Genomic DNA, 124,065 nt, shown 5'->3' with positions numbered 1-124,065 from the left:
GGAGGGGGTAGGGAGGGGGGGTGTTGGTCTCTTCTCCCATTTAGTTAGTGATAGGACGAGAGGAAATGGGCTCAAGCTGTGTCAGGGGAGGTTTAGATTGGATATTAGGAGAAATTTCTTCACGGAAAGAGTGGTCAAGCATTGGAACAGGCTGCCCAGAGAGGTGAGGGAGTCCCCATCCCTGGAGGTGTTCAAAAAACGGGCAGAGGTGGCACTTTGGGCCATGGTTTAGTGGGCATGGGGGTGTTGGGTTGATGGTTGGGCTGATGATCTTAGAGGTCCTTTCCAACCTTAATGATTCCTAGTTTTACTTTCATTAAAAATAATCCAGTCACCAAGGCAGGAAATAATGAAATTGCTGCTCTGCCCTGAATTGGTTTAGTGGTGGGCTTGGCAGTGTGAGGTTAATGGTTGGACTGGATGATCTTAAAGGTCTTTTCCAACCTAAACGATTCTATGATTCTATGATCATCACGACAAGCAGTGGGGAGCACTGGCACCCATTTTTGGAAGCCCCGCTGGGCACCGTGACGGGCCCAGCAGAGAGCACACTGGTGCTGGGACTGGCACTGGACTCTCTGATCGCCTTCGCCCTCTAACGTACATATCTGTGGATAGAGCAGCAGCAGCATGTAGGATGTGCCAAGGCATTTACAGAGACGTTCAGCATCCGCCTATTCCTGAGTAGGCGAATGTGATTATCTGTGCTTTACAGAGTGGGAAAATGAGGTGCAGGAGGAGGAGGAGGAGGGCCGGCTGGGGTTCAGTCACTGGTAACCCGGGGATCTCAGTCACCCTTGCTGTCTGCTCTGATCATGGAAAAGATCCTTCAGATTGCTTTGCTGGAGGCAAGCCCAGCCGTATTGCCAAGAGTAGGCACCAGCTCTGGGTTTTTTCTGCGCTGGTTTGTTGTGTTCCCGCCAGAAGTCAGCCTGTCGGGGCGAGGGGATGCAACTGCAGCTCTCCCAAACCCATGGCTGTGAAAATAAACCCAAGAGACATTCATGATTTTATGTTTGTCCTCCTGTCCCGGCCCCTGGGGTCTGCACGTTCATGCTTTCGGTGCACGATCACCTGTGCTGGGCTCCGACATGCTCGTGGCACCGACACGCTCGTAGCCCCTGGGAAGCCGCAAATACCAGAATGGAGAGAAAATGGTAAAAGGTCACAAAGGAACTGGGTAACTCATCCCACTGGAAGGGCCAAAAACCAGGGCGAGTCCTCTGGCTCCCCGGCTCCTGGCAGGCTCCCCATGGGCGGGCGGCGGGGCTGCGCTGGGTCTTGCTTTGACTGGCAAGTCTCCTTGTCTGTCACGCCAAGAGCCCTCCTCTTTAGGAGGGATTTAAGGGGCTTTCTATGGCTAGAGACTACAAGGACAAATAGCACCCCCAAACCCCAGAGCTCAGTTATGAAGCTGCTCATGGGGAGAAGATGGAAGGAGAGATTTGGGTCTAAAGCAGATGAGCTGAGCTGAAGGCATTGCTCCATCCTGCCCACCAAAAGAGGCAAAAAAATGTAATCGGAGGAGCTGAGAAGCTGAGCAGCCTGCCAGCGCTGGCACCCTGCACAGGATCCCGCCGCCTCAGGCATCTCTTCCTCTCCCCCTTTGCCTCCTGCAAGCTTTAAGCCCTCTCGCTTGCAATCTCGACTCCTGACAACCCTCGTCAATAAATGAGGTGAGCATCCTCTTCTGTCTCTCTGTCTTTGTGCGGAGGGCTCGGAGCACAAGCTGTGATGTAGGGCATGCGCTGAGGCAGAGGGGAGGACGGTGCTCTGCATGGGGAGCAAAATGGCCAAAAGATGGGCTTTTTTTTTTGACGCTGGCGATGGGAAGGGATTTGAGAGGTGTTAAATGGGATTGCAGGGAGAGAAGGGGAGACGGTAGCCTCGCAGTGACACGGCGTTGCTTACGCTTAAATAGCCCTGTTCTATTGAGCGTGCTTGGAGCGCGGGGTTAGAAACAGCTGCCCAGCGATAAAACTTAAGGGACGGCTTCTGTTGTGATGCAATTGCAGTAAATGATTGCTGGCTCCGACCGAAGACCTGCTGTTGCTATGTGCGTGTCAAATCTGCTCGGATTTTCGGTTGGAGACCGAGGGGGCACCTGCACGCATCGCTGCCCGGCGGAGGGGGCAGGGTTTTCTTCTTCTCCTGCCTCCTCGCAATGGTTTCTTCCAGCCTGCTGCTGGAGGACGCTTGCTGCCGGAGGAATCCAACCGGCTTGTCTGCGGCTATGCCGGTGGGACCGGGGGCGATCCCCCTGGAAATCCAGGAGGTTTGGGAAACGGAGGGGCTTAAGCGGGATTTCGGTCGCGGAGGTCAGGCACAGGTTACTCTGCTGTGCATTGCATAATCTTTTGTTTCTCAAGGTCTTCTTCCTTCCTAAAGAGAGACGTGTGGCAGGCAGCCAGCCGCGGCTCCAGGCTGCCGTATGCCTTACAGACGCTCTGCTTTCCCTGCCGTGCCATTTCTTGACTGAACGCGATTTGTCCACGTCCTGCGGGGCCCTCGGTGAAGTCCTGCTGCCCGCAGATGGGGACCCGTCCTCCCCCTCCTGGGAGGCTGCATCCCTGCCTGTGCTGAGGATTTCAGGGCTGCCTCCTTGGTTTTCCCTTTGCACGACTGATAAAGCCTTCCTGACTACTTACTCCTGACTGTCCTGATAAAGCTGCCGTAATTGCATCAGGACGGGGAAGCCAGGCATAACAATAAATCCAGGTGCTTGCCACCAGCTGAAGTGGCTTTTTCACATTCCCCCAGAGGGAAGTTTACTTTGCAGGACTGAGGCTAAGCAGCATAAACATCTTCTTGCGCGGATCTGAGATCGGTGCTTAAACAGTCGTTCTCTTTTTGTGTTTCTCAATGCTGCAGTTTCTCCACTTTGCAGAGACTGAATGACTGGGGGAGGCTGGGAAGAGCATAATAATATTTGCCTATTCCTCAGGAGCATCGTGTGTCATCATTAATACTTGTGAACCCCGGAGGGAAGGGATTAGAGCTGAACAAATTATTATGGCAGGTCAGATTCTGGCTGCAGCACATCTCATGCTCCTCTCTGGCACCTTTCCTCCGAGGATTTGCAAGGAATTAGCAGATATCCAGTCCCTGCTACTCCCTGCGAGGCTCCAGGGCTCTGCACGGGGAGGGGGGACGGAGGTGCCGGCAGTGATGGGACTCACTGGGTTATGGGGAGGTTTGTGGCCGTCAGCTCCGGCACTGACCCCTGCTCGCGTTGCCCCTGTGGTAAACGATGCTCTCGGCTCGCTCCTTGGGAGCAAATGTTTACCAGGACTTCTCTCGGCAAGGGCAGGCTCACGGCTGCCCCAGGGGCTGTCATGGAGAAACGCACCGTCCTTCCTCCTGCCCATAACTCAAGGTCTCCCCAGAGGGGATGGGACAGGAGGAGGATATTTTGGTCATTCCCAGCACCTTGGACGTTTGGGATGTCGGCTATCCCCAGCAACCCAGCGGGGACGGGACCACTGCGGGAGGCAGGACCAGGAGGCTCTTTGGGGCAGGGGAGACCCTTCTTCTCTGCAGGGATGGCACGGGAAGAGCCAGCTTGGCCAGAAGCGTGCCGTAAGCGTGCCCGCGCCGTGCTGCTGCATCCCTGGGGCAGACGTGGTGGCGTGGTGTGAGCACTGCCCTGAAACACCACCCCATGGGCCCCGTGTCAGCCCCATGGGCTCTATGTCAGCCCCACGGGCCCCGTGTCAGCCCCACGGGCTCTATGTCAGCCCCACAGGCTGCATGTCAGCCCCACGGGCCCCATGTCAGCCCCACGAGTTCTGTGTCAGCCCCACGGGCTCTGTGTTAGCCCCACGGGCTGCATGTCAGCCCCACGGGCTCTGTGTCAGCCCCACAGACCCTCTGTCAGTCCCATGGGCCCTGTGTCCGCCCCACTGGCCGCATGTCAGCCCCATGGGCTCTGTGTCAGCCCCACGGGCTCTGTGTTAGCCCCACGGACCCTCTGTCAGCCCCATGGGCCCTGTGTCAGCCCCATGGGCTGCATGTCAGCCCCACGGGCTCTGTGTCAGCCCCACGGGCTCTATGTCAGCCCCATGGGCTCTGTGTCAGCCCCACGGGCTCTGTGTTAGCCCCACGGACCCTCTGTCAGCCCCATGGGCCCTGTGTCAGCCCCACAGGCTGCATGTCAGCCCCATGGACCCCGTGTCAGCCCCACGGGCTCTATGTCAGCCCCACAGGCTGCATGTCAGCCCCATGGGCCCCGTGTCAGCCCTACATGGCTGCATGTCAGCCCCACGGGCCCTGTGTCAGCCCTACATGGCTGCCTGTCATGTTACCCCGTCGGGCTTTCCGCCTTCCACCCTGCCATGTCACATCTCGTCCCATTTTTTCTCCAGCTGTGACATGGTGCCATCAAGTTGTATAAAATCTGAGCTCGAAGTAGGTCAGTAAGTTGTTTTTTTCCCCCGCCGGGTTATTCATCGCAGCGGCAGGGAGGGTGAAGCTGGAGAACTCCGCATGGGTGCTCCGGGACTAGGTCTGGACCTGAGCAATAAATCATCCTCCTGGGATTAATCCCCAGCATCCCTCCAGCATCCTCTCTCTGCTGGGAGCGGTTTCCTTTCTCTGCTGGGATCGGTTTCCTGGGGGCAGCTGTGATTTTGGGGGGGACTAGGACGTAGGAATCAGCTTGGGGCGATGTCATCCGCCTTCCCAAGCCCACGCCGCGTCCTCGGCCTCGCGGGACACGGGGGCCGACGGCAGGTTCACGCCGCGCCTGACTCATTGTTGTGCCTGGCCTTATGTAACCGGTGCCGAAATCTCGCTCTCTGCCGGGGGCGGCGATGGAAGGTAGCCGGGATGGAGGGACGGGGGGGGTGGGAAAGAAAAAGCAGCTCGTCGCCATGGTTACCAGCATCTTTGCAAAGTTCTTTGCATCCATCTGGTTTCATTTTCAGCCTTTTCATCTCGCGGAGGGAACATCCCTTGATGTTTCTGGCTGCATCAGCCGCGGCAGACGGCGTGGTGGGTTAGAGGAGGCGCGTGGGAGGTGGGAGACGGGCGTGCTTTGCTTCCCAGCCCCTGAGATGACGCCTGACATCGAGTCAAGTCGCTTAACCTCCTGTCCCTCCATTTCCTAGCACGGCACGGCTCGACCAGGATGTGCTCTCTGATGGGGTTCGGGTGGTGTTTTCTCAGTCTGATACCCAGCAGGGACTGCCACGTCCTGGACCACGAGCTCCAGCCTGGGTGTATCTGCGTGGAGGCATCTCAGTGCGGGGAGCCGGGCTCTGCCCTGCCGAAAAGCCCCTCTCTCGCAGCGGGATCCGGGCTCGCACCCAGAGCCTATGAGGCTGGAGGGCGGCCCCGTGGCCCAAGCCTGGGCTCCGGGATCTGCCTGCAGAACTCCTGACTGCCAGAGCCTTCCAGCAACTCAATTCTGGAAATGAACAGGATGGACTGACTGATTGCGTTAATCCTGAGAAGTTAATCAATGTCGAGGCGGCTTGGCCAGAAGTCCTGTTTATAATCCATACCAGAGATCATTAGTGCCTTGTGAAATGGAGGCGCAGCGCAAAGCCAGGCTTTATGGAAACCAGAGGCAGAATCACGTCCAGGTCGCACAAGCAGAGCCTGGGGGAACCGTACCCGGTGCAGGTGCAGGATGCGGCCTGCCAGCCGTGGGCAGAGCTTGCGGTCGTGCTTGTGGGGACTGCGAGACTCAGGATCTGCCTGGTTTCCCCTCTCCCCTCGGGTTTTCTGCCTGCCCCAGCTGCTCAGCATTACCAGCTCAGGGCTGCTCGAGGATCGAGAGCAGCCCAAGCCTGGCACCGAGCTGGTGCTCGAAAGCACGGCAAGAGCAGCGGCGTGGGTGTCCCAGCGCAGACGCAGCCCGGCACCTTCCAGCCAGGGCTGCAGCCAGTCTGGTACCCAGCTCCTCGGGCTCATCACCCCGCTGGAAGTGTGGCTCAGCAGAGCAGACTGGCCCCTTGCCAGCAAGGTCTGGTCCTTCCCAGGGCTCTGAGACCTCCTGCTCTTGCTCATCAGCTTGGATGGGGCCATCCCTGGAGCAGCGAAGGGAGCCCGGTGGGTGACACAGCTGTTTGGCACGGCCCTCGGCCAGCCCGTGGGGAGCAGGGGGCTGCAGGAAAGCTCTCAGCGTTGTAGGACTTGAGCCGCATCCTGCACAGACGTGCTCGTGTCCAGAAGAGAGATCACCAACATGAGCCCTGAGCCGCATCCCGCACGGATGTGCTCGTGTCCAGAAGAGAGATTGCCGGTGCGAGCCCAGCTACCAAACTACGAAGAGCTGGGACTGCCATGCCCTGCACTGCGGGGAGCCCCCGGGAGCTCCCCGGCCAGCGGCAAGGCGAAGGAGCACCCAGGACCGGCTTTGCTGCATCTCCAGTCCCTGCAGTTCAGCACCCAGAGCCTTGCACAGCGTTTGCGTGGGAGTTGGACCGCTGTCCCCAGCAGAGCCAGGCGAGAATCAAACGCTGGCTGCTGTCCCGAGAGCTGGCAGCGCTCCCCGGATAAGCCGCTCCGGCTTTGCCAAAGGAACTGTTACCCGGATCGCTTGCCTGGAGCAAACAGGCTGGTTTTTCCCAGGGAAACCCACAAACCGTGTGTTGGGCTGGGGCCGGAGCGCGTGGGCATCCCGCCGGCCGGCGGCTCTTGGCAGAGCCTGTCCGCTCCCCAGGAGCATGCAGGGGCCAGGCTGGGCATGTTGGGGTCTGTAGGGGTCTCTGAAGGAGGGCGCAGCATTGGCTTCCCCAAATGCAGGGAACAATAAAAGCTGCAGAGAGGGAGGCCTGCGCACCCAGCCTGCCTCCATCCCTTGGGTTTTTTTGCACTGTCTGCCAGCAAAGCGCTCGTAATCCTGCCCGGTGCGCTTGAAGGAGTTGTTCAGGGAGTTAAGGGGGCCGCTCCTGACAGCATCACTGGGATTTAGACGTTAAATTCCCCCCCCCGGGAATATCCATCTCCTCCCTTCCGCAGGGGTCATGGTCGGTACCCGCAGCCACTGCTCGAGGGGCAGCCGGTGCCCCCTCCTGCAGGGACAGCTGCTCTGCGCAGTGCCCGCTCTGGCTCTCTTTGCCCATCGGCATCAATAATTCACCGTGTTTAGCTTCATCAATAATAAACGCGCATCAGGCTGCCAGCCAGGGGAGGCAGGGACCTCCCCAGCCCCCTCCGCACCGCCGGAACGGCGTCAGGCTCTGGTCCTGGCCCCGGTGCCCCCGGTGCCACCACCTTTCCTACCTTGCCAACTCCTTTGCTCCGGTCTGGCTTCGCTTTCAGCCGGGCTTGGTGGTCCTGGCATCCGCAGCCCTCTCCCAAAGCCACCCAAGTGCATCTGGAAGAGCAAATGTCAAGAAATGAGCCTTGGGGACAGCAAGGGCAGTGCCGTGTCCCCCCAGCCTGTGTGGTGCCGGGTGGGGATGTGGGGAGGGGGTTTCCCACCCCCCAAATGGGTGCCAGGTCACTGTCATGTCCCTCCCCCCTCCTCTTGCCATATTATTTTCAGCCTTGGTTTGCGGAGTGACTTTAATTAAAACCTTCATCTCCAGTGCCTCTAATTTCCATCTATTGCTATTTGTATTGGTGGTTTAGACTAGAGATACATATATATATTTAATTGGTATAAATAATGCATTTTCACAGCGGAATCTTTCCTTAGCTCCATATTTGGTGCCAGAAATAGCATTTTCATTTCAAACAGGCTTTTCGTTGCGTTTCCCTTCCCTCGGCCAGGGCAGATCCCTTCTTGGAGGCACGCAGCTGCGTGCCAGGGACTGCATGTGTTTGCAGCCGCTTGAGCGCATATCTGCTGGGCCTGTGTATGTCGGACAGGCTCGGTGACAGGGACGTGGCCCAGACAAAGCTGGACGGGGAGCGCTGGGTCCATCTTTGATCCGAAACAGAAGCCTGTTGGCAGGTGGCTGAGGAGGGCTGTGCATTTGGGGAGCACCACGTTCACCCCCGATGCATCCCTGGAGGCACGTTCTGCCCTCGCTCATGCCGCCGCAGCTTTCCCCAGGGGCTGGCAGCAAAACAGGGCATGGTGGAGGGGACGGGGCTGTCCCTGGTCCCCTGTGCCACAGCCAGGACCCCCGGCAGGTCCCCACGGTGCTGGAGCTGGTGACTAACCCCCCTTCTCCTGCCCCCCATCTTGCCTCCATTGCAGGGAGCATAATGCTGAACAGCATCACCGATGGGCTCCTGTGCTGCCTGATGGGCAAGACGACGAACGCCGTGGGCCCGCTGGACAGCGTTGAGTCCAGCAACGGCTACAGCTTCATGGAGGTGAAGCCGGGAAGGATTCTGCGGGTCAGGCACAGCACGCCCAGCCGCCTGGCGCCAGAAGCACCCGAGGAGACCCAGCCCGGGGGGCCGGAGCGTGGCACGGTGCACTGCAAGCGCAAGATCACCGTCTACCGCAACGGGCAGCTGGTGATCGAGAACCTGGGGGATGCCGTCCGCTCTGAGATCCTGCACTGCCAGAACAGCTCAGGGGAACCCAACAGCACCGTGGAGCTGGAGCTCTCCGACCTGGCCAGCCAAACTCCCGCCCAGGGTCCCGCCGGCACGCCGGGGTGCGGCACGCGGGAAGCAGCCGCTGCCCCCGGCAAGCGTCGGAAGCGTAAACCCAAGAAAGTCATCAACATCGACTGCAAGAAGCAGATCACGAGCTGCAAAGGGACGCACAGCGACGTGGTCCTCTTCTTCATCCACGGCGTGGGCGGCTCGCTGGACATCTGGAAGGAGCAGCTGGACTTCTTTACCAAGCTGGGCTACGAAGTGGTGGCTCCCGACCTGGCCGGCCACGGCTGCAGCTCGGCTCCCCAAATTGCCGCTGCGTACACCTTCTACGCGCTGGCAGAGGACATGAGGGCTGTCTTCAAGCGCTACGCGAAGAAGAGGAATATCTTGATAGGTCACTCGTACGGGTAAGGGACCGGGGGGGTCCCAGGAGGGAAGGGATGGATTCATCCCTGCCCCATCCTCTCCTTGGCAGCAAATGCCCAACAAATCCTGCACTTCACGGGCTGAGAAGCAGAGGAGGGGTGTGGGGTTTCCCGTTCTGGGTTTATCCCTCAGTTCTGATCTCCTACATCCTCTTGGTGTGTGTCCCTGGGTCCGGCTAATCCCAGAGCCTGTCCTCCAGCAGGGAAGTTGGCAGAGCACAGCCTATAAATAGAGTAAACCCAAGAAAGTCAATTAGATGGAGACTAAGCAGTGCAGAGAGCAGGGCTGGGAGGAGAGGGAGCTGGAGACGGGCTCCGAGCTGGGCAGGATTACATCAGGACAAGGCTGGTGGGCACCCAAGCGGGTCCCAGCACCCTGCTTTGGTCTGCGCAGGAATGAAACCCTGAGCTCAGCCCCTCTGCCCAGGCTCTGCAGGGCACCAGCTGTGGGGTTTGACTGGGGTTACCCTGCCCCAAGAAAGGGGGGGGCAAGGGTCAAATGAAAGGGTATAGCCTGGGCTCCGGCCATGGATCCTTGGGATCTGCCTTGGGATGTAGCATCCTCTGGTTCCACGGGGTTGGAGCACGGCCCCCACGTCTGTGTCTCCCCACAGGGTGTCCTTCTGCACCTTCCTCGCCCACGAGTACCCAGACCTGGTCCATAAGGTGATCATGATCAATGGAGGGGGCCCGACGGCGCTGGAGCCCAGCCTCTGCTCCATCTTCAACATGCCCACCTGCGTGCTGCACTGCCTGTCCCCGTGCCTGGCCTGGAGCTTCCTCAAGTGAGTAGCCGTCCCGGCACCGCGGCGCTGGGGAGGGCTGTCCCCAGCCAAGCTGGCTTCCAGCCACCACGAGCAGGGACACCGCGTCCTGCCGGCAGCATCCCCCACGCTCCCGTCCCGCCGCTGCCGAAGCACCGCGCTGGGCTAACCCTCTGCCCGTGCCGGCTCCGTCCCGCAGGGCTGGCTTCGCTCGCCAGGGTGCCAAAGAGAAGCAGCTGCTGAAGGAAGGCAACGCCTTCAACGTCTCCTCCTTCGTGCTGCGCGCCATGATGAGCGGGCAGTACTGGCCGGAGGGTGACGAGGTTTACCACGCGGAGCTGGCCGTGCCTGTGCTTCTGGTCCATGGCATGCATGACAAATTTGTCCCGGTGGAGGAGGACCAGCGAATGGCCGAGGTAAGGGACCGAGAGGGGCTGGGGGCGGTGGACGAGGGCTGGGGTCTGCCTGCCAGCACGCAGCGATGCGGGCGGGGGGCTTGTCCCGGTGCTGACGCCTGCCGCTGCCACCGTTTCCCTCCAGATCCTGCTGATCGCCTTCCTGAAGGTGATCGACGAGGGCAGCCACATGGTGATGATGGAGTGTCCCGAGACGGTGAACACGCTGCTCCACGAGTTCGTCCTGTGGGAGCCCGAGACGCCAGCTGGGGACGGGCAAGGGGAGAAGAAATAAGGCGGCAGGACGCGGTGACCGGGCTGCTCCGATGGGAGAGATATTTTCGGAGTGGAGAAGGGTTTGCGAGAGCGGAGGGGTGCGGCGGAGGCTGCCCTCACCGGGAGCTCAGCCGATTTTCTTTTCCGGCCGCGTCGGAGGCTGGTGGTGGAGCACGGAGGCTCCCCTGGGCAGGGGTGCGTGGGGCCGGCGGCAGGAGCACGGCAGACCTGGTCCCCGTCCCCTCAGGGATGGCATGGCAGCCGCTGGAGCGTCTTCATCCTGTTTCTTTGTAGTATTATTTTCCTCAAGCAGCAACCCGCCGGGGACAGAGAGGAGGCGGCTGCGGGGAGACGGGTCCCACCTGCAGCCAAAAGGGAAGAACTCGGAGGGGTTCCTCCAGGGAGAGCACGTCAGCTCCGGCACCTTCCCGGCCAGGGCCGGAGGAGCTGAGCTGGGATTGCTTTAAGTGGAAGCCAAAGGCTCTTCGGGCTCAGCAGCGGGATTTGCCTCCCTGAGCCCCGCAGCGCCTTGCTCGAGCCGTCTGTGGGGCCGGGAGGACGGGACCACCGTTATTGCCAGCAGCCGCGCACGTGGCATCTAGCGACTCCTGCCTGGCGCTGGCGAGGGTCTGCCTGCACGGCTCGTCTCTGCCTGCACGGCTCGTCTCTGCCTGGCCAGGAGATGAGGACGAGGTGACCTGCTCCCGTGGGCACGGTCAGGACTGTCAGCTCTGCCACCGTGGTGGGACTGGCATGGCTGTGGTGGAGAGGACAACACCAAACCCGAGCTCTCCTGCAGTCCCCGGTGCCACCGTCTGTGCGGTCACGTCCCCGACCACCATCGCTTTAGGTACTGCAGCGCTGGCTTCTGCAGAGCCCTCTGCTTCCCTCCCGCTGCCGTATCCTCGAGATGCTTGGAGCCATCGCCACCACACAGCGACTCCCGTGGCATCCGATCCGCTCGCCCTTCCCGGCTTCCGGCTCCTCCAAGACTCTGGGACCCACCACCCATTCCCGAACCACATCCCTGCCGGGATCACACCCGTCCCTCGTGCACCGGGGGACCAGCAATACACCATCGCATTGCCACCGTGTCCGTCCTTGCCAGCGGCTCCTGTACAGATCCACAGGGTCTCGGTGCAACACGGGAGCAATGAAGCAAACCGCGACCGTCTGATGCCGACGCCATTCTGTACATAACCCACAGGTCCTATCATCTCCTTCCCTCTGCGCTTTGCATCCCGCTGCCAGGAGCTGGGCAGGACCGAGAAGGTACATGAGAAATGTCAAGCAGGGATCCGGACGCCATCACAGGGTCCGGGGGCTCCCGGCCACGCCGGGATGGGTGGGAATCCGAGTGAGCCGGGAGGATGCTGTGCTCAGGGGATGGCCCCAGCCTCCCTACTACCCCAAAGAGTGGAGCCGCTCCCTGCTTTGTTTCCCTCTTATTTCTCCCCATCTAAACCAAAGAAACCACCAGTCCTTCAGAAACCTCACCCCTAGCCCATGTCCCACCCTGCCCCGCCTTGCCCCGAACGGGGCTGGCACCCCACCGAGGCACCCCGGGTTGGCTCAAAGGGCTCCGGGCTGGGCAGGGCTGACTGGAGCTGGCACCCACCCGCAACGCTCCTTCCCCGAGGCTGAGCCCACCTTCCTCCCCAAATGATGTAGAAGAGGAAGAGTCCTTCGGAGCTGGCCCCAGTGTGCCGGGGACCCCGTGTGATGAGCATCCCCAGGCAGCCCCGCTCTGTCCCCGCACCGGGGCAGAGCTGCCCCTCTGCCTGCCCCTGCCCACTGCTGCCGCAACCTGTCTCATAATGAGAATTTTAATGACCCTGGGTTCAGATCGTTTCCACGAGCCTTCCCCTGCAACACCCCTCCCACCCCATCCCGGCCAGGGGAGACCCCGCAGCACGGCTGGGGTCTACACCGAGGGCACCCAGAAATACAACCGTACCCCAAAACGTGGCTCTGTCGCCTGTCACCGACTCCAGGCGACCGCCAGTGCCCAGCTGCGGGCCACGGCTCTTCAACCTCTGTTTGCTACGGAGTCTGCGTCGCTTGTACCCACATCGCTTGTGCTAAGGCCAAGGCAAACCGCACACCGCAACCCCGCTGTCGCTGAGCCGCGTGCCGTGTTAGTGCCATTTCATACAGTAAAGCCGTGTTATGTTCTCAGTCGCGTCCGACTCGACGATGGGGGAAGATGCGCTGGGCACGGGGGGCTGTCCTAGAAGCAAGGCAGAGCGGGGAAGCGAAGCCAGAAATCACCCGCAGCTTGGATTTCTTAGCCAAAAAGAAAAAAAAAAAAAAATCAACCAACCAAAACAAAAAAGACCTGCAGCGATTTATTTATCACCCTTTAGGGAAATAGAAAAATAGAAAAATAGAAAAATTCTCGCCAGTGTTCATGACATAAAACCCGCGCCCAGAGCACAGCCACCTCCTCGGACAGGGCAGAGGGGAGGTGCAGATGGGGGGGCCCCCCAGCACCCCAGGGTGTTCAGCACCCACCGTGGATGTCCGCCGGCCGGAGCTGCCGCTCGCCCTCGGCCAGGAAGATGCGCATGGCCCTGTGCAGCATGTGAACGCCCAGGCGCCGGTGCCGCTCCGCCGGCCAGCTGGCCACCACGCCGTAGCAGTTCCCCTTCCTCTGGTTGGTGATGGTCTGCAGGCCTGCGGGGACGGGGTCAGCACCCACAGCCCTGGTCCTGTGCTCCCCATCAGCACCCACAGCCCCGCGGGGATGGGGTCAGCACCCACAGCCCTGGTCCTGTGCTCCCCATCAGCACCCACAGCCCCGCGGGGATGGGGTCAGCACCCACAGCCCTGGTCCTGTGCTCCCCATCAGCACCCACAGCCCCGCGGGGATGGGGTCAGCACCCACAGCCCTGGTCCTGTGCTCCCCATCAGCACCCACAGCCCTGCGGGGATGGGGTCAGCACCCACAGCCCCAGCCCCCTGCTCCCCATCAGCACCCACAGCCCTGCGGGGATGGGGTCAGCACCCACAGCCCCAGCCCCCTGCTCCCCATCAGCACCCACAGCCCCGCAGAGATGCAGGCAGCCCTGCGTCCCCCACCAGCACCCACTCCCAGGCAGCTTTTCCCGCAGGAGATGGAGGTTTGGGGGAGTGTGCCCAGACCCTGCGCTGGCAACCAGGGACCCCAAAGTCCCCGTGTGCCCCAGGGTGGGCTGGATCCCCCCCGTGTCCCCCTGCCTCCTGCACGGGATGGGAGAGAGGGCTGCAGGGGGTCAGAGTGGCGGCAGAACCGATGCCGGGAGCCGCAGCAGGGGCAGGGGCAGGGGCAGGGGCAGCGCCATCTCCCCCCGCCCTCCCCGCTCACCCAGAGCCTCCACGAGGCAGCCCTCCCGCGTGTAGGCCTCCGCTGGCACGGTGCTCTGGAAGCAGTGCACGGAGATGACGCCCTGCCCGCTCGCCCAGATCTCCAGGATGCGCTGCACCTTGGGGCAGCCCTGCAAGGACAATGGGCACCGTCACCACGGCCTTGAGCCCCCCGGTGCAGCCCCCCGTGCCCATCACCATGGCCTTGAGCCCCTGGTACAGCCCCCCATGCCCATCACCATGGCCTTGAGCCCCCGGTACAGCCGCCCATGCCCATCACCATGGCCTTGAGCCCCCCCGTGCAGCTCCCCATGCCCATCACCATGGCCTCAAGCACCCCAGTGCAGCCCCTGGTGCCCATCACCACAGCCTCGAGCCCCCCGGTGCAGCCCCCCGTGCCCATCACCATGGCCTCGAGCCCCCCGGTGCAGCCCCCCGTGCCCATCACCACAGCCCCCAGCCCTCCGGTGCAGCCCCCTGTGCCCATCACCACAGCCTCGAGCCCCCTGATGCAGCCCCCTGTGCCCATCACCACATCCTCGAGCCCCCCGAGCCCATCACCAGAGCCTCGAGCCCCCCGATGCAGCCCCCCAAGCCCATCACCACAGCCTCAAGCCCCCCGATGCAGCCCCCCGTGCCCATCACCACAGCCTCAAGCCCCCCGATGCAGCCCCCCGTGCCCATCACCACAGCCTCAAGCCCCCCGGTGCAGCCCCCCGTGCCCATCACCACAGCCTCAAGCCCCCCGGTGCAGCCCCCCATGCCCATCACCACAGCCCCCAGCCCCCCATTGCAGCCCCCTGTGCCCATGACTGTGGCCTTGAGCCTCCAGTACAGCCCCCCATGCCCATCACCATGGCCTCGAGCCCCTGGTGCAGCCCCCTGTGCCCATGACTGTGGCCTCAACCCCCCCAGCCCATCCCACCTTCCGCGTCCCGGCGCGGTGCTGGCTCAGCGCCTCGGTGAGGTGCTGATACGGCCGGGCGCGCGTCCCCTTGCCCACGTAGAAGATGGCTTTGACGAAGGTCCTGAAGCACTCGGCCGAGCTCAGGCAGTGGTAGCGGAGCGGCAGGTTCTGGGTGGTCCTGGGGGTGCAAACCACCAGCTTTGGGGTTTGATGCCTCCCAGGGGTCCCCGCTCGGAACCCCCTGGCATGGGGGACGCGCGGGGCAATGGCATGGCCCTACCTGGGGTCGAGGAGGAGGTAGTTGAAGCTGGACTTGACCAGCCCTTCCCGCCAGCGCCGGCTCCGGTCGGGGCGGTCAAACTGCCGGGCCAGCGCCAGCTCGTCCTGGGTGCAGTCAGGGACGCAGCCAGTCCGCAGCGCGGCCGCCAGCTCAGGGCTGTGCCCTGGGACGGCCATGCCGGCATCGGGGAGCACCGTCAGCCCCATGCCAGCACCGCGGGGACCAACCGACTGGGTAGGGTGGGCTCCCCGGCACTCACCCGCCGTTCTCCCCCGGGGTCCCCTTGCCAGCTCCTCCAGCCGCCGCAGGTACAGCCGCCTGGTGAGCTCCGTGACGGGCCCCGGGTCATCCCCCAGCGCCCGCAGCCGCCGGCGCAGAGCTTCGTCCGAGAGGGGCTGCGGCAGCACCACGCACGTTTGCCCATCCCGGACCACGGCATCCTCTGTACCGGGAATGCGCTGCTTGGTGGGTGCTTGTCCCTGCTCCTCATCCTCAAGGTGCTCCTGGGAGCAGTGGGTGCTGCAGCCGGTGGACGAGAGCGGCACAACCGGGCTCCCCGGCTCCACCGCGGCGCTGCCTGGCAGCTGTGGGGCCAGGAGGTGGCTGAAGCTCCCGTGGGGCTGTGGGGGCTGGTGTGGCCCCAAGGGCAAGGGGTGCTGCCACCCAGAGCCACCCTCCAGCACCCTGGGCTTGGCACTGCTGGCGGCATGGGGGGAGCCCCGAGCATCCCACGGGGAGTCCTGGGGGTGCCCGTGGTCCCCGGGGAGCAGCAGGACTGTGAGGCTGGAGCCGGGGGAGCTGCTGGTCCCCAGGGAGGAGCTGGGCTGGCTGGGGGCTCCCGGGAGGATCGCGGTGTCGTCCAAAGAGCCTGTCGCCTCTCCGTCCCCACTGGACACCTCCTCGCCCCCCGGGGTGACGCAGGGCCCCAAGGTGGCAGCAGGGTCCCTGGGGACACCCCGGGGTGCTCTGAGCCTGGGGGGCCTCCGGGGCATCTCCAGCGTCTCATCGAAGAGGGAGGAGGAAGAGGAGGTGCTGAGCCGCGCCATGAAGGCCTGGAGGCGGCTTTTGGTCCTGGGGGTGACGTGGCGGTGCCTGGGGGGCTCCGGCCCCCCGGGGGTGGCATCCCCAGCGGCGAGGCTGGCCGGGCTGCGGGGAGGGGAGCCCCGGAGGCTGCACCCCTGGAGCCGTGCAAGCAGCTCCCCTACACCGCCCACCTCCGAGCCGTCTTTGCAGTGAGGGGCTGCCCTTGAGCCCCCCCAAAAATCCTCACCCTGCACCTGTTCTGCATTTGCGGGGCTGGTGGGGGGCAGCTCCCGGGTGGCAGCTCCAGTTGGGGAGGGGGCTTCACCCAGCTCCAGCGCCCCGGCTGCCCCAGCCTTGCTGGGCTCCAGGGTCTCCACGGCACTGAAGAAGCACTCGCTGGCACCGCTGCTGTCCCCAAGGCTGCTGGGGTCGCAGCCCGGGGCCCTCGCCTCGAGCACCACCGTCCCCAATTCGGGGGCAGCCGGGGCAGCGATGCCCAGCCCTGCCCAGCCCACCGCTGGTCCCCGGGGGACACCGTCATGGTGCTGAGCCACGGCACCCAGGATGTCACCGTCCCTGGGGTTCTGGCACGCCACGGGGCAGCTGCTCAGGGGAGCTCTGGGGGACACCCCACGTCCCCCTGGGACCCTGCTGCAACAGTGGGGCTGGGGGGAGCCCAGGGACCCACCGGGACCAAACTCCCACTGGGGAGAGGGGCCAGGGCTGTCCCCAGCGCTGGGCTCGGGGAGACCCCAGGGGGGACCCCCCATCCTTCCTGCCATGGTCTGGCTCCGGGGTCCCTCCCCGAGCTCATCCCCGGCTGAGAGCAGCGTGCTGGAGGCGAGGGGCTGCGGGGGGAGAGCTGGGCCCCCAGGGTCCAGGTGGGGCCATGGAGCGAGGGAGGGGATGGCGAGGGACAGGGGCTCGGGGGGACAGCCCAGCCAAAATGGGGGCTCCCCTGAACTGCAGCCACCCCCCAGCTCCGGCTCCTCCAGCAAGGACCTGCGGGTGCTGCTGAGGGGCCCGGCCGCAGAGCCATTCTCAGGGAGCCCGGGGGAGCCGCTGCCATGGGTGCCGTCCTCGGTCAGGAAGGAGAGGGAACGCCTGCATCCCGCTGGCTCTGCGGGCAGAGACGGGAATCGGCATCCAGCCCAAACTGGGGGGGCCGGATCAGCCCCCCCCCCCAACACCCACCCTGGCCGAGGGGGCACCCTGGGGACCTCACCCTCTGCAGGCTGCCAGCCCCGGGCGCTCTGCGAGTCCCGCAGGATCTGCACGCATGCACGGTTGCCCAGCGCCAGGTCAATGGCTCGTTTCCCATCCTGTGGGGAGGGGACACTGCTGTCACCGCTGCCGGGGCCACCATGGGGTGACACAACCCTGCCAGGGCCAGGTGGGCACCCGCTGCTCACCCGCCCCACCGGTGAGGAGAGTGCCAGCACTGGCAGCACCTCCAAGGTGCTGTCCCCATCCCCAAAGCTGTCCCCAAAGCTGTCCCCGCTAACCTGGTCTTGGAGCTCCGCGTCCCCCGCTTTCTTCAGCAGGAGCTCGAGGCACCTGCAGCACCCCCGGGACGCGGCGACGTGCAGCGGCATCAGCTCCCCGGCAGACCTGGAGCAGGAGCAGGGCTTCACCCCGAGCCCGCTGCACACCCCCAGCTTGGCCAGCAGGTCAGGGTCACGGTCAGCAGGTCAGGATCACGGTCAGGGTCATGGTCAGCAGGTCAGGGTCACAGCAGCCCCCTCGGGGTCACGCAAGTGCCACCAACCCTGCAGCCAGGTGCTCCGGCATCGCAGCGGGGTCACTGCGTGGCCCCGGCCGTTACCGGGCGTTGGGGTCCCCGCTGCGGCGCAGCAGCAGCCCCAGGCAGCACCCACTGCCCACCCGCTCTCTGCCGGCGGCCCGATGGGTGGGGGTGACCCCTCCGGGAGGAGCAGGTCGGGGTCCGCACGCTGCGGCACAGCTGGGCCCGGTCAGCGTGGGGGGCCCACCCACAGCCCCCCAGGGCACTGCAGGGCTGCGCCCCAGCCCCCCCCAGGCATTGCCCCCCCCTCCCCGAGTCGGAGCCACACATTGGGGCACCCAAAGCGGGACCCCACCAGCGTGAGGACACCCCCGCGGCACTGACCCCCGAACAGCGCATCCATGGGCCCCCCCCCCGCGCAATGCACCCGACACCCCCCTGCCCAAAGCACCCAACACGCCCCCGCGGTCCGTGCAGGGACCCCCCAGCGCCTGCACCGGCCCTCCCCCTCCCCAGTGCAACCCCCCCGGGGGGCGGTGCATACAGGGGGGCCCCTAAGCAACCCCAAACACCCCCCGAGCTGCAGCACGGGCCACGCGCCCCCCCGCCCGGTGCAACGCCGCTATTGCAGAGCCCCCGCCCCCGCCAAGCCGGGGCCGGGCCGTGCCCAGCGCCCCCCTCCCCCCGCTGCAATGTCGTGCCCGTGTCGCCCCGGTGCAATGGCGTGTATGTCGTGTGTCGTGCCATGTCCTGCGCCCCCCCCCGCCGGTGCAATGTCCCCTTACGGCTCGCGCCGCTCCGCGCACGCGCTCCCGGGCCCCGCCGGTTCGAACCCCCCGCGGGCAGCCGGGCCCGCTGCTCATTGGCTGGCGAGACGGCCAATAGGAGGCGGCCGACGGCAGCCCCGCCCCGCCCCTCCCAGCGCCCCGCCCCTCCCAGTAACCTGCACCAGTGCTCCCAGTGTTCCCAGCACTTCCCAGTAACCCGCACCAGTGCTCCCAGTGTTCCCAGCACCTCCCAGTAACCTGCACCAGTGCTCCCAGTACCTCCCAGTAACCTGCACCAGTGCTCCCAGTGTTCCCAGCACTTCCCAGTAACCCGCACCAGTGCTCCCAGTACCTCCCAGTAACCTGCACCAGTGCTCCCAGTGTTCCCAGCACTTCCCAGTAACCCGCACCAGTGCTCCCAGTGTTCCCAGCACCTCCCAGTAACCTGCACCAGTGCTCCCAGTGTTCCCAGCACTTCCCAGTAACCCGCACCAGTGCTCCCAGTACCTCCCAGTAACCTGCACCAGTGTTCCCAGCACTTCCCAGTAACCCGCACCAGTGCTCCCAGTACCTCCCAGTAACCTGCACCAGCTCCCAGTGTTCCCAGCACCTCCCAGTAACCTGCACCAGCTCCACCCAGCACCTCCCAGTAACCTGCACCAGCTCCCAGTGTTCCCAGCACCTCCCAGTAACCTGCACCAGCTCCACCCAGCACCTCCCAGTAACCTGCACCAGCTCCCAGTGTTCCCAGCACCTCCCAGTAACCCGCACCAGCTCCACCCAGCACCTTCCAGTAACCTGCCCCAGTGCTCCCAGTGCCCTGCACTGGCATTACCTAATGGTGCCCAGCTCCCTGCACCAGCACTCCCAGCACCTCCCAGTGCCCTGCATCAGCTCCCAGTGGTCCCAGCACCTCCCAGTGCCCTGCACCAGCACTCCCAGCACCTCCCAGTGCCCTGCACCAGCTCCCAGTAGTCCCAGCACCTCCCAGTGCCCTGCACCAGCACTCCCAGCACCTCCCAGCGCCCTGCACTGGCATTGCCCAGTGCCGCCCAGCTCCCTGCCCCAGTGCTCCCAGTACCCCGCACCAGTGCCTCCCATCACTCTGCCCCGCTGTTAGCGGCAAGAGCCCCAGGGCTGCCCCGGGCACCCAGCCGCCCCTCGGGGTCCAGCACCGCTGGGCACAGGACCCCCCGTCCCGTCCCCATGGCTGGGGGGCAACGCCACCCCCAAACCCCCCCCGGGTTTGCGACCCCGGCGCAGGAGCCGCAGCACCAGCACGACGCCCGCTCGGGAAAACGCCTCTCTCTTTCCCCCCGCCGCAGGCAACACCGCCCGGCCGCCCGCCGCAGCCCTTCGCCGGCCGCGTCCCCGCCGCCATCGGCGCCTCTCCGCCCGCCGTCCCCCGCCGCCGCGGCTCAGACGGTGGCTTCGATCTCGGGGGGCTCGTCCTCCTCCAGCAGACTGTACGCCGCGTGGGTCTGGAAGGGCCGCTGCAGCGGGTGCGCCAGCAGCTTGGCCATGCAGTTGTGCAGCTCCACGGCCGGCCCCGTCAGCGACACCTCGTACTTGTAGTTGGTGCCTTTGGTGTCCAGGCTGCTGAAGAAGGCGTACATCTCCTGCGGGGACACGCGCGGGGACGGGCAGCGCGGGAGGGGTGGGGGGCACACACAGCCCCCCCCCGCAAGCCGTGGCGGGGGGGACGCCCCGTCCCGCGTTTACCTTCCAGCTCGTCTCGTCGTCCTTCTCCTCCACCCCGTTGTGGATGTAAACCACATCAAAGAAGAAGTAGGGGCACTGCAGCATCTTCTGCAAGGTTTAGTGGGCATGGTTTAGTGGGCATGGGGGTGGTGGGGTGATGGTTGGGCTGATGATCTTAGAGATCCTTTCCAACCTTAATGACTCCTAGTTTTTACTTTCGTTAAAAAATAATCCAGCCACCAAGCCAGGAAACGTGAAATTATGACTCTGCCCTTAATTGGTTTAGTGGTGGGCTTGGCAGTGTTGGGTTAATGGTTGGACTGGATGCTCTTAAAGGTCTTTTCCAACCTAAACGATTCAATGATTCTGAGAAGCTGGGAACGGCACCGGGAAGCTCTTCCACATGCCAGGATGGACCCGGAGCCACCGAGCTCACCCAGGGTGGGGGACAGGGAGGGGACCTACCTTCATGTGCTCCGACATGGAGAACTGGGGCTGGCAGCCTGGGCGGCCGAACACCAGGATGGTCCGGACCACGTATGGCGGCGGGATGGTCTGCACGTTCTCCGTCACCGGCAGCTCGATCTTCTGCTGGCTGCGCCAGGACAGAGGCGGCTCAGGGACCGTCCCCACCTCGTTAAAACTTAATGACCGTCTGCTGACAGCTCTGGGCTGGCACTGGGAAAGCAGCACCCACCCCAGGAGCCGTCGGGGTCAACAGCTCGCGGCGGTTTTATAGCAAAGCAGAAAATTCGTAGCCAGGGTGGGCGCCCCGACCCCCCGCAGAGCCCCCGCCGCCCCCCCGGCCGTACTCACATCAGGTTGAAGAGCCCTTCCAGATCTGCAGCCCCAGGTAAGGACTGATCCTGGCACACGGACCCCTGCCCGCCCCGGGGACCTCCCGCACCCCGGCCCGGCGGCCACGCTGGCACCGGGGCACCCGGGAAGCTCCCGCAGAGGGAAGCGATCGCACCGGGCACGGGGGATGGACCAGGGTGGGGAGAAAACACCGATAAAAACGGGTGTTTGGTGGGTCTGGAGGGTCCGGCGTTAAAACCTGCCTTGGGGGATTCAGGGGCTCGGTTCGACCCTCCGGCCTCAAACGCCAACACCGATCTGTGCCGCAGCCGGCTCGGCTGTGCCGGGGATGCCAGCGAGGCCGCGGATCTGCTGCCATCTGCAGGCAACGGGCTTGGAGGGTCCCCACTTATGCCAGAGGGACCTTGTTTGCACCCAAGGGACCCCATTTGCACCCAAGGGACCCCGTGGGGTCCTGGCCCCCTGTCCCAGCCCCGCAGGCGGTGGGATACTGAATGATTTGCAGACGACGGTCTCCAGGTCGTAGAGGCAGCTGCAGACCTCGCGGGGGTCCGAGGTGAACCCTGAGAGCTGAGAGGAGCCGGGGTGAGGGGGGCGCGGAGCCGAACCCGTCGCCAGCCCCATCCCCGTCCCCGCGGCCCCGCTCACCCACGTGGCGTCGTTGTTCACCACCACCAGCGCGAACTCGTGGCACTTGTCGATCTTGTGCTTCGTCCTCACGAACATCTCGATCATCTTCTGCGAGATGTTCAGCGCGTTGGTCTTGGACCTGCCGCGGGGGCCGGAGCTCAGCGGGGACCAGCATCACCCCGGGCCCCAACTGCGCCTGTCCCCTGGGAAAGCTGGGGTCCCCGGGGGTCCTGGGAGCAGCCCCCAACACTCACCCATTGAAGGACTCCAGTTTGGGCAGAGCCATCTCCTCTGCCAGGTCCAGGCAGATGATCTGCAGGGAAGAGAGCCACGGCTGAGCCCCCCGCAGCCCCTCACCCCGGCATCGGGGCCGCGCCACGCTCCCCGCAGACACTCACCACCTTCTCGGGGCAGTTCACCCGCGGCGTCTTCACCTGGACCTCGGTGGGGGGCGCGGGGCCGGGCCAGGCGGTGCCGTCGGGCGCAGCCGTGCCCTGCGGGCTGTCGTCGGCGCTGGCCGCCTCGCCCTCCCCCTCGCTGCGGTTGCCCACACTGGCCTGGGCGCTCAGGGCCCGATCCTCGGCCCCCTCGGGGTTGGAGCGGGTCCTGGGCCGCGGCTCCGTCACCTTCTCCTCCTCCTCCTCGGCGGCGCTGCCCGGTTCCGACGTGTCCATCACGCAGCCACGCTCCATGGCGGCTCCGGCGGTGCTGGGGACCGATGCCGGGTGGCTGCGGGGCGTCAGCGCTGCTGCAGCCCTGTGCCCCCGGGGCCCCCCTGCTCCGTGCACCCCCTGCTCACGTACCCCTGCCTCACGCACCCCCTGGAACCCCCCATTCTGTGCACCCCCTGCTCATGCACCCCCCACCCTATAAACCCCCTGCTCTGTGCACCCCTCTGCTCCATGCACCCCCATGCTCATGTACCCCAGCTGCGGGCACCCTCCTGCTGCATGCACCCCCTGGACCCCCCTGTTCTGTGCACTCCCTGCTCATGCACCCCCTGGACCCCCCTGTTCTGTGCACCCCCTGCTCATGCACCCCCTGGACCCCCCCCGTTCTGTGCACCCCATGCTCATGCACCCCCTGGACCCCCCCGTTCTGTGCACCCCCTGTTCTGTGCACTCCCTGCTCATGCACCCCCTGGACCCCCCCATTCTGTGCACCCCATGCTCATGCACCCCCTGGACCCCCCCGTTCTGTGCACCCCCCGCCCTGTGCACCCCCCTGCTCCACGCACCCCCCTGCTCCATGCACCCCCAGCTCACACACCCCCCCTGCCCCATGCACCCCTCGGGCCCCCCCGTTCTGTGCACTCCCTGCTCACGCAGCCCCCACCCCATGAACCCCCTGCTCCGTGCACCCCCTGCTCACGCAGCCCCCCCTGCCCCATGCACCCCCTGGACCCTCCCGTTCTGTGCACCCCCTGCTCACGCACCCCCTGCCCCACGCACCCCCCTGCTGATGCACCCCCTGGACCCCCCCCACGCTGTGCCCCCCTTGCTCGTGTCCCCCCCCTGCTCCGTGCACCCCCTGCCCACGCACCCCCCACCCCATGCACCCCCTGCTCACGCACCCCCTGCTCCGTGCACCCCCCGGGCCCCCCCCGCTCTGTGCACCCCCCGCCCATGCACCCCCCTGCCCCACGCCCCCCCCCGACCCTCGCACCCTCCCGAACCCCCTGGCCCCGCGCACCCGCTCTTCACGCACCCCCCGACCCACGCACCCCCCCCCCGCACCCCCCGGCGCGCGCACACCCGCTGCCGGCCGCACGAGCCCCGCCCGGAACCGGCCGGAAGCGGCGTCGCGCGGGGGCTGCTGGGAGTTGTAGTTCTTGGGGCCCAGCCGGGCACGCGGGGCAGGGGAGCACCCTGGCACCCTGAATGCAGACACCCATGCACCCCCCCGCACCCCAAATACCCATGCACAACCCCTGCACCCATGCACCACCCCCTGCACCCTAAGCACCACCCCCTGCACCCTGAGCACCCATCTACACCCCCCTGCACCCATGCACCACCCCCTGCACCCTGAGCACCCATCTACACCCCCCTGCACCCATGCACCACCCCCTGCACCCTAAGCACCACCCCCTGCACCCTGAGCACCCATCTACACCCCCCTGCACCCATGCACCACCCCCTGCACCCTGAGCACCCATCTACACCCCCCTGCACCCATGCACCACCCCCTGCACCCTAAGCACCCACATACACCTTCCTGCACCCACGCACCGTCCCCTGCACCCCAAATACCCATGCACATCCCCCTGCACCCATGCACCGTCCCCTGCACCCCAAATACCCATGCACACCCCCCTGCACCCACGCACCATCCCCTGCACCCCAAATACCCATGCACATCCCCCTGCACCCATGTGCTGTCCCCTGCACCCCAAATACCCATGCACATTCCCCTGCGCCCATGCACCATCCGCTGCACCCCAAATACGCATGCACACCCCCCTGCACCCATGCACACTCCCCTGCACCCTAAGCACCCATGCTCACCTCTTGCACCCATGCACCACCCCCTGCACCCCAAATACCCATATACACCTTTCTGCACCCATGCACCATCCCCTGCACCCCAAATACGCATGCACACCCCCCTGCACCCATACACACTCCCCTGCACCCTAAGCACCCATGCTCACCTCTTGCACCCATGCACCACCCCCTGCACCCCAAATACCCATGCACTCCCCCTTGCATCACCCCCTCTGCACCCCAAATACCCTGCTCTGTCCCAGCACTCCAAACACCCACGCAGCACCCTCCAGCACCCACGCACTGACCCCCCTGCACCCTAAATACCCTTGCAGCACCCCTTTGCACCCCAGACACCACCCTCCAGCACCTAAAAACCCACGCACTGCCCACAGCACCCCCGGGCTGGCTCCCTCCCAGCCCTGCGCACCCCAGCACCCCAAGCAATGCCTCCGAGCACCCCAAATGCTCATGCACACCCCTGCACCCCACTGTGTTCTGGGGGATGCTCAAGGCTGCAAAGTTGGGTGCGTCCTCCCAGCTGGGCACGAGGGAGCCCGGGCACACGGGGAGGGTCCAGCGTGGGGCCCAGGTGCCGTGGGGCAGAGCAGGGAGGGTCAGTGTTGGGGGGCAGAGCCCCCCGAAATGGCTGCGCTGCCGGCCGGGGCACGGGGCAGCGTAACGGTTAAGCGCAGGAGCCTGCGCTGGGGCCGCTGAGGAAGAGGAAATCTCGGCAGGAACAAGGACAGGGAAAGGCCCAGGGCAGGGGCCGGCGGCACAGCCCGCAGCCAGCCGGGACGCACCGGGACGCGCCGGGACGCACCGGGACGCACCGGGAGCGCCGGCCGTGGAAGCGGGGCGAGCCCTGGGGACAGGCGCTGGCCGGTGCGGGGCAGCGCAGGCAGGAGGCGGCCGGGATGGAGAAGGCAAGTGGGGTGTCCGGCGGGATGGGCGCTGCCAGGGGCTGGTCCCACGCGGCCGAGGGCCTCCTCGTGCCCCCCACGGGCATCCCTCAGCCACGGGCACCCCTGGTCCCGGTGCCAGGCTCTGGTACGCGGTAGTGTGGTAGCACCAGGTCCTGCTCAGCCCTGGCTCTGGAGAGTGGGGCGAGGCTCTGTGGCCAGTCGGCTGGTGGCCAAAACTCATCCGTCCCTATCCCCATCCTGGCAAATCCCAGCGGATATCAGCCCCTCCGTCCCCTGGTGCTGGCCGGGGCCGGGATGGGCAGACACCCCTGGTCCCCGCAGCCCCCACAGCCCACACCGGGCGAGGAGGAGGATGAGGACGAGGAGAAGGTTGAGGACGAGGATGAGGATGACAATGAGGACATGGCGGGGGACGCCGAGGGCATCCTGCGCTATGAGGAGCACATCGCCGGGCTGCTGGCGACGGTGGCCCGGCTGCACTGCAGAGCCGAGCAGCTGCAGCACCACGCGGGCAGGTACCGGCGCACAGCAGCCGTGGGGCACCGGGGGCTGCCGCCGCCCGGCCCCCTCCATCTCCAGCCTTCGCCACCCCACAGGGAGGATGAGGAGGGCTGGGAGGGCACCGCCAACCTCCCCACTGCCAGCCCGCAGCCCCGGCGCCTCGACGGCATGCTCGACTCCGCCGCTGGTCTGGAAGGTGGGTGCGCCGTGCCGTGCCGTGCCATGCCGTGCCGTGCCATGCCGTGCCAGCAGCTCGCTGCAGGGACCTGACCCTGGCCGCGCTGCCTCTCCCCAGCCCACGGCCCTGACCTCTTCGCGGACCTGCAGCACGCCGTGAGCTCGCTGGAGCGCGCCGTCTTCTCCCGGCACCGGTGGGCACCGGTGCAGCCTGTGCCAGGAGAGGAGTGGGCGCGGGTGGCCAAGGTGAGCCACGCCGGCGTGGTCAGCCCAGATGCCAAGGGGATGGGCACCGGCTGACGGGCCCCGTATCCCCAGAGCCTGGAGGCGCTGGACCGGACACTGGGCTGGGCTGGGAGGGCGACGCACCGGGGCCCGGAGGAGGGAGCAGGCGAGGGGCTGCCGGTGGAGGAGGCGGCAGTGGCAGCGGCGGCGGCGAGGAACGCGGCGCTGCGGGTGGCCCTGGGGCACCGGGACGAGGAGCTGAGCCGGGCCACCGCCTCGCTGCGGGCGCTGCGGGGGGAGCGTGACCGGCTGCAGCAGAAGGTGGGTGCCGGGGACACGGCAAGGCAGGGGCACTGCCCTGGTTCAGCCCTCGGGGTGCCACCGGAGAGGCCCCGGGGGCTCAGCCCAGTGCTCGGCGCAGGTCCAGGACCTGCGGGATGCTCTGTCCAGGCTGGAGGAGCCGGGCGGCTCCAGCAGTGGCACCCCCGGGCTCGGCAGCCCCCCGGGGCAAGGGGACCCCCAGCTGCCCCAGGTGAGCGTGGGGCTGGGGTGGGCTGCAGCTGCGGCACGGCGGGGGGCTCGGCGGGTGGGATCCTGCCCCGGTGCCCCCGGGCTCTGCCTGTCCCCTCTGCAGGACCCGCCCCAGTGTTGTGACGGCGCTCAGCCCCACAGCGCTCAGCCCCACGGCACGCAGCCCCATAGCCCCCTCTCCCCCCAGCCCTCGGAGGGCGCCGGCCGGGAGCAGGAGCAGCGGGTGCATCAGCTGCAGGGGTAAGTCCCCAGCCCCAGGGGCTGCCGAGCCTTTCGCCGGCGGGGAAACTGAGGCACGGCGCCAGGCCCTGGCCGTGGGGTTAACCGCGGGTGCCGGCGGTGCCCAGGTGCCTGGGGAGGCTGCAGGAGGTGAACCGGCAGCTGGCGGCCGCGCTGCAGGAGTGCAAGAGCGATGCGGAGCGGCTCAGCATGGTGCTGGGCCAGCACGAGTCCCGCAGCACCGCCCTGCGCCTGGCCCTGCGCTGCAGGTGGGGACGGGGACGGGGATGGGGGACAGGGACAGGGAACGGGGACAGGGAACGGGGGACAGGGATGGGGACGGGGACAGGGATGGGGACAGGGATGGGGAATGGGGGGCAGGGATGGGGGATGGGGAACGTGGTCAGGGATGGGGATGGGGACAGGGATGGGGAAGGGGAATGGGGGACAGGGATGGGGACGGGGACGGGGATGGGGAATGGGGGACGGGGATGGGGAATGGGGGACAGGGATGGGGGATGGGGAACGTGGTCAGGGATGGGGAAGGGGAATGGGGGACAGGGATGGGGACAGGGACAGGGATGGGGAATGGGGGACAGGGATGGGGGACGGGGATGGGGAAGGGGAACGGGGGTCAGGGATGGGGACAGGGACAGGGATGGGGAATGGGGGACAGGGATGGGGGACGGGGATGGGGAAGGGGAACGGGGGTCAGGGATGGGGATGGGGAACAGGGGACAGGGATGGGGATGGGGAACGGGGGACAGGGATGGGGATGGGGATGGGGAACGGGGGACAGGGATGGAGAATGGGGGACAGGGATGGGGGATGGGGAATGGGGGTCAGGGATGGGGAACAGGGGACAGGGATGGGGATGGGGAATGGGGGACAGGGATGGGGACAGGGACAGGGATGGGAAACGGGGATGGGAGACAGGGAATGGGGGACAGGGATGGGGATGGGGACGGGGATGGGGGACGGGGGACAGGGATGGGAATGGGGATGGGGACGGGGAACAGGGGACAGGGATGGGGACGGGGATGGGGATGGGGACGGGGACTGGGATGGGGAATGGGGGACAGGGATGGGGATGGTGATGGGGCTGGGGGACGGGGACGGGGGCAGCCTGCGGTGCCACGCTGAGCCCCTCTCCCTGCAGCGAGCGCTGCGGGGGGGCCTACGCCGCCCTCCTCGACCTGATGCGGGCGAAGCTGGGCAGGGAGGAGGAGGACGGTGCCCGTGGCGGTGAGTGCCAGCCGGGGGGGCTGCAGGGTGGAGGGGGGAGCTGGGGGGATGCTGGGGAGTTTGTGGGGAGGATGCCAGGGGGGTGCAGGAGGGATGCTGGGGGATATTGGGGGGATGCAGGGAGGGAGCAGAGGGGATGTGGGGGATATTGGGGGATGCAGGGAGGGAGCAGAGGGGATGTACGAGGGGATGCAGCGGGATGCTCGAGGGATACTGGAGGGGTATCAGGAGGATGCCAGCGGGATGCAGGGAGGATGCGGGCAGATATCAAGGGGATGCAGGGAAGGTGCTGGGAGGATGCTGGGCAGATCCTTATGGATATCAGGGGGATGCAGGAAGGACGCTGGGGAGCCCCAGACCCCACAGAGCCCCTGAGGGCACGGACGGGACAACCCGCCCGAACGCTGCCTGCCCCGTGCCTAGGAGCCACGCGGGAGCAGAGCCCAGGGCACGGATGGGGGTCCAGCCCCACGCCGACGGAGGGGCCGCAGCTCCCGGGCCGAGCGGAGCCGGATGGCCAGGAGGAGAGCAGAGACGGCGGCTGCCCCAGGCTGCAGAGGTACCGGGGGAGGAGAGGTGGGGGGCACGATGCTGGGCCAGGGCTGAGCTGTCCCTGGGTGCCCCCGTGCCCACCCCAGCCGCGTCCCCGTCCCTGCAGCATCCCGGCACCCCGCGGGATGGAGGAGGGGGCCCTGCGCGAGCACATTCGCCGGCTGCGTGCGGAGCAGGCGGCCGTGGAGGCGTCCCTGCACGACGCCCCGGCGCCCGCTCGCGCCAGCACCCGCTGCAGCGAGGACGCCCGAGCCCGGGCCGAGCAGGTGCTGCGGGATGCCAGGGCTCTCCTGCCCGGCTGGAGGCGGCCGGAGAAAGCGGAGCTGCTGCAGGATTTGGCGATGCTCAAGGTGAGATGTGGGGGTTTGGGGGGGGCTGGATGCCTGGGTCCCTCCCCGGCTCTCGGTGGGGTCCAGGCTTTGAGCAGAGCAGCTGGGAGAAGGGCAGGGGGTGATGCACAGTGGGAGGGAGCGGAGCCAGGGCGGTCGGGGCCATGCCTCATTTTCCCTCGCCCGGCGGTGATGCCGCTGCCCTGCCAGGAGGCCATGGCCGACCTGAAGATGCGGCTGCAGCTGGCGGAGAGGGAGAAGCGGGGCCTGGAGGTGCTGGTGGCCGGGCAGGGGCCGCGGGAGGCTGCGCTGCGCCTGGTGCTCCAGCATCTGGAGTGGGAATGGGATGGGGGGCCCCGCCGCCCCCCCAGCCCCCCCAGCAGCTCCAGCAGCAGCGAGGAGGTAAGGATCACTCCGACCTCCCCCTGGGGACCCTCCCCATAGCCGGGGGTCTCCCCAGGGCTGGGACCCACACCCAGCCTCTGCAGGATGCCCAAACTGGCCGGGTGGGAGCAGCGGCTCCCCGACACCTTCCAGACCCGGAGAGGATGGGGGAAGAGCTGCTCCATGCCCTGGCCCGGTAAGAAACCTCCCCAGCATGCCACGGCCTTGCCACGGGGAGCCATGCCGACACCGGGCAGCGTGGTGGGCTGGCTGCCATGCGGGTGTCCCCAGGGTGGAGGAGCTGCATGCCCGGGCGCAGGCTCTGGCACTGGCCCTGGAGCAGAGCAGTGCCGCCAGCCGCGCGCAGCAGGCGCAGTGCGTCGCCATCACCGCAGACTTCTTCCACGCTCACAGGTGGGCAGGAGGCACCCGCTTCCCCGCTGGGCCCTGAAAACACGGTGCCTTCCTGCATGTCCTGCATGCGCATCTCCCCCTGCCTGCCCCAGATGCACGGTCCCCTCCTGCACATCCCAAAGCCACGGTCCCCTCCTGCACATCCCAAAGCCACGGTCCCTTCTTGCACACCCCAAAAACGCTGTCCCATATTGCACATCCCCAGTATGTGGTCCCTCCCTGCACACCCCAAAACCACAGTCCCTCCCTGCATATCCCCGATGTGTGGTCCCTACCTGCACACCCCAAAATTGCGGTCCCTACCTGCACACCCCAAAAGTGCGGTCCCTTCTTGCTCACCCTAAAAACGCTGTCCCATATTGCACACCCCAAAAGCGTGGTCCCATATTGCACACCCCAAAAGCGCGGTCCCTTCCTGCACACCCCAAAAGCGCGGTCCCTTCCTGCACACCCCAAAAGCGCGGTCCCTTCCTGCTCAGCCCAAAACCACTGTGCCATATTGCACACCCCAAAACCATAGTCCCTTCTTGCACACCCCAAAAGCGCAGTCCCATCCTGCACACCCCAAAAATGCGGTCCCATCCTGCACACCCCTGATGCGCAGTCCCCTCCCGCACACCCCAAGAGCATGGTCCCTTCCTGCAACCCCCAAACCCGTGCTCCCTCCTGCCCGTGCGATCCCCTCGCGCCCCGGGCCGGGACGCTGAGCGCGGTGCCCGCAGCGCACTGGCCCTGGCGTACCGCGGCGCCCGGCGGAAGCAGGCAGCCCAGCTGCGGCGGCTGGAGGTGCAGGCAGGTGCCCTGCGCAGGCAGCATGCCCGGCGGGCGCAGGCGCTGACCCGCAGGCTGCAGACCCTGGAGCAGGGGACAGCCGGCAGCGAGACCTGCATCTAGGGACCCCCGCATCGTCCCCAAGACCCCCCGTGCCGGGAGGCACCGGCTCTATCCCCGGGGAGAATAAACCACTGATGCTCGCGGCTTGGCCAGCCCCACCGTGGTTGGGGTTTGGGGGGCTTTGGGCTCGGGTGGGGGCTCAGGCAGCCGGACCCCCCCCCAGCACGGCTGGTCCCAGCGGGGCCGGGAACAAAGGCCGTCCCCTCCCCGCCGCCCCTGCTATCTCCCGGCGCAGATGAAGCCATTTCGTTATCCCTGACGTGGGATCAAAGGTGACGGCGGTGGCCGTGGCGGCCGGGGCCCCATGCATATTCAGGAGGGAAGAGGAGCAGTGACCCCGCGCCGGGGGCATCCTCGCTGCATGGAGCGGGGGGGGCCCGCAGTGGGGCTGCGCCGGGGGGCTGCCGTGGGGAGCGGGGGGCTAAATCCGGCAGCCCGAAACCTGGCACGATGGGGCGCTTGGGTAGTGGGAGCCGGGCTGAGCGTGGGTCTCGGGTTGGAGGATGCGCAGGGCTGCGCGGCAGCCCAAGGCTCAGACGTGCTGTGGGGTGGAAGGGAAACTGAGGCACGGAGCTAAAAGGCTGAAATGAGGCCTGCGTCTCCCGGGAGAGATCCTGCAGCAGAGTTCAAGGCTCAGTGGATCGATATCCAGAGCCGCGGTGACGGAGAGGGCAGAGAGAGGGCTGTGGGGCAGGGCTGCAGGGCTGCAGGGCTGCAAGGATGCAGGGCTGCAAGGATGCGGGGCTGCAGGGCTGCAGGGCTGCGAGGATGCAGGGCTGCATGGATGCAGGGCTGCGAGTTTGCAGGGCTGCAAGGATGCGGGGCTGCAAGGATGCAGGGCTGCAGGGCTGCGAGGATGCAGGGCTGCAAGGATGCGGGGCTGCAGGGCTGCGAGGATGCAGGGCTGCATGGATGCGGGGCTGCGAGTTTGCAGGGCTGCAAGGATGCAGGGTTGCAAGGATGCGGGGCTGCAAGGATGCGGGGCTGCAAGGATGCGGGGCTGCAGGGCTGCGAGGATGCGGGGCTGCAAGGATGCGGGGCTGCAAGGATGCGGGGCTGCAGGGCTGCAGGGCTGCGAGGATGCAGGGCTGCATGGATGCAGGGCTGCGAGTTTGCAGGGCTGCAGGGCTGCGAGGATGCAGGGCTGCATGGATGTAGGGCTGCAAGGATGTGGGGATGCATGGTTGTGGGGATGCAAGGATGCAGGGCTGCAGGGCTGCGAGGATGCAAGGATGTGGGGATGCATGGATGCAGGGCTGCGAGGATGCAGGGCTGCAAGGATGCAGGGTTGCAGAGCTGCGAGGATGCAGGGCCGCAAGGTTGCACAGCTGCAGGGCTGCGAGGATGCAGGGCTGCAGCTCACTCCCCGGAGCTGCCCGTGCCCTCCGCCCCCGCCACCTCTCCTTTCAGAGCCCTCCGAAACGGGGCAGCCCTGTGTCCCCGGAGGTGGCAGGGCCGGATCAAAGCAGAATTTCCCCGGGCCCCACGGAGCAGCCCCGGCACGAAACGGGAGCAGCGGTGCCATGAGCCCATGCAGCCGCCCGCGGATCGGTGCAGCAGGCGATGGAGGGGGCAAATGCCCGCGCCGGGGGCACCGGTAGCTGACGCAGATAGCGGAGCGGGGGGGCTGCCTGTGCTGCCTGCTCCCAGCCCCTGCCTGCATCCCCGTGCCTGGGAGCATGGCTCGGCTGGGTCCGTCCCGGCTTGTGGGGGGGGTCCTGGGGGCTGGCAGGGGCCGGTGGCGGTGGCGTGGAGGGGCTGACCCACAGGTTGAAGGTCAGGGCTCTGCGCTCAGACCCCTTTTCAGATTCAAATGGGTTCCTGGGGGCTTTGTGCGGGGTCAGGCTCCACCGAGAGCAGCATGAAAGGGCCGGGGGAACCGGGGCGGCTTCGACCCTGGGTGCCGGGAGGAGGGGGAGGGCAGGGGGGACCCACCACCGCCCCAGCCCCGGCTGGAGGGGTCCCCCCGCCAGGTCCTGCTGACCCTGGGGCCAGACCGGGACCCCCAGGGGCACCAGCGGGGATGGGGGGGCCTCAGGCTGCGGTGTCCCCACCGTGCCCAGGGGCTGCCAGGGGCTCAGGGTGGGCTGAGGTGGCCTCAGCTCCCCATTGCCACCGCCGCGCCGGGCCCAGCCGCGCTGCCCGCCTTGGCACGCCCCGAGACTCTGCCAAGGGCGCAGTGTGCTGTGAGCTCGGGGAGTGGAGCCGGGGGGTCCCCAGTACCGTGCTGCCCATCAGGCTGCCGGCACGGCACGGCACGGCACGGTGCAGCTCAGCACCGCATGGCACAGCGTGGCACAGCATGGCGTGGTGTGGCACAGCACAGCGTGGCACAGTGCAGCTCAGCACGGCATGGCACAGCGTGGCATGGTGCGGCACGGCACAGCGTGGCATCGTGCGGCACAGCACAGTGCGGCACGGCACGGCACGGTGCAGCTCAGCACAGCATGGCACAGCATGGCATGGTGCAGCACGGCACAGCGTGGCATCGTGCGGCACAGCACAGCGTGGCACGGCACAGCATGGCACAGTGCAGCTCAGCACAGCATGGCACAGCACAGCACAGCATGGCACTGTGCGGCACGGCACAGCATGGCATCATGCAGCACGGCACAGCGCAGCACGGTGCAGCGCAGCTGCTGAGGGTGGCAGGACCCCCCTGCTTTGCCCACTGCTCACCCCCACGGGCACCCCGAAACCTGCCGCTCCCCAGGGAGGGCTCCACGTGCCAGTTGCCGATTTGCAAGATGCCGCCATTCTGGCCCGCTCTCTGCCTCAGTTTCCCCTCTGTGGAGCGGCGTGGGCTGCTGAGAAACCGAGGGGGGCCGCAGCAAAACCCCCTGGCACTCTTGGGTAGCAGGGCCCAGGGTGGGGCTGCACCCCGTTCCTGCGAGAGTGGGTCCCGGGGGGCTGCGAAACACCGTCCCGGTGGGGGCCAGGCTGTGCCGGGGCGGCATGGGGGCAAAGGCAGCGGGGAGAAGCCGGCAGCGAGGGGAGCAGGGAGGGCTGCGGCGTGGGATCCGATATCCCGGGAATGCAGGGCAGGGAGCTGCCCGCTCTGGCGGGGGGCGAACGGGGGGAATATGGGGAACAGGGGGCTCAGGGCTACCCCGGCCTCTCTGCAGGGCTGGGGGCAAAACCGCGGCATCGGGGGGCAAAACGTCGCCCCATGGGATGGCTGCGGGGGGCACGCGGGGGAGTGCGAGCCCATGTGCACGTGCATGGTGACCTCTGCCGCCGTTTGCGCGCACGTGTGCACCCCCGTGCATGTCCCATGCACATGCGTGTGCACTCCATGGAGGCGTGTTTGCTGCGTGGGCATGCGGCGGGTGGTCCCTGCGCCATGCCGGCGGGTGCACCGTGGGGCACAGGGCCGCGCCGTGGGGCAGCCGTGGGGCACAGGGGCACAGGGCAGCGCTGCCCGGGGAGCCGAGCAGCCGCGGCGCAGCCGGCCCCGGCCTCCCTTTGTCCTTCGCTTGCCGCGGCGCGGCCGTGGTTCGGCCCTGCAAGGTCACGCGCTCCCGCGGCTGCTGCGGGAGGGTCGGGACCCCCGCGGCCATGAGGGCCCCTTCGCCTCCCCAGCCGGCTCCAGAGCAGCTCACGCTTGCCCTCGGCACGCCGGCACATGCCCGCACGCCCGCCGGCAGGATCCGGCCCCAGGAATGCAGCACCCTCGGCCCCACGGCAAACAGGGGCTGGGGGCTCTGCAAGCTGCTCCAGGGCAGAGAGGGGCCAGATCCTGCCCAACAACTGCAAATCAGGGGATCGGCCTAAACCATGGGGGGCTGCACCCACCCCCTGCACAGCCCCGCATCGGGGTGCAGGTGCCCATGGGGGTATGCTGGGGCCTGGCGGGGATGGACAGAAAGATGGACGCGTGGTATCTACCTAAAGCCCTGGGAAGCCCCACTGCTGGCAGCTCCCACACGGATTTGGGAATGAGCATGGCTGCCCCACAGCCCAGAGTGCTGCTGACCGGGATGCCAGTAACCGGCTCGGGGCTGGTGCTGCTGGCACCCAGCTCCCCGGTGCTGCTGGCACCCAGATCTCCAGTGGCACTGGCACCCAGCTCTCTGGTAGCGCTGGCACCCAGCTCTCCAGTGCTGCTGGCACCCAGTTCTGCTTCAGTGCTGGCACCCAGGTCTCCGGTGGCACTGGCACCCAGCTCTCTGGTAGTGCTGGCACCCAGTTCTGCATCGGTGCCAGCACCCAGGTCTCTGGTGGCACTGGCACCCAGCTCTCTGGTAGTGCTGGCACCCAGTTCTGCTTCGGTGCTGGCACCCAGGTCTCCGGTGGCACTGGCACCCAGCTCTCTGGTAGTGCTGGCACCCAGTTCTGCATCGGTGCCGGCACCCAGGTCTCTGGTGGCACTGGCACCCAGCTCTCCAGTGCTGCTGGCACCCAGTTCTGCTTCGGTGCTGGCACCCAGGTCTCTGGTGGCACTGGCACCCAGCTCTCCAGTGCTGCTGGCACCCAGTTCTGCATCGGTGCTGGCACCCAGGTCTCTGGTGGCACTGGCAACCAGCTCTCCGGTGCTGCTGGCACCCAGCTCTCCATCAGTGCTGGCACCCAGCTCTCTGGTGGCACCGCCATGAACCTGCACATTTTGGCAAGGGTTGCTCAATCGTGTTCCAGCCCAAAGGCTGTGGGGGAGCAGGGGGACGCCGCTGCCACCCGTCCCCACGCTGGAGCCGGGTCCGGCACGGAGCCTGGAAACCTCCCTGAGCCCCGTGGGCGCCTCTGCCGTGCCGGACCCTTCCCGGGGGCGTCGGGGCGGCACGAAAAGCGCCGGCAGCTCCCGGCTCCCGGGGGCCCTTTTGTGCAGCAGAGTCAGCGGAGCAGCGCGAGGAAGGAGGAATTCCTCCGGAGATCAAACGCCTTCGCCAACTGGACACCGACGTCAAAACAAACCCGGCTCCCACCGCGGGGCCGGGAGCCGCGCGGGGGAGAAGATCCAATTTCCTCCTTTGTTCCTGGATTATTATTTTTTGCAGGGGGCGAGGAGGCGGGGGAGCGGCAGGGAAAGGGCCATAAATCACGGCCTGACAGAAGAGAAAGGAGAAACGGGGCCAGCTGCAGGTGGGGGTGACGCCCCCCGCCCGGATTGGGACCCCCCCAAGCCCGGCTCCTTCCCAGCTGGCTCTGCCGGGCGCTGCTCCCCGGCCGCGGCAGCCCTGCGGCATCGGCCCCATGCAGAGCTCTTGCCGGGCACCTCGGCGTGGCCGTGTTAGCCGGTACCTGGTGAGCAGAGATCCCTCCAGACAGGAGGAAATGGAGGTTTTATTTATGGCCAGAGCTGTAATTCATCCACCTCTGCTGCACCCCGGCTCCAGGCTCGGCGCTTTCCTGGGTTTTTTTTTTTTATATCCAGCCCCCTTTGCTTTGCTTTTCCCTTAACCCCGAGGGAGACGCCGGCCCCGGCGTGTGGGCTGGGAATGCCAAGGACGGTGGCACGAGGCACCGCGAAGGTCCTGGCAGCGCTCGGTCCAAGCCCGTTCCTGCAGCATGGGCATCGCCAGCCACTCCGCTCGGCATCGGCATCCTTACCCGGCCCAAGCTGGGACCGCAGCATGGGGTCCCGCGTGGGGACAGGCCTGCCCCGAGGGCACACTGTGGGGGGACAGGGCTGCGTGGGGGGCACCCAGCCCACCTGCACCCCGGTTCCACACCCTGCCCGCCGGACTTCGCCCCTGAAGTCAAGGTGAAAGGCACGCTGCCAGGAGACACCGGGCCACCGCAGCATGGCCGGGAGAGTTTGGCCCCCGGGTGAAAGGCGAAGGCAGGGGCGTATCGTGGGGCTGCTCCCGGGTCAAGCACCTTTCCGCACAGTTTATTTCTTCGTCAATGATTAACAGGGCGGCAGCAGGCGGGTGCTGCGGCACCCACAGCCGGCACCCCAGCCCTTCTCACAGGGCCGGCCGACGAGCTCTTACGGGTCCGACTTGATTAACCACATTACAAACGGATTTTTACGGGGCTGCAGGCAGCCAGTCCCCGGCCGCATCCAGCCCTTCGCCTCGTCCCAGGGGCTGCGCAGGGTGGCGGTACCCGAGGGACCCCAGGTGCCACAGGAGCACCCCGCGGCACGGCCCCGGCCCTCGTGCCCCGCACGAGACGGGGAGCCGCGGCCTCGTGCTGTTTGCCGTAATTAAAGATCCCGCTGGGGTTGTCGGCAAGAGGAGGGGATTGCCTATGCCGGCAGCTTGGCCACGGGCCAGGCGTGGGGAATCGCTTCCCATCCTCCCACCGTGGCCCCCGCGGCCCCGAACGCCGTCACGCCGCACCGTGACGCGGCGGCCGAGCTCTCCCCGGCGCGTGGCGGGGCTGCAAGCGGGGCTCGGCTCCCCGTCCCCTCGGGGACCCCGGTGCTTTGGTGGCGAAGCTGCCCAGTTGCCGCACCCTGCGGCTCAGAGGTCATTTGCTGGAAGGGGCGACAAGGACCGCAGCCGTGACCGCAGCGGTAACCGCAGCCACGGCGTGGCACGGCGCCGGGCTCCCGGTGCGAGGTGCCGAGCGCTCCCGGGGCCAGCGAAGGGCTCTGGTCCCCAAAAGGCATGGGGAGAGCGCGGGGGGGGGGGGGGGGCCACCTCCAGCCACCTCCGCTGGCCAAACCGCGGCGACCAGGCCACGGCATCGCCTTGCCCGTGCCCGGCATCGCACCGGGGCCGTGCCCGCCTCCGCTACAACCGGTACCACCGACCCACGGAGCCGCCCGGGCCCTGCCGTGCCCAACCCCGCCCTGCCCGGTGCAGCGGGGCCGCCCCCCCGGCTCCCCCCTCCCCTCCCCGGCTCGGCGGGGGCGGCGGGGCCGGGGCCGGGGCCGGGGCAGGACCCGGCGGGCGGCGAGCGGAAGGGGAGGAGGACGGGGAGGAGCATCCAGGGCGGCCACCGCGGCAGCGGCTGAACTTTGCTCTTTCGCGGGAGGCGGGGGAGAGCCCCGGGGCTCGGCGGCAGCGGGTCCCGCCGGACCCGGACCGGGCTGCATGCAGCGGCGGCGGCGGCGGGGCCCGTAGGGGCGAGGGCGGGCCGGGGCAGCGCCGCCTCCTCCTCCTCCTTCTCCTCCTCCTCCTCCTCCTCCTCCTTCCCTGCCGGTGCCGCGGAGCGGAGCAGCCACCGGGGGCGGGCAGCGGCGGCCCCCGCATGCGGCCGAGCCCCGGGGCCGCCGCCGCGCCGGGAGCCGCCGCGCCCCGGGGGGGGATGCGCCGGGCTGCGCCCCGCTCCCGCCGCCGCAAAGTTTCCGCGGGGCCCCCCCGTTAACGGGGGGGGGGGGGGGAGGGAGGGGGGGAGGAGGGAGGAGAGAGCGAGCCCTGGGATAGAGAGGGGAAGCAACAACAGGAAAAAAAAAAAAAAAAAAAAAAACCCTTAAAAATCCCAAACCGGCCGCCACCCCCCAAAAACTTGCTCAACTCGTTCCGGGAGGCGCCGGGCGCCGCGTACCGGGCGCCGCTCCATGCGGCGGCGGGGCCGGCGCTGAGCCCCCGGGGCCGCGGAGCCATGGCCATGGTGGCCGGCGGCTGGGGCGAGCCCAACGGCGGCGGCGGCGGCGGCGGCGGGGAGGAGGCGGCGTCCCCGGCGGGCGGCGGCAGCGACGCGGAGCACGGCGAGGAGGAACGGGCCGGGGCGCCGGTGGACTGCGTGGTGTGCGGGGACAAGTCCAGCGGGAAACACTACGGGGTCTTCACCTGCGAGGGCTGCAAAAGCTTCTTCAAGCGCAGCATCCGCAGGAACCTCAGCTACACCTGCAGGTAGGGGCCGGGGGACCGGTGAGGGCGGGGGGGGGGGGCTCGGTGGGGCCCCCCGGGGTGGCAGAGCCCTGGCACGAATGCACCTCGAAGGGTGGCCACCCCCTGGTGCGGCTCGCCAGCTTGGCTCCGCAGTGGCCCCCGTGCAGCTCGGCGCCGGCCCTGCCGTGGCTGCGCGCTGGCCCCGCCGCAGCGCTAACGGGGGCCCCCCGATGCGGCCGCGACGTGGCCCTCGGCGCGGGGGTCCCTGCGTGCTCCGCACCCCACGTCAGCAGCCCCTCTGCCCGGCGCGTCGCCGGCTGCCGGAGGGACGGATGCCCTGGCCGCCCCGTCCCCTGGGCCGTGGGGCACAGCCGGTGTCCGGGTCCTCGTCATCACCCGGCTCTGCTCCGGCATTATTTGCCGTTCCAGGCTAATGCCTGAAAATGCGCCGTGGCTCTGAGTCGTTTCGGTCACGGCCGCCGTACCCGGAGAAATCACCAGTGCGGCAGCGAGTATAATTTTAACCGGAGGTGTCAACAGCCCGGCGTGCTGCGGGCGCTGCTCCGGTGAGATGCCGGGGAGAGCGGCTGCAGCCCCCGTGCTCGGGCCAGCGCTGCAGTGGATCCGGGCCCACCAGCCGGACCAGGACGCGACCCCGGCGAAGTTTGGAGCTGCAAATAACTCCGGAGTTTCTGTTGGGCTCGAAACGAGCGTCGGGCTGGCTGGCACGCGTGGGGGACCCCGAGCTCGGGGCTGTTCCCGGGGAGGTAAATGTGGATATAGGGGCTCACTCGCAGGTCTGGATCCACGTGCAAGCGCTTCCAGCGGCGTTTGCTAAACCGGTGAGGGTGCTGCGAGGGTGGCACCCACATCCCGGCCGTGGGCTCCTGCAGGCAGGCTGGGAGAGGGGCACCCCACCTCCTCACCCCGCTTTCTCCCCACACAAGGGGGGCCGGCTGCTTCGAGCTTCGTCTCGTGGTGCTGAGACGCTGTGGGAAGGGAAGGGGCAGCGCTGCTCCCGCGGCGGGAGCCGTCTCCGAGCCGCCTTGCTCTCGTTTGGGCGGCCTAGATTCGTCCTCCCCCGTGCGCAGCATCTCCTCTCCCGGCAGCTCCCGGCACCGGCGCTGCCGGGTCCCGGCTGACGTCAGCCGAGCCGCTCGTGGCCGTGGAGCTGCCGGCGTGGGGCAGGGTTCGGTTCCCGTTACCCCTGGTCCTGCAGCGTCCTCCCCGTCGCCTGCCGTGGATGCGGCGCGTGCGGATGCAGCGCGTGCGTCGTCCCGGGCCCTGCCTCAGTTTCCCCGTCTGATCAGCAGGATCTGATCAGTGAACTCAGCCGAGCGGCTGCTCGGGATTAGTGATTTGAAGATGGGGAATACATATGGCTTTTGAGAAATTCCAGTTTCCTGGAACAAAGGGAAGGCCAAATCAGGGCTCCCTGGGAGAGGGACGGACTCTGCGTCCCAGATGCCGCTTAGGTGCAGGGGTGATGGAGGGGCTGTGAGCATCCGAGATTTTATCCTGTGCTTGTCACTGGTATCTGGGCACCTCCTTCAGGTGTTTTGGGGTTTTTTCCCCTGTTGTGCCGGGAAGTGATTCTCGGTGCAATAGAAAAACGTTGGTTTTCCAAGTAGGGAGCAAGTGTTGGAGGGGCCGGGAACAATGCTCCCCCGGCAGCCCTGGCATCTGCTTTGTTCAAGGAGTCAAAAGCAGCATCAAGCCAAGATTGCTCTAATTTGAATATTAAAAGTGAGTTGGATTCAGTTTAGTTCTTGCACTAAATAATTACATGTTCTAATTACATAATTAGCACAGTATACGCCTTTTGTATTCTCACAGTTTCCCAGGTCGCTGCAGCCTATCAGTTGGGAAACTTGCTACGAGATGCTGGTGGGAGCTGAGATGATTTTGGGGGTTTTTCCTGGTGCCGTGGACGCTGCCCTGAGGCCACGGTGAGGGTCAGCCAGGGCCCTGCCCGGCGGTTCGGCCGCGGTGCCGGGGAGCTTTGCCCCCACCGCGGCGCAGGCGGCTGATGAAGATGTAATCTGACGTTTTGATTAGCTATCACTTCTCCGCTGGAATAACTTTCTATCAGCAACACGTTTTAAAATGTGCTAAGCGCAGTGGTGATGTTCGGGGTGAATTAATTCCGGTTTGAGCGCGGCGGGAATCCCTGCCTGTCTCGCCTCTAGAGTCGTGTAGGGATGAGGAGATTCATGTCAGGATTCCCAGGCAGAGCCGAGCTGCTGCCGGACCCCGGCGGGACCCGGCCCTGCCTGTGCTTTCCTGGCTGCTGCTTTATATGCCTTAATTTATCGCTGTTTTGCCGATAACCCCCTTTCCTCCCCGTTTGCTGCGACCGCCTTCGGGTGGGATGCGAGCGCCCGGTGTCACCGGCGCCCTGCCGCATTGCTCGGCCGTGGCGGGACCGTGAGCGCGAGTGTCCCCTGCAGATCGGGGCTGGGGGGTTCGGACGCTAACGATGCCGTTTGGGAAGGTCTCTCGCAGCCTGTCCCAGCGTGTCGCTTCCCGCCGTGCCGCAGGAGCAGAGGCAGGCGGCTGGCTGCGGCGGTGGCCGGTACCTCGCTGCACGGTGCAGGGGCTGCCCAGTGCCCGCGGCTCCTTGCCCACAGCGGGAGCCACGTGCGTGGGTTGGGCATGGCCCCCTTGCAGGCTCCGAGGATGCTCGGGGGGAAAGCATCCCTCCGGCCGGCACAGACCCTGCGCTGGGGGCATGTGCACCGCCGCTCCGGAGCCGCCGGGTTTTGCTTTGCCGCGCTCGCAGGGTCCAGTCGAGGCCATGCCACCGCCATGGGGGACGCCTGCAAGCGCTCGGTGCCCAAGGGGTCGTGGGCTCAGCACCTCAGGGGCAGCCCCGGCCCCGTAGGAAATAGTTGAAATTCCTCGCACGTCTGGCAGTGAGCCGGGGGCTGCTCCGCCGCTTCCCCCCCGCCGCGTGCTGAGACACGGGGCATCGCTCCCTGGCACCCGTCCCTACGCGTCCCCGAGGGCGGGAGCCCCGCATCCCAGGGGTCTCTCCGGCTTTCCTACGGTCCTGGGCATCGCTGGCAAGACGAACTGGCAGCCCCTGCTGTAGGAAATCGCTGTTTCCATAGCATCTGAGTGCCGCCTGGGAGTGCCTGTGCCTGCACGCCGGGGGCCAGCGTGGCACAGCCGCGGCCGGCGCGGAGGTGGCCACGCTTGGAGGCGAAGGGCTTTGCTGGAGGGCGGCGGGGAGGTGGGTGGTGGAGCAGCTTGGCGGGGTGCAGGGACCCCTGACGGCATCGCATCGCTCCTCCCCAGCACCTCATCTGCCCGGTCCTGCCCACAGGTCCAACCGTGACTGCCAGATTGACCAGCACCACCGCAACCAATGCCAGTACTGCCGCCTGAAGAAGTGTTTCCGCGTGGGGATGAGGAAGGAAGGTAACGCCAACGCTGTGGGGACGGGGGATGGTTCATGAGGGGTCCTGGTGACCCCCACTGCTGCAGCGTGGGGCTGCTGCGGCACTGGCCGAGGGCTCCCGGTGCTGCCGGTGCCCGCTCTGCTCCCAGGCTCCCAGTGCCGCCAGTATCCGCTCGGCTCCCACTGCAGCCAGGCGCTCTCCCACCTCTCTGGGAGCCCCCCTTTGCCCCCCCCTTTTTTTTTTTTTTTTTTTCTCCTTGAATCGCCCTCGGTGCCAGCAGCGCAGGTGGTGTTTGTTTGGAAAAGCCGGAGCCTTGAGCTGATAAGGTGACACACCTGGAGCCAGGACAGCCCCGGCGCCCCAGGCGCGGTGGAGGTGGGCTGGGGCAGGCTCCCGGCATGGCTGGAGCCGTGCAAATCCCCAGGCAGCTTTCTGCTTGCTCCCCATCGCCCAGGGGTACAAACCCCAAATGTTTCCCAGGCTACGGAACAAAGGGTTTAGCCCGAAGCAGAGCCGGGATCTCAAATCGCCGCGGCAGGATGGGGCTCTGCCAAGGCACACGCGGGGATGGAGATGCCGGGGCTCGGCGCAGGCTCTGCCGCGGTGCCGGGGCTGCTCAGCGGCAGATGGCATTAATGCGAGGAGCAAGGGGGGAAGGATACTGGAAGCAGGACAGTAATTCCCTCCTTTCCAGAGGAGTCGAGATGGCATTATTGCCACTTAGCATGATTTAGAGCTCTCATTTAAGTGGCTCATGAACAGCCCATAAATTAATTACTAGGGACTGAGCAAATAGTGGGCGCTAATGGGAGAGGGGGGGGGGGCTGAAAAATGGCTCTCCCTGAATGCAATTAGGAGGGGGAGTGCCCCAGGGTTAACGACGCTTCCAAGATGGACGTTTTATTTGCAAATAAATGATTGCCGCCATGTGATGACCTTGGGTAGCAATCGCCTTGCTCCGCTGCAGCCAGCGTGGGGGGGCCGCGGTGCTTGGCGGGGCACCCGGTCTTGGCACGGCACGGCCGGAGCCGCGGCCGCTCCTGCGCTGGGTCCTTGCAGAGGAGGAGGGTGGCATGGACGCTGTCCCTGCCCGGCTGCTGGTCGGAGGCCGTGGCCAAGCCACGGTGCCGGCAGCCTGGAAGCTGCTGGTGAATCACTGGGATGCTAAATAGATTACCGTAGCTCTCGCAGGCAGCTCGCCGGCGGGCGCAGCGGGTGGCACGCACCACCTCCCTCTCCTCGAGCGCCTGAAAGCCGTGCATTGTTCCCGTGGGGTGGCTGGAGACGCCGGGATGCTGGGTGGGTGGGGGGAGCATCCCCGTCCTTCCTCGCCCTGCGTGGGGCAGAGGGAACCCCGCGTGCCGCCCTCGGGAGCGGGATGGGGGATGCAGCAGGATGCAGAAGCAGGCAGACACTTCCTCTCCTCTCCCCGCCAGCCGTGCAGCGGGGCCGGATCCCCCCCACCCACTCCAGCACCAGCCCCAACACCATGCCCAGCGGAGAATACTTCAACGGGCAGCCGGTGTCGGAGCTCATCTCGCAGCTGCTGCGGGCTGAGCCCTACCCCGCCGCCCGCTACGGCTCGCAGTACGCGCAGCAGGGCAGCGTCATGGGCATCGACAACATCTGCGAGCTGGCCGCTCGCCTCCTCTTCAGCACGGTGGAATGGGCCCGGAATATCCCCTTCTTCCCCGAGCTGCCCGTCTCTGACCAAGTGGCCCTGCTACGGCTCAGCTGGAGCGAGCTCTTCGTCCTCAACGCGGCGCAGTCGGCGTTGCCGCTGCACATGGCCCCGCTGCTGGCCGCCGCCGGCTTCCACGCCTCCCCCATGTCGGCCGACCGCGTCGTCTCCTTCATGGACCAGATCCGCATCTTTCAGGATCAGGTGGAGAAGCTCAACCGGCTCCAGGTGGACTCGGCCGAGTACAGCTGCCTCAAAGCCATTGCGCTCTTCACGCCGGGTAGGTTGGTGCCGCAACCGGGCTCTGTCCCCATCACCGCCCCACGGAGCCGTGAGCCCCCAGGGAGCATCTGCTCCCCCTTTCCCTGGGAGTTTGGGGTCCAGAGAGCGTCGTGTAGCTCTCAGGGGGGTGGCAGAGGTTCCTTGCGTCCCGGCACTTCTCCGCCATGGTGTGCAGCATCCCAGCTCGTCCGTCTGGGCATGGGGCTGAGCTTCCCCAGGGCAATGGAAGACCTGCAGTAACACAGACACCCCCCGTGCACCGCGGGGTCTCGGGGAGCCCTGTCCTTTGGTCCGTCCGTGCTCATCTCCTGCCACAGACGTGCCTGGTCCTTCCTGGCAGGGACAAGCCTGCAGCAGCCCGTTGCAGCTGCAGCGGTCCAAGCCACGGTCTTGCACCGTGCTGCGGCGCTGCAGCCAGCTGCATCCCTAATTCGGCAAGGAGAGCAGCCAGGCAGGAGCGTGGCCGGTCAGGGAGGGAGGGGGGGCTCGCTGGGCATGTCGGGGGGCTCCGACCACTGACCCCTCTCCATCCCATCCCTCTGGCAGATGCCTCCGGCCTCTCGGACCCGGCGCACGTGGAGAGCTTGCAGGAGAAGGCGCAGGTGGCACTCACCGAGTACGTGCGCTCGCAGTACCCCTCGCAGCCCCAGCGCTTCGGCCGGCTCCTGCTGCGGCTGCCGGCTCTCCGCGCCGTGCCGGCCGCCCTCATCTCCCAGCTCTTTTTCATGAGGCTGGTGGGGAAGACGCCCATCGAAACACTAATCAGGGACATGCTGCTGTCTGGGAGCACCTTCAACTGGCCCTACGGGACGGGGCAGTAGGGGACAGAGCCTCTCCCCTGGGGAACATCCCGGGGATGCCCAGCAGCTGGACCTGGATTCCCTCTGGTGCCCCGAAACGGTGCCGTCCCTGGGGAGCCCTGAACTGCGCCGGCCCCCAGCCCCGCAGCTGTCTTGTAGCTCGTCCATCCGCCGCAGCTCCCCCCGAAAGCAGCGGGGTCGCAGCGTTGTCCTCCTAAGCCTGAAGGTACTGGCCACGCCGCCGCTGTCGGACACCGAACTTTTCCGTACCCCCGTGAAGTGGAGCTCCCTGCCCACCCCGGTCTCCCCTGGGGACCTTGGAGCATCCCTGGGGCTGGTCCCTTGCTCTGCCCCTGTGTCTGAGCCGGGCTGAAGCCTGGGGAGGGGGACGCCGTCCTCTGGCTGCCCCTCCAAATCTGAATTTCAGATGGCAGAAGGCTCGGACGGGAGGCGATGGGAGGTGGGAGTGGGGTGCAGGGGTGCGCAGAGCCATCCTCTGCGGGATCCTGCTGCGGGACCCCCTCCCTCTGCCCCCCCCAGTCCTGGCAATCATGAAAAAGGGTCATTTTAAAGCCCCTTTGTGCCCTGCCCAGGGGCTGCCCCGGCCGGGCCGGATCCAGCCTTGAGGACTGAAGCGCCAAGCTTGAAGCAGCCCCTTTTTGGGGACCCGGCTTATCCGTGCCTGGGCCCCAGCTCCCTCCCGGCACTTTCCACTGAAGCATCTCCACTGTCGGGGCATGGGGGTGCAGGGGCTGGGGGTATGTGGGCAGCTGACCAGGGCCGTGCACCATGCAGGGTGCAAACCAAACGGTCCTTTTTGGGTGCTGCGCAGCACCCAGCATCCAGCTCAGCCCTTCCCCGCCACCTCGCTTGGTGCTTGGACCCCCCACCCCCCCCCCCGGGCTGGATCCAGCACCCACCGCTGTCCCCACGCCGGGGACGATGGGTGCCAGCATCCCCCTGTCCATGCTCGCTATGTTCCTGTGCCTCACTATTTTTTTTTTTTTTTTTAAGCCAGGTTTAGGGGAGAGGAAGACTTTGGGGGTGGGGGGGGACCAAAATCTGGCTGGAAAGGGGTGATGCTGCTGGGAGGGGGGCTTGTTCTTGTCCCCAGGGCTGAGCTGTGCCCGGGGAAGGGACACGTGGCGGGGCAGAGCCACCTCGGAGGGACGGGGAATGCCCCGGGGCAGCCCCCCCCAGGCTCTGCTTCTCAGGGGTAGCCACTGTGCAAACAGACGGAGGCAGGATTAAGCCGGGGGATTTGTCATTTAGATTGATTCACTGAAAATATAATCCTTGTTCAATGATACTAAACAAATTAACTGAAGTCAATAAAAGATGTTTCTTACAACGCTGGGGATCTGCTGTGAGTGGGGAAAGGGGCTTAGCAATGCTGAAGGTGATGGGGAGATGAAGCAGAGTGGGAGATACAGTCCCACAAAAAAAAAAAAAAAATTAAGCCTCTACAAAGCATCTAAAATTGGATGGGTTGGTTTTTTGTTTGTTTGTTTGTTTTTTTTTTTGTTGGAAATCCTGGGGGGGGGGGGGGGGGGGGGGGGGGTAGACACAACGGATGCCTAGGTGATGGTCTTCAACATAGGGGTCCCTCGGGATTAAATCCTGTTGCCCATGGTCTGCTGAGGATGAGCTGCATGAAGGGGAGCAGAAGCCAGAGCACAGGTTTGTACCTGGTCTTTAGGGAGCAAGATGGGGCATTTGGGGAACCCCAAGGTGGGATTTTTGGGGTTCCTCCCCTCTTGAAGGGGCTGGGAGTGAGGTGCTGGCTTTGCCCTGCGCGGGGGGATGCTGATGGGGCTGGGCAGCATCGCTCCCCAGCCCGTGGCTGGACCAGCCTCGGGGGGCTGCAGGGGGTCCCAGTGGGGGGGGGGGGGGGGGGGGCCGAACCAGGGGGTGCCCTGGAGCCGCTTCCCACAGCACACGCAGGGGTGCGGATGCAGGAGCCATGCAGCACCCATCACACTCAGGGCTCAGGGCAGGATCCATGCGGCACCACAGGGATTCGGCTCCACGGGGACCAGGAAGTGCCATGGCCGCGCCGGGGTGGCTGTGCAAGAGCACAGCCCTGCATCCGCCCGCCGGAGGTACCGCTCCCATGCACAGCCACGGCCCCTTTCACTCGGATTTAAAATCAATAGATACAGTTTATTTATTTAAAAAAAAAAAAAATACACAGTTTCAGCCAGTTCCTTATAAAATATCACCCCAAAAAGCAGCCCCAGGGGCGCGGGGCTCTGCCCCGCTGGGTGCCCGGCCGAGGGCTGCTCTGCCCCAGCCAGCCCGGGCGGCACAGCCCCGCCAGGACCCGGGGGGCAGCTGGGGGCTGCGGACCCTCCCCAAACATATTTACAGCAGCGGGAGAACGGGAAGGTACGGGGGGGGGGGGGGGGAACACGTACGGGGAGGGGAGGGGAGGGGAGGGAGGGGGGGGCTCGCTCCGGCAGCCATCTCTAGCCCCGCGCCCTTGGCACTGACATCGTGGGGTGGCTTTGACTCTTGGGTTTGGACTTTTTTTTTTTTTTTATACAAACAAAGGTACAAAATGCACCAAAGTCTTTGGAGGGGGTGGGTGGGGAGCCCCTCGCGCCCGCCCTGCCGCAGCGGGGAGGGGGGCACAGGCTACCCCCGCACCTTGTCGTAGTTGCTCACCATCCGCTTGATGTGGAAGAGCTTGTTGCGCAGGGTTTTGGTCTCCAGCTTCTTCGTCTGGTAGTCGGGGCTCTGAAAGGCAGCACAGGACCGGCCTCAGCCCCGTGGGACCCAGGGAGGGGGCTGCAGGCAGGGCGGGGGGCACGGCTTCCACCCCTCGCCGGCTGCGTCCCACCACCCCAGCCCCACTTTAGCTGGACAGAGACCGGCCGCGCTCCGCACACTCACCCGCTTCAGGTCCTTGAGCCTGTTGTACTCCTCTGCGACATCCTGCGAAGGGAACGGGTGGGGGGGGTCACAACCCACAAAGGTAGGTGACCCCTGGGGATGAGCAGTGACCTGCACCCCACAGCATCCCTGACACCCCACGGCATCCCTGACGCCCTACAGCAGCCAACCCCAATACCCTGCAGTGTCCCCGATACCCCACAGCATCCCCAATGCCCTACAGCACCCAGCCCCAATGCCCCGATGCCCCGCAGCACCCCAGATGCTCCACAGCACACATCCCCGATGCCCCACAGCATCCCGAGGCCCTGCAGCACCCCAGATGCTCCACAGCACCCCAGATGCTCCATAGCACCCATCCCCGATGCCCCAAGGCCCCACAGCACCCCAGACGCTCCACAGCGCCCATCCCCGATGCCCTGAGGCCCCGCAGCACCCCAGATGCTCCACAGCACCCATCCCCAATGCCCCGCAGCATCCTGAGGCCCTGCAGCACCCCAGATACTCCATGGCACCCATCCCCGACGCCCTGCAGCATCCCGAGGCCCCACAGCACCCCAGACGCTCCACGGCACCCATCCCCAATGCCCCGCAGCACCCCAGATACTCCATGGCATCCATCCCCAATGCCCTGCAGTGTCCTGAGGCCCCGCAGCACCCCAGATGCTCCACAGCACCCATCCCTGATGCCCCAAGGCCCCACAGCACCCCAGATGCTCCACAGCACCCCAGACGCTCCACAGCACCCATCCCCAATGCCCCGCAGCACCCCAGATACTCCATGGCATCCATCCCCAATGCCATGCAGTGTCCTGAGGCCCCACAGCACCCCAGATGCTCCACAGCACCCATCCCTGATGCCCCAAGGCCCCGCAGCACCCCAGACGCTCCACAGCACCCATCCCCGATGCCCTGCAGCACCCCAGATGCTCCACAGCACCCATCCCTGATGCCCTGCAGCATCCTGAGGCCCCGCAGCACCCCAGATGCTCCACAGCACCCATCCCCGATGCCCTGCAGCATCCTGAGGCCCCACAGCACCCCAGATGCTCCACAGCACCCATCCCCGATGCCCTGCAGCATCCTGAGGCCCCACAGCACCCCAGACGCTCCACAGCACCCATCCCCGATGCCCTGCAGCATCCTGAGGCCCCACAGCACCCCAGACGCTCCATAGCACCCATCCCCGATGCCCTGCAGCATCCTGAGGCCCCGCAGCACCCCAGATGCTCCACAGCACCCATCCCCGATGCCCCGCAGCGTCCCAGTGTCCCCCAAGAGCCCTGACCTGGTACTGGGGACTATCCTCGGAGATGCTGTCGAGCTGTTTGCTGAGCTGGTTGAGGTGGTCGTTGACGCTGTCCATCTCGGCGCAGAGCTGCTTGTAGCGCTTCAGGTCCGTGTCAAACTCCTGCTTGTACTTCTGGCGGGTGCTGTCCGAGGCGATGGGGGGGTAGAGGCTGCAGGAGAGGGGCAGGGTCAGGCCCCGGAGGGGCTGCTTTGGGCGGGGGGGAGCTCCCGGGGGTCCCCCCCTCACCTGGCCCACTGGTCCTGGTCCCGCTCATCACCGGACTCCACGGCCGTGGTGTAGTCGGTCTCGTACTGCGACTCGTCCAGCTCAGGGTTGCGCCGGCGCCGGCGGCCGCGGCGAGCGGGAGGCTTGGTGGGCTGCTCCCGCGTCTTCTCCTCCACCGGGTTGGGGCTGACCGCCCGGTCCGGCTGGTCGCTGCGAGGGACACGGGGACATCAGCCAGCTCAGCGCGGGGCGGGACGAGCGCCCAGGGTCCCCCCCCCGCGCCCTCCCACCCCTGCCCGGCCACTCACCCCCGGCTGCTGTAGGTCCCGGAGGGGTATGTACCCGTTTTGGGGCGGGTAGCTGTAGGAGGGTGGGCTGTAGGGCGGCGCGGCGATGGGGCTCGTCGGCTTCTCCGAGTAGGCGAGCGTGGCCGTCTCGTCCTGCCACGCTGGCCCCGTCCGCCACGTTCTTCACCTGGAGCAGGGAGGCACTCAGCCGCGTGCCGGGACGCTGGGGACGCTCGCCCGCCCTCGAGCGGGGCACGGCCCGCGGCCCCAGGCACACAGGGACACCGGTCTCCATCCCACGTGGCCAGAAAAAGCCCAGAGTGGCCACGGCAATCCTGCCTGCGGTCCTGGCAGGGGACGAGCCCTGGCAGAGCTGCAGCGGGGCATCCCGCATGGCGGGGGGGTGGCGGAGGGGGGGGAGCCCCCACGGGTGGGCTTTGGGGAGGGGGGAGCCCACAAGACGTGCCCCGGAGAAGGGCCCACGGATCCCAAGCGCTGCAGCGGGTGATGCCACCCTGCATGGTGACTGGGCGGGGGGGGACATTAGGAGACCAGCACAGACAGACGGACAGCCCCGAGGGCTCCTGCTCTGCACCCCGGCTGACACCCCCCAAGGCTTTGCCGGCGGCTGCACGCTCGCCCCATCCATCATCGCCCCTCCCCAGACCCTCGCCGCTACCCCGGCACGGCCAGGGCTCCTCAAGGAGTACGTGGGGGCTGGAGGGACAGACGTCCGTCCGTCCCTCCCTCCCCTTTCCTTCCTGGCCTTTGTGGGTTGTTTGTGCCGGAAGCCGGTCCCTGCCCGGGATGGCGGCCCTGGGGACGTCAGCCGCGAGCTCTGGCTGGCGAAGCCGCTTCCTCCAGCACTTTCCCCCTGACTAACGAAGACACCGGTTAATTGGGGGCCGCCAGGTGAGACGGCCACCGGTGGCCACCAGCGTGGGGACAGCCACGTCCCCGTGCCGCGCCAGGACGGAGGCAGCGGCAGCTCACGCCCGTTCGAAGGTCACCCGTTTATCTTGCTCCCGACCATAAACAAGGAACGAGACGTTCCAGGAGGGTTTCACACCCCGGTACCTCCCCACCGCTGCATCCCAGCAGCGGGGACGGTGGCACCCAGTTTGCCGGGACCCCCCAAGGGGCAGGTGAGGGCGAGGGGGAGCCCGGGGGTCCTGGCCCCCCCCCCAGCCGGCCCGGCTCCCAGCGGACCAGGAAATGCTTTACAAGGGAGGGACTTTTAACAAAAATAAATAAAGCAGAACAAAGGTATTTCTGCAAAATGAAAAATAAATATTAGACCTACACACGGAGCGAGGAGGCGTGGGGGACACACGCACGGAGCGGAGCCGAGCTTTCTGGGGCTCGAGAGCAACTGTTGTGCTCGACTCTGGGATTGCAGGGAAGGTTTGAGATGAACGCGATAAACGTCCCCACCCCGGGCTCCGGTGGGAGCCCAGTGCCTGAGCACGCCGGGGCTGCCCCGGTCTCACAGGGATGGGGACGGTGACAGGGACAGGGATGCAACCCTGCCCACGCAGCGATCCCTCGCTGCCCGCTGTCCCAGCTCCCACGGGGGGCCTGGGCAGCCCCTCCTCGGCCGGGGCATGGCAGCACCCCGAGAGCCGTGCTCCGGAGCAGGGGCGGATTTCAAAGGCTCCTTCCCCACGGGATGCTGCAGACTTCCCGCACCCTCCCCAGGCACCGGCTCCTGCGGAGACACCGGCTCAGGGAGCTGCAGAGCGAGGGCAGGATGGAGCACATCCCGGCACGCAGCAGAGCCAGGCTGGGACCGGCATCTCCCCGGGCCCACGGGGGCTGAGCGGCAGCGGGGGGCTCCCAGCACCCCCACCCAAGCGGCACAGGCTCATTCAAAGCCTGCACGGTGCCGGTTTGGTTGCTTCAAAGCCCCCGGCTTCCTCCGCAGCAGCGGGGTGGCACGGCCCGGCGGAGCCGAGTTAATCATTGCCGAGACTGAAACCAAACGGTGTTGACGGGCAGCGTCTCACAGCCGGCATCCCCGAGCACAGGGCGAGCAAAGGGGAGAGGACCCGGAGCCTCGGCGCTCCTGGCACCCGGCCCATCTGATCCCACCCTGTTTGTCTTTCAGGGAGTTTTGAGACCAGCTCGCCCAGCCCGGCACCTTGTGCAAAGCCTCGTGATGCCAAGGAACAGTACCGGCTGGGGAAAAAAAAAAACCAAAAAAACAAAACCCACAGCACCTAAATAGGGTGACAGGGAGGGACGCAGCGAGCACTGGGCACAGCGTCGCACCGGCAGCGATAACACCCGCACCCCGGGAGCTGCCTGCTGCAGCGCGTAAACACGCCGGGACCAGGCGCTGGGGCGGCACAAGCTGGGCAGAAAGAAGTTACTGGCACAAAGCCGTGGGTGGGCTGGAAAAGGGGAACGGCATGGGAGCGGGAATGGGATCGGCACAGTCCCGGTGCTGGGAGGAGCCCCCTGGGGTCCCCACGCAGCCCCTGTGCTCGCCCCGGCACATCCCGACCCAGCGCTGCCTCGGGCACGTTCGGCCCCGCTGATAAAGGGCAGGCAGGGAAGATGCTGGGGGGAGGCGGTGGAGGACCCCCCCCAGCCCCGGGTACCCGCCGGCACCCCCAGCCCACGCTCGGACTCACCCACTCCTCCACGTTGGGACCCTCCTGGACCACCGGCACCTTGTCCCAGTAGATGTTTGGTTTCCCGTACTTCCAGATCTTGCTCCGCGTCTTGTGAGCGAAGAAGCAGATGAGGCAGAGCAGAATGACGATGAGGAACCCGCAGACGATGGCCACGGCCTGGAGGGATGGAGGGAGGGGGTTCTCAGGGCAGGGGTCCCGTGGGGATGCAAAGACCCCGTCGCAGGGGTGTGGGTGCCCCCCACCCTCCTGGGGCTGAGTGGGAATTGCTCCCTTCGTCCCAAATATTCCCAGTGTTGGAGCCCCCACCACAGCGGGGGGAGAGGGGCCGCCCCCCCCCCCCATGCCCAGGCAGCCAGGATGGGGCCCGTCAGGGGTTCGAGGGCTTTTGGGGCCAGCTCAAGCAATGTGGAGGGTGTGTGTGTGTGGGGGGGGATTTTCCCACGGGGACAGGACAAGTTTGGGGCTCAGGGCAATCCTGAGATCCCTCCGGCATCTCCGTGCAGCACCCCGGCCCCGCTGCCGGCTCAGCCGCGGGCCAGCGCCTGCACCGCAGAGCCACATCCCTGCCCGGATGGTTTCCCACGAGCCAGATCCCTGCAGCCACCCTGAAATCGGGGCCAGGCGAGGACGGATTAGGCCACGCTTGGCCTTTGCATGGAGCAAGAGCAGCGCGGGTGCTGCGACTCCCCCCCGCCGCTGGCCCCTGCTCAGGGTGCAGGAATGTGGCACGGCCAGCCCGGCCGGATGGGAACCGGCAGCGCCAGTCCCAGCCCATGTGCCACGCAGGATCCCCGCTGGCCCCAGCCGAAACTGGGGCTGATGGACTTTGTTTTGAAGGTTCTCGCTGCCCCACTGACCTGCCGGGCTCCCAGCCGGGGCCAGCAACATCATGGGTGCTTGGGGAGAGCTGGCACCCAGCTGGCACCCTGACCCCGTGCCCATACCGGTACCTCAGCCCCGAGCACAGCCCGCCTCTGCTCCAACCTTCTTCAAATACTTTTTACAACCGGGGAGACCAAAGTACCAGATACCGGGTCTGCACGGGGACAACAGCCCGTCCCTTGCCCGAAACTGCCTGGCACAGGCAGCCAGCTCGCTCCAGTTCCTCCCGCAGCCCCAGCTCGCCCCGGCAAACAGCCGGGCTGGGATCCAGCACCAGCAGCCACCCCCTGCCCTCCACAGCCACAAAATGGTGACCGGTACCACCAAAACCATTAAAGACGGAAGGGAAAACCCCGGCTGGCCGGGGACCCGGTGCTGCACACCCATCCCAAGGGCAGGATGCGTGGTCGCCGATGCTCTCGCGCCCACACCGCCCTTGCTCAGCATCGTGTTTGAAGCAGAGCGAGGGGTTTGCGCTGCCGGTTTGGCTCAAAGAGGTGGGGTCTGGCCAGAGCTGGGGTGCACCCTCACCTCCTGGGGGTCCACGGTGCAGTAGTGGTAGAGGTACTGGTTCACGTAGGTGCTGCCGCTGTATATCTGGCTGCACATGGTCAGCAAGGGGTTGTAGTAGTAGCTGCCGGTCATCTGCGCCTGGGGGTTAACCCCCATGATGTAGACGATGGAGGCGATGAGCATGACGAAGGCCAGCACGGCACAGATCACGATGACCACCAGGTAGAAGCGACGCGAGCGGGAGCCACTCGATTTGGTGATGCTGGCGACGAGAAGCCCCAGCTGGGCCAGGAAGCAGAGCACGGCCATGGCGATCATAAAGCCGTTGGCCGCCCGCGGGTTGGTGACCCCGCTGTAGTAGCCCCCGTAACCGTAGCCATAGTTCAACCCGCTGCCGTAGTAACCGGAGCCGTAGAAGCCCCCCAACCCGTTGCCGTAAGCCCCGCCGAAGCCATAGCCGTACTCCCAGGCGAGGGTGGAGGCCACGCAGGCGAAGATGGCGATGCAGAGCAGGATGACGATGGCTTCCAGGATCCTCACCACGCCGGGCGGCGAGGTCCACTTGTAGAAGTGCTGCGGCACGTCCTCGATGTAGTAGGAGCCTGGTGGCGGCGAGCGGGCGCCATAGTCGTAGCCGTAATCGCCCGTGGGGGCCCCGTAGCCCGTGGGGGGGCCGTCATAGGACTTCTTGCTGAACATGGTGGAGGTGGGGTTCGGCACAGGTGGGCAGCGGCGGAGGGCCTGGTGGGAAGATGGACGGAGCCGTCGGAGCTGGTCCTGCACCGGGAGGTGCCGGCACCGGCACTGCGGCCGTGTGAGGCGGCACTGCCGGGTTTCCACGTCTCCGCGTGCCCAGCGGGGACTTTGGTCCTCTGTCACCAGCCCGACGGCACCGTCAACAACCGCCCGCCCGTGCCCAACACCACGCCACCAGAGTCACCGCCGCTCATGGGGAAACTGAGGCACGGGGAGAAGTGACTCACCGAGCATCTCCCAGCAAAGCTGCCAGGTCACACCCCAGCCCTGCCCCATGCACGAGACCCTGCCACGCCGTCCCCAAACCCCCCCAGCCCACCCGACCGCAGCCACCAGACACCACCTGAATGTGTTGGATTGTTTAAATTCTAATTAAAACAGAAAAGCTCTTACCCAACACTGGCGCTAACCCTGAGGGTTCCTCCGTAAGCAGATCTGGCTGGATTTAAAAAAAAAAAAAAAAAAATACAGGGCACATTAGCAACACCCCAGTGAAAAGTGGCAAATGGGTTTTCAAAAATTTGTTTTCAAAATCGATGCAGAGAACCCCCCAAAGAGGAGACCCACACCCCCCGATGTGAAGACCCCGCGGCGGGGAGCAGTGCAGGGGAAACCTGAACCCTCGTGGGAAACCCAACGTGGCCACCCGCTCCCGGCGGTGCCGGGGCTCAGCAGGCAGGATCAGGCCCCTGGGGTGGGGGGCACCCCTTAACCCACAGTGAGGGGAGGCACCAGGGGTCTGGGGTGCAGCTGCGGTCCCAGAGGTGCCCCCAGGGGTCCGGGGCAGCACCTCCCCAGGGTGGCCAAGCCAATCCCCCCCTCCCCGCTTCAGGGGGTCCCAACCCTACCCCCCACTCCGTAAATCCCCAAACCCCGGGTGCATCCCACGTGTATTAACCCCCAGGGCTGCGGTCTGACCCCCCCCAAACCCACCGGGGACCCCCGCCCGGGGCACAGCAGAGGTGGGGACCCCTCCCCGCGCGGGGCTGGGGGGTCTTGGGCTCCCGGAGCAGGAACCCGGGCAGGGCGACCCGGGGCACCCCGGTGCCGGCGGGGGAGGACACGGGACCGGGGGTTCTGGGGGTCCCTGCCCTGCTGCAGGGGCACCGGGTGGGCAGAGCCACCCCCGGGAGGAGCCCCCGGGAGGAGCCCCCGCCTCTCGCCTTCCACCTGCCGGGGCTGCGGCCCCGGAGCCGGTGGGGATCCCGGTGGGGACCCGGAGCTGGCAGGGACCCCGGTGCCCACGGGGAATCTTGTGCCCGTGGGGACCCCGGTGCCGGCAGGGACCCCGGTGGGGACCCGCTGCCGGTGGGGACCCCGCTGCTGGCAGGGACTCCGGTGCCCGTGGGGATCCCGGTACCGGTGCCGGCGGGGACCCCAGTGCCGGTGGGGACCCCGGTGCCCGTGGGGGCCCCGGTGCCGGTGTTGGCGGGGACCCCAGTGCCGGTGGGGATCCCGGTGGGGACCCCGGTGCCCGTGGGGATCCCGGTGCCGGTGCTGGCGGGGATCCCGGTGCCGGTGGGGATCCCGGTGGGGACCCCGGTGCCCGTGGGGATCCCGGTGCCGGTGCCCGTGGGGACCCCGGTGCCCGTGGGGGCCCCGGTGGGGACCCCGGTGGGGACCCCGGTGCCCGTGGGGACCCCGGTGCGCGCAGGGGCGGCGGGGCAGGACGGACCCCCCGGTGCGCAGTGGGGAGCGGGGACCCCCGGTGCGCCCTCCCGTACCGGGAGCTCTCTGCCCCCCCGGGGCCGGGGCCGGGGCCGGGGCCGGGGGGTCCCGTCCGCCGCGGAGCCACTCACCTGCCCGCGCCTCCGCCTCTTTGTTCACCTTAAAATGGCAGCCGCGATCGGCGGCACGGCGGCGGCCGGGCGCTGCTGGAGACCGGCCCCGGCCCGGCCCCGGTTTCCGCCTCCGGGGAGGGGTGGGATGGGGGGGGGGAGCCCCGGGGGCCGCCCCCGCCCCTGCTCCCGCCGCTGCAGCCCGGGCGGCTCCGGCCCGGCCCCTCCGGTGAAATCGGGGTGGAATAAGGGGGAGCCCTGGGGGGTGGGGGGCACCCCCGGCTGGGACCCTGCACCCCCCGGGGTGTCCCGTCCCCCCCGCCCCCCGCGTTGCTTTCCTGGGGACGGGAGGGTCCCATGGGTGCTGGAGAGTCCCATGGGTGCTGGGGTGGGGACGCGTTTGCCCGGTGCCGGGGGGTCCCATGGGTGCTGGGGTGGGGACGCGTTTGCCCGGTGCCGGGGGGTCTCATGGGTGCCAGGGGGTCCCATGGGTGCTGGGGTGGGGACACGTTTGCCCGGTGCCGGGGGGTCCCATGGGTGCCAGGGGGCCCCATGGGTGCTGGGGTGGGGACGCGTTTGCCCGGTGCCGGGGGGGTCCCATGGGTGCTGGGGTGGGACGCGTTTGCCCGCTGCCCCCAGCTGCTGCGGGTGCCCCAGGCTGCACACGAAGACCTCCCCAAAAATATCACCATGTTTTATTAAAACCGGTTCTGGCTACTTCTGCAGCTGCACCCACTGCCCCAGGGTGGCGGGGGGGGTGGTGTCGGCTCCCCAATTCACACGGGGTGAAGTGAGGGCACAGCCAGGGCCCGGCTCCCACGCTGGTACAGGTGGCACCCACCCAGCACCCGGGGCTAAGAGGCTCCCCAGGGCACAGAGCACCCAGAGAACCCCAAAACCAGCAGCACGAGGAGCCTGCGGGTTTGCTCTCCGTGCCTGGGTGGGTGCAACAGCTGGGTGGGCGCTGGGTGCATCCCTGCAGCGTCGCCACCCCCTCCCCAGCACCCAGCCCCGGGGGTGTCCCCCCACGCCCGGGGTCATCGTCCCACGGCGGCGGTGCCGGCCGGTGCGCAGGCTCAGAAGAAGACGGCGCTGTCGCGGGCGTCGCGGTCGTACTCCTGGATCCGCGCCTTGATGTGCGTCAGCTTCTTCTTCAGGTATTCGCAGCGCTGCTGCTTCTCCAGGAAGGCCGAATCCTGCCAGCCGGACTGTGCTCAGCCGGAGGAACCCTGTGCCGGCACTGGGGTCCCACGGTACCCTGGGGACCCCCCCCTCTCCAAGCATTGGGGAGGGGGGAGAAGCACCATGGGGAGGCCGTGGGGTCGCAGCCCCCCAGCACGGGGAGCAGATTCTGAGCCCTTCCCTTTCTCACCCTCTTCTTCCTCGCATACTCGTGCCAGGCATGGGCCACCCTGCTCCCATCCTGCGGGGCAGAAAGACACGTCCCCGAGCCCCGGGGGCTCAGCAGGGCCCAGCATGGCCCTAACGAGGCGGGCAGAGCTAACGAGCCCCAGGGGCTCGGGGGCAGCCAGCCTTCCCGCAGCACCGCACCGGGAAAACCTTGCCCAGGGCGTAGCCGAGAAATGCCGCCGCTCATTAATTTTCCAGCAGCTGCTGGGTGCCTTTGAGCGCAGCTCGTGCCTCTCAGCTGCAGGAGCCTGGGCGTCCGCACGTCCCCTTTGGTCCCCCCTGCCCGCTGCAGCCCCCAGGCTCATCCCACATCCCCGCAGAGACCGGCCAACTCATCACACCCACCATCGTTCGCAAGACGCGCGGTGCCCGCAGCCAGCACCCACCAAGGGACCCACCGTCCTGCTCGGGGCACGCCGGGGCAGCCGGCCCATCGCCGCCTCCAGCTCGCCGAGCCTCTGCCGCGTGGCGCGGAGCTCCCCGAGCAGCTCCGTGTACTCCGCCAGCTGGTCCTGGAAGACGCCCTTGTAGCCCTCCCGCTGCCGGGGGCTCCGGATCGCCGGGTACTTTCTGCACCGCCACGAGGCCCGGAGGCTCAGGGTGCGGGAGGGAGAGCCCAGGCGCTGCCGGCACATCCAGGCAGGCAGGACCCTCTCGGTTGGGTGTCGCGGGTCCCCAGGGCTCCGTAACACCCCCGTCCCGCGGCCGTCCCCATCCCCACGGGAGTCACTTACACCACGTAGTCCGGGAGCGCACGTGGCCGGGGTGCCAGCCTGGGGGGGATGGATCCAGCCCCCGGTTTCTCCCCGTCTGCGGCGGGGGGGACCCTCCCCGGGGGTCTCCCCAATGGCATCACCTCGTCCTCAAAGGTGACGCGCCTGGCTCGGGCTGGCGGAGGCTTCAGGACACAAGGGAGGGGCGTGAGGCTGCGCGGCCACCAAACCGTACCGGGGGGGCACGGCGGGGAGGGGATGACCACCCGGTGCTTCGGGGCCACCTCGCACCTCCAAATCTGGAGGGACAGCGGCTGCCTGCGCCCCGGCCAGGCGACAAACGCCGGCACAGCTCCCCCGGGGCGATGGCGTCGACCTACACCGCTGCCAGGCGCGGGTGGCACCGGATTGAGCCCCAACAGGGCTGGGGGGCCAGGAGGATGCTGCGGTGGCCCCCAGCCCCACGAAGACGGTGGGGAGCAGCCAGGCCAGACCGGCTACCTCCAGCCCCCCCCAGCAGCCCCGGGCAGGACTTCACGGAGGCACGGCGGGGGCCCAACACCTCCAGCCCAGCCTGGGTACTCAGCACCCCTGCACCCGGCTCCGTACCCGGCAGCCCCGGCTCTCCGGTGGGGCGGGTGGGCTCGGCCATCGGCTCGCAGCGGCTTGGGGGTGATGGGGGTCCCGTGGGTGCATCCGGCGGCTGCTTCGCTTCCCCGCCTCCGGGCTGAGCCCCGCTGGCGGAGAAGCCTCAAGGTGAGCGGGGATGGGAGCAAACCCCGCGGCGAGGTGACACGGGTGGCGGCGTTACCAGCCCTTTTTGCGTGCCTCAGTTTCCCCCGCAGGGCACGCTTGCGGCCTGGCTCCGAGCCGCCTTCCCTCCCCATGGCTCGCCGGGGATTTACGAGTGGCCACTGACACCAGGAGCCATCGGCGAGCCCCGACCGTGCCCCAGGGATGTCACCTCCCCTGCTGCGAGCCCCTGGGGCATGTCCCAGGGCTGCCAGCCCAGCCCAGCCCCTGGGCGAGCGGGAAAGCACCCGCTGGTGCTCCCAGCACCCAGCACCCATGCTCCGCCGGAGCCTCTCCACTCAGGAGGAGGGGAAGGATCCCCGCTGCATCGCTGCTGGCCATCCCCACCACCGCCAAGGACCCTGCGGATGCTGCTGGGCTCGTGTCAAGCGGACCAGCCCCGCTGCGTCCCCCCCTGGGGTCTGCGTCCCCCCCATCCCCATGCCAGCTCCTGCAGGACAGCGTCCGGCCCCCGAGCCCCCGCTGCCGGCGTTACCTGCCCGTCTCATGGCGGGACGCGAGGCCCGGCGTCCCTCGCCACCGCCGCTGCCCGCGGCAGGCACCAGCGGTTAAACATTAACAGCAACGCGCCACCCCGCAGCGGGGCATGGGGCCCTGCGTGGGCAGGATCCGGCCCCTGCCCCCCCCCAGCCTCCACCCTGCCCCGTGCCCACCAAGGGTCGCATCCTGCGCCCGCCTTCTGCGGGCACCGCGGGTTTTGGCTTTGCAAAGTGTCGGGGCTGAGCGGCACGAACGTCCTGGGGCTCCGTACGAGGAGCCCGGGGCATCCTCAGCCCCATCACACCCCCTCCCCTGTGCAAACGCTGCTCTGAGCCCCCCCAAACCTGCCCCGCTGCCGGCGAGTGGGGGGCTACAAGCTCCCAGCCCTCTCAGCGCACCCCCCGGCGGGGTTTGGAGCCCCCCGTGCCAGCCCCATCCTCCCCCAAGGTTCCCAGGATGGAGGAGGGAAGCCCCTGCAGCGAGGGGAGCTGCAAAGATCCCCCCCAAAGCACCCCCCCGGGACCCCATCCCACCCCGGGACCCCATCCCACCCCTCCCGCCGGGCAGGGGTCCCGCTGCCGCGAGCAGAGAGCGACGCGTCCAGTTCAGCCTCCTTTAATTTGCGCCTCAGCCCCCCCCCCCCGCCCCCGGCCAAGGGGCCTGGCTGGGGAGTGGGACCAGCCCCGGGGGGCCAGGGCCGCGGGGGTCCTGGCGGAGGGTCCTCGCCCACCCTGCTGCTGGGGGGCTGGGCTGAATATTGCATCCAGGAATCTCACAGCACTTTACAATGGTCGGTACCGGGGTGCGTGTGTGTCCCCCGCTCCCTCCCACCCCCCCCCCCCCCCCCCATTTTACAGATGGGGGAAACTGAGGCACAGAGAGGTGACGTGACTTCGCCAAGGTCACTTCGTGGCAGAGCCAGGAACAGAGCCCCCCCTCCCCGCCCCCCCAAATCCTCAACCCCAGGGGCTCAGCCCTGCTCTCACCACGGGGGGCTGCCCCCCCGCTCCGCGCCCTCCAGGCAAGACCCCAGGCATCCCCCCCACCCTGTCCCCAACCTCCACCCCCCCACACCGGGGGGGGGGCAGCCCCCAGACCACCCCCCCCAAGGGCTCCTGGCTTCTCCCTCTCACTCCCCTTTCTGCCCCCGCCCAGCTCCGTCCCCCCCCAGGGCTGCTCCGTCCCCCCAGGCGCAGCGGCTGCTGCAACCCCCCCCCCCCCCCCCAAAAAAAAAAGCCCTCCTGGAGACCAGGACTCACCTCCCACCCGGCCGGGGTTGGGGGGCCCGGGAGGGCCCGGGGGGGGGCTCCAGCCTCACGCCAGCACAGTGAATGCAGGAAATTTATACAGGGCTTTACAGAACAAAGCTACTGAAATCAGCCACACGATGGCCAGACATAAGAGGGGCCCCGGCCCCCCCACCTCCCGCCCCATCACCCGCTGTCTGAGGAGGTTGGGGGGGCGGTGGAAGGGGCCCTGGGGGGTCGGGTGGGGGTGCAAGGGGCCGTGGCGGAGCAGAGACGGGGGGTCCAGCTCCCCAGGAGCTCGCGCTGCTGCTGCCCCAGGGCTTGGCTGACCAGCCCCGGCAGCGCCAGCAGGCTCAGCCCCAGCGCCTCCATCTTGCTCTCCAGGGCGCCCAGCCGCTTCTCCAGGTCCTCGTTACGCTCCTGCAGCTCCGAGACCATGTCGTACATGATGTTCTGGGTCTGACGGGAATTGGGGGACACACCGGTGGAGGAAAGGGGGGGGGGGGGTCTCAGTGCCGGGAGCCACAGCATCGGGGTCTCCCGGCCCCCCCACCCCAGCACCGCTCACCTTTGCCAGGTCCACCAGCGTGTTGGCCTGGTCATTCAGCTTCCGCTGCTCCATCTTCACACTCCTCAACCTGCAGAGACATGGGGGAGCGGGGTCAAGGTCAGCGACACCCCCATGCAGCCCCCACCCCAGCACCCTGGCATGCAGCCCCCCCCCCCCCCCCCGCAAGCACAGCCTCTGCCCCTCCACCCTCGCCCCAGCAGCCCTGGGGGGGCTGCGCCACCGCGTCCCCCCCCCAATTTTGCAGCGCCGAGCTCATGCACACGGGAGCAGACAGAGGAGAGGAGCAGCCCCACGGGGCGACTTACTTCTGAGCTCTGCAGGGACGGGGCAGAACAGAGACAAAACACAACAGGAGGTTTAATACCACCACGAAGAGCGCAGGGAGACGACAGCAGCCGCAGCACGGCCCCCCCCTCGGTGTCCCCCCCTCCAAGCCAGGCACCCCTCGGTGTCCCCCCGCCAAAGCAGGGGGTGCCCGGGGGCTCGCAGCCCCCAGCCCCGCTCCCCGATGCGGGCGAAGCCGGACAGCAGACACGGTCACATCGAGCCTCGTCGAGCGGGTACCCCCCGGGGGTCACCCCAGCATCATCACGGGGGTCCTCACCCACCGGGAAAGCGTCCCCGCAGCGGGGACAGGGACGGGGGGCAGGGACCACCTGGCTCCCAACCCAAGGGGTGCAGGCAGCGCGGGCACAGAAGGGGAGGAAGCGCCCGGTTCTCCTTCCGGAGCCACGATGGGAAAAACCTCCTCGTAGGAAGCAGGTAAAGGTTTGGCACTTACTGATGGATGGCTTGGAGGAACTTACGCTGGTGTTTCCGAACTTTGGCATGGTCGATCTTCTTCACCAGCTTGGTGTGTTTGTAGATGAGCCACGTTTCCCTGAGTACGTTGGCAGCAGCATTTTTCACCTGGAAGCAACCGAGCACCGGGCTCAGGGACGGAGACGGCCGGTCCTGCGCCCAGCGATGCCGTGTCCGACGGGGCCGGGGAGGGGGCCGGCAGCGGGGTGGGGTGGGGGGGGGGGGTCTTACCCGCTTCGTTAGCTGCGTATCCATCATGAAGTTGTGCACGTGTTTCTCCGCTTTGGTGAGCTCTAGCTTTCTAGCAACGACGGCGACAACCAGAGCGGTGCAGCCGGCACCCTGCGGGCAGCGAGCCCCGCGGTGAGGGCAGCGGCAGGAGCGGGGGGCACAGGAGCCCGTCCCCCCCCCGACCCCGCCGGCACTCACCATGATGCCGGTGAGCAGACACACGCCCTTCCCGCAGTAGGTGTGCGGCACCATGTCCCCGTAGCCGATGGAGAGGAAGGTGATGGAGATCAGCCACATGGCCCCCAAGAAGTTGCTGGTCACCTCCTGCTTGTCGTGGTACCTGCCCGGGGCCGAGCGCAGCCGCCGTCACCGCACGGTCCCAGTCCCACCACGTGTCCCCCACCATGGCACCGCCGGCTTTGCCACACGGTTTTTAGCCGCTTTCCCATCCGGCAGCTGCAACCGGGAGAGTCCCCAAGCTCCCAGCTGCGCTGCTGGCACACAGGGCCCCAAAGAAGCTGGGGATACCCTGGGGACACTTTGGGGACACCAGGCAGGGCCACTCCGGACACGGGCACCAGGGAGGAGGTAAGCCCCAGGGTGGCTGTGACCCCCGGGAGCGGGGCTCGCTCGGTGGGGGGGCTGCTGGACGAGGGTGACGAGGTGATGGGTGCGGAGCCACAGCCCCCACACACGGATGGCAGCAACCTCCATCCTCCCGCAGCTCCCCCACAGATCTCAAAGCACAGGACACGGGTGTCACCACCGGACCCCCCGGGCAGGGGACACCCGGTCTCTGCAGAGCGGGAGATGGTTGCACAGACCTGGCCGGAGCGGAGCACCCCTCGCCCCGCGAGCCCCCGGGGGGGCCACGTCAGCAAAGCTGCCCCCGAGCAAGCCCCGGGCTACGAAGGGCCCCGAGGCCACCGCGGGCGTCACTGCGGGGGGAGCGGGGGACACTGTGCTTTGAGATTTCGTGGCCGGTGCCACAAATGCAGACGCCTGTGCCCCCCGCCCCCTCCCCGAGAGACCCCCGGACTCGGCCCCCGCCGCTTACCGGGACGAGCCCGGCCGGGGGACGCAGAGCAGCGGGGCCGGGTGCGGCCAAGCCAGGCAGCGGGATGGGGGCATGCGGGGAGCAGCGGAGAGCCGGGAAAACCGGGTGCCGGGGGTGAGAAAAGGGAAGGAAGGAGACGGAAGCAAGCCGGGGCGGACTCAAGCGTGCAGCGAGGAATTTAGGATTGCTGCGTCCCTCCACCCGGCCCCCCTGGGCACGGCCACACGGTTTGGGCTTGGAACCTCAGCCAGCACCCAGGGATGCGGCGGGGCAATGCTGCGGGGCACCGCGCGGCCGGGGGGGACCCGCACCCCGGGGGGGGCTGGCAGCGAGGGCTGGGCCCGTCCCCAAAGGGCCGGCAGCCCGAGGACGTCACCCCACGGCGATGCTCCCCGGGACAGCGAGGGCTGCGGTGCTCCCCACTCCCCTCCGTCCTCCCAAGGAGCCCCCGGGACTCCTTCGACGCACCCGAACTGTGCACATTAAGGAGGGGAAACACCGAGCAGCAGCAACAGCCAGAGCCGAGCAAAAGCCCTTTGGAGAATCAGCCGGAGCCTCCGGTTAGAAACAAGGATTCAGCGGCTCCTTCCCGGCTGCTCAAGCTCAGCTCCGCTCCTTGCCAGGGTTTCCCCCTCCGGGGCCGCCCCGGGACCCGCAGCGATTTCGGCAGCAAGCCCACCCCTCCGAGAGCACCCCGAGAGCTGGGGCAGAAGGACCCGTGCTCCGGCCCCCCACACGCTGCGATGGGACCCCCGGCTCCTGCCCACAGCCGGGCTGGGCACCGCAGCCGCCCTGGCTGGGGGGCACGGGGGGGTGGAAAGCAGCCCCTGAGGTTCCAAGTGGAAAAAGGGCTCCGGCCCCTTTCCATGTCCATGGCCTCTTTGCTCCGGCCTGGGCGGCCCCCCCGGCCCCCCAGCCTTGACCCCCCCCCACCCGCCGGCTGCAGCTAATCCTAAATTCTGGGTAGCACAAGCCTGGGGCGGGGGGGACGTCCCGTGCAGGACGCGCTGTCGGTCCCTGGGGTGACTCACAGTTTGTCCCTGCGAGCAGCAGAGCGGTCAGGGAGGGAAAACAAGAGCAGTTAATGCGCGTCCCCGGGGAGCGGCCGAGAAGGGGCGAGCACGGGCAGGGCACCGGCGTGGGCATCCTGGCCCCGGCATCCCGGCCCTGGCATCCCGGCATCCCTGCGGGCGCAGCTGAGGAGCATGGGCCACATCCTGCGCGAGGGCTCGGTCCCTTCTGTGAGACCCCCAGCTCCTCCTGGCCGGAGCTGGCGGCAGAGAGTGGTTCCTGCCGCATCCCAGGGGGGCACGGAGGGGCTTGGGAGAGGTCTGGGGACAGCCTGGGGGTCCGGCCGCCCCCACCTCGCTTCGGCAAGCGGTTTTGGTTTGGCAAAACCATCACGGCCACCACCCGGGGCACGAAAGTCCTGGTGGGGAAGCTCTGCCTGGAGATCGGGGGCCTCTTCTCCAAGGGGCCTCTTCTCTCCCCCCAGCCCCGCCGGGGTCTGCGCCGTGCGTCCTCAGCTGCACCCCAGCCCCGCACCCCCCAATGAGAGCCCCGGGGGCGGGCGGAGGGGGGAGCCCCCCACGTACCTCTCGCAGACGCGGACCGTCCAGGCAGCGATGATCCAGGAGGAGATGCTGAAGACCAGGAGGACGGTGCCGGGGCAGATGGTCATGAGGGTCTTCATGACGAAGCGGGTGTTGAAGTTGATCTTGTTGAGGGCGCCGATGCTGCGGGAGGAGGCGTCGGTGAAGAGCTTGCTGTGCAGCAGCATGACGCGCCCGATCAGGTACAGCCGCAGGAACATGGGGATGGAGAGGATGATGTCCACGTCGGCGTCGGCCACCGAGGCGGCGTAGGTGAACGCCAACCGCGCCGTCCAAGTGAAGAGGTACTGGCCGGGGATGGGGTGGATGGCGCAGACGATCAGCTCCAGGGCGATGAAGAAGATGCGCTCGTAGGTCATGGCGATGCGCCAGTCGTCGGCGCCGTTATCCACCATGAAGAGCTGCCGGGGGTGAGGGGGGAGGAGAAAGGGGAGGTGGTGGGCAGCGGGACCCCTGGGGCGGCACGGCCCCCGCGAGCACCCGCCGGCGGGTGCCCCTCACCTGGATCTCCCTGGCGTGGTACATGACGATGAGCCCCAGGAGGATGATGGTCGAGAGGCTGATAAGGCATTTCAGTGCAAACGAATACGACGACTCCTGCAAGGGGAGCGGGCAGCGTGAGCCCAGCCGGCCCCCCACCCCTCCCCGGCCCCCCACCGCACCCCTTACCTTGGTGTAGACCCCCCAGGACAACTCCGTCTCCGTGACCATGACCACGATGCCGAACATCCCGAAAATGAGGGCGTAATCGCTGAGGCGCTTCCGCTTCTCGAAGAGGGCTCGCCGGTGCCCCAGCTTGTACCCGATGTTCTGGTTCCTCCGGGGTCCTCGCCCCCGTACCTCGGCCGCATCCTGCCCCGGGGCTGCTGCCGGGCCGGGATCCGGACCCCGGGGTTGCTCCGGCCGTGAGACCACCACCTCGAGGCCGGGGGGATGGCGGGGCCGCAGCGGTTGGGTCTCCCCCTCCAGCGGGTGCAGGGTGCCGGCCGAGGCGCTCAGGGGGCCCCGGGGCCGTGCCACCCCCCCATTGTACCGGCAGCCGCTCATGGCTCTGGCGGGGAGGGGACCGGGCGATCCCGCATGGCTCAGCAGCGCGGGGGCGACCTGCGGGAGAGGGGTCAGTGTCGGGTGGGGGGTGCGTGGGGATTCCCGGGGGGCCGGGATCGGCATCCTCGCCCTGCCCACCACTGGGCGACGATGCCTGACGGGGCACGTGGTACCCATGTGCTGGCCTCGACCGCGGCGGGGACGCATCCTGCACACCGGGGACCCACCGGGGACGCGTCCTGCCCAACTGGGGACCCACAGGGGGCGCGTCCTGCACACCGGGGACCCATGGGGGACATGTCCTGCCCAACTGGGGACCCACCGGGGGACGCATCCTGCACACCGGGGACCCACGGGGGACGCATCCTGCCCACCAGGGACGCGTCCTGCACACCGGGAACCCACGGGGGACGCGTCCTGCCCAACCGGGGACCCACCGGGGACGCGTCCTGCCCAACCGGGGACCCATGGGGGACGCGTCCTGCCCAATCGGGGACGTGTTCTGCCCACCGGGGACCCACGGGGGATGCGTCCTGCACACCGGGGACCCACGGGGGACGCGTTCTGCCCAACTGGGGACCCACGGGGGATGCGTCCTGCCCAACCGGGAATGTGTCCTGCCCTGCGGGGACCCATGGGGGACGCGTCCTGCCCAACCAGGGACCCACGGGGGATGCGTCCTGCCCAATCGGGGACGTGTCCTGCCCTGCGGGGACCCACGGGGGACGCGTCCTGCCCAACCGGGGACCTGCCCCCCGCCCGGGGCTCGGTGCCGCCGCAGCCCGGCCGCCCCCCCTGCAGCCCCCTGGGGTGGCAGCGAGGGCAGGACGGGTCCGACCCCACGGTACCCCCGGTGCTGGCCCCTGCCCGCAGCCCCGGGACGGCTCCGGTAACGAGCTGCAGCTGCGCGTCCCCGCAGCCCCCCCCCGCGATGTCCCGGCCGCGCTCGGGGCTCCCGGTGTCGGGGCTCCCGGTGCCGGGGCGCCCGGCGGGTTCGGCTCAACCCCACCCCTGGCCCGGCCCGGCCCGGCCCTGCCCGGTGCCCGCTGCCCGGTGCCCGCTACCTGCCGCCGGGCCGGGCCGGGGCCGCGCCGCCGCCGCCGCCGCCGCCGCAGCCCGGCTCGGTGCCGGGGGCGCGCGGCGGCGGGAGCGGAGCGCTAGGGGGCGGGGCGGAGGCGGGGCGCGGCGCCTCATTGGCGGAGACCACCCCACGCCCCCCGTGACGAGCGCCGCGCCACGCCCTTCGCCACGCCCCCGAGCGCTGGCCACGCCCCCCGGCCCCCTCCATGCGCTCCCTGACACCCCCCGACCCCTCTGCGCCCCTGCACCCCCCAAAACCCGACCCCCCGGACCCCTCTGCGCCCCCGCACCCCCCAAAACCCGACCCCCCCGGACCCCCCGACCCCTCTGTGCCCCCGCACCCCCCAAAACCCGACCCCCCGGACCCCTCTGTGCCCCTGCACCCCCCCAAACCCGACCCCCCCGGACCCCTCTGTGCCCCTGCACCCCCCCAAACCCGCCCCCCCCGGACCCCTCTGTGCCCCTGCACTCCCCAAAACCCGCACCCCCGGACCCCTCTGCGCCCCCGCACCCCCCCCAACCCGCACCCCCCCGACCTCCCGGACCCCTCTGTGCCCCCGCACCCCCCAAAACCTGCCCCCCCCGGACCCCCCGGACCCCTCTGTGCCCCTGCACCCCCCCGAACCCGCCCCCCGGACCCCTCTGCGCCCCTGCACCCCCCCAAACCCGCACCCCCCGACCTCCCGGACCCCTCTGTGCCCCCACACCCCCCAAAACCCGCCCCCCCGACCCTCAGACCTCTCTGAACCCCCGCACCCCCCAAAACCCGCCCCCCCGGACCCCTCTGTGCCCCCACACCCCCCAAACCTGTTTCCCCGGACCCCCCCGGACCTCTCTGCACCCCCCCCCAACCCACCTCCCCAGCCCCCGTGCAGCCATCACACCCCCGGCACCCCGCATGCCCCCCCCTTGCACCCCCTCTCCCCCCAGCGCCCCCCCCAGCACACCCTTCAGCCCCCCGTGATGCCCCCAGTGCCCCCCATGCACACCCCCCACCCTCCAGCCTCACTGCGCTGGTCCCCTGCACCCTAAACTCCAGCATCCCCCATGCAACCCCCAGCATCCCAATGCACCCCCCCCGGCACCCCCCCATCCTCCCCATGCCCCCCCAAGTACGCTGCCTCCAGTATCCTCAGCACACCCCAGTACATCCCCTCTGTCACCCCCAGTGCACCCCCAGCACCCCAATGCACCCCCCCAGCACCCCAACACACCCCCCAGCACCCCAGCGCACCCCCAGCACCCCCGTGACCCCTCCCCGACACTGCAGCAGCTCCCTGAACCTGCAGCCCTGCCCACCCCGGCCCCCCGCACCCCCCTACCTGCTTGGGCTCCCCAGGCCCGGCCAGGGGGGGCCTCGGGGTGTTAGGGGCTGCGGAGCCGGGGCTTGGCACGGGGGGGGTCCGGGGGTCCGGGTGCCATGGGCTTCCCTCCACGCCTGGCAGGAGAGGAGATGTGGCATCAGTGGGGTCCCCAAACCCCCTCATCCACAGTGGCGGGGACCCCCAGAGCCACTGCACCCGGCTGAGGGTCCTGCCCTGGCACCGTCACCCCGGGGGGGGGGGGGGGTCACCCTGTCCCATGTCCCCCTGTGCACCCACCGCCTCAGGGGGCTGTGGGGAGGGTGGGTGCCAGTGCCGCACCGAGCCCCCCCCATGACAGCCAGGGTGGGCGAGCGGGGCAAGCAGCGCCGCGGTTTTTGGGTGTGGGTTTGTCACCAGGCCGTGGGGAACGCAGGGTAGGGTTGAGGGGCACCGGGGGTCTGCGAGCAGAGCCCCCCGGCCCTGAGCCCTCCCGCTGCGGCGCCAGGGCTGGGCTGCAACGGCGGGAGGCGACAGCACGAGCAGGGGGTCTGGCGGCAGCGAGCGCAGACCCCGCTGCAGACACAGCCCCGTTGCAGCCAGCACGGACCTCCAGCACAGACCCCCAGCACGGACCCCCAGCACCAACAGCCCCCATTGCACGACGGGGCCTCAAAAACCACCACGCGGAGCCCACGGTGCCGACGGCACCGGCAGCGCCGTCGCGGTCGGAGGGCCAGGCCGGCGCACGTCGCTGCGGGGCTCCTTGCACGGGGGAGCTGGGGGGTCCCCGCAGCCTCTCCCCCAGCCCTGCAGCAGGGCTGTACCCCCCGGGGTGGGGTGGGGGGGGGGGCAGCTCCCCAGATTTCAGGCCTCCAAGAGCCCAAATCCTCCTGCAGACCATCCCGGCTAAAACCCCAAACAACTGGCGTCGGTACCCCCATTGCAACCGCCACCACCGCGCCCGTGTCCCTTCCGGCGTGGGGACACCCGGGAAGGGTCTGCCACCACCAGCACCCCCCATCTGTGGGGGGCAGTGGGGCTTTGGGTCCCTTTCCCCTTCCCTGAGGGATGCACCGGAGCCGGGGAAGATGCTTCCCCGCTACCTACGGGAGCAGAGGCTGCGTGGCCGGGCTCCAGCGCCCGGCTGCTCCCCGGTGCGTAGCTGGGGCCGCTGGCTCCCCTCCAGAGCCAGATCATTTTCTCGCCATTCTGCCAAATTTATTGCAGGAAAATGGGCTCCGATTTCTTTTTAATACTCGGTTGGGGAGAAAAATACGCAGCGGGCAGGGCGGAGGGGAAGCCGTTTCCCAGGGCTGCCGGTCCCCTTCATCACAGAGATGCCGGAGATGCCAGAGCCATGCCAGGGCCTGGCAAACTTTTTGGCACCGTCAACGGGGTCTGTGAAGCTGCCCCCAGAGCCCTCCCAGATGGATGACAGTAAATATTTTATTAACCATCACTCCGTGGTCGTTCCACTAATAGCTTCTATCAATGGCAACGTAAATGGGCCTTATTAAATCTTCCCGCTGTCAGGACATCGATAGGGACGTCTCCGGCAGGATTCAGCACCCGGAGGGTTGATTAAAACTGCGAAGCCCCGAGGGATCCCCTCTCCCCACGGGAACGCTGCGGCCAGTGGCCACATCCCCAGGGATGCTCCGGCGGGATGCGCAGCACAAGGACGCCGAGCATCGTCCTCCACGGCCCCATCGCGGGGACAGGGACATGGCAGGTCCCCCTGGCCGCCGCATGTCCTTGAGCAGCGGCCCCGAGCAGCCCCGCTCTCGGCAGCTCCCGCACCGGGAGGTTGGTGGCGATGCGGCAGCAGGACGCCCACCGCCACAGCCCGGGTGTTTCGGCAGGGCCGCAGGGTGCTCCCGCCACCCCCGCGGCAACGCTCGGGGCTGGGACACGGGGACGCGCGAGGTTTCGTCTCCCCGGCGGGGTGCGGGTGTCCCCGGGGGTACGGGGAGGTTGGGTGGGCACGGGATGCCACGGGCTTTAAAGAGGAGCTGGCTGGGGCAGGACGCTCAGCTGGGGACGATGGGGAACGGGCGAGGGGGTGCTGAGGGGGACCCCGGCTGGGGCAGCACCCCATTGCCCCTGCCCAAAGGAGGGACATGGCGGGGGGGGGGGGGGACATGGTTTAACCCCCGCAGGGACAGGCTGCAGCAGCCCCCGGTGCCCTGGGGGGGGTTGGAGGGTGCCAGCGGGACCCCCCGCTTCCCCCCGTGCCCTGGAGCAGCGATGCTGCCTGGGAGCAACTGCAGAGGAGGAGGGTGCAGCTAAAAATAGAGGCGGGCAGCCGAAAAGCTCCCGGCTGGTGATTTATTTATTACCCGTTCTCTAATTCCTGCCTGGGAATCGCGGTCCCGGGGAGGGCGCGGCAGGAATTTGGGGGAGCTGCGGTTGCTGGCAGGGCCATGCCTGTGGGCCCCACGCCAGCAGCCGGGCGGCACGGCCACGGTCCTGCTGCCGTCCTAGGGGGAAGGGGCCGGGGAACCGGGGAACCCCCCCCACCATGGCGCAGGGGACGGGATGCTCGGGGCGGCAGGACCCGTGCTGAGCCCCCCGCCTGGGGTCGCAGGGGCTCCCCGCCAGCCGGTGTGAGGATTCGGGGCTTGCCGGGTGCACGAAGTGCATCAGCCCCCTTGCAGACCCCCCGTCTCCCCAAATCCCCCCGTTCCTTGGGTGGCCGCGGCTCCCGCCGCCACCAATCCCCGGCCATATGTCCCAGGCTGGAGAGCATCTGTCGGTGCCGGCAGGAGCCCCCGGCCCCCGCAAATGCTGCCCAGCCACCGGCACAGGGCTGGACATGGGGGGCTATGCCACCGCCGCTGCCCCCCGAGGGCAGGGCAGGGGGGCTGAGCATGATTTGGGGGGCACGGGACCATCTGAGCCCCCTGGGGCTGGCGGGAGGCACCAGTGTGAGGCCACCGGGCTCCCCAAGAGCACCGGGATGGCTCGGGCAAGCCCTGCTGCCATGGGACGCCCCGGTGATGCCAGCAGCCGGGCCCCTGTCCCCCCCCAACATCTCCCCGAGGACATCAGGGCCGGTGCAAAGGGGCAGAACCTGGCACCGGGATGATTTGCCCCACGCAGGATCTGGCCCATTCCCCGCCGCGGGGCTGTGGGGTGATCCGAGGGTCCCACGGCGCAGGGGGAAGCGCAGGGGCTGGCACACGTGCGGGGACGCGCGGGGACACCCAAACCTCCCGGGTCCTGCTGCATCGCAGGGGAATCCCCGGCTTGTCCCGGGGTCTCCCCGAGAAAAACCCTGCCCTGAGCCCCACCGAGACGCCTTGGGGCTGGATCAGGCCCCCGAGGGGGGGCGGGGGCAGCACCGGAGGCAGCCGGGCCCCCCCCAGGACCCCCCCAACCCAAAGGGGACCCCATCCCCAGCCCTCCCACCTTGGGAGGGGACACGCGGCCGGGGACACCCTACCTGCGTGGGGCCGAGTAGGTGCCTGGGGCTGGGGTGGGGGGTGCTGCAGGGCTTGGGGGGGGATGGGGTGGGTGGGTTTGGGTTCCCCACGTCCCCCCTCCGCCGCCACCGCGCCGCCGTCCCCAGACAAAGCCGCTGCGCCGGGTTCGCCCGCCGCCTCCCCCACGTGTCTCAGCTCAGCCGAAGGACAAAGCCGCTCCGCATGGCTGCCCCCGCCGGGTCGCGACGGACCCCCCCGCCCAGGGCCAGCCGGGGGGGGACACGGGTGTCCCCGCTGTCCCTGGCACTGCTGCAAACCCCTCAGGGAATGTGGGGGGGGGTTCCCCCCAAACCTCACAAGCGCCTTTTGGAGAGCCCCGTCGCCGCGGGGCGGTGGTCCCTGCCGCCGGGGGTAGCGTCACCGCAGCCGCCACGGCCCCCCAGCCCTGTGCGGGGTCCCCAGGGGCGGCCCAAGGTCACGGAGAAGGTCGGGAGGGGCAGTGGGGGGGCCCTGCGCCCACAGCCTCGACGGCTGCACCGCAACGTGCGCCGCAGCATGCCGGGCACTCCCCGGCACGTCGAGGCCGCGAGCAGCGCGCGGTGCCAGAACCTGCCGGGAACCCCTGAGCACCAACCCCAGGCTTTGCACCGGCAAACGCCGCGGCATGGCCCTGGCACCACGGCTGCCCCGGGGTCCCACCAGCCCCCGTGCCTCACCGGCTGTGCCGCCCTGGCATGGCCGGCTCCTGGTGTCACAGCCAGATCGAGCGAGGCTGTCCGTGGCAGGGGGTCTCTCTGGTTTTGGTGGGTGCTGAGCTGGGTGCAGAGCGGGGCTGGTTCCCCCAGCCAGAGCCATCCCAGGGCCACGTCCCGCCGGGGCTGTGCCAGCAACCGGCCCCCAAAGCCGGGGAGCACCAACATCCCCTGGCCTCTCGACCCGCGGTCCCCTTCACAGCCTCGCAGCTTCAGTCCCGGCAGCCAAATACGGAGACCCCCCCTGCAGTCCCCTGACTCTGGCAGCTGGGGCTTGCCCAGAGCAGCCGCTCCACCACCGGCACGGCGTCCCCGGTGTCCCCTGGCTCCCCGCACCCAGGCACCCAGTGATGGCTGGGGAAAGCCGTCCCCGGGGTCCCCACCGCCGCCATCCCCGGGGTCCCCTGCGCCCACTCACCTGCCACGGCCCCGCGTTACGGGGAGCGTCGGGACGAGCCGGGGTGCCCGGTGGGCGGCGGGGACATGGGCCGGGGCGCGGGGGCCGCGGCCGCTTGGCAGCTTTCTGCACGCCGGAGCGGCGGGTGGCGACGGCAGCCGTGCCCGGGCGCGTGTGGGAGCTGCGGCGCAAAGGGGGGGGCCGGGGGCTTCCCCGCCCCACGCCCCCGCGTCCCCCCCCGGCCCTGCCACGGCGGGCAGTGACCTTGAGGCCGCGGCGCTGGCGGAGGACGGGGGAAGGCGGATATTTTTAGCCGGGCAGAGTCACTCCCATCGCGTCCTCATTGTCACCGCCGTGGGCTGCCTCCCGCGCCCCGCTGCCCCAATCCGGCCCCCCCACCCACCCCCCGGTTCCCCGCCGCACCGGGGGCTGCAGGGTGTGCAGCAGGTGGGAGCGGGGGGTGGCCAAACGTGCCCTGCCTTGCCCAGGACCCCCGGGGTGCCCCCGGCTCAGCCCCCCCCATGGTGTCCCCTTCCCCTTCCCAAAGGGCCCTGCTGTCCCCAGGCATCCCCCCCGCTACACCGGGGGGTCCCCAAAAGCCAGGGACACCCCAGGAGGTGGGGAATCCCCAGGAGTTCAGGGAGTCCCCGGGAGTCAGGGGGGGGTTCCCCAGCACCAGCAGGTCCCCAGCAGCTGGGGGGGCCTCCCCCCAACCCACCCCCCCCCCTTGGTGCACCCACCTGCAGACAGACCCCGGCCTCCGCTCCCCTCGAGCGCTGCCACCGGTGACCATGGCCCGGCGTCGGCACGTGCCGGCGCGGCGGTGAGCCCGGGTTGCCGGGAGGCTCCGCTGGCACAACCGGACGAGCTGGGGGCCGGGGGTGGCCGGGCGCCTCGGCTCTGGCCCCACGGTCCCGCCTGGCCCCACGCCGCCGCTCCGTGCCTCGGTTTCCCCAGCGCGCAGGCGGAATGTGCGGGGCTGCCGGGGCAGCGATGCGGCGGCGTTGCTATTCCACTCACACGCGCGCAGCCGCGCACACCCCGCTCCCGGTTCCTCCCCGCCACCCCAGCCACCGCAGCTATTGTCTGCGGCTAAATTTAGCCGCCTGCCGGCTCCCCCACTTTAATTGCCATATCTGCAGGGACGTGGGCGATCGCCCGCCTCGCCGAGCACCCACGCCACCGCCATGCTTCTCCCTCCCCGGTACCCAGCACCGTCCCACCCGGGGCAGCGGAAAACTGGAGCCACAGCGGCTCTGACCCGGCCATGGTGCCCTCGGTAGCACCCAAAGCAGCCCCATGGCCGGCCTGGCACAGGTGCGTGAGCAGGACCCAGCACCCACGGGTGGCACGGGGACCACGAGCCCCCACCCCTCGGCATCGCACCCAGCGTGGCTCCCGGGGGTGCGATTGCCACTGGTGGGGAACCAGGACCCCTCCCAAAAAGGCCCAGTGGGGTGTCAGGGTGGCACCCCCAAGCAGGCCCCCGGCTTCGGCGCGCGTCGCGCCCACGCTCGGCAGCTGCGGGGGACATGCGGCGGGGAGCAGCGGGGCGTGGGTAGCGCGGGGGGGGCCGCGGGGGGGTCGTGGGCGCGTGGGTGCTGCCCACGTGCCTGCAGAAACCCCCCCTGCACCCTTGGTCAAGCCAGAGCGCTGCGGGCAGCAGCGGGGGCACGCGCGTGTGCAAGCGCCCTGTGCCGGGGAGGGCGTGAGAGCGTGCACGGCGTGTGAGCGTGCACAGCGGGCCCTTGCACGGGGGCTGCGCATGTCGCTTGAGGAGGGCACGGGGGCTGCGGTCGTGCGGGGAACAAAGCATGGGGGGTGTGCACGGGGGTGTGCGCAGCGGGGTGTGCGCAAGGGTCTGCATGGGGTGTGCACGGGGCTGGGTGTGCGTGCACAAGGAAGTGTGCAGGGTGGCATGTGCACAGTGCACGGCTACAGGGGTTGCAGCGTGGGTGTGCAGGGCGTGCTGCTCCATGCTGCGTGCACAGCTGTACGTGTGCAAGGGGTTGCACGGGCGGCTTTGTGTGTGGGCGCGTGTGCAGGGAGGGGTGCAGCGTGCACGGCGAGGCGCAGGGGTTGCACGCACAGCTGCGTGCCGGGGTGTGCTGCGGGCACGGTGCTGCAGCGTGCGGGGGGGCGGCAGCTGCGGGGGGGGTGCAGGGGCGTGCAAGGGGGTGCAGGGGGTGCATGCTGTGGGGGGGTGTGGGGTGTAGGGGGGTGCATGCTGCGGGGAGTTGCAGGGGTGTGCAAGGGGGTGCAGGGGCGTGCAAAGGGGGGGGTGCAGGCACGGCGGTGCCCGGGGGGGTTGCGTGGTGCAGGGGGTGTGCACACTGCGGGGCGGGGGGGCATGGTGCAGAGCGTGCATTCTGCAGAGGCTGTGCATTGTGCACGGCGAGGGGTGCGGGGGGGGGGGGCTGTTGCGGCGGGGGGGGATGCCCGGTGCAGGGGGGGCCGCGGGGGGGGGATGCCCGGTGCAGGGGGGGGATGCCCGGTGCAGGGGGGTCCGCGGGGGGGGATGCCCGGTGCAGGGGGGAGCCGCGGGGGGGGATGCCCGGTGCAGGGGGGAGCCGCGGGGGGGGATGCCCGGTGCCGGGGGGGGCCGCGGGGGGGGATGCCCGGTGCCGGGGGGGGGGATGCCCGGTGCCAGCCCTGCGCGGCTGCGCGGACGCTGCGAGGATCCCGGGGCCGCGTGACCACCCCCCCGCCCCGCGGGTTCCCCGCCCCCGCAGCGGAGCAGCCCGTTGCCATGGCAACGCCGCCCCCCCCCCCCGGGCTGCGCTAGATGGGGGGGGGCGGGGGGGATGAGAGGGAGGGGGAATCCCCGGGGGGGGCGGGGCGGGGAATCCCTCCCCTCTCTGCCGCGCCCCGCCCCGGGCACCCCCCCCCCGGTAACCGCTTCGCTAAGGGGGGGGGGGGGCACAGCGACACCGGGGACCCCCCCCCCCCCCTCCTGCAGTGTGGGTGTGGGGTTCCCCCGTTAACCCCTTCCACGCCCCAGGGATCCCTTCCTGCACCGCGGGATTCCCCCACCCCCTGCCTTTACAATGGGGGGGGTCCCCCCCATTAACCCCACACTTGCACTTGGGGGGGGTCCCGCCGCCCCCCCCAACTGAGGGAGTCCCCCCATTAATCGCTTCTTTGCAACTAGGGACCCCCCACCCTGCCCTGGAGAGGTTCCCCCATCAGCCCCTTCCTTGCAACAGGGGATCCCTTCCCTAAATTTGGGGGGGGGCAGCCCCCCATTAGCCCCTTCCAGCCCCGCACACACGCTGAGCGTAGCAGGGGGGTCCCCTGCATCACGGGGAGGGGGGGAATCCCCTTCCCCTGGGGCTGAGCCTGGGGCTCGGCCTCCGGAGCTGCACCCTGTAGCCCCCCCAGCTGCCCCCTGCAGCCTCCACCCCCCCCGGGGGGACACCAAGGCAGTGCCGCAGCGCTTGCTGCAGCGCTGAAGAGGAGGAGGAGGAGGAGGAGGGTGGGCTCCGCTGCACAAAGCCAAGGCTGCGCAGGAGCCAAAGGCCTCTGCGCCGTGGGGGGAGCGGGTGAGGGCAGGGAGGGGGGCACCCCCGGTCCCCAGGGATGCGGGGACAGCCCTGGGGCTTGGGGGACACAGGGATGGGGGGCTCGGCTCAGCCCGGGGAGGGGAACACTCACGTGGGCTCCTTATTTCAGCATGGAGGAAGCGCAGGCAGGCGAGGCAGCGGCGGTGGGTTTCAGCAGCGCGTCAGTCGCAGGCGAGGGCAGGGCAGCTGCCTGCAGCCTCCTCCACCGCTGCGGCTGAGCCACGCGCACCCCACAACCTGCTGGGGGGAGGCACGAAGGGGGGTGTCCCCCCCACCCCAAGAGATCCCCGATCCGTGCAGGAACCACGAAACAAACCCCAGCAGGATTTTTAGCAGCCATTTCAGGGGAGGAAAGAGCCCCCCCAACCCCGAGCAAGCCAGGAAAACAGAGCCCTCCACACCAGGCCTTTATTCCTTCAACAAGTTAAGAGGGTTTGGGGTTTTTTTTTTAATTTTTAATTGGCTTCAAACACAACAAACTTCTCACAGAAAGGGGAAACAACCGGGTGCATTCCTCCCTGTCTTTACCGCCTGGCCTTGCACAAGCAGGATCGGGGAGAACGCTGGCAGGGGCCGGCCCAGCTCCTCCAGCTGGTTCTGCAAGCAGGGTGCAGAGAGGGCTGGGGAGAGCCCCAAAATGGCCGCAGGCTTCAGCTTGAGCATGGCCTCCTCAAACCCCTTCACCACCAAAGTGCAAATGCCTCTGCAGCCTCGAGGACTCCTGCAACCCTCCCTGCCTGCTCGCAGGCGATCCTCCGCAGGGGTAGAGGCCACACGCTGCCCGTTACCTGCCTGGGGATGAACCCTGTGTTTGTTTAGCGACATCGGAAGAAACCCCAGCAGGATGCCAAGCCAGCCGTGAGTTTATCTCTGTTTGGCAGCCCCGGATAAACACACAGGTAAAGCACCAACGACAGCGGAGCTGCTGCCTGGTCAAGGGTTTAGACCTTAGGAACAAATTTAACTCCCAAAGGAGACCAGAAGAGACGCGAAAGGGGAGAGGGAAGAGAGGAAAACCCAGGGCGTGCTTGAGGGGAGGGGCAGGACTCCGCCGTGGCTCCGGGGCTAAGCCCTGCCCGGGTGCTGCCGCGGCCCTCCCAAGGGAGCTCACCGATTTCTTTTTGCCTGGGCCAGCGGAGAAACCATGGGGCTCCGGCCAAAGGGCAGCAGAGGCGGCACAGCCGGGTTAGTGCCCTCGGTCCAGCGGCGAGGGAAGCTGCTGAGCTGACAGTCTCACATCCCCTTCCACAGGCCTGCAGGGCACTTTCTTGCCTGAACCTGGGAGCAGGGAAGGGACGAAGCGATGGGAGAAGCAGCAGCTTCCCTTCTTGGGTAGCATGGGGCTGCAGCCCCTCCAGGAACCCTCCTGTCCCACCAGCAGCGTGTGAGGCTCTGGGCGAGGCCACCACAAAGTCACACAGAGAAATCTGGCAGCAGCGTCCTGCGCAGACGAGGCAGGGACCACGCTGCGCTGTGGTATCTCTCCCATTCCCCTTCGAAGATGGAAGGTCATTTTCTCTCTTCCGCACGACAGTGCTGACAGAGCTTCCGCTCCCGTTCTGGTTCCTCCTCCCCATCTAACGCGCCACCAGCCGAGATCAAGAGCAGAGAGGTGGCCGGCAGCAGGCAAGACCAACAGCGATCCCAGTCTGGAATCTCTTCGGGGACATCCCAGCACCGAGGATGACACAAGCAACAGAGGGCAGGCGCCTTCCTCGTGACAATTACAAAACTTCACCCCGCAGAGCACGAGGGTGCGGCGCAGCCACGGTAGAGACAGGGACGAATGCAGTTTTGGCTCAGGACCAGGCTGTGAGCCGGTTAACGCGCAGTGCTAACCAGCGCGGGGGTCCCTACCTTGGCAGGCGGCAGTGCTGACGTTGCACCTCGCAAACGCTGCCCACGCTGACGGTCTGGAAGCGAGTTAGTGGCTTTTTTGTAAGACAAAAACCGCATTCGGAAGCATGAAGGTAGTGTTAGTCTGTCCGGGTCACTCTGCATCAGCTGCCTGTGGAGGGGTGAGGACATGGTGGGGACAGGCCGCCAGTGAAGACAGCGGGACACTGCAGGGTCCCGAGGCAAGCCGTGGCCTCGTGCTTATCTTAAATCCAAGAACAGAGAAAGACAGAAAGTGGGGGCAGGGAAGGGAAACAAAAGGAGAGGAGGTTCCTTGTGTCTCCTGTTTTCATCCAAGCAGAGCCCCGGGGCTCCAGCCCACTGTCCGTGGGGGACGATCAGCTCTAGTTCTACTTTTGGCTGTTGTAAGCTTTGTGCCGCTGGTTCATGGGGTTTTCTGGAGACTTCATCCACTCCTTCTTGAGGAGCTGCTTGAGCTGGGACAGGCGCATGTTGGGGTTCTCTTGCTTCAGGCGTGGCAGATTGACCTCTTCAAAAGCTGTGAAGGCAGCTTTCATCCGGCGCTCAGGGTGCCGGTCCAGATCGTTGGCAACGCTGCCGGGAGGGAATTCAGAGAGAGACGTGCATCAGCAACACCTCCCTGCGGGCACCAGCCACTCGCCCCGTTCTGATCCCCTGTCAGTGCAACCAAGTGCGTACAGAATAACTTGGGTGATAAAGCAAAAACCCCACGATACTTCCCCTACCCACTTCAAATACTCTCCACAGAACAACAGAGCATAGGACATGTCCTGTTCTCGCTGTCGAGATAGAAAATCACGGTCAAAGCGTAAAAAGAAGCCAGCTCTGGGGGAAGGGGCATCTGCAAGAATTTCTCGTAAGGAAAGCGACACCTTCAAAGGAGAGCACCGCTACGATATGGCCACGTACCTGAGGACAGCAATGGCATCTTCAATCGTCCTGGCCTCCACCGATCCTTCCTCCAGCACCCTCCTGTTGATGTTTTCTTCCAAGGGGACCTCCAAATGAGTCTTCTCCTTCTCAACTGCACAGGGAAGCAGGGAAAGGGAGAAACATTAACGTCAAATCCAGCCCATGCAAAACCCTCAGAAGAGGGTTTTCCAAAGCACTCTGAAGAAAGTGCTGAGAAAACGCAGCCAGAGTTCAGTCCCAGTCCTGGGAGAGAAGAGTGCCTGGCTCTGCAGCTCTGTTTCTCCACCTCAAGGTGACGGGTTTGTTTTCCCCCATTTGGGCATTAGACACAGACACAGCAAAGCACGCAGCACAGAACAGCTGAGGGCAGCTCTTGCTTTCCAAACACTTTGTCCTTCAGTGACAGTAGATGAAAAAGGAACAGCCCCCCTTCCTGCTCCAGCCCCCCGCAGCTGTCAGGGCCTTTCTATGGTACCACCAAACCTGTATCTGCGTTCTCCTTTTGCTGCTGGTCTTTTCTGATCGTCTCCTCGATCTGGGCCCTGGTGACTTTGCCCGGAGTGACCTGCTTGGGCGACTTCCCTTTCAGCTTCGAGTCTTCCTCCTCCAGCAGGCGCTGCAGCTCCTTCTTGCGCTCCAGCTGCTCCAGCCGCCGCTTCTCCCTCTCTTCCTGGAAGGGAGAAAAGCCCAGGTCACCTCCACCCTTACGCCTTCATAAGGCGGAGGGATCAAACTATCCCTTACAGGAGCAGGGAAGCCCACTTGAAGAGGAACAGGCACCTCGCTTCTGCGGCTAATGCAGCGCTGACCTCACCTTATCAGGAGAGGCATCGGCTGGTTCCCCCTGACCTCCAGCGAGACAGTGAGAGCCTGACCCATCCCTTCAGAATAATAATTCCCCTGTCCCTGCCCCGTCTGCAACCACACGCTGGCTCCCCGTGATGTCAGTACTGCGAAACACAATCCTGCTGTCGAGAAGGAGCGGGAAGTACCAGCCAGGGCTGCTGACAATCAGATTAAGTTTTCCACTTCAATTTTAATAAGTGGTCGGAGGTTGAAAGTTCAGCAGTTGTTCGAGGCAAGCCAGTCAAGAGGCTGAATTTGTCCTCAGGCCTGGCTCATGCTCTTCCTAAGAGCCAGGGCAGGTGGTTAGACCAAATCCAACAAGCAATGCAGCTCTTGTGGTAATTTTTTAAGTGCTTCACAAGGAGTTTAAGAGCCACTTTGCCCTCCAAGGCCCAGGGAAGAGGGTGACAAGACCACGCAACAGGCCCTTAGGAGCTTTTATCACTTTGGCTTCGAGTTTTTTTTTCCCTCTTCTCCCAAAGCTTGTAAGGTCTGGCAAAAAGAAAGAAAAAACCAAGTCAACATCTCTGTCTGGGGCAGCGTCATATGCTGCAAAGCACTTTGTATTTAGGTTAGTTACATGCACACTTAATTATGGCTCTCATCCATTATTCACAGGGATGGCACGACAAAGCGATCGAGTGGTAACAGAACGGGTTTACTCAAAGGCAGCTGCACAGCAAAACCATCCCAGCAGTAATGCAACCTGCTGTCTTTGTTGGTGTTTAAGGAGTAGGAGCAGAATTATGCACACTGGGGTAGGGCCCACTTCGGAGACAGTAAGCAAGGCTGGGGTTTGAGACTCTATTAAACAAGAAAACCCGTAAGTCGCTCCACGGCTCAAGAGTTTAAAGAAAAACCCATCAAAACACAGAATCAAAACCCACAAATATTGAATCAAAACATGCCCTCGGGCTGCTGCTGCTGCTTCCGTCAAGTGCAGCAAGGACCAGGCCTTTCAACCCAGCTGGGAAGGAAAGAGAAGCCGTGCCTACCTCCACGCCGAGCAGCTGGGGCCAAGGATGGGGAAAAAAAAGCCATTAGAGGGATGAAGCCTTTATTACAACTGGCAGTCTTCAAATTCTTGGTCATTAAGCGCTTAGTGCCAGTGCCTTGAGACACAATGCCCCGGCAACTGGACCGTGCATGATTTCAAAGTACAAACTCATTTAAGACATCGGCTTTCGCTGCCCGCTGCTTTCCTGTCAGGCCTCTCCCTCTTCTAGTAAAGGTTAAGTAAACAAATGTACTCGGTCTCCCAGATTAGGAGGGATTTTGGCCACTCCTAGTACAGGAAGGGTGTCACGAGAGGAGGGGGAAGACTGTCTTATCCCCCTAAAAATTTACTCACAGGGATATACCTGAGCAAGAGCAGCTGCAGGGGCTTTGCCCACCTTCACTCTGCACAGTGCAGGACAGCTCCAGATGGAATCTCCAGCTCGACCACCAGCTTCTGCCCGAGCACCAGGCAGTTTTAAGGAAGAAGGCAGGAGAAACCCCAAAACTGGAGAGATTAACATGCCAAAACAGGAGGGCCACAAAAATCACCAAAGGTCCAGCAGCCAGAGAGAGTAAGCCATTTAATGAGATGTAAAGCCCACGCAAGAGAAGCAGCACTGCGTATTCAGGATACTGGGATCGTGCCTAGAACACGGGCTAGTGCAAAGAAACTGTCCCTGACTGCTCGTCCCGTCTCTGAAGCTCGGGGGTGACTGAACAAGGTAACCCAGAGAAGGTGCTGGCACGGCGAGCACCTCAGCAAGGCTGCAGGCGTGGCTGTGGCTTGAATAATTCAGGAGACAGATAAGGAGTGGATACACAAGTACTAATGACCTAAAGGAAGGGAGCAAGACATTTCAGAACAGAAATGTTATTTACAGTTAGAGAAGATCCTTTTTCTTTACCCCTGCTTCTTACAGAAAGGGAACTGTCCTACAAGGCAGCTAGCTCAGCAGCCTGTCTCATGCCACACAGCCCCAGCTGGGATGACGACACGTCTGACAGAGCAGAAATTCAAGGATAATTCTCTGCTGCCGTGAGCTCCTTTCAAACAAAACTCTCCAAAGAGGACGTATCCACTTAGCGAAGGGGAAACAGGGGCACAAGCAGGGTGCAGCACCTTCCTCCTGCACTGCATGCCGCAGGGGACCTCCAGTTACTCCTCTCCCCCAGCTGCTGGGTTAAGCTACTCCCTGCTCTCTGGCATTTACAATTGAGTTTCTATTTGCGGAAAGTAAATAAGCTGGCACTGTTACTAATTTGTCACAAGACCCGCAAAATCTACATGCTCAGGTTTCCCCAGCGGCCCGTCACGTCCAGGTCTGCTCTGCACCTTCTGCGGTGCTCAAAAGCGGCAGCAGCTCCGAGACGCCTGCTCGCTGATCCCGAAGCTGCCATTTTTGACGACTTTTCTTCGGCTGGGCCAAACCAAACTAATCCTTTATGAATCAGCTTAAATGTCCTGATGAACAGAGAGGCTTGGATTTGTCGAAGTGAAACGTACCGCAAAGCTATTAGAGAACTAAAAAGGAAATGAATAATTTTCTCCCTCAACATTGCTGCACGTCGCAGGGCACTGGGAGGAGCAGGGTGTGAGGTTTCTTTAGCTGGACGCTCCTGTTCGCCAGGATTCGTGCGTTAAAATGTGAGTTTCCAGCCTTGCAAAGAACAGCCTGAGCAAGGACCAATTCATTAGCTTTCAGAACAGCTTCCCACCTGCTAGACAGGAGAACAAGGTCCCACGCACATGGCTTTGAGAGCAGGCAGTCAATTGAAGCAGCAGCGCTCCCCCAATCAAACTCTTAGCGTGAGGCCCTGAGGAAGGCTGGAGAGCGTGCCACCAGCCTGGCGAAGCACGCCGCTTCTCGCACGGCAGAAGGGCAAAGCGATGCAAAAAAAAAAATGACGCAGTCAGAAAGCGAACGGAGCATAACCGACCCGGAGCGTGTCTAAGCGCTCGCTGGGCTATCTGAGGTACACTGGAGCTTTGAGATGGGATCAAACACACCCTTTCCTTTGCCCACCGGCAGTCAAAGCAAGCACCAAAGGGATACCGGAGCCTGAGAAAGTTGGTTCTGGGGTCTGAATGCCAGCCTGGCGTCATCAGGTGTCGCTCCACTACATCTGTCTCCTGCATTGCTCATTCAAGCCATCAGATTTCAATATTGTGTGCCCGGTACCACGCAGATGTCCTCCAAAGAGGGAAGAACAGTCATTTGACCTGTCTCGCATTTTATCTGAATAAGAACTGGTGCTCACAGCTGAGTAATTCTGCACTGAATCAGAGGAGGGGCGGGAGAGAAAGTCACCACTCGCCTGCCTGCGGTACCACTGCAGCTGGGACCTGCCGGTACACGAGCCTGCCAGCCCACACCCCGTGACCAAGGCTAACGGGAACGAGAAAGGCATAAAACTTGCACCAAAAGAGTCACTGCTCCCTCGTGCACTCTCTGCGCTCTTCTAGCACAAGCATTCGCCCAGCATTTAACTTGAATCTTTCCCCAGATCCTTTGTACACGAGTACAAAGTGTCTCCTCGCTCCCATATCATCCGCACGCCCTCCCTTCGCCGTTCCCACTGAGGGCACTGAGCGAAGTCACGGGAAAGACCTCCACAGGACGGTGCTGCCGACACCGTGGCACGCCGGGCAGAGAGAAAGGTGCCAAGGGGCTTTGAGCTGCTGCTGAACAACAAGGAGGAACTGCCCTCCTGGCATACAGGCACTCAGCAAACAGAGCCCACACAAAATACAGCCTGAATGGGGAGAAGGGCTTGTCCTCCCTCAGCCAGACAGCCCCAGCGAGAGTTTGGGAAGGAGATTGGGAATTTGGCTGCGTCCTTCCAGCGGGCACCTCGGCTCCAGCAGCAGTCCCAGCCAGCGAGACCTTCCTGCGCGTACCCACAGGGCACAAAGTGGCTAAACCCAAGGTCACCAGAGAGACAAAGGTCTGACTCCCACTGCGAGACCTCTGCCCTTGGCAGATACTCCACCGGTCCTTTCTTCCCGTAACGCTCCAGCCAAATTAATGGTTTGTCACCCTTCCAAGCCTGCCCGCAGCTTCACCTAGGACGCACACGCAGCCGTGGCCGTTCCACTTTAGCTAATTGCACAGAGAAAACCACACTGTGATCACGCTGATGAGGAGTGCCATGCTCTGCGCTGCAGTCTAACCTTGCGTAGGAAGGGACGGAAAGGACGAAAACACCTGAATGTTAAAAGAAAAGCAGTTACCGAGGTAAAACTGAGTCTTCCAGCAAGAAGGATGTCAATTTTGTGCTTTCCAGCCAGAGCTCTCCAGGGAAGGTAACAAGCTGTGACTTGTGCTGAAGCGCCAGAGGAGGAATACACACATCGCAGGCTGGCGATATTAGCTCAGATGTTCCTTTATGCATCACAGAGCCACCAAACGAGTGTCACCCTCTGTTAGCAGAGATCAGCTCCGAAGGTTGCTCTCAGAGCAGGGGGGAGGCAGCATCTAAAGAAACCCTGAAACGCAGCACAAGCAAACAACGGGACAGTTGCCTGGTGGCAGTGAACCTGACAAAAGCAGGCACTGCATTTTGAACATTAAGCTTCCCTACGCCCAAGTATTAACGCTGATGTGCATCGCTGCCCCATCAGCGAGACCTCCAGACTGCCAGGCAGAGCCACCAAGCCCCGGAACAGAAACAGAGCTCTGCACTCTCACTTATTTCACTGAGGCTCCGGTGGTCATCTGCGGCAGGGAAGGGATTAAAAGGGGTGCGTAGGGTTTGGTCTCGGCACGTCCCAAAGGCTTTCGGCCGCTCCTGCCTGCTAGCAGCGCAGGAATTCAGAGGTGCGTGCAGCTGCGGCACCGTTAATGTGTTACTGCCATCGCCCAGAGAGCTGGGGAAGAGCTGGAAGAGCTGCGGAGCGCTGACTGCAAGGTGCTGAGAGCATCCTCCTACACACACATCGCCAATCCCCTCCTCCGGGTGCTGTAGCCGAGAGCAACGCGAGTCCCTCCTGCAGCATATGGCCGTGGCCGGCAGCGCTATTTCCATGCCAGCACCACCCGCGGAACAGCTACATCTCCGGGGAAGGTTGACTCCTGCGAACGGTTTGGTTTCTGTCCTCTCTAGGGTGAGGATGGAAAGTCATTTACAATCTGAGTCACACATCTCTTCCCTGCCGGGCTGCGGCGAAACACAGGCAGCTTCTTCCGTTCTCCGTGGGGATATTCCAGCCTGATGGCACTGGAGAAGCAGCTGAGGAAGGTTTCACCGATTTATTTTCCCCCAGCAACCCACTCGTTCCTGTCTGTTGGCCATTGGCTCACCTACGCAAAGCCCCAGCCTTTGCTTAGCTTGCGGCAGCGGCTGCGCGAGGCTCCCGCAGCAGGAAGAGCCCCACACGGGTACGGTTAGGCTCGGAGTCCTTCTGGCAGAACAGCTCCCCACCTGAGCGGAGACTTTTGCTGCTGTGAGCTGCAAGGTCCCCAGGGGAGCTTGTGGGAAGCAAACGCACTAAAACACAGCATTCGGGTGAAATTTGGACCTGGAGACCACGGCTGTGCTGCTGCAGGGAGAGGGGATGGCTGAGGTGCCGAGGGGAAACCGCCTTGCTGCTTTCTCTAAAACCCAGTCTGAGGCTCCGGGATGGAGCCTGGTTTTCCAGTTAGCAATTCCAGCTGACAACACAGCTCCCCTCTCCAGCCTCTGCAGGAGGCTGTTTTGGAAGCCCAGTCAAATAGGTCACTGTTGGCCAAGTCTTAAGTAAAGCAATAATAAGTCCTTGTTCCAGGAAGTAATTAGGCAGCATTACAGGACTGCGTTGGGGAACAGCACACAGGACTGCTAATTCCAAACGTCAAGACACATATTAGGGGTGAACTCATGCAGATGTACGCAGCACGCAGCTATCAAGGTCACGGGGATGTGCTGGCTTCCTGCCTGCCTGGCCAGTGTGCTCGAGTGCCAACACACAAAGTTCAGTAAGCATCAAATTCACAGAGCAGCACAAACCCAGTAACCCCATAAATCCCATTTATGCCATTAACAGAAACCCTGTCTGGTTAGCAGGAGGGTAAATAAATCATTTCAGAAGAGGCAGCTAAGTTATCACTGACAATCGTTTCTAGAAAAATCCACAAAACCAGAAGGTAGATTTGTTTAACGCTGATGCAGGCAACATTAAAAACCGAATAACCCAGAAATGAGCACTGAAGTGCTCTGTTTATTGAACACCGAGGCAAACGGGCACCCAGGGCGGAGCAAGAGTGAAGTGGAGAGCATTTTTTGAGACACACATGTCCTGATGTGTAGCACACCAAGTTGGGAAGAAAAAAAAAAAAACCTTTGCAACCCTTACCCCTGCTGATTTCTTTTTCCTTCTACAAAAATCAAAGAAAAGCTAACGAAGGAAAAGAAGCTAAAGAACTGCTTGGGCAAAAATCAAGCCCTGCAGCAGAGTCCCTGATCTTTTACTTAATTCAATTTTAAATGATTCCAACAATCAAGCTTTTACTGCCTCCCTCGGGAAGCCAGCTCTAAGATCCACCAGATTTCTGAATTACACATCAAAGCTTACACTTACTCCCACACTCGGCTTCTTTTAGCTCCCAGAGAAGCCACTAGTTCCAGCTCTTCTGCCTAAAACTAAGCGCAGGAAAATGTGTGGAGACACAGCTACAGCCGGGGGACAGAGGAGGAGAAGCAACCCTCGCAACCCTAGCTACCTGACTAGCCATTCACCTTCCTTTGTTCCTTCCTCATCACGTGTTTGTCTTCATCCTTCCAGTAGGCATCTTCCAGCTCCTGCTGACGTTTGGCATCGGCTGCTGCCTTTGCCTCAGCTTTCCTTGCGCGGGCAGCAGCCGACTTGGTATTTTCACCTTGGAACTTCTTGGGCATCACTCAAGGTGCTCTGCGGAGAAGAAAAGAGGTTCAGATCCTTGCCCTGGATCTCGGCTTCACTGTTACCCCAGGAAGCAGGAACAGCTGGAGCTCACACCTTGAAAACCCCCTTTTCTTATTGACTCATACTATTTCGAGATCCTGGGCAGAACAGATCTAACAATCTCCCAGCTCACCCAGGAGGAACTCTGCTTGCTCTGCTCCAGATCCTCAGCAGGGGAAAAGTCCCTCACGCCTATTTATTGCACTGCAACAACACGACAAATCAGGTTGCTGGGTTCCTGGTATGGAGTCAAAAGCACCACTGCCCTGTAAGCCCAAACACTCTCTGCTGCCAAGTCAAAACGAAGCTGGGTGCTTTCGTTCTGTACTGGCAGGCTCCAAGGGGAATTTCCTGCTGCCAGCAGAGCAGAATGAAGCAGCACAAACGCTGTATCACGCCCTCTGACTGCCTGTACAGAAACGCAGCCCCGTGGCCCCATTTAACTTGGATAAATGGCCACGCAGACGGGCCGTATTCATTTCCCCTAGATTGTCAGGGTAGGAAATGTCCTAAAAGCCAGGAACAACAGAAGCCTCAAAATTAACTAAGCGCTAAGAAATGGCCTTCTCCTCAGCACGTTGCCCATGCAGACACCACTTTCTGGATCTTAAATCTTTACTTTTAATGGCAGATAACTATTTGCTAAACAAGACACCACAGAAAAGGGTGGATGTTTAGGGCTGGCTGCTCGAGTCCCAGCCTTTTCAAACCCTGGGCTGGATTAAATCCCTTCTCCTCTCCGGTACGTGCTCTGACCCTTCTTGAACAGCAAGACCTGGGCCGGGCCCCGGCAGTGGGACAGCGCAGCAAGGCGTGGGAGGGCGAGGGACGCCTCCCCCACCCCAGAGGCTGCTCCTACAGCCCTGAGGGCCCAGCCCCGCTCCTCCCGCACCCACAGCCTGCCCACCCCGAGCTGCCCGACCCAAGGGCCGGCTGTCACCTGCCCAGGGCGGACCCCTGCTCCGTGCCAGCGTGCCCAGCACCCTACCCCGCCTTGGGGCCCTACAGAGCCCCCCCGGCCCTCCTCTCCCACGACAGAGCCCCCCCAGCTGCCCTACCCCGTTTGCTCAGGAAAGGGACAGCTTTCCCCCTCCACCCCCTCCCCAAATCCCCGGCCTCTCCCCTCCCGCACCCCCCAAGCCCTCCCCTCTCCCCTCAGCCCCTCTCCTCGCCCCCCACCAGCCCTCCCGCCCCCTGCCCCTCCCCGGACCCAGGCCTGCCCCCCCCAGCCCTTCCCCCTCCCCTCAGTTACCCCCAGACCTCCCCGCCCCGTCCCCCCCAGCCCTTCCCCTCTCCCCCGGTTCCCCTCCGCACCCCCGGCCCGTTCCCCTCCCCTCAGGCCGGGCCCGAGGCCTGGAGCCGCCGCCCGGGCCCGCTCCTACCCGGTCCCCGCCGCTCCGGCCGTCGCGCACGTTGCGCGTCACCGGTGCGCGCGGTCGCGGCGGGAGGCGCCGGCGGCTCGTCAGGGCGAGCATCCCGTCGCCGCCATCTTTGCTAAGGGCACGGTCCGCTGCGCCCGGGCCACGGCGCCAGGCCCGGCGGTGGGGAGCGGCGGACCGGACAGCAACCCGCGCCCGGGGGCAGCTCCCGCAGCGCGGCGGGCAGGATGGCGGCGGGCTGGATGGCGGAGAGCAGGCGGAGAGCCCGCATTCCGCCCGCCACCGCTGCCTCCTCTGCCCGGCACAAAGATGGCGGCGCCCGCCCGAGATGGCGGCGCGGCCGAGCGGCGGCTGTGGGCGGGGTCAGTTGCACCTGGGTGGGCGGGGCTTGGCAGGGTGTGGTCCATTGTTAGCCGGGTTGGGTGGGGCTTAACAGGGCAGGGCCCATTGTTACCTGGTGGGCGTGGCTCAGCAGGGTGAGGCCCATTGTTATCCGGGTGGGGCGGGGCTGATCAGGGCTGGGGTGTCGCCTTATGGGTGGGGCTTGGCAGGGCGTGGCCCATTGTCACCTGGGCGGAGCCGGGTTTAACAGGGCGGGGCCCGTTGTAACCTGGGTGAGGCTCAGCAGGGCGGGGCCCATTGTTATCTGGGTGGGGGGGGAGCTTAGCAGGGTGGGGCCCACTGTCACCTGGGTGGGCGGGGTTTACCAGGGCAGCGCCCGCCCCAGGGTGGGACCTCCCCCCCTCCCCCCAGCACCCATCCCCATGTCCCCCCCCCCAGCTGCGTGCAGCGACCCCCCCCCGCAGCCCCCCAAGGACAGGCTCCTCCCAGGACAGCTCCTCCTTTATTGGGGTCGCTGGGACAGGGACGTGCACCCCCCCCATCCCCCCATCCCATTGCGGCCGCAGCCGGGCCACCCGCGTTGTTCCCCCCCCCCACCTCCGGCACCCTACACGTGGGTCTCCTGCAGCAGCAGGTCCGTGGTGGTGCCGGGATCAGGGGGGTCCCGGGGGGGGCCGCCCTCCCTGTCCAGCCTTGCCGGCAGTGCCTGGGGGGCTTCTGCCCTGCCCGGGGGCTCTTTCCCCAGGGTTTTGGCACCCGCGGGGGACACCGAGGATGTCTGCTTCGTGATGTCCCACCACAGCACACCCGGGGGCAGCCGCATCCGCTTGGTTGGCCCTGCCGGAAAGGGAGGTGCCATGGGGAGGGGCTGGGGGGGGGCACGACACCCTGGTGCTGGGTCACGGCCCCGCCCGGCCCCCAGCCTCACCTGGCAGGGAGCTGAGCAGGACCCCCCGCCAGCACCGTGCTGAGGGTCCCCAGCGCCCCGTAGTACAGGTAGGAGATGGCGTAGAAGTCACCCACGATGGCCGGCCTGCGAGGGGAGGGGGGGCAGGGACCGGCAGAGACAGCCGTGTGACGTCACAAGGAACAGGGAAAGTGGTGTGATGTCACAAGGAAGAAGGAAGGTGCTATGACATCACAAGTAACAAGGAAAGCAGTGTGATGTCACAAGGAATAAGGGAAGTGCTGTGACATCATAAGGAACAAAGAAAGCAGCGTGACATCACAAGGAACAAAGAAAGTGGTGTGACATCACAAGGAACACAGAAAGCTGTGTGACATCATAAGGAACAAGGAAAGCAGTGTGATGTCACAAGGAACAAGGAAAGCGGTGTAATGTTACAAGGAATAGGGGAAGTGCTGTGACATCACAAGGAACAAGGAAAGCGGTGTGACATCACAGTGAACAAAGCAAGTGGTGTGATGTCACAAGGAACAAGGAAAGCAGTGTGACATCACAGTGAACAAAAGTGAGTGGTGGTGATGTCACAGACAAGCCACCCACGCCCCCACACCCCCCCAAGGCGCCGTCCCCCCGCCCCGCCTGGGCCGTCCCCCCTCACCGTGCCGGGGCCGGGGGGCTCCTCGCAGCAGGGCAGGGGGCCCAGCAGGATGGTGCGGTTGGCGCCGGCGGTGCGGTTGTAGAGCGGGCAGAGGGCCCCGGAGGGCGGGCAGCACCCCCATGGCGGCGGCGCTGGGGGGGTAGAGGGGTGCCCCCCCACGGCCACCCAGAAGGAGAGGGCGAAGCCGGTGCCCAGGCCCCCCAGCACGCCCTGCAGCAGAGGAGAGGGGTCCGCACAGCCTGGGGGTGCAGGCTGCGGCGGGACCCCCGGGGCCCCCCCTACCCCCCCGGGGGACTCACGGCTGTGCCACACATCGGCAGGAACATGCCCAGGACGAAGGCTCCCAGCAGCGGGCCGCTGATCACCCCCATGACGGTGAAGGAGCCCTGCAAGGGGGACGGAGAGCTCTGTCCCACCGCCCCAGTGTGGGGGCTCAGGGGGCTCGGAGGAGGAGGAGGAGGGTGCTTGGCTCTGCCCCAGACCCCCCGGCTGCTGCAGCCCAGCCGGCTCGAGGGCTCTCCAGCAGCCAGCGGTGTGTGGCTGGGTCCTGCTCCGCCAGGCAGAGCTGGCGGGCAAGGGGTGGGGGGGCAGCGGGGCCAGCTCAGCCCCGTGCCGGATCCGGCCCTGCGCACCGGGGCTCACCTGCAGCACGCCACCGCCCAGCAGCGAGGCCAGAGCTGCCACCATGATGCAGGAGGTGCCGTAGATGAACGCTGCGGGGGAGACAGGAAAGACTCAGCGGCATGGCACGGCATGGCATGGTGCACTGCAGCATGGCACGGCAAGGCACAGCACGGCACGGTGCAGTGCAGCACAGCATGGCGTGGCACAGGACGAGGGAGCATGGCATGGCACAGCACTGCACCATGCAGTGCGCCATGGCACGGCACAAAATAGTGCTGTGTGGCACAGGATGGGGTAGCATGGCACAGCATGGCACGGCATGGCATGGCATGGCACAGGATGGCACAGTGCAGTGCAGCGTGGCACGCACGGCACAGCGTGGCGCAGGATGGCACGGTGCAGTGCAGCACGGCACGGCACGGCGTGGCGCAGGATGGCACGGTGCAGTGCAGCATGGCACGGCACGGCACGGCATGGTGCAGGATGGCACGGTGCAGTGCAGCGTCGCACGGCGTGGCGCAGGATGGCACGGTGCAGTGCAGCATGGCACGGCACGGCCCCTGTCCCCACTCACACAGCCCCTTGGAGATGAGGGTCAGCCTCCGCGGTGACAGTGTGGGCAGCCTGGGCTTGACGAGGTCCTCGACGGTGACGGCCGCCATGGCGTTGATGCTGGTGGAGGCTGTGCTGGGGCGGGGGCAGGCGGCAACGCTCAGCCTCGACGCTGACAGCCTGCGGGGTGGGGGGGGGGGCCAAAACCCCCTTCTGCGGGAATGTTTGGGGTCCCCTTGGGGCGAGGGGTGCCCCGTCCTCACCTGAGGGTCCCGCTGTAGGCGCAAGCCAAGAACAGCCCTGGCACCCCTGGGAACGTCTCGAAGATGTCAAGGACCAGGTAGGGCATGTACTGCAGGGGGAGGCGGCTGCATCGGGGAGGGGGCAGGACCCCGGGGGACCCCAGCCCCCACAGAGGGGCTGAGACAGGACCCAGGGGTCCGGCCCCTCCGACCTTCTCGCCCTTCCACCTCGCTGCCCTCAATTTGGTGCCTGAGAGGGCAGAGCCGGCGGGGGCCGGTACCTGGTCCGGGGCTGAGATGTAGCCGGCGAGGAGGGGATCGCAGTCCTTGTACAGCGCAAACATCACAAGGCCACAGGCCACCGCGCTGGAGACGATGCAGAAGAGCCCCACTTGATTCACCAGCAGCGCCCTGCAAGCACAGGGCGGGAGCACAGCCGGCTGAGCAGGGGTGCAAGGTCCGTGCAAGGGTGTGGGGTCCGTGCAAGAGTGCAGGGGTGCAAGGTCGAGGCAGGGCTGCAGGGTCCGTGCAAGGATGCAGGGTCCATACAAGGGTGCAGGGGCCATGCAAGGGTGCAGGGGCCATGCAAAGGTGCAGGGGCCATACAAGCATGCAGGGGCCATACAAGCATGCAGGGGCCATGCAGAGGTGCAGGGTCTGCGCAGGGGTGCAAGGGCCATGTAAGAGTGCAGGGTTCATGCAGGGTCTGCGCAGAGGTGCAGGGTCTGTGCAGCAGTGCAGGATCTGTGCAAGGTCCGTGCAGCGGTGCTGGGTCTGTGCAGAGGTGCAGGGTCTGTGCAGGGGTGCAAGGTCCAGACAGGGCTGCAGGGTCCATGCAAGGGTCCGCACAAGAGTGCCGGGTCTGTGGAGGGTCCGTGCAAGGGTGCAGGGTCTGTGCAAGGGTGCAAGGGCCACGTAAGAGTGCAGAGTTCATGCAGGGTCTGTGCAAAGTCCGTGCAGGGGTGCAGGGTCTGTGCAGGGGTGCAAGGTCCAGACAGGGCTGCAGGGTCCGTGCAAGGGTCCGCACAAGAGTGCAGGGCCCGTGTAGGGTCCGTGCAAGGGTGCAGGGTCCATGCAAGAGTGCAGGGGCCACACAAGCATGCAGGGGCCATGCAGAGGTGCAGGGTCTGTGCAGGGGTGCAAGGGCCACGTAAGAGTGCAGGGTTCATGCAGGGTCTGTGCAGGGGTGCAGGGGTCTGTGCAGGGGTGCAGGGTCTGCGCAGGGGTGCAAGGTCCAGACAGGGCTGCAGGGTCTGTGCAAGGGTCCACACAAGAGTGCAAGGTCTGTGTAGGGTCTGTGCAAGGGTGCAGGGTGCACACAAGCATGCAGGGGCCATGCAAAGGTGCAGTGTCTGTGCAGGAGTGCAAGGGCCATGTAAGAGTGCAGGGTTCATGCAGGGTCTGTGCAGCAGTGCAGGGTCTGTGCAAGGTTCGTGCAGCGGTGCAGGATCTGTGCAAGGTCCGTGCAGGGGTGCCGGGACCACGGAGGGGTGCAGGGTCTGTGCGAGGGTGCAGGGACCAGCCTGTGGTGCAGGCACCGGGCTCCCCGGGGGGGACAGGCTGGCGTGCAGCCACCCCCCCCGCCCAGGGCAGCCCCTCGTCCCCGTGCACCATCCCATGCCCCCGTGCACCATCCATGCGGAGCGCGATCCAGACGATCCCCGCGGCCCCCGTGGACTCACATCCTGGCCTCCCTCTCGGTCCTGCAGGCCACGTAGCGCTGGACCTGCGCCTGGTTGACGCCGTACATGGAGAGCCAGACCAGCGTGCCGCCCAGCAGGAAGGTCCAGACCGTGTACCGGCTCCGCGGATCCGGGTTGAAGCTGGGCACGGTGGCACGCCACCGGGGCAGACGGGTGAGCCCGGGGCGGGCACCGGCCCCCCCAGCGCCCCGGGGCGGGGGGAGCGGGCTCAGCACGCAGCGGGGTAGAGGGACTCACTCGATGAAGTTCACCCTGGAGCCTTTAGCAGCGATGCCTAGCACCCTGGTGGGACCCCCCACCAGCAACACCCCCCGGATGATGATGGCGATGAAGCCGGAGAGCATCACGAAGACCTGGAAGACATCCGTCCAGATGACAGCCTTCATCCCGCCCTGCAGCAGAGCAAGCCGTGGGTGAGCGCTGGGGACCCCCAGGGACCCCCAGGGACCCCCAGGGACCCCCAGGACCCCCTGCTCCTGCACTCACTATGGTGGTGTAGAAGGTGCAGATGACTCCGGTGGAGAGCAGGGATGCCCAGATGTCCAGACCGGTCACTGAAGGAGACGGGAAGGTGCTGAGCAGAGCCCCAGGGTGCAAACGACGCCTGGGGTGGGACAGGGCTGAGACGTCCCCGCTACAGGGATGGGGACACGACGGGGAGCAGCCCCCCCCTCCCCACCGCACCTTGGTTGAGGATCAGGGCAGGGGCGTAGATGACGATCCCCGTGTACAGCATCTGCGGGAAAAGGGGGGTCAGCGCCCCGTCCCACCAGCACCGCAGGCACCGGGCAGGTGACGGCTGTGCCGGCGGGGATGGGGACGAAGCGTGACGGTGCCGCTAAAGCATGGCATGCAGGCGCTGGGAAAACACTGGGGTTTTCATTCAAAACAGGGCTCCCGCTGGGCATTATTTGCTTTGAGCTGTGGAAAACATGAGCACGGGAACGAGGATGCTTCCCAGGGGTTCAGGGCAGCATCGGCACGGCCGGATCCGAGCCCTGGCTGGGTGCCACGTCCCCGCCGTCCCCACCCGACCCGTGCACCGCGGACACGCACCGTGGCCACCACATACTGCAGGGTCCCGCACAGCCGGACGCTCCTGCTGAACCGCCGCTCCAGATACTAGGGACAAGGGACAAGGGAGCGTGTCGGGGCTGTCCCGGCATCGGGGCACCCCGGGAGCTGCTCCGGGGCAGGATGCATCCCCCTGTGCCCACCTCGTAGGTGCTGGTGAGCCCCAGGCGGTAGAAGACAGGGAGGAAGAACTGGGCGGTGAGCAGTGTGTTGAGCAGCTGTCCCAAGCACATCCAGAGGAACTTGGCTCCGTACCGGTACGCCTCCGCCGGCACCCCCAGCACCTGGACGGCCGACATGAAGCTGGCTGAGAGCGAGAGCCCCACAGGCAGAGCCGACATCCGTCGTCCCCCCATGAAAAAATCCTCTGAGGTCTTCTGGCCACCTTTGGCGAGGCCGTGGAAGAGCCCGATGCCGGTGGATATCAGCAGCATCAGCCCGAAGACCCCGTAGTCCCAGAGGCTGAAGGTGAGCTGCTCCGGCACCCACACCTCCAGGCTCCCCGGCGGGGGCCAGCGTGGCGGCTGCGGTGGGGGAAGCCCCCGGGCCGGCACCTGCGGGCGGACAGGGATGTGACACGGGGACGCGGCACGCACGGCTAGGGCAGGGCACGGCAGCACCGGTGCATCCGAGCGTGGCGAAACTGGAGGGGGAGAAAACTCCGTGCAATTATTGACTGACGTTTGGCACGCAGCAGAAAGGACTGAGCATGGAGCAGAGAACGTGGCTGCCTCCCCATCCTGTCCTGTCCTGTCCCTTCGTGTCCCGTCCTGTCCCCGTCCCGGGGAAGGTCTGTGCCGAGCATTCGGCTGCAAAGGGCAAAGCCCAAGCTGCAAGAGGGACGGCCTGAGCTCAGCAAGGAAATTGTCCCGAATACCTCCTGGTTTGGAGCCTGCAGGGAGAGGAGAGCGGCAACACCCCGTCCGGCTGCTCCAGAGCACACCGGGCACCGGCTCTGTGGCTCCTGGGAAGCGTCAGCACCCGAAGGATGTGGCCAGGAGGGAGCAATCCCCCCCAGCCAGCACAAACAGGGAGCAGCAGAGCCGCTGCTGGAGCTGAATTTATCTCCAGCCAAAGGGGACAAAACAAACCAAAGCTAAACCCTTACCCAGAAAAAAGCAGCTCTATTGCAGGCAGCTGCCTGCAGACCGGCAAGGACCCGGTGCTGAGGCGGGGAGGAGGAGCGCGGGGCAGCAGATGGGGGGCTGCCCGGGGGTCCCTGGGGATGCGGGGAGCCCGTCGGATCGGAGGCGGCGGCTGCGACGTCCTCAGCGGGCGTTGAGGCGTCGGCGGGGCGAGTGGGACTGCGGCGAGGGGCCGGCTGTGCCTCGAGCTCCTCCAGCCTGCGGGGCGGGCGCCGGCGGGAGGCAGGTTCAGGGCGTCGGGGAGGGACCCTGGGTGGGAAGGATGGAGCCGTCGGGGGCTAAATCCATAACCCCTTCCCTCCCGCACGCCCCGACACCGGCTAACCCTGGCGCAGCGCTCCGTACCCCAGCGGGCAGCACGGCGAGCGCGGGAGCCGGCCGCTGGCGCTGGGGAGCGCAGGGATGGCGGGGTGGCTCCGACCACTGGGATACGTGGCACCCGGGCGTGGGGCCGGCCCGGCTTCCTCATTTCCCAGCACAAACACTGCTTTGTCTCACTGGGCCCTTGGACAGGTTTGTCCCACGAACATTTCCTCCCCCTGCCCTGAACCCTGGGTGTGAGCCTGGGCTCGAGACTGGAGAAGAGCCCCAACGTGGGGACGGAGCCGCTGCGGGGGCAACCGCCCCCTCCGAGGCATCACCGTGGGGCAGAGGAGGGTCCCTGGTCCCTGGGGTCTTGCTCCAGCCCAGGTGGCCTTGTCCCCAACACCCATTCCCAGGGACAGGGCTGGGCAGGACCCCCTTCCCCGCCTCGCCCCCGCTTTTGCCTCCTCGCCAAGCTGGTTAGAGCAGCAAAAAGAGGAAAAACAACGAGCGGTGGCTGCTGGGCCCGGCCACATCCGCCGGCGGGTGCGTGCGACGCTGCACGGCACCAGGGCCAGGCATGCACCCAGCCCCACGGCAGCCCCGGCAGCACCCTGGGGCTGGGCTGGCCGGGGCAGGACGGGGGCGAAGGGGCTGAGCCCGTCCCGGCGGGGCCGTGAGTGGGGTGGGGAGGGTCCCAGCAATGGGGTGCAGGGGGGGTAGGGGTGTGCGGGCAGCACCCAGCGCCTCGCCCCGTGCAGCGGGGTGGGGCAGGACGGGGGCTGCGATGCTCTGGCTGAGCGTCGCCCATCCCGGCGGTGCCCATGGCACCGGGAGGCGGCAGGACCAGCGAGGTGGCCAGGTCCATCGGGGAGCCCAGTGCGGTGCCCAGCACCAAGCAGGGTGCCCGGGGCTCCCTGCCCCTTCACCCCTGGGCTGCTCCCTGCACCCTGGGGTGGCTCCTTTCTGCCCCCCGCCCCGTACCCCCTCCCTCGTCAGGAAGCCGCCCTCCGAGGAGGCTGCGGGCAGGAAGGAAGTCACCGAGGGGATTTTTTGACTCTCTTCTTCACTCGCAGCCTCCGAGCAGCGCCTACGCAGCGCAGGAACCCTGACCTGGCAGCACAGCCCTGCCCAGGACCCAGTCCCAAGGGCCGGAGCGCACGGGCACCAGCAAGGCCGCCGGCACGGCAGCAGGTACCACACCGGCACGGGGGGCTTCGCTGCGTCTGGCCAGCCCGGCTGGGCGTGGGGATGGAGCCGAGCCCTCCCTGCCCACGCTTGGGAGTGACGCAGGGCATGGGCGCATGGCCCTGGGCTGGCTGGCGAGGAGAAGCGTCGCGGGGATGGGCTGGGGAGGGTGGGTTTAGCCACACGGCCAGAGAAACGGCTGCGTGCCTCAGTTTTCCCTTCATCCTTCCCAGGACGGGCTGACCCCAGCCCTGGAGATGCTGCAGGTTTGGCTGCGGGGTTTTTCCCGGGGGATGATGCAGAGAGGAACGCACGGGGAAGGGCCTGTGCGGGGCAAGGTCCTGCCTTGCACAGGGGTCACGCCGGCGTGGGTTGGGGATGGTGCCGCCAACGGGGACCATGCTGCCAGCTGAGCCCCCCGCTGTCCTTGCAGTGCCTGCCATGGCCCCGCTGGGCGAGGACACCCCGCTGATCGGGGAGCGCTCCTGCAGCCTCTCCTCCACCGAGACCGGCACCCTCCAGGTGTACCTGTACCACTGGGCACCCACCCCCCACAGCACCCCCGGCACTGCCGCCGGCGTCCTCACCTTCACCTTCGGCGAGTACACGGCCGAGGAGCTGTGCGTCCGCGCTGCCAAAGCCTGCGGTGAGCATCGTCCCCCGGTGCCGGCGGGCTCGGGGTACCGGCCGTGCCCGTCCTCGGCAGAGGTGACGGCACTGCTCTGTCCCCAGGCGTGCTGCCCGTCTGCCACCCGCTCTTCGCCCTGGCCACCGAGGATCTCAGCTGCTGGTTCCCCCCCAACCACCTCTTCACCGTCGATGACTCCCACAGCCAGGTCGTGGTGTACAGGATCAGGTACGGCTCACGGGGACGTGGCCATCCCAGCCCGGCTCCCCAGGGAGTCTCCGATGGCTGACAGGGGCTGCGTGCTATGGGGGACGTGACGCTGAGCCCCCTCCGCTCTCCCCATCAGGTTCTTTTTCCCCAACTGGTGTGGGCTGGGACAATCCCACCGCTTCCAGCTGCTGAACGACCGGGCCAGCCCCGTCCTGGACTACCCCGTCATCGATTACCTTTTTGCCCAGGTGAGCCTTGCCAGGCTGCCATCCCTGTCCCCAACACCTGGGGCCGCAGGGCAAGGTCCCACACGGCTTCTCGGGTGCGTTGGACATGTTAAGCTCAGCGTAGTGATGCCCTTCGCCACTCTGGGCCATGCCCCTCTCCTCCTCCTCCTCCAGCAACCACCAGTCCCTGGCCACGACGCCTGCGGGACATGGGTCCTGCTACCTGGCTCAGCTGGAGCTGCTTGTGGGCATCCCACAGTGGGCACGGGGCACCCCAGGGTGCTGAGATGGGGGTCACTGTGTCCCCTGGGTGATGCACGCCCCAGGGATGGAGCTGGCTCCACTGCCGCCCCGGGGGCAGAGCCCAGGGCAGGGTGGGACTCGCGTGGGCACCAGGGCACGGGGCTGGGGCCGGAGCCACCCCACCACCCTACAGCCAGCCCAGCGTGAATGGGGGCAGCAGGGGCCACCCTGGAAGCTCGCGTTAGCTGGGGAGGGGACACACACGATACCTGCCGCAGCCTCGTGCATGGACCGGGGGTCTTGGGGTACATCAGGTCTCCTGGCTGCAGCATCCCCGGGCAGGAGATGTGCTGAGCCGGGGGGGCCGGCGCAGGGACCCCCACCCAGCCAGCCTCTGCGCCCTCCCCAGTCCCGCAGCGATTTCATCGGGGGACGCGTGACAGTGGCGCTGAGCCTGCCCACGCAGGAGGAGTGCCTGAGCCTAGCTGTGCTGGACATGCTGCGCATCGCTAAGGAGAAGCGGCAGAGCCCCGACGAGGTCTTCAGCCATGTCAGGTGAGCTGGGGCCTGGGGGGACAGCCCAGCACCCATGGGGACAGCCCAGCACCCATGGGAACAGCGCGGTACCCATGGGAACAGCCTGGTACCCATGGGAACAGCCCGGTACCCATGGGTACAGCCCAGCACCCACTGCTACCTCACCTCCCCATCCCCGGCAGCTACAAGTCCTGCATCCCCGAGCCACTGCGGTGCCAGATCCAGCAGCACAGCTTCCTCACCCGCAAGCGCATCCGCCACCGCTTCAGCAAATCCCTGCGGAAGATCGCGGGCTGCCAGACAGACGGACGCTACCTGAAGCTCAAGTACCTGCTGGATCTGGAGCGGCTGCAACGGCGCTGGGCAGAGGAGAGTTTCCACGTGCGCTCACCCGGCTCTGCCACGGACATCGCCATCCACGTGGCCGGCGAGAGCGGCGTCTCCTGGAGCTGCAGTGGCTCCGAGGTGCAGGTGGGTGGCTGTGCCGGGGGTTCCTGCTGTTGGGGACACGGACACCAGCCCCGGTCATGTCCCCTCGCAGAGCCGCCAGCATTTCTGTGACTTCCCCGACATCGCCGACATCAGCATCAAGCAGGCGAGCCGGGAGGGCAGTCCCGTGGAGAACCGCATCGTCACCCTCACCAAGACGGACAACCGGGTGCTGGTGAGCTGGGGAGATGTGGGGAGAGCCTTGGTGGGGTGGGGGGGCCGGGGTTGGTGTGGGGCTGACCCCCCGCCTGGCCCCAGGAGGTGGAGTTCCCCACGCTGCAGGAAGCCCGCTCCTTCGTGGCTCTCATCGACGGCTACTACCGTCTGACGGTGGACGCCCACCACTACTTCTGCAAGGAGGTGGCCCCGCCCCGGCTCCTGGAGGACATGGAAAACCAATGCCATGGGCCCATCAGGTGGGTGCTGGGACCCCCCCCCCTTGCCACCCCCAACCCATGGGTGACGGGGGAAGAAATCGCTTGGGTAGGAGCCACAGGAGCGGTGAGCACCGGTCCCCATCCTGCTCGCCGGGCAGGCGATGCTCAGGCCACCCCGGCGCCTGCCGGGTTTGGGGAGAGCGTGGCGAAGGGGTGAGCAATGGGGGCCCCCGGGGTGTCCCCGAGGGGGACCACGCTGTGCCCGACCCAGCCCTGCCGTTCGCAGCTCCGAGTTTGCAGTGAAAAAGCTGAAGGTGGCGGGAAGCCGCCCGGGGCTGTACCTGCTGCGCCGCAGCCCGCAGGACTTCGACAGCTACCTGCTGACCGTCTGCGCCGAGGTGAGACCGGCACCGGCACCGGCACCGGCACCGGCTGGAGACCGGGGTGCCGGCGCTGCGCAGCATCGCGCAGGCTCCCATGCCGGGTGCTGTGGGTGTCATCGAGAGCGTGGAGGGAAATGCAGGGCTGAGACCTGGTGCCCGCGGGGACGATGCTACCGGCGAGGGCCCTTGGCATGGGCACGGCGCCGGGGCTGCTGCAGGCACCCACGGGGAAGGAGGGGCTCGGGGGGGCTCCTGGGGGGACCCCGCGCCGCTGAGCCCGGCTCTCGCTCCTGCAGACCCGCTCCGGCCAGGACTACAAGCGCTGCCTGATCCGCAGGGACGAGGACGGGAACTTCTGGCTCTCGGGGGTGGCCCGGCCCTTCTGCAGCCTGCGGGAGCTGCTGGGCACCTACGGGCGCTGCGGGCTGCAGGCAGAGGGTGCCCGCATGCGCCTGGCTGCCTGCTGCCCGCCCCTGCCCAAAGGTGACACCGCTGCGCTGGGGCAAGGGACAGGGCGGGGCTGCACGCACCCACGGCGGTGTGACATCACGGAGCAGGCAGTGTGAGGTCACAGAGCGGATTGTGTGGGGTCACACAGCCAGCTGTGTGACATCATAGAACAGGCTGTGTCATCATGGAGGGGGCTGTGTGACGTCACAGAACAGGCCGCGTGGCATCATAGAGTGGGCTGTGTGATGTCATACTATGAGCTACGTGACATCACAAAGCAGGCTGTGTGAGGTCACAGAGCCGGCTGTGCGATGTCATAATATGAGCTATGTGACATCACAGAGCAGGCTGTGTGAGGTCACAGAGCAGGCTGTGCGATGTCATAATATGAGCTATGTGACATCACAGAGCAGGCTGTGTGAGGTCACAGAACAGGTTGTGTGAGGTCACAGAGCAGGCTGTGCGATGTCATAATATGAGCTATGTGACACCACAGAGCAGGCTGTGTGAGGTCACAGAGCAGGTTGTGTGAGGTCGCAGAGCTGGCTGCGTGACATCATAGAACAGGCTGTGTGACATCATAGAGCAGGCTATATCATCATAGAGCGGGCTGCGTGACATCGCAGGACAGGCTGCGTGACGTCACGGAGCGGGCCGCGTGAGGTCACAGTGCGGGCACAGCCTGCCCCAGCCGCCCCTCACGGCCGCTCCCCCCTCCCCAGAGAAGTCCAACCTGCTGATCGTGCGGAGCGGCTGCCCCCAGCCCCCCGGCTCCCCCGCCGCCCCCCGCCGCAGCCTCAACCAGATGATGTTCCACAAGATCGACCCCCAGAGCCTGACGCGGGTACAGGGGGGGCCGGGGCGCCGGGGGGACTGGGCACCTGGGGGGGGTGGTCCCTGCCAGCGTCCCCCTCTCGCGGCAGGGCGAGAGCCTGGGCCAGGGCTCCTTCACCCAGATCTACAAGGGCATCAAGCGGGACCAGGAGGAGGACGGGTACTACCAGACCGAGGTGGTGCTCAAGGTCATGGACAGCAGCCACCGCAACTGCTCCGAGGTGAGGCGGCAGCAGCCCCCAAACCCGGCACCGGGGGTGAGGCGGGGGTCCCCATGGCCCCTCCCTGAGCCAGCCTCTCCCCGCTCCCAGTCCTTCCTGGAGGCAGCCAGCATCATGAGCCAGCTCTCCCACAAGCACCTGGTGCTGCTGCACGGCGTCAGCCTCGGGAAGGACAGTGAGTACCCGTGCCCCAGCGCCGGGCACCACCGTGCCGCAGCCGCGCTGCCGCGAGGGCCCACACCAAATCTGCCCGTGCTGTCCCCCCGCAGGTATCATGGTGCAGGAGTACGTCAGGTACGGGCCCCTGGACCTCTACCTGAAGAAGAACCACGGCGAGGGCAAGGTGACGACGAGCTGGAAGCTGCAGGTGGCCAAGCAGCTGGCGTACGCCCTCAACTACCTGGTGAGCCGGCTGCCGGCACAGCACCGAGGATCGGTGTCCCGCAGTCCGTGTGTCCTGCAGCTCCTGCGTGTCGGCATCCTGCAGCTCTCCCATGTCCTCATCCCGTGGCTTCCATGCATCCGTATCCTGCAGCTCAAATGAATCCATGTCCTGTGGCTCCTGGGCATCCGCATCCTTCAGCACCCGTGCATCCCCACCCCATGGCTCCCACGCATCCATGTCCCACAGTCCCTGTGCATCCCCATGGCTCCCACGCATCCATGTCCCATAGCCCCCGTGCATCCCCATGGCTCCCACACATCCGTGTCCCATAGCCCCCGTGCATCCCCATGGCTCCCACGCATCCATGTCCCACAGTCCCTGTGCATCCCCATGGCTCCCACGCATCCATGTCCCATAGCCCCCGTGCATCCCCATGGCTCCCACACATCCGTGTCCCATAGCCCCCGTGCATCCCCATGGCTCCCACGCATCCATGTCCCACAGTCCCTGTGCATCCCCATGGCTCCCACGCATCCATGTCCCATAGCCCCCGTGCATCCCCATGGCTCCCACACATCCGTGTCCCATAGCCCCCGTGCATCCCCATGGCTCCCACGCATCCATGTCCCATAGCCCCCGTGCATCCCCATGGCTCCCACGCATCCGTGTCCCATAGCCCCCGTGCATCCCCATGGCTCCCAAGTATCCATGTCCCATAGCCCCCGTGCATCCCCATGGCTCCCACACATCCGTGTCCCATAGCCCCCGTGCATCCCCATGGCTCCCACACATCCGTGTCCCATAGCCCCCGTGCATCCCCATGGCTCCCAAGTATCCATGTCCCATAGCCCCCGTGCATCCCCATGGCTCCCACGCATCCATGTCCCATAGCCCCCGTGCATCCCCATGGCTCCCACGCATCCATGTCCCATAGCCCCCGTGCATCCCCATGGCTCCCACGCATCCATGTCCCATAGCCCCCATGCATCCCCATGGCTCCCAAGTATCCATGTCCCATAGCCCCCATGCATCCTCACCCCATAGCCCCCATGCATCCACGCCCCATGGCTCCCACGCATCCGCGTCGGTTCACCCCGGCTGGCACCGGCTCAGCCCCGCGGGCCGGGGCTGCGCTGAGGGTCCTGGTCCCTCTCCCCTCCCCAGGAGGACAAGAGAATCACCCACGGCAACGTCTCCGCTAAGAAGGTGCTGCTGACCCGGGAGGGGGACGTGGCCAGCGGCAGCCCCCCCTTCATCAAGCTCAACGACCCCGGAGTCAGCATCACCGTCCTGGCCAAGGAGAGTAAGTGCCTGGGCTGACCCCGGGTGCCGGGGGGGTGACAGCCCCTCCCCGGTGGGTGCTGAGCTGGGCCGTCCCCCTCTCCCCAGTGCTGGTGGAGCGCATCCCCTGGGTGGCCCCCGAGTGCCTCAGTGACCCCCGGAGCCTGGCGCTGCCAGCCGACAAGTGGAGCTTCGGGGCGACCCTCTGGGAGATCTTCAGTGGTGGCAACATGCCCATCAGCCTGCTGGAGCCCCAGAAGGTGCGGCTGCCCCATCCCGCTGCATCCCATCCCTCCTGCCCCATCCTGCTGCATCCCGACCCTCCTGCCCCGTCCCACTGCATCCCGACACTCCTGCCCCATCCTGCTGCATCCCAACCCTCCTGCCCCGTCCCACTGCATCCCGACACTCCTGCCCCATCCCGCTGCATCCCGACCCTCCTACCCCATCTCTCCTACCCCATCCTGACTCTCCTACCCCATCCTGACCCTCCTGCCCCATCCCTCCTGCCCCATCCTGCTGCATCCAGACCCTCCTGCCCCGTCTCACTGCATCCCGACACTCCTGCCCCATCCCGCTGCATCCCGACCCTCCTGCCCCATCCTGCTGCATCCCAACCCTCCTGCTGCATCCCAACCCTCCTGCCCCATCCCACTGCATCCCAACCCTCCTGCCCCATCCCTTCTGCCCCATCCTGCTGCATCCCAACCCTCCTACCCCATCCCGCTGCATCCCGACCCTCCTGCCCCATCCCTCCTGCCCCATCCTGCTGCATCCCGACCCTCCTACCCCATCCCGCTGCATCCCGACCCTCCTGCCCCATCCCACTGCATCCGAACCCTCCTACCCCAACTCTCCTGCCTCATCCTGCTGCATCCTGCCCCATCCCGCTGCACCTGGGCTCTGCTCACTCACCCACTGCCCGGGGAAGACCACGTGTCATCCATCCCACCCCGGGATTTCTCTGCTGGCCGGAGGCTCTGGTGACCCAGGTCTCACTGGAGAAGGGGCATCGTTGGGGGGAGAGGGGCTCCCATGGCACCCAGAGCTGGGGTCTCGCAGGGCTCTGGAGCCTCCCAGCCTCAGTGTGCGGTGGGGGTGGCTGCCGGGACAAGCGCTGCGGGGTCCAGCGATAACCAAACCCCCAGTCCCCGTCCCGCAGCCTTTGGGAGATGCTCAGGGCGAGGGGTTTGCGCAGCCTGGTGCGGAGCGTGGGGGCTGTTCAGGGGCTGCTTGGGGGGGGGACCAGGCACCCAGCAGCCAGCCTAAGCACCCTCACCTGCCCCCGCAGAAGCTGATTTTCTACCAGAACAGCCTCCAGCTCCCTGCGCCAAAGTGGACGGAGTTGGCCACGCTCATCGCGCAGTGCATGGACTACCAGCCCTGCCGCCGGCCCTGCTTCCGCGCCCTCATCCGGGACCTCAACAGCCTCATCACCTCCGGTGAGCCCCGCGACGGGGTGGGGGACAGGCTCTGGACCCTCACGGTGCCCTCACCGCCCATCTCCCCCAGATTACGAGCTGCTCTCAGACCTGTCCCCCACCGACGTGATGCTCCGGGACAGCTTCTGGGGGTACGAGCCCCTCGCCACGTGCCAGGACCCCACGCACTTTGAGGAGCGGCACCTCAAGTACATCTCGCTGCTGGGCAAGGTGAGGGGGTGCAGAGGGGGCCCCGTCCCCCAAGACTCAGCGCACGAGTTTCTTGCACCCCTCCGTACCTGCGTTTGGGGCATGAAACATCCCTGGCTGGCTGGGAGGACGCTTTGCCCTCCAAAGCTGAGAAACGTTTGGTTTGTGCCCGCGGCCTCGCCTGTGCGTGGGATCTGGGGGGGGACACCGGGTGCTGGGGACATGGTGGGGGTCTCTGAGACCCCCCCCCGAGACACACCAGCATCTCGCATCCCCACCCGCCTCTCCCCATCCCCAGGGCAACTTTGGGAGCGTGGAGCTGTGCCGCTACGACCCGCTGGGTGACAGCACGGGCGAGCTGGTGGCGGTGAAGAAGTTGCAGCAGGATACGGCCAAGGAGCTGCAGGATTTCGAGAGGGAGATCCAGATCCTGCACTCGCTGCAGCACGACTTCATCGTCCAGTACCGGGGCGTGTGCTACAGCCGGGGTGAGCACGGTGTGGGGCAGGGAGCGGGCAGGGAGCAACGCTGCCTGCACCCAGCCCCGGCTCTGCCCGCATCCGGGCCGGTAGGTGATGGACGTGCGTGCAGGGCGGCGCGGGCTACGGCTGGTGATGGAGTACTTGCCCAACGGCTGCCTGCGGGACTACCTGCAGAAGAACCAGCCCCGCCTGAACCACAGGAGCCTGCTCCTCTACGCCTGGCAGATCTGCAAGGTGGGACCGCGGGGGTCGGTGGCAAAGGGGGTCCCGCTCTGCCAGGGTGGGGACGAAGCAACGCCACGGCTCGCCCTGGGGGTCACGGTCCAGTTGGGGATGAGCCCCCGGGGATGCCGCTGGGTCCCAGCCCCAGCAAGCGGCCACGTCCCATGCAGGGCATGGAGTACCTGGGGGCACAGCGCTGCATCCCGTGCAGGGCATGGAGTACCTGGGGGCACAGCGCTGCATCCCATGCAGGGCATGGAGTACCTGGGGGCACAGCGCTGTGTCCCGTGCAGGGCATGGAGTACCTCGGGGCACAGTGTTGTGTCCCACGCAGGGCATGGAGTACCTGGGGGCACAGTGTTGTGTCCCACGCAGGGCATGGAGTACCTGGGGGCACAGTGTTGTGTCCCACACAGGGCATGGAGTACCTGGGGGCACAGTGCTCCATCCTGCTCAGGGCATGGAGTACCTGGGGGCACAGCGCTGCGTCCCGTGCAGGGCATGGAGTACCTGGGGGCACAGCGCTGCATCCCATGCAGGGCATGGAGTACCTGGGGGCACAGCGCTGTGTCCCACGCAGGGCATGGAGTACCTGGGGGCACAGTGTTGTGTCCCACGCAGGGCATGGAGTACCTGGGGGCACAGCGCTGTGTCCCGTGCAGGGCATGGAGTACCTCGGGGCACAGTGTTGTGTCCCACGCAGGGCATGGAGTACCTGGGGGCACAGTGTTGTGTCCCACGCAGGGCATGGAGTACCTGGGGGCACAGTGTTGTGTCCCACACAGGGCATGGAGTACCTGGGGGCACAGTGCTCCATCCTGCTCAGGGCATGGAGTACCTGGGGGCACAGCGCTGCGTCCCGTGCAGGGCATGGAGTACCTGGGGGCACAGCGCTGCATCCCATGCAGGGCATGGAGTACCTGGGGGCACAGCGCTGTGTCCCGTGCAGGGCATGGAGTACCTGGGGGCACAGTGTTGTGTCCCACGCAGGGCATGGAGTACCTGGGGGCACAGTGTTGTGTCCCACGCAGGGCATGGAGTACCTGGGGGCACAGCGCTGTGTCCCACGCAGGGCATGGAGTACCTGGGGGCACAGTGTTGTGTCCCACGCAGGGCATGGAGTACCTGGGGGCACAGTGTTGTGTCCCACGCAGGGCATGGAGTACCTGGGGGCACAGCGCTGTGTCCCACGCAGGGCATGGAGTACCTGGGGGCACAGCGCTGCGTCCCGTGCAGGGCATGGAGTACCTGGGGGCACAGTGTTGTGTCCCACACAGGGCATGGAGTACCTGGGGGCACAGTGCTCCATCCTGCTCAGGGCATGGAGTACCTGGGGGCACAGTGTTGTGTCCCGCACAGGGCATGGAGTACCTGGGGGCACAGTGCTCCATCCTGCTCAGGGCATGGAGTACCTGGGGGCACAGTGTTGTGTCCCGCACAGGGCATGGAGTACCTGGGGGCACAGCGCTGTGTCCTGCTCAGGGCATGGAGTACCTGGGGGCACAGCGCTGTGTCCTGCTCAGGGCATGGAGTACCTGGGGGCACAGTGTTGTGTCCCAGGCAGGGCATGGAGTACCTGGGGGCACAGCGCTGCGTCCCGTGCAGGGCATGGAGTACCTGGGGGCACAGTGTTGTGTCCCACACAGGGCATGGAGTACCTGGGGGCACAGCGCTGCGTGCACCGGGACCTGGCCAGCAGGAACATCCTGGTGGAGAGCGAGACCCATGTCAAGATCGGGGATTTCGGGCTGGCCAAGCTGCTGCCGCAGGACAAGGACTATTACGTGGTGCGGGAACCCGGCCAGAGCCCTGTCTTCTGGTGAGGGTAGCACCGGGGCAGGGATACGGGGCTGCTGGCCCGGCCGGATCCAGTGCTCAGCACCATCCTGCCGGCAGGTATGCGCCTGAGTCCCTGGCAGACAACATCTTCTCCCGGGCATCAGACATTTGGAGCTTCGGGGTTCTCCTCTACGAGCTCTTCACCTACAGCAACAAGAGCAAGAGCCCCTCAGAGGTGAGACCTTCCCCTCCCCGGGGCTGGGGTCCCGCTGCCCCCACCCCACACCCATTACCTTTGGGTATACCCGGTACCTTTGGGATGAGCCCCGCGCCGACGGCCGTCCCCGTGCCCACAGGAGTTCCTCCGCATGATGGGACCCGAGAGGACGGCACAGATCATCTGCCACTTGCTGGAGCTCCTGAAGGACAACCGGCGTCTCCCGGTGCCGGCTGGCTGCCCCACGGAGGTGAGAGCCCTGCCCAGGCTGGCAGGGGTCCCGGGGGCCGGTGGGGGTCTCCTGGGGGCCACCCTGCTCCCCTGACGGCCCCATCCCTTGTCCCCAGGTCTATGCATTGATGCTGAGCTGCTGGGCCTTCACCCCCGGCACCAGACCCACCTTCGGGGAGCTGGCCCCCAAAATCGAGGCGCTGCGGGACGGCCGGAGCAAAGCCTACGGGTAGCCCACCCTGGCTGGGACCCCAGCCACCCACCTCCCTCCCCAGCACCGGGCAGCGGCAGACAGCCATACGGCCACGGCAACGCTTCAAGATGCTTTTACAGCCACAGGGCCAGCGGAGGGGCAGTGGCGTGGGGGGACGTGGCCCCCATCATCCCCGCCATGCAGGGTGGTCCTACTTCCCCCTTCCCTGCGGCAGGCAGGCCCCCCGCGCGATGCCGCTCATCGTTTACCCCCCTTCTGCCTGTTGCTGCCCCCGCTGTGGTGGGAATTGATGGGTTTCCAATAAAGTTTGGTAAATTTGCTGGCTGGGGTGAGGCGAGAGGGGACACACGGGGAGAGGGGACGCAGGGGCCTGGTCGCTGCGGAGCTGCTGGGGGAGGTCGGCTGGAAGAGAGCGGGGAGGGGTGAGGGTCCCCACGGGACATCCCGGCACGGGGGTCCGGGGCTGGGCACTCGCCACAGGCTTTCCTGGGGGGGGGGGGGTGGCCCCAGCAGGTGCCCCCGCATGAGGCCACAGGGGTGCGGATGAGCTCGTGTGCCCATACAGCCCCTGCGCTGGCTCTGCCGTGCCGGCTGCCAGCACCCAGCACCGCATGGCGCCCGCGGCGCAGCACCCCAAAGCTCAGGCAGGCAGCGGCCACGGCCATGTCCCACTGCACACATCCCCCTCCCATGGCCCTGAGCTGGGCATGTGCCTGTGGCACGGCACACGGCATGGCACATGGCACGGCACCATCTCTTCCTGGGACCGAGCATCCCCCCGGGGCCAGGGCCACCTCCACCGAGGGTCATCACCGACCTTGCAGGCAGCAGCGCAGCCCGTCCCCCCCAGCCTGCTCACAGGGCTGGGGACAGCACAGGGATCCCCAGGACCAGGCCCTTGCTGGGGGTCAACACCCACCCCAGGGGGTCCCCTGACTCCCACCCTGAGCCAACCCCATCCCCCCTGCACCCCAGTCCCCCAGGAAGGCTCCAGACCCCACGTCCTCATTAACACCACAGGTTCATTTATTGTCCCTCCAGTGCCTCGGGGCTCCTCTGGCCACAGAAGGGCACATTTGGGGTAAAACCAGGAAGAAACAGGCCAGGGGCAGGATGGGCACGCGGTGGCAGGCAGCAGTCCCCAGGGTGGGAGCCGGGGCCCGGTGTTGCAGACCCCGCTCTGCCCTCCCAGCGGGACCACGGTGGAGGAGGGGGGTCAGCCCCAGGGTCCCCAGGGACCCTCCCTCGCAGCGTGGCAGCGCTGAGGAGCAGCAGCAGCTACCAGGGATCCGGGAAGAGCCGCAGTCCGAGCAGCCCTTGGGTCGCACCGGCGTTTCCCGCCCTGGCTCTTGGTCCTCCGAGGCCACCCTAAAAGGTGCTCACCTTCTTGCCGCAGAGCAGCTGGGGCTCGTGGACGGCATGCCACATCACCACCATCTCGTAGGGCAGGAAGCGGTGCACCAGCAGCAGCTCCCGGTAGTAGCAGGGATCGAAGGGATTGCTGTTGGCCGGTACCCATATGCCCATGGTCCGGATGCCGGCATGGGAAGCGGGCGGGAGCCCTGCCTTCTCCAAGCACATACCCAGGTAGACGTCATCGATGGGGAAGATGCTGATGCCCCGTGATTCCTGGGCGATGACGTGGGCGGTGAAGCCAGACATGAGAATCCCACCGCCGCCGCAGTAGGGCGGGTACCGCTCGGAGGCCATGAGTTGTGTGGGTATAAAATACTTGCTGTGCTGGGCTCGGATGGGCCTGTTGCCAGTGAAGAGATGCCCCACCATGAGGTGCTGCTCCTGGGTGCCCTGGGTGGCCATCGCAAAGCGGACGACGTTGTCCGTGTTGACGAAGACGTCGTCATCCCCGTTGAAGATGAAGTGGACGCCGGGGCAGTGCTCCTCCATCCAGGCGTGGAAAAGCACCTGCTTCAGCGTCAGGTTGAAGAAGGTGTCCCTGAAGTCCCACTGCAGCACGTCCCGATGCTCCTGCTGCTCCAGCTGCAGCAGCCAGTTGAGCTTCTTGGCATTCTGGGCGTTGGGGTCCACCCCCACGAGGAAGACCCGGCGGATGAAGGCTCCTTCGAAGGTCCTCTCCTGCCCCCAAGTCTTGCGGATCACTTCCCGCCGGTCGTAGTTCGCTGGTGATGACTTGATGGCCAAGAGGAGGAAGATGTTGGAGGACCCCTCGGGCCCCCCGCACTTGCTGGGGACGCCGAGCAGCACTGGGAAGAACCGGCAGTGCTGGTACCGCATGAAGTCCTGAATGTGGCCGGGCAATTTGTCAAAGCCGGAAATTTTGTGCACCGAGGCGTTGGCCACGCACGGGGTAGGGGTGGGCAGAGCCTGGGGCATGGAGAGCGTGGGGATTGCCCGGGGGCTGGGGGGGGTGTAGAGCTTGGGGGCCATGCTGGGCTGCAGCCAGTTGTCGTGGTAGAGCAGGAAGCAGAGCCCCAGGACCCCCACGGCGACCAGACCCCACAGCTCCAGCCTGTAGCACCGCGGGGGAATGCTCTGCAAGAGACAGGGAGCAGGATTCGGCACTGGTCATCCCCGCAGCCTCCGAGCATCCGCACCCGGAGAGATGCCCTGGGCTGGGGCACGGCATCCTTCCCTGCACAGCCGGAGCACAGAGCTCCCGGCACACGGAGGGGAGCGGGGAGATGTCCCCACACCAGCCGGTCACACTGGGCCACAGGTAACCAGCAAACTGCTTGCTGCCATGCAGGGAGGGCCCGGGCTGGGCAGGGCACCCTTGGGTGCAGGGCAAAGTCCAATCCCTCTGGCTGTGCTGGGAAATGGGTGGGAGACCCAAGGAGAGCAATAAACCGCTGGTTCCGGGATGGGGCACATTCTCCTTTGGGAGAGCAAACACAGGGCGCAGCCCCAAAAACCTGGGCATAGCCAGCAAGGCTGCGCAGCACCCAGGACCCGCTGGCATGGAGGGGTCAGCAGAGGGGTTACCGCCAGCTCGAGGCATCGCAAGGTGTTGGCGGGGTGGTCCCAGGTGCAAGGAGCCCACCCGGGTTTGCTGCGAGCAGCCCTCACCCTCAAAGACGAAGCATCGGGACAGGGGCCCCCCAGGCAGCACGGGGACCCTGGCAAGACCCCGGCTGCCGCTTGCCCACCGGCACCGCGCAGAGCCCAGCCATCCGGGGACGGATCCAGCCAGCCCTTGCCCGAGGTGAGTGCCCTGTCCTGGTGCCCAGGAGCACTGCAAAGAGCCACGACACCCCCGGCGAGTCGTCGTGTGTCCCACCCTGGTACCTTGTCACAGAGGCAGCTCGGGGCCATCCTCGCACCGCACCTCTCCCTGTGCCGGAAGCACTGCAGCCCCAGTGGCAAAGTTATCCCCAGTGGGGATCCTCCCCTTTGCCCGGTGCCGTGAGGCTGCCCGTCCACCCACCCATCCGTCTGTCTACCCACCCCTTTGCCGCAGGTGGGGCAGCAACACGCACGGGCAGGAGGAAACGTTTCAGCAAAGCGCTGCCGGCTCCCTGCCTCAGTTTCCCCCGGCCCAGCAACACCGGAGCCCGCGGGGAGCCGCGGCACAAGAGCCGAGCCCCGTTTCCAAGGAGAAGCCTGGGGGCCCCCGGGGATGGGCATCGCAGCAGGAGACAGGCGGGAGCCGGCGGGGCCGTTATTAGAAAATAAAATGTTTAATAAAAGAGCAGCTCCTGCTCCCTTCACAGCACAGGGGAGGGCAGAGGGGACCGACTGCCGGGCAGCAGGAGACGTGGGTGACAGCCATGGAGCGGGGAGCCGGAGGGAGAGGAGGAGGAGGAAGAGGAGGAGGAGGAGGAGGAGGAGGAGGAGGGGGGTTCCCACCCGGCGGCACCCCCTCCCCGGCCAGCCTCCATCCAGTGTTTCAAGTTCACACAACCAAGGGGGAAGCCCGGGGGGCCTGGAGGGTCCGGTGCGAGGCGGCTCAGGACCCCGCCAGGTAGATCCCTGCGGAGGAAAGGCGGTGAGGAGGGGCTGCGAGCATGGGGGGCACGTGCCCGGTGTGAGGATGGTCATCGCCGAGGGGCCAGGGCTCGATGCTGGCCCCGAACTGGGCTACCTGCACCTTCCCTGGGCTGGGCATCGCCATGGGGCATTGCCCAGCAAGGGGGGAACGGAGCTTGGGGTGGTAGGGAGGGGACCCCATGCACCCAGGGCCATGGGTAGCAGGGAAGGGACCCCTGTGCACCCCGGGGAGCAGAGAAGGGACCCTGTCCACCCTGGGGAAGGGACCTCATGCACCCTAGGGAAGGGAACCCATGCACCCTAGGGAAGGGAACCCATGCACCCTGGAGAGCAGCGGAGGGACCCCCTGCACCCTAAGCAAGGGACCCCATGCACCCCAGGGATGGGGAGAGGACCCGCACCCCCCGGGCCCCGCCAGCCGTACCTGTAGCAAACCTCTTCTTGACCAGCGACATGCGGTACCCGGCGCTCGCCAGCTCCACCTCGACGCCCGACAGCGTGCTGCCCTCGCTGCTGAACTGGGCTGCCACCGGGCTGGGCTTGCTGGGCCCGCAGAGGGGCTCCCAGCTGGCCGAGAGCCGGCCGCAGCCTGGGGGGGACAGCAAAGAGGGGGGGAGGTCTGCAGGGGCCAGGGCCAGACTCTGCTCCCCTGCCCCGTCCCCTCCGAGCGGCGCGGGCACAGCCTCACCTGCCTGCCCCGGGGCACCGGGGACGTCCAGCAGCCTCCAGAGCAGCCTCTTCTCCTCCAGATTCCTGCCGGGACACGGGCATGATGTCCCCAAGCCCCCAGACCCCCAAACCACCCCCCTGCCTTCACCCCATCCCCCCTGCTCCCACCCCTAAGGGACACATCATCATGGAATCACAGAATCGTTTAGGTTGGAAAAGCCCTTTAAGATCATCCAGCCCAACCAGTAACCTAACGCTGCCAAGCCCACCACTAAACCAATTAAGGGCAGAGTCATAATTTCATGTTTGCTGGTTGGGTGACTGGATTATTTTTAATGAAAGTAAAAACTAGGAATCATTAAGATTGGAAAGGATCTCTAAGATCATCAGCCCAACCACCAACCCAACACCACCGTGCCCACTGAACCATGGCCCAAAGTGCCACATCTACCCGTTTTTTTGAACGCTCTACCCATTTTTTGAACAGTCGACCCATTTTTTGAACCCATTCCTGCCTTCCCCACCCCACCAGCACCCCGTTTCCCAGCCCAGGGTTCCCCTCTCCCACCCTGGAGGCGTCTGGGACCCCCGGTCCTGCATCCTCCCCAGCCCTTACCAGCTGGCTGCGGGCTGCAGCCGCAGGTTGGCGACGGGCTCGTCCACGGGCAGCAGGATGTGGACGTTGGCGAGGGGCACGGGCAGGGCCAGGGCGCCGGCGTTGTAGCCGTACTCGACGCTGACCCGCGTGGCGCCCGGCGAGCAGTCCCAGCATACGCACAGCCGCAGCGGCGCCGAGCCGGGGCCCAGCCGTGAGAACTGGGTGAGGAAAATCAGGGAGGGTTCAGGGGGGCACCGAGACCCTCCCACCCCCAAACAGCTGGGTGGGGGAGCCGAGGGTCGCCGCTCTCCCCGCCCGGGGCTCACCTGGTACTTGAGCAGAGCCACGTTGTAGTAGGAGGCGGCCGGACTCTGCTCCGCTTGCTTCTGCAGGTGCCCGGTCAGCGCTGCCATGTTCAGCCAGAAATCCTTGGTGCTGGGGTCGCTCTGGGATGGGTCGCTGCAGGGAGGGGGTCAGAGTGGCAAGGGTGCTCCTGGGTACCCCAGGAAAGCCAGCACCCCAATAGTCAGCTCCCCATCGCTGCACCCACCCAAGGATGCTCAGGCCTCCTGGGAACCCCAGGAACCATTCGGGACATGGTTTAGTCTGGTCTACCCTTGACTGGCTTAGAGTAGACTTGGTAGTGTAGGTTAATGGTTGGACTGGATGATCTTAAAGGGCTTTTCCAACCTAAACAATTCTATGATTCTATGAACCCCATGGACCCCGACACGCAGCTCCCCGTTACTGCACTCGCCAGCTCCCGGGATGCTCAGACCCCCTGGGAACCCCATGTACCCCAATATCCAGCTCCCCATCGCTGCATCTACTGGTTCCCAGGACATCCAGGCGTCCCCAGGAAACCAGGTACCCCACGTACCCCAACGTACAGCTCCCCATCGCCGCACCCACCATCTCCCAAAGTCCCTGCATCCCCCCCAGGCACCCCCTGAACCCCGATACCAGCTCCCCACCGCTGCATCCCCCGCCTGCCAGCCTGCCCAGGCATCGCCATGCAGCCGGTGCCGCGGTGCCACCGCGTCCCCGCACCTGTAGAGCAGCTCGGCGTTGGGCAGAAACTGCTCGATGGCGCCGGCGTTGAGCAGGCGGAAGCTGAGCACGGGGGGGGCCATGCTCCCGCTGAAGACGCGGACGATGCCGGCGGGGAAGGACATGGTGAGCTCCCCCGTCACCTTCACCAGGCAGCTGCCGGGGACAGGCCGGGGTCAGCAGATGCCCCAAGCAGGACGCAGTAGCTGCGGGGGGACCCTGACCCCCCCCGAACCCCCGTACCTGTCGGCGTCGCGCCCCTTGAAGTACGCGTGGATGTACTCGGTGAAGGCGGTGGCCACGGGGAGCGCGTCCTGCGAGCCCAGCACCACGGGGCTGGGACCCCGCGACAGCCCTGGGGAGGGAAACGGGGTCAGAGCCCAGATGGGACCCCCACCCCACGCCCCCCCCCCCCCAGCCCCCCGGCACCCACCGAGCGCCGGTTGGGAGACGGCGAAGAAGCCCCGCTCGCCCAGGCTGGCGGGCGCCGAGTGCGAGGGGCCGCAGCTCCAGGAGGGTGAGGGGCTCAGCGAGCGCGACTGCAAGGCAAAACGGCGTCGGCAGCGGGGGGGGGGTCCCCAGGTCTGGCCCCCACCATGGGGGTCCCCAGCCCGGCCCCGTTCCCCTCGCCCGGTCACGCACCAGGTCGGTGTTGCTGCCCGCAGCCGGGCCGGCCGCCGGCCTCTTCGTGCGGGAGCGGCGAGGGGGGGCCATGAGTGGGACCTCCCGGGGGGCTGCACTGGGCCGGGTGGGGAGAGCATCTGGGGGGGGGGGGGGCACAAATAGGGGGGTGAGGAGAGAGACCTGCCATGGCAAGACCCCCGGGTGGGCTCCAGCAGGGTCTCACCAGTGCGACGAGCTCGGCAGGTCTCAGCCCCGTTCTCAGCCGAGCTGGGTGAGACCCTGCGCCCAGCTGCGGGGTGGGGGGGTGGAATTAAGGGTAAGGGGGGGCAGCTCCTGCACCCCTGCCACTCACCCGGCTCAGGCTGCGGTGGGGGAGCCACCGGTGTGCCGCCCTCGCTCAGCCTCATCCCCGACCCTTGGCAGGTCCACGGAGAGGGGCTGGAGGACTCCCCCCCGCTCGGGGGGGCCGGGGAGGAGGAGGAGGAGGAGGCCGAGTTGGAGGAAGGACAGGGCAGCGGGGGCTGATCCCCACCGGGGCTGCGGGGTCTGACCCACGGCGGGGGCTCCCCAAAAGGGTCGGGCGAGGGGGCTTCGCGGGGCGCCGGGCCGCTGGCGCAGCGGCTGCGTCCCCGGGGCGCAGACCCCACGTCCTCCCAGAGACCCTCGGCCCCGGGGCCGCTGAAGACGGCAAAGCCGGGGGGCTCCGGGAGGCGGCCGGCAGGGCTGCGGGGCCGCGGCACCCAAGCACCGGGGTCCCGGGCGGCGGGGGGGGGCGGCAGTGGCGGGGGGTCCGGCGGGCCGCCCCGCTTGGGGAGGGGGCTCTGTGGCGTTCCCGGCTGCGGGGTCCAGGGTCTCGAGTCCGGGGAGGGTCCAGGCGCGGGGTGCGAGGGCGAGTCCAAACCCGAGTCCTCCACGTTCTCCGGGGAGGATGAGGAGAAGGGGGAGGAGGAGGAGGTGAGGACGTAGGCGCGGGGGGCTGCAGGGAGACCCCCGTGTCGGAGCGCTGCGGTGGGGGGGGGCCCCACGGCACCCTGGATGCCGGGGTCCCCCATCCCATTCCCTCCTCCCTGACCACCCAAATCCTCACCCGGGAAATCCTCCGCTTCAAAAGCCGACTCCAGCGGGGGCCCGAAGAGAGCGGCGGGGGGCACCGCATCCACAGGGGCTTTCCCGGGGCCACTGCACCGGGGACAGAGGAGGCGGCTCAGTGCCCACCCAGGACCCCCGGGGAAGGGTCTCAGGGGCGGCAGCGTGGGGTGCACCACCCCACGGCCCCCCGCTCCCTCCCTGCCCCGTACCTGTTCACCTGCGCCGCCGGGCACCCCGTCCCTGCGCTGTCACCTGCGGGGTGAGGGGACATGCCGGGGGTTGCAGAGCCAGTGCACCCCACACCCCCAGGACCACCCCCCCAACATCCCCAGGATGCCCCCCGCAGCCTCACCAGCCGCCAGCGTCCCCTCGGGGTCCGCTTCGCTTGGGCCTAGGGTCAGAGGTGCCACGTGCCCTGCAAAGAGGGACAGGGACAGGCAGCGTTAGGGGACGGGGACAGGGGGGACGGGGACAGGGGGACCCCCAAGCCACGGCCACGCCGAGCCCCCGGGGTGGCACTTACGGGACGACTGTCGCTTGACGGTGCCCTGCAAGAGAATGGGGACAAGGGGGTCAGCTGGCCCTGGCACGGTCCCTGGGGACCCCACAGCCCCCCCCTCAAGGCTCACCCCAATGCTGGGGGGCAGGATGAGGTTCCCCACGGTGGCCTTGAGCTGCTCCATGGTGGCCTCGGCGCTGCCGTCTGCCTCCCGGGGTTGCACCGGCTTGATGTGGACGTAAAACTTGCGGGGCTCGTCCTCGTCGTAGTCGGAGTCGCTGGAGGAGCAGACGTGGTTCTCCTCCTCGGCTGAGCCCCCGCGTCAAGGGAACACCCCGCGCTTGGACCCCCCAAAAATCACCCCCCCCGCACACACACACACACTCCAGCACAAGGATACTGCGGGCGATGTCGGGGCGCACGGTGAACCCGTCCTCATCCACCTCCGGGCAGCCCTGCGGGGAGATGCTCGGAGAGGCGCTTGCTCCCCAGTCTTCCCAGTATGGAAAAAAACCAACGCCAGGGCTGGCACTGGGATACTCACCACCTCAGCATCCGGCGATTCCCTGGGGAATGACAGGGGTAGCGTTAGATCCTGAAGCAAGGAAGGGATACGGGGATGCGGGACACAGGGAGCGGGGGGGAATCTTACACAGCATCACGATCCCTCTCCTTACGGCTCAAGCCAGGGATACGGAAAGCTTTGCTACGGCTCCTTTTGGGTCCTGGAAGGGGGGCGCAGAGGGGTGAGCAGACCCCCTTCCACCCCCAAAATCCCCGGCATGGGGCTGCTGGATGCAGACGTACTTGCCTTCCTGCGCTGGGGCCAGCCGGTACTCGTCGAAATCCAACGCTCCTGTCACCGAGAGCGGGATCAGCCCGGCATTGCGGCTCCATCCTCGCACGAGGGTGACGCTCCCCCTCCTCGCACGAGGGCTCCTCGTGCGAGGAGGGGGAGCGTCACCCTCGTGCAAACTGGGGGGGGAGCCCACCGCGATGCTGCCCACACCTCACCTGGCCGCTCTCGCCCCGTGCCCTTGCTCTCAGCAAACCTCCGCAGCAGCATCTCGGTGCCGATGTTCTCCACGTTTTGCTTGAATTCTTCGTGCACCTGGGGAAAACAGAAAAAAAAAAAAAAAAGGGGGGGGTGGGGGGTGGGAGGACACACGACATCATATTCAGAATAAAAGGGGGGACAGCTTGATGTTGTCCCCGTGGTTGTTGGGACTCACCTGCCCGATCTGGACGTGGGTGTCCTCCACGGAGTGCGAGTAGGAGCCGATGAGACCCTTCATGTGGCGTAGGTGGGCTTCTTCCACCTCCTGGAAGCGCTGAGGGGGCAGATGGCGGGGGTTTAGCCAGGGTGCCGTGTCCCCCGGGGCCAGCATCCCCAGGGAACGGGGCTCAGGCAGGGTAGCGTGTCCCCAAGGAGGGGGGCTCAGCCAGGGTGGCATGGCTCTAGGGGCTGGCATCAAAACGAAGGTGGGCTCAGCCAGCTTGGCACGTCCCCAGGGACTGGTGTCCCCAGGGAATGGGGCTCACGCCCAAGGAGGGGGGGCTCAACCAGGGTGGCACATCCCCAAGGGCCGACATCCCCAAGGAGGGGGATCCCCAGGGCTCGGCATCGCCAAGGAACGGGGCTCAGCCAGGGTGGCACGTCCCCGGGAAGACGTGCTCCGTCAGGGTGCCGTGTCCCCCGGGGCCAGCATCCCCAGGGAACGGGGCTCAGCCAGGCTGCCACGTCCCCAAGGACCAGCCTGCCCCGTGCGCCCGAGCTGTGCCCACGCCAACCCCTTCCTGCCCGCCCTGCCCGCACCCCGGCGCTGCCCACCACGGCCGAATCCAGCATCCTCTGCTCAAAGTCGGCCCGGGCAGCGTTGTATTTCTCCACCGCCCGCCGCAGCGCCTCGCCCGCCTTCTTGGACTTGAGCTCTGCCTGCGGGACCAAGCGATGGGCATGAGCCGGAGGGGGACGGGGACCATCGGGGGGGACAGGGGCCATCGAGGGGGGACGCGTGGGTCTCACCTTGTCGATCTCCTTCTGGCTGGTGCCCTCCTTGCGAAGCCGCTCGTACTCCTGGCACTTGCTGTGGTAGCTCTCCTTGGATTTGGGCAGCAGCTGGGCCACCCCATGCAGCAGCTGGACGGCCTCCAGCGTCCCCGACACCTCCTCCTTGGACTTGTTGGGGGACACAGAGTGGGGTGGGCAGGGGGGTTTGGGGTACGGTGGGGGAGGACGGGGCTGGAGGGGTTGGGGGGGGGGATGCTGTACCTTCTTGTGTACCCGGCCTTGCTCCTCGCCGTAGCGCGAGATCTCCTTGATGAGGTCGTGCAGCTTCTTCATCAGCTCCAGGTGGCACAGGGCCAGCTTGTCCGAGGAGATGCGGAAAACCTCCCAGAGCGGCGCAAAAGTCCTGGGGGGAGCACGGGCAGGGATCAGTGGGCTCCCCCCACCCCCAGCTCAGGGTGCTCCGGACCCCCCAGACCCCCACTTACCCCAGCTGGGTGCCGTTGGTGGCCATCTTAGACAGCTTCACCATGGCCTTGGCGTAGTTCTCCTCGATGGCAGCCCTGGGGACAGCGGGGAGCGGGTGCTGGGGACGCAGACCAGCAATGCCAAGGGACCCCCTCGGTTGCCCCCCGCTCCCCGGTACCTCTCACGGACGAAGTCGGCCAGCTCCTTGGTGGAGATCTGCCCGTGCTTCATGTTGTGGTAGAGCACGTCGAAGCCGTGGTTCTTCTCGCCCTGGCAGGGGACCACCCTCAGCCCCCAAAACCCACCCAGCACCCCGTGGGCACCCAGGGACCCCCACCCGGCCCCCCCCAGGACGCCAGGAGCACCAGCCGGCACAGCACAAAGTGTCATTTGGGGTGGGAATGCCCCAAACGGGGTACGGTGGCCCGGACGCCCACCCTGGGTGCACAGGGGGGTGCGGAGCCCCCCACCCGTGCCAGGGGTGGTGCTGGCCGGAGCCCGGGGGGTGGCGGGGCTGGGACGCCGGGGTTCCCCGGGGTGCGCGGGGCAGGAAGGGGTGGGCTGAGCCCTGACGCCGGGTGCTATTTTGGGTGCTGCTTCGGGTGCTGCCAGCTCCCGCCCAGCACGTGGGGGTGGCTTCCCTCCCACCCCCCCGCCCCCAGCAGCACGAACCCCACCTGGGGAAACTGAGGCAGAGGGAAGGGGAAGATGCAGGCAGCTGCCAGGCCCTGGCAGAGACGAACCAGGAAGCAGCAGCCACGCTTCGCGTCCCCGCGGCGCTGCCAACTTCCCCCCGCGGTGCCGGGACGGGGACAGCACCGCGACCGGGGGCCCCCGCAGGCCACCCGCACCCATCGCTCCCCCGCTTCCCTCAGCAATTAATTTGCAGCGTTAACGAAAGCGTTTGGGCCTTGCAAAATTACCGGCGGTGATGAACACACACCCCCCCCCCCCCCGCCACCTCCGAGGGCTGGGGGCTCCCCCGCAGCGAGCCCCAGAGGGTGGGGGTCACCCATGGGTGGGGGTCCAGGCTTACCCAGAAGTGCTCGCTGAAGTAGGACATCTTGGAGGGGGGGGGACGGCGGCGCGGGGACCCCCAGCTCAGCTCCCGGCGCCCTGCGGACACAACCAGTCCTTACCAGGGACGGCGGGGGGCTCGCTGGGGACCCCCCCCCCCGCACCACACCCACCGGTATTTATCGGTTTTGCCAAGAAAGCGGCCGCGCAGCCCCGTGGCCATGGAAACCGCAGGCTCCCCCGTGCCCGCCGCCACCGCCGCGGCCCCCTCCCCACGGTGTGCGGCACACGGGGGGCTGCCAGGGTCCGGCGTGGGGGGGCCGGCGGGGCAGCGCTTGGGCCCGACACCAGATACGCAGCTAAATAATAAATGAGCGGCTGCTGCGCGGCGGCGGCGGCTGCTGCTCCCACACCCAGCCGTGCCGGCAGCCCCCCAAAAACACCCCCACACGCACCAGCCCCCTGCATGCCCGGGGGAGCCCCTTTCCCCCCCAGATTGGGGGACCCAGGCATCCAGGCCCTCCCCTGCCCTGAACCCCAAACGCACCCAGCCGTGCCGGGGGTCACCTGCCGGAGCAGCCCCCCGGCTCTCGGCAGGGGGGACCCCCAGGCTGTGCCCCCCCCGGCCCCGCTCCCCATCACACACCAGAGAAAAACAGGAAACTAAAAAATCGTGCATGGCCAGGGGCTGGCGTGACGGGGCAGGGGGGGGCCCCACTTACCCTGGGCTGCTGGGGGGCTCGTGGGGCCCCCCCGATCATCCTCGGTGCGCCGGGGGTCTGGGGGGGAGAGAGAAAGAGGGGTTAGGGCATACTGCAGCCCCCCAAACCCCGCTCCCGGCCCCCCCCCGGATCCGGCAGTGCCTCTGCACAGGCTGAGCCACCTGTGTCACGAGCGGGGCGGGCTCAGCGCGGCCTCCCCAGCTTCCCCCAGCTAGGCTGGGGGGGAAATGGGGCTGGGGGGGGGCACCGGGGGGGGGCTCAGGGCCTGGCCAGACCCCGACCCGCCGCCGGTCACCAGAGGCCACAGCCGCGGCGAAGCCATCGCCCCATCGCCGCCGGCCAAAGTCCCCGGAGGTGGCAGCGGCCACCGTGTCCCCGAGCGGGACGGGGGGCACGGGGGCGGGGGGGGGGTTTGCAGCATCCCACCGGCCTGCAGCAGGGTCACCCCGGGACCCCCCCCCCCCCCCGGGACCCCCAGCCCGGCGGCCCTGGCCACCTGCAGCGGTGACCTTCACCGACGTGGGGTGCGGGGGACACGGGTGGCCCCCCGAGGGGTGCCGGGGGGGGGTCCGAATCCCACCCGGTTTGGGGAACGGCTGCACCTGCCCGGGCCAGGGGATGCTCGGTGAGGGTGGGGGGTGAGGGTGGGGGGCACCCACCGCCACGGGCAGCGGGTGCGTTGGAGGGAGAAGCACCGCGGGGGGTGTCAGGGCGTGCACAGGGGTGCAGATACCCCCCCCCCCCCAAAAAAAAAAAAATAGAGGGGAAAGAGCCGAGCCCTGCACCTGCAGCGGGGGGGTCGCGGTGGGGCTGCCCGCAGCACCGGGAGCGGCGTTTTGGGGAGGGGAGGGGGGGGCTGCACCCATGCACCGGGGGAGGGGGAGCTTCTATTGAGGAGGGGGCACCGGGGGCTGCCCCGGTCCCCCGAGGCGGGGTGCGCCGCAGCTGGAGCCACGCACAGCGGGGGGGGGGTCTCACCGAGGCGGGGGGGGCGCGGGGCTGCACCCCAGCCCCGGGGAGGGGGATGCTGCAGCGGCGAGGAGGGGGGGGGGCTGCGCCCCCGCACCGCGCGGGAGCGGCGGGGGCTGCACGGCGGGGCCGGGGGCGGCTGCACCCCGCTCCCGTAGGCGGCCCGGGGGTTGGTCCCTGCTCCCCACCCGCGGGCGGGACCGGGCGGCCGCGGGACCCGGGCCCGGCGGGGCCGCACTCACCTGCGGGGCCGCCGCCGCCCCCGCCCCGCTCCGCTCCGCCGCCGCCCCGCGCCCGCTCCGGGCCGCGCGCTCCGGGCCGGGACCGCGCCGGGGGCGGGGGTAGGCGGGGGCCACGCCCCCTCCCGCCGCGCCGCCTTCCTATTGGTCGCCGCGCCCGGCAGCGGTTACCGCAGCCAGCGGTCGCCGCTTCTCATTGGCCGGACCGCCGCCGGGCCGCGCGCGGGGAGGGGGGTGATTTGCATATTTAAAGCGGCCGCCGCCCCGCAGCCGGGAGGGGGAGATGCGGGGGGCGATGCGGGGCGCGCCCAGAGCCGCCCGCTCCGCTACCCTGGCCGCGGGGCTCCCACCACCCCGGGGGGCTGCCACCCGTCCCGGGGCTGCCAGTCCCGGTGCTAAGGGTGCAACCGCATCCCCCACCACGACCCCCCGCAGCAGACCCCGCCGGCTGCAACCGCGCCCCCGGTGCAGCCCCCGGTGCAGCCACCCCCGCCGGTGCCAGCCGGTGCCTCGCACCCCGCTGAGCTCATGCCCCGGCTCCGGCTGACACCGGGGCGGCCGCGGCGCAGCTGCGGGGCGGGGAGCGGGCACGGCCGGGTGGCGGAGGATGCCCAGAGGGTGGGGACCCAGGGGGGAGCTTTTGCCTGGGAGTCAACCACAAAAATCCCCCCCTGAGATGGGGACCCGGCCCCACACCGGCCCGGGGTGCCGCAGCCACCGGCGGCAGAGCTGGGACGGCCGGGGCCGGTGCGTCACGCAGAGGTTTTGGCTACACTGCCCGTTGTCCCGTCCACACCGGCCCGGTGCGGCTGTGCCAGGCCGAGCCGGCCGCTGCCACCGCAACAGCCCCGGTGCTGGGGACAGAGGGGTGCCTGGGGACCGAAAGGTCCATGGGGACCAAGGGGTCCATGGGGACCGAGGGGTCCATGGGGATCAAAGGTTCCATGGGGATCAGGCCGCTGCCGGTACCACCACCGCTCTCACGGGCACCTCCGCGACCCCGCGGCATCCCCGGGCGCGTCGGCAGCCGCCTACGGGGCAGCGATGCCGGAGAAGCCGCCGGTGACCCCGGTGAGGCGCTGCCAAGCCCCCCCCGCCATGGCCACAGGCCCCTTGGGCTCACCCAGCCCAAAGCCAAGCGGGACCCTTCACCGCGCCGGCAAAAAGCCTCGTCCTGCGGTGCCAGAGCAGGGGGCTCGAAGGGACGGTGGCGGCGGCAGCGCTGGGAACAGCCCCGGCCCCCCCAGCCCCGGCACTGGAGGTCACAACCGGCCTCCCGGCGAGCCAAGACCCCCGGCAGCGCCCAAGGAGCCCCCTCCCCAATATGCTGCCCTGGCCCTGCCGCCGGAGCAAAGGGCCTGGCAAGGTCCTGGGGACGGGGAGGTTTTGGGGACGGAGAGATTTTGGGGATGGGGAGGTTTTGGGCTTGGCTGGGGGGGGGTGGGGGTGGGTGAGGGGGGTTTGGGGGTAGCTGGGGGGATTTCGGTTCCCTGGTCCTGCCAGGCTTGGGCTGAGCACAGGGTGGGGGCTCAGCCCCGCAGCCGTGGCACAGGGACATGGGACCCCTCCCCAAGGAGGCTCCCACCCCCCCCAGGACCCCTCCCCGTGCCAAGGCTGCGGGGGCAGCGCGCGGCGGCCCCCTCCTCGGCGGGCCGGGGGCGGCGGGGCTGGGGATGCGGTTGTCATGGCAACCCCACATCCATCCTCAGCCGCGCTGCCGCGCCAGCCCCGCAGCCCCCAGCTCCTCTCCACCCCCCCCCCCACCCCGGGGGTGATGCCCTGGACCCCCCCCAGCCCTTTTCCCACCGCAGGATGCGGCCCCAGCACACCCCGCACACCCCAGGGCCGAGCCCACCCCAGCCTTCACCACCCCCCCCAGCCCCCAGCCCACCCCCAGCACCCACAAACTGCCCTGCAGCACCCCAGGACCCCAGAGGAGCACCCAGCCTGCCCCCCCCACCCCACCCACAAGGACCGGGGGGACCCCCCAAACCCACCCACACCCCCCCCAAAGACAGGAGCAGGGAGCAGCCGGGCGCTATCCTCTCTTTAATGCTCGTTTTTTCAAGACATTTGCCAAACGGGAACGTGGCGTGCAAGACAGGGAGCGTGCCGGCGTCCGTGGGCAAGGGGCCGGCGGGGTTGGGGGGGGTCACAGCCCCCCAACCCGCCAACCTCCAAACCAGCTTCCAGCTAAGAAAAAATATATAAAGCACTAAAGGTGAAACATTCAGTCCCCCCCTCCCCGAACACGTAGGATGACACAATCCCAAGGGAAAAGCCCCCGCGGCCGCCAGCCTGGG

General features: G+C 66.8%; 11 protein-coding genes across 13 annotated transcripts; 4 read left to right on the top strand and 7 right to left on the bottom strand.

Annotated features, from left to right (window-relative positions):
* The first annotated feature begins 8,163 nt into the window (after positions 1–8,163).
* Positions 8,164–10,390, top strand: ABHD8 (abhydrolase domain containing 8). The gene is made up of 4 exons (XM_075723432.1): positions 8,164–8,918; positions 9,551–9,721; positions 9,900–10,116; positions 10,241–10,390. Exons 1-4 carry the CDS (start codon positions 8,164–8,166, stop codon positions 10,388–10,390), a joined length of 1,293 nt encoding a protein of 430 aa, XP_075579547.1.
* Positions 10,391–19,855: 9,465 nt separating this feature from the next.
* On the bottom strand, positions 19,856–22,282 carry BABAM1 (BRISC and BRCA1 A complex member 1). Of its 2 annotated transcripts, XM_075723443.1 has the most exons (8): positions 21,986–22,282; positions 21,842–21,900; positions 21,606–21,726; positions 21,449–21,527; positions 20,955–20,979; positions 20,604–20,733; positions 20,160–20,246; positions 19,856–20,056 (listed from the first exon to the last, which is right to left on the bottom strand). In XM_075723443.1, the coding sequence occupies exons 1-8, from the start codon at positions 22,277–22,279 to the stop codon at positions 19,856–19,858; spliced, it is 996 nt and encodes a 331-aa protein (XP_075579558.1). In that variant the 5' UTR covers positions 22,280–22,282. The 2 variants fall into 2 exon arrangements, with proteins under 2 accessions (XP_075579558.1, XP_075579557.1); XM_075723442.1 differs by lacking the exons at positions 20,955–20,979; positions 21,449–21,527; positions 21,606–21,726 and having other exon boundaries at positions 21,986–22,261.
* Positions 22,283–25,293: 3,011 nt separating this feature from the next.
* USHBP1 (USH1 protein network component harmonin binding protein 1) lies at positions 25,294–30,414 on the top strand. Its single transcript, XM_075723853.1, has 13 exons — positions 25,294–25,696; positions 25,796–25,923; positions 25,996–26,223; positions 26,324–26,434; positions 26,549–26,673; positions 26,781–26,921; positions 27,812–27,897; positions 28,324–28,447; positions 28,556–28,799; positions 28,989–29,180; positions 29,267–29,358; positions 29,454–29,576; positions 30,285–30,414. The coding sequence occupies exons 1-13, from the start codon at positions 25,294–25,296 to the stop codon at positions 30,412–30,414; spliced, it is 2,127 nt and encodes a 708-aa protein (XP_075579968.1).
* A 5,050-nt stretch (positions 30,415–35,464) lies between these two features.
* Positions 35,465–44,382, top strand: NR2F6 (nuclear receptor subfamily 2 group F member 6). 2 transcript variants are annotated; one of them, XM_075723439.1, is made up of 5 exons: positions 35,465–35,549; positions 37,963–38,215; positions 41,523–41,617; positions 43,035–43,559; positions 44,108–44,382. In XM_075723439.1, the coding sequence occupies exons 2-5, from the start codon at positions 37,965–37,967 to the stop codon at positions 44,380–44,382; spliced, it is 1,146 nt and encodes a 381-aa protein (XP_075579554.1). In that variant the 5' UTR covers positions 35,465–35,549; positions 37,963–37,964. The 2 variants fall into 2 exon arrangements, with proteins under 2 accessions (XP_075579554.1, XP_075579553.1); XM_075723438.1 differs by lacking the exon at positions 35,465–35,549 and having other exon boundaries at positions 37,965–38,215.
* Positions 44,383–46,998: 2,616 nt separating this feature from the next.
* On the bottom strand, positions 46,999–53,792 carry OCLN (occludin). The gene is given in 9 exon segments (XM_075723428.1): positions 46,999–47,100; positions 47,257–47,298; positions 48,545–48,716; positions 48,794–48,982; positions 49,081–49,109; positions 49,111–49,215; positions 49,217–49,246; positions 51,696–51,854; positions 53,112–53,792. Coding segments are annotated over 9 exon segments (1,509 nt in total).
* A 6,684-nt stretch (positions 53,793–60,476) lies between these two features.
* On the bottom strand, positions 60,477–65,610 carry KCNN1 (potassium calcium-activated channel subfamily N member 1). The gene is made up of 8 exons (XM_075723427.1): positions 65,233–65,610; positions 65,065–65,160; positions 64,546–64,964; positions 62,092–62,233; positions 61,894–62,004; positions 61,643–61,770; positions 60,859–60,928; positions 60,477–60,749 (listed from the first exon to the last, which is right to left on the bottom strand). The coding sequence occupies exons 1-8, from the start codon at positions 65,608–65,610 to the stop codon at positions 60,477–60,479; spliced, it is 1,617 nt and encodes a 538-aa protein (XP_075579542.1).
* Positions 65,611–76,609: 10,999 nt separating this feature from the next.
* On the bottom strand, positions 76,610–88,089 carry CCDC124 (coiled-coil domain containing 124). The gene is made up of 5 exons (XM_075723446.1): positions 88,069–88,089; positions 86,482–86,653; positions 79,405–79,591; positions 78,919–79,033; positions 76,610–78,582 (listed from the first exon to the last, which is right to left on the bottom strand). The coding sequence occupies exons 2-5, from the start codon at positions 86,638–86,640 to the stop codon at positions 78,378–78,380; spliced, it is 666 nt and encodes a 221-aa protein (XP_075579561.1). The 5' UTR covers positions 86,641–86,653; positions 88,069–88,089; the 3' UTR covers positions 76,610–78,377.
* Positions 88,090–89,014: 925 nt separating this feature from the next.
* SLC5A5 (solute carrier family 5 member 5) lies at positions 89,015–94,658 on the bottom strand. The gene is given in 15 exon segments (XM_075723852.1): positions 89,015–89,244; positions 89,358–89,440; positions 90,047–90,126; positions 90,129–90,182; positions 90,272–90,358; positions 90,615–90,685; positions 91,171–91,283; positions 91,412–91,500; positions 91,672–91,801; positions 93,073–93,213; positions 93,331–93,485; positions 93,580–93,647; positions 93,778–93,829; positions 94,150–94,215; positions 94,311–94,658. Coding segments are annotated over 15 exon segments (1,710 nt in total). The 5' UTR covers positions 94,602–94,658.
* Positions 94,659–97,244: 2,586 nt separating this feature from the next.
* JAK3 (Janus kinase 3) lies at positions 97,245–107,863 on the top strand. Its single transcript, XM_075723421.1, has 23 exons — positions 97,245–97,449; positions 97,536–97,659; positions 97,778–97,889; positions 98,521–98,666; positions 98,831–99,113; positions 99,190–99,312; positions 99,396–99,553; positions 99,801–99,912; positions 100,194–100,380; positions 101,070–101,191; positions 101,271–101,402; positions 101,493–101,577; positions 101,672–101,805; positions 102,952–103,090; positions 103,177–103,328; positions 104,360–104,510; positions 104,581–104,720; positions 104,998–105,187; positions 105,291–105,415; positions 107,050–107,222; positions 107,300–107,417; positions 107,539–107,649; positions 107,747–107,863. The coding sequence occupies exons 1-23, from the start codon at positions 97,245–97,247 to the stop codon at positions 107,861–107,863; spliced, it is 3,339 nt and encodes a 1,112-aa protein (XP_075579536.1).
* A 1,349-nt stretch (positions 107,864–109,212) lies between these two features.
* Positions 109,213–111,135, bottom strand: B3GNT3 (UDP-GlcNAc:betaGal beta-1,3-N-acetylglucosaminyltransferase 3). The gene is made up of 2 exons (XM_075723851.1): positions 111,109–111,135; positions 109,213–110,355 (listed from the first exon to the last, which is right to left on the bottom strand). Exons 1-2 carry the CDS (start codon positions 111,133–111,135, stop codon positions 109,213–109,215), a joined length of 1,170 nt encoding a protein of 389 aa, XP_075579966.1.
* A 634-nt stretch (positions 111,136–111,769) lies between these two features.
* Positions 111,770–119,878, bottom strand: FCHO1 (FCH and mu domain containing endocytic adaptor 1). The gene is made up of 27 exons (XM_075723424.1): positions 119,852–119,878; positions 118,994–119,085; positions 118,836–118,910; positions 118,612–118,753; positions 118,366–118,518; positions 118,171–118,275; positions 117,572–117,670; positions 117,354–117,450; positions 117,151–117,195; positions 116,992–117,064; positions 116,884–116,905; positions 116,740–116,794; positions 116,470–116,648; positions 116,364–116,388; positions 116,193–116,255; positions 116,050–116,092; positions 115,839–115,930; positions 115,104–115,727; positions 114,770–114,888; positions 114,561–114,666; positions 114,371–114,482; positions 114,128–114,283; positions 113,404–113,536; positions 113,096–113,295; positions 112,499–112,563; positions 112,235–112,399; positions 111,770–111,792 (listed from the first exon to the last, which is right to left on the bottom strand). The coding sequence occupies exons 1-27, from the start codon at positions 119,876–119,878 to the stop codon at positions 111,770–111,772; spliced, it is 3,090 nt and encodes a 1,029-aa protein (XP_075579539.1).
* Between the last annotated feature and the right edge of the window lie 4,187 nt (positions 119,879–124,065).

Source organism: Pelecanus crispus, chromosome 20, assembly GCF_030463565.1.
Source record: "Pelecanus crispus isolate bPelCri1 chromosome 20, bPelCri1.pri, whole genome shotgun sequence".
In the NCBI taxonomy this organism is placed as follows: Eukaryota; Metazoa; Chordata; class Aves; order Pelecaniformes; family Pelecanidae; genus Pelecanus; species Pelecanus crispus.
The sequence above is the reverse complement of the archived record's forward strand: the minus strand, read 5'-3'. Positions and strand labels throughout refer to the sequence as shown.

Coding starts and splice junctions, on each gene's coding strand:
- ABHD8 (XM_075723432.1), top strand. CDS start 8,164: ATGCTGAACAGCATCACCGATGGGCTCCTGTGCTGCCTGATGGGCAAG. Junction 8,919..9,550: donor TTGATAGGTCACTCGTACGG/GTAAGGGACCGG, acceptor GTCTCCCCACAG/GGTGTCCTTCTGCACCTTCC. Junction 9,722..9,899: donor CTGGCCTGGAGCTTCCTCAA/GTGAGTAGCCGT, acceptor TCCGTCCCGCAG/GGCTGGCTTCGCTCGCCAGG.
- BABAM1 (XM_075723443.1), bottom strand. CDS start 22,279: ATGGAGCGTGGCTGCGTGATGGACACGTCGGAACCGGGCAGCGCCGCC. Junction 21,528..21,605: donor TGAACAACGACGCCACGTGG/GTGAGCGGGGCC, acceptor GGCTCCTCTCAG/CTCTCAGGGTTCACCTCGGA. Junction 20,734..20,954: donor GAAGGGCTCTTCAACCTGAT/GTGAGTACGGCC, acceptor GTCCTGGCGCAG/CCAGCAGAAGATCGAGCTGC.
- USHBP1 (XM_075723853.1), top strand. CDS start 25,294: ATGGGCAGACACCCCTGGTCCCCGCAGCCCCCACAGCCCACACCGGGC. Junction 26,435..26,548: donor GGGACCCCCAGCTGCCCCAG/GTGAGCGTGGGG, acceptor GACCCGCCCCAG/TGTTGTGACGGCGCTCAGCC. Junction 26,674..26,780: donor CGGGTGCATCAGCTGCAGGG/GTAAGTCCCCAG, acceptor GGCGGTGCCCAG/GTGCCTGGGGAGGCTGCAGG.
- NR2F6 (XM_075723439.1), top strand. CDS start 37,965: ATGGCCATGGTGGCCGGCGGCTGGGGCGAGCCCAACGGCGGCGGCGGC. Junction 38,216..41,522: donor AACCTCAGCTACACCTGCAG/GTAGGGGCCGGG, acceptor TCCTGCCCACAG/GTCCAACCGTGACTGCCAGA. Junction 43,560..44,107: donor CATTGCGCTCTTCACGCCGG/GTAGGTTGGTGC, acceptor TCCCTCTGGCAG/ATGCCTCCGGCCTCTCGGAC.
- KCNN1 (XM_075723427.1), bottom strand. CDS start 65,610: ATGAGCGGCTGCCGGTACAATGGGGGGGTGGCACGGCCCCGGGGCCCC. Junction 62,234..64,545: donor ACGGTCCGCGTCTGCGAGAG/GTACGTGGGGGG, acceptor GGCCCCGGGCAG/GTACCACGACAAGCAGGAGG. Junction 62,005..62,091: donor GTCTGCTCACCGGCATCATG/GTGAGTGCCGGC, acceptor CGCTGCCCGCAG/GGTGCCGGCTGCACCGCTCT.
- CCDC124 (XM_075723446.1), bottom strand. CDS start 86,640: ATGCCCAAGAAGTTCCAAGGTGAAAATACCAAGTCGGCTGCTGCCCGC. Junction 79,592..86,481: donor TGAGGAAGGAACAAAGGAAG/GTGAATGGCTAG, acceptor TCTCCCTTCCAG/GAAGAGAGGGAGAAGCGGCG. Junction 78,583..78,918: donor GATGCCATTGCTGTCCTCAG/GTACGTGGCCAT, acceptor CCCTCCCGGCAG/CGTTGCCAACGATCTGGACC.
- JAK3 (XM_075723421.1), top strand. CDS start 97,245: ATGGCCCCGCTGGGCGAGGACACCCCGCTGATCGGGGAGCGCTCCTGC. Junction 100,381..101,069: donor CTGCCCGCCCCTGCCCAAAG/GTGACACCGCTG, acceptor CCCCCTCCCCAG/AGAAGTCCAACCTGCTGATC. Junction 105,188..105,290: donor GGGCGTGTGCTACAGCCGGG/GTGAGCACGGTG, acceptor ACGTGCGTGCAG/GGCGGCGCGGGCTACGGCTG.
- B3GNT3 (XM_075723851.1), bottom strand. CDS start 111,135: ATGGCCCCGAGCTGCCTCTGTGACAAG. Junction 110,356..111,108: donor CGAGCTGCCTCTGTGACAAG/GTACCAGGGTGG, acceptor TGTCTCTTGCAG/AGCATTCCCCCGCGGTGCTA.
- FCHO1 (XM_075723424.1), bottom strand. CDS start 119,878: ATGTCCTACTTCAGCGAGCACTTCTGG. Junction 116,093..116,192: donor CGAGGGGACGCTGGCGGCTG/GTGAGGCTGCGG, acceptor CTCACCCCGCAG/GTGACAGCGCAGGGACGGGG. Junction 112,400..112,498: donor CGGTGCCCCGGGGCAGGCAG/GTGAGGCTGTGC, acceptor TGTCCCCCCCAG/GCTGCGGCCGGCTCTCGGCC.